At 35.6% G+C, this 125434-nt stretch overlaps 8 protein-coding genes across 13 annotated transcripts; 6 read left to right on the forward strand and 2 right to left on the reverse strand.

Annotated features, from left to right (window-relative positions):
- Positions 1-2489: 2489 nt before the first annotated feature.
- On the reverse strand, positions 2490-4872 carry LOC129245499 (lipopolysaccharide-induced tumor necrosis factor-alpha factor-like). Its single transcript, XM_054883693.1, has 3 exons — positions 4751-4872; positions 2722-2888; positions 2490-2609 (listed from the first exon to the last, which is right to left on the reverse strand). Exons 2-3 carry the CDS (start codon positions 2850-2852, stop codon positions 2507-2509), a joined length of 234 nt encoding a protein of 77 aa, XP_054739668.1. The 5' UTR covers positions 2853-2888; positions 4751-4872; the 3' UTR covers positions 2490-2506.
- An 8775-nt stretch (positions 4873-13647) lies between these two features.
- LOC129245498 (lipopolysaccharide-induced tumor necrosis factor-alpha factor homolog) lies at positions 13648-47381 on the reverse strand. 4 transcript variants are annotated; one of them, XM_054883690.1, is made up of 2 exons: positions 43418-43918; positions 13648-13989 (listed from the first exon to the last, which is right to left on the reverse strand). In XM_054883690.1, the coding sequence occupies exons 1-2, from the start codon at positions 43699-43701 to the stop codon at positions 13887-13889; spliced, it is 387 nt and encodes a 128-aa protein (XP_054739665.1). In that variant the 5' UTR covers positions 43702-43918; the 3' UTR covers positions 13648-13886. The 4 variants fall into 4 exon arrangements, 3 of the variants coding, with proteins under 3 accessions (XP_054739665.1, XP_054739666.1, XP_054739667.1); XM_054883691.1 differs by lacking the exon at positions 43418-43918 and adding an exon at positions 31140-31597; XM_054883692.1 differs by lacking the exon at positions 43418-43918 and adding an exon at positions 21583-21979.
- Positions 47382-54371: 6990 nt separating this feature from the next.
- Positions 54372-54904, forward strand: LOC129243559 (uncharacterized). The gene is made up of 2 exons (XM_054880655.1): positions 54372-54715; positions 54784-54904. The coding sequence occupies exons 1-2, from the start codon at positions 54372-54374 to the stop codon at positions 54902-54904; spliced, it is 465 nt and encodes a 154-aa protein (XP_054736630.1).
- A 7213-nt stretch (positions 54905-62117) lies between these two features.
- LOC129245537 (uncharacterized) lies at positions 62118-62959 on the forward strand. The gene is made up of 2 exons (XM_054883745.1): positions 62118-62591; positions 62671-62959. The coding sequence occupies exons 1-2, from the start codon at positions 62200-62202 to the stop codon at positions 62789-62791; spliced, it is 513 nt and encodes a 170-aa protein (XP_054739720.1). The 5' UTR covers positions 62118-62199; the 3' UTR covers positions 62792-62959.
- Positions 62960-65708: 2749 nt separating this feature from the next.
- Positions 65709-102744, forward strand: LOC129245238 (uncharacterized). 3 transcript variants are annotated; one of them, XM_054883282.1, is made up of 3 exons: positions 79306-79844; positions 96592-96860; positions 101385-102744. In XM_054883282.1, exons 1-2 carry the CDS (start codon positions 79624-79626, stop codon positions 96848-96850), a joined length of 480 nt encoding a protein of 159 aa, XP_054739257.1. In that variant the 5' UTR covers positions 79306-79623; the 3' UTR covers positions 96851-96860; positions 101385-102744. The 3 variants fall into 3 exon arrangements, with proteins under 3 accessions (XP_054739258.1, XP_054739257.1, XP_054739256.1); XM_054883283.1 differs by lacking the exons at positions 79306-79844; positions 101385-102744 and adding an exon at positions 65709-65928 and having other exon boundaries at positions 96592-97194; XM_054883281.1 differs by lacking the exon at positions 101385-102744 and having other exon boundaries at positions 96592-97194.
- Positions 102745-107804: 5060 nt separating this feature from the next.
- Positions 107805-109278, forward strand: LOC129244580 (uncharacterized). Its single transcript, XM_054882295.1, has 2 exons — positions 107805-108344; positions 108885-109278. The coding sequence occupies exons 1-2, from the start codon at positions 107998-108000 to the stop codon at positions 109009-109011; spliced, it is 474 nt and encodes a 157-aa protein (XP_054738270.1). The 5' UTR covers positions 107805-107997; the 3' UTR covers positions 109012-109278.
- Positions 109279-109428: 150 nt separating this feature from the next.
- LOC129244581 (uncharacterized) lies at positions 109429-113397 on the forward strand. The gene is made up of 3 exons (XM_054882296.1): positions 109429-109661; positions 109742-110084; positions 112944-113397. The coding sequence occupies exons 2-3, from the start codon at positions 109795-109797 to the stop codon at positions 113086-113088; spliced, it is 435 nt and encodes a 144-aa protein (XP_054738271.1). The 5' UTR covers positions 109429-109661; positions 109742-109794; the 3' UTR covers positions 113089-113397.
- Positions 113398-116550: 3153 nt separating this feature from the next.
- On the forward strand, positions 116551-117579 carry LOC129245277 (uncharacterized). The gene is made up of 2 exons (XM_054883355.1): positions 116551-117117; positions 117191-117579. The coding sequence occupies exon 2, from the start codon at positions 117210-117212 to the stop codon at positions 117414-117416; it is 207 nt and encodes a 68-aa protein (XP_054739330.1). The 5' UTR covers positions 116551-117117; positions 117191-117209; the 3' UTR covers positions 117417-117579.
- Positions 117580-125434: the final 7855 nt, after the last annotated feature.

Genomic DNA, 125434 nt, shown 5'->3' on the forward strand with positions numbered 1-125434 from the left:
AATATTCCTTATTGACTGTTTTACCCTGTGACAAGAACTCATGATGCACAACGCCACTGCAATCGAAGAAACCGGTAAGCAAAACTTTTACATTCGACCGAACTTGGCGCGGTTTTTTCTGGCTAGGTTCGTGCGGCAGCTTCCATTGAAATGACTTAGCTTTGGTTTCCGCGACATAACCATAAACCCATGATTCTCCACCAGTTATGACCTTCTGGAACAGATTTGGGTCGTCGCGGATGGAGTCCAACATCTCATTAGCAATGTTCATGCGATGCTGCTTTTGGTCGAAATTGAGCAGTTTTGGTACGAATTTCGCTGCGATCCGTCTCATGCCCAAATCGTTGAAAAAAATCGAATGGCACGAGCCAATTGATATGTTTAAGTCCTCAGCAACTTCTCTAACGGTGATTCGACGACTGGCCAATACTATTTTCTTCACTTCATCAATTTTTTTGTCTGTTGTTGAAGTGCTCGGGCGTCCGGCACGCTTTTCGTCGTTCACATTTTCTCGGCTTTCTGAGAACATTTTTTACCACCGATAAACGTTGCTTTGGTCCAAAGTAGCTTCTCCGTATGACACAGTCAACATTCGGAATGCATCCGCGCACTTAATTTCGTTTTTCACACAAAATTTGCTACAGGTTCTTTGACCCATCTGTTTGAATAGGTAAAAATCGAAGACGAGCCAAAACACGTGCAAGCAAAGCAGGCGTTAACAATTAACTGAACATTCAAAATGGCCGAACTCGTCAGCATGACTGAGAGACATGAGTACCAACATATCGCCATAAAAAAATCGAAATTCGAATATACGTAACCTGCGAAAATTCAAAATTCTCGATACTTTTTGAACACACTTCGTACTGCATACCAAAATTATAAATTTTAATTAAAAATCGTGGAATTGTAATGTAAAGTTTGTGGAATTTTTCTCATTTTTGTATAAAGTTTGAAACTTGGATTTGCATACTTGGTCTTTGTTAGACAATCAGCTCACATCATCATCATCATAGCAACTATAGCTCGGGTTGAGCCTGTGCTTCCTTTACAATTGCGCTCTATACAACTCGGTTTATTGCGTCGATTTTTCTGATATTTATGAGGCGTAAATCTGCATCAAGGTAGTCCGTCCATCTTCTTGGCGGTCTTCCATGATTTTTACTGCCCATAAGAAGAGAGTTGAAGGTCTTCTTCGTAATTCTGCTGTTGCCCATCCTGATTAGGAGTCAAAAGTAACTCAGCCGCTGAACTTTAGCACAACGCAAAATGTTTGTACTATACCTGATTCTATCCATAAGATCCATCGGGTTAAAATATCCGTCTGAGGATTTTACGCTCAAAGCGGAGAGGGTCGTCCTTTATGTCAGATGTCAGCACTCATGCTTCGCAGCCATCTGTTGTTTCTGTAGTTTACACGACCTCGATAGTAATTTATTTTTGAAAAGTTTCAGGTGAGAAAAATAACTTTTATTAGTAGCTGGTAGTCTATCATTCACGCCGGTTAGGGGGTCTGTAGCGCTGCTAAGGTTTACACCCAGATATTTAAAACGCTCCACTTTGTGAAAAATCAACTCTACCTTTATAAAAAATAATGAACATCAAAAAAGGAAAAGGAAAATAGTAAAATGTGTATGTAAATCACCCCATCGAAAGATTTATAATTTTTGCAAATGGCAGCGTACGTCAGTCATATTTGACAGTTGTGAACTAGACAGCTGCAACATAGAAAAAGGCAAAAAGTGGAGCGCGTAATGTCAAAATAAAGATTTCCATCACTCAAAATCATATTTTTTATTAAGTACAAAAATTTATTCAGAAGTTATTATGATGATTAATTTTACGCCACCTTGTATTTATGTGCAGCCAAGATTCACGGCTGGATTTATTACAGCATCTCTTAACATACAAGCAAACATAAATTGGGTAAAATTAAAGGAAATTACGCACAAAAAGACTAGGGGTTTAAGAAGGCGTAGCGGTTTCGTATCCATGTTGTAGTACAAAGGCCCCAAATCGGGCTATGCTGGTGGAAGTGTTAGCGGCTGCTTCAACCTAAAAAAACAAAAAAAAAAGTAATTGGAACGTACACTTCTGTTAGTTATTTGGAACAGCTCTTCCTCCTATTTGTGGCGTGCGTCTTGACGTTGTTTTACTAATGGAATGACCTGCAGTTTCATGCCGACTCCGAAAGTAGAAACCCCTGAGTACATAATTTACACTATCAATATGAAATTACACATTTTTATTAGTTTATTAAAATTTACAGTGCTGTAAAAAATTTAGTTGTTCAATTGAAAGAAACAAGTTATAAATTTTTATACATTTGAAATTTTTACTCGAATTGGCTGTACTGCCTTGTGTTGTGGGTTAGCCGTGGAAATGCACCAAATTCAGCTAATTACGTTACTATGCTTCTAAAAGAGAGCTAAAAAAATCTACATATTAATTAAAAGTTAAACAATTTTTTTTTAACAATTTTTTTAACGAATACCTCCAACAATTTTTAATGGTCGTAAACTCCGACAAAGGCATTACAAGACGGACAATAATGTTCCACACTGCGTGCGCATTTCGTACAGTACAAAGCGCAGGCGCAAGGCAGACAACTACATGCAAAGAAAAATGAGAATTGTAGCAATTAGAAAGTATTCAAATCGAATAGGCATTTTAATTAATGTAATAAGATTTCCCAATTGTTAATAAATTGTGCTAGCTTACAGCATTCCAGCGAGAAGTACGGCAAGAATGTGTGTCTTCGTCGAAGCTCGGTATTCCAGACGCGAGGTTACATTTTTCCCACAGTTGGGGCAGCTCAAGCCGCAGGGTATCGGACCAATCGGTGTTGACATGATTTGAAGTTGTTGAAGTAGCAGTGAGTAGAGGAACTGTGAGTGGAATATTAAAACAAATTTATTTTAAATTGTATAAGAGTGAAAAAGCAGAAGGTCAAATGAAAATTGTTTTATTGTGCCCACACTTACTCATACCAGCGCAGAATATTATAGATCTAATCTTAGAAGGATACCTGGAAATTAAGTACTCAGTTCAGCTCTTGCGTGCATTTTAATGCATTTCAGACATTTGCTGTCAATGCCATTAATTGCATGACCATTAAAACTAGCAGCGGAATGCGCTGTGTATAGATTCTTCTATTAAACCTATTCATTTATTTAATTGATATCAACTCGTGAGATAAGTTATTAAGTGAAGTAGTATCTCCAACAAACAGTGGCTTTTGTTTTTGATTCAATGTCCAAACTCATGGAGCTTAAATACATATATACATTCATACGTGTTTTAAAAAGTAAAAGTGCTTGTGGGAAAGTGAAAACCCCAAACCTCGTAAAAGCTGTGGCACGTACAAAGCCTTAAAGTTAGCTGGTAATATTTGGAAAATAAAGAGTTTTCCAATAACAGGTGTTATTTTGATATTTAAAGAAAAATGCTACTTTTGATATATATGATCGGATGTTTATTTTATTATAAAGAGGAAGGTATGCCGTTAATAGTGGAAAATAACATCAGGCAAATGACCACCTCAACCAGGCTAATAGGACAATATCCTTTTCATGAAATTTTCCATAACCGAATTGCAAAGTGGCTGCCCTATGTCCTCGATAGTCTCAAGAATTCCATCTTTGAAGTCTCGAATCGGCCCTGGCAATTACCACCGAATTCCGGCCATAAAAAATTAAAAATCGCGATAGCGATAGATAACTCCTGCTATTGGAAAACCCTTTATAATTAAACATTCATAAATTTTAGGCTCTACTAAATTTGGCAATAAACAGCTTACGAATTATTACTCAAAATATGTGTCTAATTTGAGCTTAAAAAAGAAACTTGGAACACCCCATATAATTGAAAATGAACTCATTTAATTACATAATATACATCATTTTAAAACAACGCAATCATTGCCTCTTACCCTAGTCCAATTTCGAGAAAATAACACAAATCTTATAAAACGATTTTTTTCCTTTTCGTGAGGCAACGGATTGGCGCGGAATACTATCCAGATTGCGTGGTACCCATTGTTAAGTGTGGGGGAGACAGTCTTACGCTCGCGGGCTATGTGCCTGTTGATGGTATAGCGAAATGTTCATTTGCGAGGTTCGCATGAACAGCCAAAAGTACATAAATGTACTAGAAACTGTACGTTTGCCTTCGCTAATGCACATTTTCGATGACAATAATTTATGTAGATGGAGTCCAATTCCATCAAGACAAGGCTCCTTGTCACAAATCAGCAACTACGATGCATTGGCTTAGAGACAATAACAATGTTTTGTTGGACTGACCAGCACAGCCTCCAGATCTGAACTCCACAGAGCATATCAACTTTAAAACGTAAGATAAAGAAACACAGTAACATCGCAAACTGCCCTGAAAAATGCTTTAAATCACAAGTGGAGCGCCGAAAGAGCGAAGCTTGTACCCAGCATGCCCTAGAGGATTGCTGCTGTTATGAAAGCAGAGGGTGGCCTTACTAAATATTAATTTTTGTTTATCACTAGTACCTTTTATTTGTACTGATTTATTGATAAAAAATCATTACTTCACTTTTTGAAACGAAAAATTCAATAATTAATGGGCTGCTACATACTTTTGGCCAAATTTGTATAAAAAAATGATTTTATTGATTAAGTTAAGGCTAATGAGCAACACTGGTTTCAAACGTTAGATGTCCCTACCCTGTATATATCTATTTAATAGCTAAACGAAATCACGTAGAAAATATTCTTACTCTAAATTCTGTATGAGTACTTTTCAAAATCACTTTGAACGCAAAAATATTCACTAAACAAAATATAGTGCGCGTCTGAAACACGTCGTCCACATTACACGCTTTGTGGTACTTTAGTTAGTGACAGTGAATATAAGGAGCTAACAGAAATAACCGTTATGAATATGTAATTATAAAGGTGATTTACTCAACTGTGGTTAATTTGCAAAAAAAAAAAAACAAAAAAACAAATACAAGGTTGCGTGCACGGTTATTCATGTCTTCCATAAATATAATTATATTATACATTTTGCAATTTATCCTCTTACCTTTAAAATGTATCTTTGAAAAGTATTTTCTAGTACTACAAAAAATCTAGTAAATAATGAAAAAGTACGGGAAGCGCTTATTGCAGTGGATAACCCTTTAGATGGAGAACAGGACTTTGGCAAATTTGTTCTGCCCAATAAACGGGTAATATTGGATGGTTTCATTCCCCCTATAATTAATGCAGTAAGCCTTTTGATTGATACTATTAATCCTAGAAAGGTAAATCTCGTCAAGTTTAGGTCGTAAACAAAAAAAAAAACATATTGCTCTAGTCATCGTGTTAGACTTTGCAATAATTATTCAAAGAATTTTCAATTTGCCCGAAAGTTTTCAAATAAAATGAAAACAAAAAAGCAGAAAATTAAATAAAATTGCATACAAGAAGACTATAATTTTTTAAACTCACATATAAAAGTAGTAAAATTTGTGAGATTTGCTTGTATCGTAACTACTGAGGTTTACCTTTCAAGAGTTTGAGGGGACTAATTGAATGTACACTATTTAGTAAATACAAGGTGGCGCTGTTTTTTGGCTGTAATTAAAAAAAAAAAAATAAAAACTTTGATTCTTCTTGTGGATTATTTTTATTTGGTCTTTTAATTTTTTTTACATCAAGTCGAGAATATGTTGTCATGTAAATGGCCGCCGCCACAGTTGATTGCCATTTGAGCCCTTTTTATGGCATTTTCCATCACTTTGGCCAAACCTCCGGCGATAGGTCCTCATATTCTTGACGGATATTGCCTTTAAGAGCTGCAAGAGTCTGACATAAACCCGCGACTTCAAAAAGCCCCACAAAAAGAAGTGTGGAGTGGCCAAATCAGGCGATCTTGCTGGGCTGTGCAAATCGCCAAAACGGGAGATTAGGCGCCCGGGAAATGCATCCTTCAGCATATCGGTTGTGGCACCTGCAGTGTGTGCCGTTGCACCGTCCTGTTGGAACCACATGTTTTCAAATCCCAATTCATCAAGTTGCGGTAAAAAGAACTCGTTGATCATTGCTCTGTAGCGCTCACCATTCACAGTAACCGTTTGGCCCGCGACGTCTTCGAAGAAAAAAGGTCGGATGACTCCTCCAGCGAAAACAGCACACCATAAAGTGACTTTGAGCGGGTGTAATGGCTCTTCGTGGGTTACACGCGGATTTTCAGTGCCCCAGAAGCGTAAATTTTGCTTATTTACGTGCCCGCTAAGATGGAAATGGGCCTCATCACTCATGATTATTTTTGATGAAAAATCATCTTCCTCTTGGTGGTGATTAAGGATGAGCGTATGTTAGACGCAATTGGCGGTCAGCAGCTAACAGCTGATGCACCGTCTGGACTTTCTACGGAGACATCTTCAAATCTTGTACCAAAATTCGCTGTAAAGACCGTCGACTGATACCCATTTGAGTGGCACGTCGTCTGGTCGATGTCGACGGCGCTTCCATGACATCCTCGGCTACAGCAGCAATATTCTCTACAGAACGGCTACTCAGGGGTCTGCCACGCCTGGCAGCATCTCGTGTTGAACCAGTCTCTTCGAGGCGAGCGGCTAAACGTCGCAGTGTTTCACCAGTAGGCGTTGGACGGCGAGGAAATCTGCGACGAAATTCACGTTGTGCCAAAGTCACCGACCGACTGTTGGTCAAATAAATAGTCAGCAATATTCCGCGTTCTGGAGCAGTGTAGCGTAACATTGTTTATTAACGGGTATTTCGCATGTGTTTACTACACAAATGTCAAAACATAACTGACATTAGGGGCCAATCGCAAAATTACAGCATTTTCTGATAGGAGGATTACTTTAGCGCCACCTGTTAGATATGGAAATTTCAATGTTTTCCCAAGACCACCAAAGTGTGAAATGAGTACTTAGCAGGAAAGCCAGTTTGAGTTACGTTTTCACATTTCTAAACTACAGTAGCTAGCATAACTGAGTGTTTGAAAGACTTTTTTTCACTTCCAATGCTTTTCGAGTGTAAATGAAAATCCGTTGATTTTTTCTGAATTTTTGACAAAGTTTGAAAATTTGATTTATAGTCACGGTGGGCTTGAACATGAGATATGTAGGTTTGACCAAATATCATACGAAATGACCAACGGGGACTCGTTACTGGCTACTCAAATCAATTTATTTTGAAATTCTAAACTCTAAATATTTCAATTTTTGTGAAAAAAAAAACTGAAAATGTCGAATTTTTATTATTATTTTTTGCTACATTTCTGATGAAACTGGTCATATTTTTCATGAGTGGTCACTCGGAAATTATCTAAACCGTTAGCTGTAAAATGAATTGGGTCTGTCTTTTTTGGGTTCAAAATAGCAGTTGAACCACCGGTATTCAAATTAGGTTGAGTGTAAATCATTGAATTTCTTCATTCTTATTATTTTGTAATTCAAGTTTACTTTTCAAAGTAGAGGCTGTGACTTCATCTTTCTGATTTTCCGGGACTTTCCCAAATAATTTGATCACATTTTCTGCACTATTTAATTGATTGTGGTGCAGGATGTTGAGTACCTCCGACTATTTTTTGAAAGCATTTAGTACAAATCTGGATTTTTACTGTAGGTTTGTCTGAATAATATGCAGCGAATTCATATTAGAATTTAATAAGCCATAAAACTGCATACTAAAAATCTTTCTATAAATTCTAATTAAAAATCGTGGAATTGTTTTTGTGTAAAGTTTGAAACTTTGAATTATACGGTTTGTGCTATATAAAAAAATAGTGAAATTGGTCAAAATATTGAGGGGCTATAGCAATCGGTAAGAAAACATCAGATATGAAGAAAATTGAGGTCCGTGGCGAAATTAAATTCCCCCTAAGCAAAGAAGGACACAACAGATGAATAAAGAGGAAAAGCCATCTATTAACAGGATTCTTTCTAAATCAAACTGATCATTTTTGATAGCATAATCAATTTCGTCACCTTAAGCTGATCAAAGTTCAAGTGAGCCAATTGAGGTGAATTTGTTGAAAAAGGTGGGAAACTTCTTCTGGAACACGCGCTTTTAAAAAATAAATAAATCGCAGAAATGGTTGCAATATTACTCGCGACCGTTTTGAGCGTTTTCCATAACCATCTTGAGAAATTAATTTTTCATCCACTGTTGGCCTACAGAAGTGAGATCTCCAAAGCCTTAGCCAACCTCCCTATAGTTAGTGCTGAATTAGCGCCTTTGGATTATTATTTGGTTTCAAAAACCGAAAAAATATATTATATATATATATTTTTACTTTATATTTTAGATATACATTTTTAAGTAGATAGTCTTATTATTGGATATAACAAATGCAGAACCGTAACTATGTCCCTCTCAAACCTTAAACCAAAATCACCTGATCACTTGAGCCCATTCTGACTCCTTTTCAAACATATCTCTTAACGGAAGTTAGGCATTCGGTGAAGATGGAATATTAAACATACAGTGCGTTAAATAATTATAACACTAGGGCAATTTCGAAATTTATTTGCTTTATAGCCCACTAAATTTTGTTGCAATGAAGTGGAAGCTTCTAGAAGCTCAAAAATTGTGAAAGCAAAATTTAATAGGTTACAAAAATGGAAAAAGAGTGAAATTTAAATGTAAAATTTGTTAAGTTGTGTTTTAGTGTACTCATTTGGATTCATAAGGGTTTTGTAGTAGAATGAACTACATTTTCATTAAAAAATTATTAAAATAAGAAAAAAGCTATAAATTGTCAATACTAAGTCCCGGCGCTATAGTTTTTAAACGCAGTGTACAATTTTCGTCACAAATTTCTTATCATAACTTTTGCGTTTCTAATTGCCTTGGTTTCACAAAAACTATATCCTAAGAGAGGTTTTTAATAAAATTGGTTGTGTATGCCAAAAATGTTCACACTTTAACTTACATTAGTAGCAATAGTTTCCTTGCCCAGCCACTTGTTGGCGTAGTTTCTTTGGTATTTGACGGTGTTGGTTGGTAGTTTTGTTCAGGCTTACTGTCGGCACTGGATTTGGTTTAAGATTTGACATGGTTTATGAATTTTAACACTTCTGTTTGAATTCTCCAAAAAAAGGGGGAAACATCTTAAATATTTAACAAAAGTTTTCACTGTTTGATGTTTTCACACGTTTTTCTTTGATTTCTTACGCATTTCCGCGTTTTGTGTATTCCCACGACGATGAACGGCATTTAACTCTAGTAAATTCTTTAAATGCAAATGCATCAGGTAAGGGTGGCTACTCGCACAGTGAATACAAAAATTTATTTTTAATTAGTAGTTATTAGTTTCATATTTTTGTAGTTTAACTGTTTGCAAATACACCCATCACAAAAGCTAATCAGATCAAATATGACAGTTGACAATAAAGTACGCTACTTCAGATCATTGGCTAATAGTAAAGATGTTTTTATGGGTGCGTCACTTAGCCACAAATTATTTTTGAAAGTTTCACTCCATGTAATATTTGAATATGTGCTAAGTAAAATAAGATAAGGAATTTTTTGTTTTTTTTTTTCAAAATTATTATTACTATCCCTACTAATATTATAAATGTGAATGTAAGTTTGTTTGTTACGCTTTCACGCCAAAACTACTTAACCGATTATTACGAAACTTTGTACACATGTTTTTGGAGGTGATAGAAGTAACATAGGATACCTATTGGTGGATAGGGTTCGAGATATAGGTCAAAACGTGGACCCAGGTAACCTTCGGATGTGTATGTACAATATGGGTATCAAATGGAAGCTGTTGGTGAATGCTTTAGTTCAGAGTATTCTTCATGCCGCTCCGTGACTAGGGTCTCGAGATAGAGACCAAAACGTGGACCCTAGAATGTGTTTGTGCAATATGGATATCAAATTGAAGCTGTTGGTGAATGCTTTAGTACAGAGTATTTTTCATGCCGCTCCGTGACTGGGGTCTCGAGATGCAGGTCAAAACGTGGACCCGGGTAACCTTTGGTTGTGTATGTACAATATGTGTATCAAATGAAAGCTGTTGATAAGTGCTTTAATACGGGGTAATTTTGATACCTATTGATGACTAGGGTCTCGAAATATATGCCAAAACGTGGACCCGTCGTGCCTTTGAACCGAATTAAACCAAACTTACACACATTGTTAAATAGGTATTGAAGATGGTTTCCGTATAGTTTGGATACCTATTGGTAGATATGGTCTCGAGATATAGGTCAAAACGTGGACCCGGGTAACTTTCGGATGTGTATGTACAATATGGGTATCAAATGGAAGCTGTTAGTTAATGCTTTAGTTCAGAGTATTTTCATGCCGCTCCGTGACTAGGGTCTCGAGATAGAGACCAAAACGTGGACCCTAGAATGTGTTTGTACAATATGGATATCAAATTGAAGCTGTTGGTGAATGCTTTAGTACAGAGTATTTGTCATGCCGCTCCGTGACTGGGGTCTCGAGATATAGGTCAAAACGTGGACCCGGCTAACCTTTGGTTGTGTATGTACAATATGGGTATCAAATGAAAGCTGTTGATAATTGCTTTAATATGGGGTAATTTTCATACCTATTGATGACTAGGGTGGATCCAAAACGTGGATCCGCCGTGTCTTTGCACCGAATTAAACCAAAATTACACACATTGTTAAGTAAGTATTGAAAATGGGTTTCGTAAAGTTTGGTTGTAATTCGGAACACTGGCAACGGGTACAGCGTTCTTTTGAACCAGCCATAATGTCGTTTACTTTTTTAACGCTTAGGGCGGAACTGAACTGTCAAATTGACAGTGTGAGTTACAATGTGTCAATATTTCTTTTTGATTTGGATGCCATAAGGAGAAGACGTAAGTGCAAAGTGTAAAAATTCTTTGTGAATTTTTTTGGAGTGGATTTTGGAACAGTGAATAATTTCTTCCGAAATTTGAGAATTTAATGTGAAATTCGAACATTCGAAATTATGTGTTCGTGGAAAAAAAAATGTTTCGTTTTTTTTTGAAAAATATAAATGGATAATGGTTAAAAAAGCTCCAATGCTTAATAAAACATATAAATTGAAACGAAAAATTCATGGATGATCAGGAAAAAAGACGATTGTTTCTTAGTTATTCATTTGCGTTGATTTGAAATTCCAAAGCAATCTTCTTTTTTCGTGATTTTTAATTTATATTTTATATTTACTCAAAAACAAATAGAAAAACAAAAAATATTGTTTATGCCAAAGCGCTCGAATAAAGAATAAAGAAATAAATAATATGAAAACCATATCTATTCTATTTTAGTGTGCCCAGCGAAGCGGGCCGGGTGTGCTAGTTAATAATAAATACATGATAATGAGACACTGTAACAAGAAAATAATGGATTTTTTTTTAATTTTATAGTTATTCATGACCGAATTTGTCTTATAACGCCGTTCATTTTCTTATTTTTTCAATTGATATGCCAGCCAGAAATACTCTTACGGATGTCGCAATATTTTCACTTATCATTTTTAGCATTAGCCGACACAAACGAAAATCAAATTTGGTTGTTACGATAAGTCTTCGCATCACCTGTTTTGCAATTAATTTTTAAACGATGTAGCAACATGAGGCCCGAAAACTACATGCTCGCATTTAGGCACATTTTCTGATAGTTTCGTTACCAATGCTCGGTTCAAGCGAATCAGTTGTAATATGCCACTCTCTTCTGGTTCCAGCACCAACACGATATTATATCGCATTACGAATATTTGGTTTTGGGGTGCTCTATTGGCGGAGCTTCGCATTTGATCTGCTTCGTTTAGGGTTGCTATAATAGACCTAATTTTTTTGTCCCCGGTGAGTGATACTCGATGCATAAATTGCTTTTATTTTGTGGCGTCTGAGAATCAAAAGATATATGATGTTTAAGTCATGTGGCATCCACCGCCATAATTGACAGCTCGATCCTGTTACAATTCAGCCGAACTATCTGAAATAGATTTTAATAACAAATTAGTAGTATTAATAGCTTCGCTCAACTAATCGGATTACTTGTTATCTTAGAGCATAATTAGGGTCTGTAGAAATCGGTAAAAAATATCGATGCATCAAACTGATGGCCTATAAATATGTTAATACTTGTAGTTTCTAAACGTTGGCATTCTGATTTAAGTTTAAAAGCAATTAAAACGGCAGCAAAATTCAGCTCTGCTTTTATATTGTGCATATGTGAGATTTTTTAAACAAATCTTATTCGCTTAAGAAATTTGAAGGACTGGGTAGTATGCGTTAAAATTGGAACCATAATCGTCCCTCCGAATAAATTTCCTTTTTTACCCTTGTTTAAAGCACATTATTCCTTTCATTAAGTTTGAAACATTGGCGGCCGCCGTAGCCGAATGGGTTGGTGCGTTACTACCATTCGGAATTCACAGAGAGAACTTTAGCTCGAATCTCGGTGAAACACCAAAATTAAGAAAAACATTTTTCTAATAGCAATCGTCTCTCGGCAGGCAATGGCAAACCTCCGAGTGTATTTCTGCCATGAAAAAGTTCCTAATAAAAACATCTGCCGTTCGGAGTCGGCTTGAAACTGTAGGTCCCTCCATTTGTGTAACAACATCAAGACGCACACCAGAAATAGGAGGAGGAGCTCGGCCAAACACCCAAAAAGGGTGTACGCGCCAATTGCCATATATATAAGTTTGAAACATTGATGCATGGAAATTTTGCAACTTAATTTTGCGTTTTAGACAATTTCATATTCTGGTTCGACAACCTCCTCGGCAAACTCATTTTTTTTATAATATCGTTTTTTGCTCCTTTATTAAAATTTAACTTTTTCTGGTTTTTATTCAACGATTGCAATTCTTCCTCATCGATCTGTTTAATATCGATTCGAGTCGATCCCAAGTTAGATGTTTGCTAATTCCCGATGTTTTTTGAGAGAGAAAACTCTGTCATCATCATCTATCAGTCTAGATGTGTATCACATGCCGTGGTGGTAAGCTAAATGATTTACTGTGTAACTTATAAGAAAAAAAACAAAATAGATAATATGCGTCATCAAATCCATTTAAGGAATATCTTTTGCAAGACTATTTAATATGAAAGGTTTTGGTTTGAAATTTACGTTTGAGTTTTAGGTTTGAAATTTAGGCGTAAAGTTCTCTCTTGACTAAAAATATGTGCTCTATTCGTATATATATATCTGCGATCTATTGAGGTCAGGGTCTATCACCTTTGCCAGACTCTGATGGATTATACCACAGTTAGCGGAATAGTTAAAGCTTGGTCACTGGTAGCTGCTGCCGATGGTAAATGAATGGGTTGGTCTCCTGTGCCCAAGGAAAAGAAAGAGCCTGTTGAGTAATGGTATCTTTTCACTTTGTAAATTCTAGTTTTTGGAACTTAACCAATAATAGAGCCAATAAAAAATACAGGAAATTGTAGCTATTAAATAAGAAAGGGATTAAAACGTTTGGCATCTTTTATCACATATGTATTATATATTTACCATTAAATGCATTTACATATATATATTTATTACAGCTACCAAAGTAATTTTTTTAATTTTATAAAATACAAAGTTTTTACATTGTATTATACAAATAAGTAACTGTAGCATACGTGGAGGAAGGAAGCATAGAATATGTCGAATTTTTACATCAAATATAGGACATTACATCCTGTTTATAATATAACAAAAAGTATTTTTCAATATATAAGTGTGTGAATATCTGCTTTTCGATGATTCGTCCTTATAATTGTCCAGTATTTAAAATTTCGGCTCCAATCCAACCATTTTATGCTTCATTTAGCTGTATCCAAACACTTTTGTATCCTTTCGTCTTTGACTTGCCACTTTGGTTGTTGTAAATAAGGTATGTATGTGTGTGTTTGACTTTATCTTCACTTTTTATTTTGATTTATTGAAATTAGTTTCTATAGCTGCCAATGAATGCATTACAGTTTGGACAATAGTGATTTGCATTCTGGCAGGAGTTCATGCAATAGGGCACACAAACGCAAGGCCAGCAACTGAAATCGATAAGAGAAGAATAACGAAAATTAGTTGAAAAGTTTTGGAAATGTAAATATATATATACATATGTAGATAAATAATCAGTTACGTATATAAATTAGTTTGTAAAAAATACGTATCTAGGGACCCCAACTTTGTGAAATGTATCGTAATTGGCGGGGTTGTGGTTGTTGTAGCAGTTTAGTAGGTTCTGCCAAACGTGGTAGGACCAGGAGACATATTGTTTCGACAGGGCATGTCCAAAGGGAAAGAGGTGTTACATGCGGTTAATGGATTGATGAGTTTCTATGTTAAGAAGTCAGCATTTCATGGAATGACCTGAAAATTACGCTTCAAAGGTGCTCTAAAATTAAAATTAAGAGTCCTGGCATCCTAAACACCTAATATCGTTCCCACGGCAAGCGGTTCTACATTACCGGAACGACCTGGATTTATGTATTGGAAATGTATTGTTTGCTAAAAAAATTTTGTTAAAAAGCACACACTTAACTCTACAGCGCAGTATATCGAATTGGTGTAGATAATCGAAATGCTCCGTAAGGCACTTTTAACTTTTTCAAGTTTTATACCAGCACCATGCTGTCAAATGCCTAATTTTACATGCCGCTCACCTGCCACATGAAAACACCTTTCGAATTGGTTCCGTTCGGTACAGTTTATTACATTAAATAGTGTAGAAAAAGAGTAAAACTTTAATTTGCCCTAGAAATGCCACAGACGCATTATTCAATAGATTTAAATTATTTATTATTATTGGCGCGATAACCGCTTACACGATTTTGGCGGAGTTTAACAAAGCGCGCCAGTCTTTTCTTTCTCGTGCTAACCGGCGCCAATTGAACACACCAAGTGAGGCCAAGTCCTTCTATACCTAATCTTTCCAACGCAGAGGAGGCCTTCCTCTTCCTCTACTACCACCAGCTGGTACCGCATCGAATACTCTCAGAGCCGGAACGTTTGTATCCATTCGGACGACATGACCCAGCCAACGTAGATTTAAATACTGGTGAATAAGCTTAATGTTCAATTATTCTTGAAGACAGACAACTTGGAACTTTTTATATTTTATTGAGTTTTTCTTTAATATTAGTTTCTAGAAAAAGAAATGCATTATTTTTGCGTAAAACTCGATTAAGATGTCTCGAGTTATCTGATTTGGGTGAAATTGTTTTGTTGTATAATTTTTTACCATTTTAAATGCTGCTTCATTATGCCTCTCTCTTAGAAAACTTGGTCCGTATTGGCAAAAAACTCAAGTAATGGATTTTCACAATCTTCTCTTGACATCAAAATCTCATCACTCAGGAAGTTTTATAATGGGTATAATGAGAGAAAAAGGTGATGGTTGGTGCCAGGTTCGGACTGTTTGGTGGATGCATTAAAACGTCTGTCGTAGCCGAATGGGTTGGTGCGTGACTACTATTCGGAATTTGGTGAGAACGCAGGTTCGAATCTCGGTGAAACACCAAAATGAAGAAAAATATTTTTCTAATAGCGGTCGCCCTTCGGCAGGCAATGGCAAACTTCTCGCAGAACTTCGAGATATGTGCATTGATAAGGTGTGGAACGTAGAGGGAACAGGTCTGCAACGAGTTATTGGTGTATTTACACCTGAAGAAATAATCGAGAAAATGATGATAGACGAAGAAAAATGGAATGCCGTCGCGAATTTCGTGGAGGATATTATCCAGCGTGAAATGGAAAGTTATGCTGAAGAGCATTGAGCATAGGTTTCTCAAAACAAGCGACCCTGGACGCAGGGCGAGTAAGTAAGTGTCCTTCTTAGGACGCCGTTTTGGCCCCCTACCTCGAAGCAATGCGCAAGCAGTCCCGGGGTGGAGGGAAAAATCCAATAGAAGACGAGGGATATTTTTAGTAGAATCACCAAACACGTAGTAACGCCAGTTACTATATCGTGCGAAGGCATTTTTAACCCAACCTCACCGCAAAAAAAAAAAGAAAAAAATGGCAAACTTCTGAGTGTATTTCTGCCATGAAAGAGCTCCTCATAAGAAATAGCTGCCGTTCAGAGTCGGCTTGAAACTGTAGGTCCCTCCATTTGTTGAACAACATCAAGACGATATATACATATATTCAAACTTCCTAACCAAGCTCCAGAAGTCATTATAGACGCATCTGACCGTGCGTTGTCTTGACGGAACACAACAGGTCTTCTGTTGGCCAATTCTGACCATTTTTAGTCAATCGCTGGCTTCAAAGGGTCCAGTTGTTGACAGTAGATATTTTAATTTAGTGTCTGACCATGCGGAAGTAATTCATAATAAATGATTTTTCCAAATACACAGTAGAACCTTTCTGGCCACTAGTCCTGGTTTGGCCACCGTTTAAGCTGCTTCATCATGCTTTGGCTACGATCGTTTTCGCAAAATATTGTCGAATTGACCCGTTTCTCATCCCCAGTTACCATTCGTTTAAGAAATGGGTCGATTTCACTCCGTTTGGCCAAAGCTTCGGGATCATGTTTTTTGGTGTTAATTGGTGTGGCACCCAAACATTGAGCATCTTTTTGAATTTAGGTTTGCGCAAATGACTTACAACTGTTTTATAGTCGATCTTTAGCTCTTGGGCGTTGCTACGATTATCATACTAACTTGGCAGTCAATCGATTATTTATCGACATTTTCTTTAACATGAAAAATGCCTGAACGGAGTCGATGAAACCAAAATTGCACGTAATCAGCTATTACAGTATCGGCACCATAAACACCATTCACAATTTCAGTGGCTTGGCTTGCATTTTCGTCTTTATCAAAGGAAATCTGTGAAATGCACCGAATTTTCTCTTTGTTGACTTCCGTTGTCAATACCCTGTAACTCACAACTGAATGGAACAAACAAAAAAACAGCAAAATAATTTTTTTAGTCTGAGATGTCACCTTGACAACGAGCATAAACTTTAAATTGTTTGATCGATAACTTACGAGATATCGATCACTACAGCCATCGCCTTGCAAATAATGGATTTCTTTTTCTCCAAACTTATATTAACGATTCATATTTTATCAAAATTTCAAAGCCCTACAAAAACTTACAATATTTGTCAAGAAAAAGGAATCGCGATGTATAAAAGATTCATATTTAAACAATTTTTTACTTGAAAAATGGACAAAACTACGAGTCCCAATTACTCAATAAGAAATGGAGTATAGCCTTCGTTGTCCAGAATAGCTTGGCATCTTCTTGGCATGTTTTGAATCAGCTTTTCTGCGTAGCTCATCGACAAAGAGGACCAGTTGCTTTAAATCGTGAACTGGCTTTCCGGTAAGATTCCGTATTCATATTTCCCCACACATTTTCAATAGGGTTGGCCTCTGGGGACTGGGAGGGCCAGTCCACTACTGTAACGACATTTTCTTGTTTTGTTGTTTCTCAATGTGTTTTTCTGAGAGCAGTGGTTTTATTGATGTGACACGGTAGGATATGTTCGCCTCCTTCAGTTCTCGTTCGATGGTGTTGATACTCACATCTATTCCCTTTTTAGCAAGAATTGTGCGTGTTGGGCGTAGTCGCAAAGAAGGATCCCGCTTAAAGAGTTGGAGGATCACGTTATCCTGCTTTTTAAAAGTCATCAACATTTTTCTACACTTTATACCGCTGATTCCACATCACAACAAACTTTTTTGATTTTTTAATCACTTTGCAGCGGCGTAAGATGATTTCGGCCCTTCCGAATGCGTGCATAAAAATACCGCCTCGAAACGCTTCGCGTACTTCTCCCTCATTTTTGTTTGGTTGCGTTTACGGGAAAGTTTCGAACGACAATAACCTAAGTTAGCACTGGCGTCGTAGCCCTTGAGTGCGACTATTATGCAGCAAAAAGCAGAATGGAATATATCTTGAAGTTACAAGAAAAAAACGGTTCTTTTCTTCTGAAACAGACTGTACATATATTTAAGCAACTCAAAAAATCAGATTATCCCGGTAACCGGTAATTTACTGTAGCAGACGCTTTAGTCAACTAATGAAGACTTTTTTCTAGGCTTTTATAGTCATAGAATCAGTTAGTAAAATGGAGCATAAAATAATGCCATACTCCGTGTTTTGCTAGTTCGTGCGGGATGAGTAGTTCGCAATTAGTCATTAATCGGATCGCACCAGTTTTTTGCTGCTGGGTAGGCAAGTTTTAGCGATTTAGAAACAATTCCTGGTACTAAGCTTTAGATTTCTAACTTTTTGTTTTTTGTTATTTCAGGTCATATATAACTTCATACACATACATTTGTATGTTTATACAATATATTATACTATATCTGTGTATGTAGACATAACTATGTATATTTTTATTACAAATACCAATGTTGTGCCAACTGTATAAATATAATCAGGCATACTTGTCTGATGCAAACATTTCAATGCGGTTAGAATTGTTTTTATGAGTCACTCAGCTGATAAAGATTGACTCACGTGATATGTAGTACACACATAAATACATACCGAACACCAATATAAGGTAATTTAGGCCATGTGTATTAGGACCAATCATAGAAACTAGATATCTAGCACAGCAAGGGCCTAAGTACTTACAGTGGGTCACAGAAGTATTTTGCATAGCTCCATGTAAGCATAAATTTCAAATTTCTTATGTATTAAGAACAATTATTTACTTTTTGAATGTGTATTCTAATTGGCATTTCCTAAAGAAATTTGAGAGTCAGTAAGCACAAATATTGTGCCGGTATGTACATAATACAATAGCAACAAAAAACGTGCGCGACAATGCGATTGATTCTATGCTCACAGTTCACACCCAAGTATGATATTCGATGAAACAGTGCGCAGAGTACTCAGGACTAACATCCACGGTCGGGCAGAACTTATGTACACACATACATACATATATGTATAATATATCGAAAATGAATGAAAAGGTGATTTTTGTTCGCCCACACCTATAAAACAAAAATTGTTGCCTTTAGTGACAAAAGAAAGGGACAACATTTTTGAATCGGATGGTTATCGTATGGTATGGCGGAAGTCAAACGAAGAGCTGCGAATCAAAAACCTTAAATAAAAAAAACTGTTAAGCACAACAGAGGTTGTACCATAGTAACCCCAAGCCACGGTATGGCAGCTCAAGGAGTCCAAAAAGTAGTTTTTAAAGATGGTACAATGATACGATGGTCACACATTTTTATTCGTCCATTAGTATGAAAATTTACATTTCGTTGCTGGAAAAATTTGTATATCAAGGAATGGGCTTTTATTTCAACAAGATAACGATCACAAACTTGTGGTATATGTGGCTTATGATGTTAAAATGTGGATACTTTTCAACAGAAAGCATTCGCAAATACCTCCTCAAAGTCCTGGTAGAAATGCTATAGAAACAGTTTGGCTTTATCCTGACGACAAAGTGGGAGAACACAAAATTTCATCAAAAAGTGACCTTAAGGCTGTTTTCCTCGAGAAAAGGGGAAAAATATGTGCCTCCCAAATTTCGTCAAAATGTTGTTAGAATCTATGCCAATACGTGTAGATGTTGTCTCCAAAAATAATGATTATCTTACAAAATATTAAGGGGGAAACCAGTTTAGACTTATCAAAAAATCGACTTTTTTTTATTGCATAAATTGTTAATATAACTACTCAAGAATATGTGGTAAATATTTAAAGCGAAATTCGCATTATTCTCGACTCTATGAGCACTTAAGTGACTGCCCTTCGGTTCCGCACCGTAGCACGCGTTAGTTAGAACGACGGTTTTCTCGAAACTACTTTTTTTCATTTTTCAACTGGTGGGCACTCTAGGTCAAAAAGTTATAGACCAATCGTTATAAATTTTTTTCAGAGTATCCTTTATTTAATCCTTAGTCGTATGAACCTAATTCTGGGATTATATTATCATTAAAAATATATTTTTAAGCAAAATAGATGAAAAAATATGGTATTAAAAAATGACAAAAACATGCAATTTTCAATATTATTTTATCAAAATTGGGTTTATATTCTTAGGAAACATGTTGTGAATGAAAAAAACAATTGTTGTTCATTACAGAGAAAAATTGCAACTTCAGTAATGTCCACCAGCAAGATACTCGGATTGCGATCGTCCATGAACAACCCGCTCTAACGCCACTATTTCCGGCGGAAATGGCTTGAAAGAATTTTAAAGTGTACTTAAAAATATGAGTAAAATACCCTCCAAGTTTAAACAATTTCTAATCATTCCTTCCTTGTTCAAAAAATTCACGAAGAACACCAAAATTTTGGCCTCCTAAACCGGTTTCCCCCCTTAAATATGTTGTAAATCTATCAGAAGTGTACCCTCCCGTTATTTATTTTGTAAATCTATTTATGCGTCACTGCTAAAAGTAAGAATTATTTTTAATATTTGGTGAATAATTTATGTACTTATAGTGTTACCCCTTTATTTGAATAACTTATAAAAAACGTATAAATAAAAAAAATAAAAAAAACTTAAAAAAAAAATTAAAAATGCAAACTACTTATGTGAGCCACTGTATGTACAAATACTAAGAAAAGACAACTTCTACAAGGTGGCACAAAATTAATTATCCCATTTTGTTTTTGAATAACTTTTTTACTAAATAAAAACAAAATAATTTTGAGTGAGGGAAATCTTTATTTTGACATTTGCATGCTCCATTGCTAGTATAAGCAGCTGTCAAGTTGACATTGTCAAATGTGATTGACATACGACGCTATTTGTAAAATGTATAAATCCTCCGCCAGGATCATTAATTTTGTGTCACCTTGCATAATTTGAATGCGTTATATCTATACTGGAGATAGAACCCATGATTTACAGGCAGTATGCTACGCACAATACAGACGAAAGGTGACCACATCACAGGATAAAATTGAGTTAGATCCGTTGGTTTTGTTTCTCGCTAACAAAAAAAAAATTGAGACTCAAGTAGACACGATCGTTTGAATATCCTTCATGATCATCTAATAAGTGTCAAAGGTCAGCACCAGATGCGTGCCGATAATGTTCACAACCCTTGAGGAGCAACAGCGCGTCGGGTATACGATAACTGTCGTACAAAAATATCACTTCAATATTTTTACTCTCTACAGTCCACTCTACTTGGCGTGCCCTCGTATGAGGAACTGTACGAAATTTGGAACTCTTTATTTGGGCGTCTAAGTTGTGTGCATAAGGCATCATGAGAAAGACCTTGGAAATGTCATGCTTGAGGAACCTTCCAAAAAATCAGAGAGCTTACCATTCATCTAGGAGCACGACGAGTTACCAAATTTTAATAATTTTTTGTATTTAATTTTTTTATATTTTTATTTATACAGCAAAACCATATAAGTTAAAGCTACAAACTTTGTACAAAATTTAAAAAAAAAATTTACGATTTCGAAATAAAAAGCATCAAAAATACATACAGGCAGCTCTAGGCCATTTGTTGTCGGCGAACTTCATATGCACATTAGCAAAACTCAGCTGTTTGAGTTGATTTGATTAAGGTTCACTTGTTTGGCACTCGCCAAACTTAATAGAGCTCTTGACTCGAGCTAGGTATTCGATGAAAATGGCGTACAAAACATTCTTCGATTTTTTATACCGAATAATTTTCACTCACACTTCAACCTACCATATTAAACAGAGTATCAGCGCCCAGACGTGTGTTCGTGAAGTTGCATGATGCTTGACGGTGGTTAGTACTTGGGCGTGGCACGAGGGACAAACGATACGTGTCGGCTCACTGCTCACAGGCACCAACATTGGATGTGATGTTTGTATGATCACTGTCTCGGTATTTGATGATATTGGTGGTGGTGGCGGTTGGTAGTGTTGTGCAGGCGTATAGCCGGGTTGTGTGTACGGTGGTGGATTCGTTTGAGGATTTGACATGGTGTATAACTTTTAGCACTTTTTTCGAATTTTCCGCAAGAAGAAAAAAATTTATTCGTGTGTATTTAACCACAAATTTTCACTGTTTTTCGTACTTCCACGTTTTGTGTATGCCAACTACGAAGGGCAGTATTTAACTGAAGTAAATTCAAGGGTCTCTTCTAATATAATTTGGTACATTGCATTATTATCTCATAAAAGGCATACAACAGTAGACAGTGACAGGTATGAGTGGCTACACTCGCACACTGAAAAAATATCACACTAGTATTATATCTATTTTTGTGATCGTAGTGCAACTGCATTGACATTACCATTCCCTAGCGAATTCCATTCAATCAATTGAAATCCACTAATTGAATGTTTTTTACCGTATACCGTTAAATGCGCTCACACAATTTCATGGCACCTGATAACTTAGAACTTGTGATAATCTTATCGCGTTTATTTTCCTTTCCTGTCAGTGGTTATAAAAAAATACATATTACGTTTTATGCGCATTACTGAATTACATTACTGGGGGATTTTTTGGATTTAAACCAGATAGCAATTTCATATTCTTTGTAATTTTATTCGTAATAAATTACCCATTTATTCCATAGTTATTGCTTGCAGAGGTGTGAGTGATTAGTAATCATCTATTTTTGCCATGCTTGATTTTCTCTGGTCTAAAAGTTAGCAGCAAATCCGCCATTGCTTGACTAATAGCAAATTTAAAAATAAAAATTATATTTTGCATTATGTAAAATGAGTCTCTGAACTCGGAATTTTATATTATATATGTATATATGTATATATAATTGGCGCGTACACGCTTTTTGGTGTTTGAACGAGTCCTCCTCCTATTTGTGGTGTGCGTATTGATGTTGTTCCACAAATGGAGGGACCTACAGTTTTAAGCCGACTCCGAACGGCAGATATTTTTATGAGGAGCTTTTTCATGGTAGAAATACACTCGGAGATTTGCCATTGCCTGCCGAGGGGCGACCGCTATTAGAAAATGTTTTTCTTTATTTGGCGTTTCACCGAGATTCGAACCGACGTTCTCTCTGTGAATTCCGAATGGTAGTCACGCACCAACCCATTCGGCTACGGCGGCGGAATTTGATATTGGTTATTGAAAAATTATAAATATTTTCAAGATATACGCCCCGCGACAAAATGGCATGATAAAAAAATGTTTAACAATTTTGACTGCTTTTCTTTGTTAATAATTTTCTTTGTTAATGTTTTTAATTAAAGTAAAGCTCATTGTCTAACGAAAACCATATAAATACCAATTTCAAACTTAATATAAAAATTAGAAACATTTAACAAATTTATGTCAAAATTTTAAACTCAGAACCAAATTATAAAAAAAATGGTTAAACAGTCTTGTAGCCAATGCAATTTTAGTTTTTATTATACTTAGTTTGAAGTTGCTTAAATATTTCAATGATTTTTTATAATTTTTTTCCTTAGTTTTAATGCATATTTTCTCCATGTAAAAGAAAGTTCATTCATTTGTTATAAGGAAAAAATTATAATGAAAGGTTTTTAAATACAAACTTGTAGTTGAGAAGGTTTTGGTACGAATAGTTTATTTTTTATATACATTTTTTTTAAGAACCGCAACGCGCCCCTAAATATATACAGGGTGGCTGATGAAAGCCGCACCAAAAAAAAATTGAATAACTTTTTTTCTTTTTAAGTTATCTGTTCCATTTTTGGTTTAATTTGCAGATTGATCTTTAAAATTTATTAAAATGGATAACTGGGACACACAAACAAGAATTTGGATAGTCCGCCGCTATCACGCACTGGAGTCCGTAGTTTTGGTACAGAGAGAGTACAGGCGGATGTTTGGCGGCGATCCCCCGAGCAGATGGACCATAATGAGACTGGTGAATAATTTTGCTGAGCAAGGAACAGTCGCAAGAAGGCCTTATCATCGAAACCCACCAGTTCGGACGGAGGAAACGATCGCTGCTGTAGCTGCAGCTATACAAAGCAATCCAAGGGTTTCAACAAGAAGCTTATCTGCTCAACTTGGTGTCAGCCGACAGTCTTTGCAAACAATAATGCACAAAGATTTAGACTTATTTCCCTACAAAATTCAAATGGTTAACAAACTGAATGCAGCAGACTTGCCGATTCGCTTGGAATTTTGCCAGAAGATCCTGCAAATGGTGGAAGAAGACCAAAACATGTTAAACTGCCTTTTCATGTCTGATGAGACCCATTTCGATTTAAACGGTAATGTGAACAAACAAAATTGTCGAATATGGAGTACTTTTAACCCACAGATACTCCACGAGACGGAATTGCATCCTCTTCGCGTGACAGTTTCTTCACGCTGTATTGTCGGGCCTTATTTTTTTGAAGAAAATGGTCACACCGTTACGGTTACTGAAGACCGTTATTTGAAAATGCTGAAAGAATTTTTCTATCCAGAACTACGCCGAAAGAGAATTCCTTTCAACTCTGTGTGGTTTCAACAAGATGGGGCAACGTCTCACATAGCCCAGACTGTTATGACAGAGTTGCGACGAAAATTTCCCAATAAACTGATTTCAAGAAACTCCGAATTTCGTTGGCCCCCCAGGTCGCCTGACCTTACTGCACCTGACTTTTTCTTGTGGGGTTTATGTAAACAAGAAGTTTATAAAACAAAGCCAACAAATTTGGATGAACTAAAACAATCCATTCGGCCAACAATTGCGGCTATTCCTGTCGCAACTCTCAAAGCAGCAATGAACAACTTTTTACTAAGATGCCGCACTTGTGTCAACGAGCATGGGGGGCATTTAAATTCAATTATTTTTAAAACTAGTTAAGCTACATTTAATAAAATTTAATGACCTTCAACTTGAAAAAAAAAAAATAAATGAATTCCATACACTAAAAAAAAAGTTATTTGAGTTTCTTAATGTAGCAAAATTCATCAGCCACCCTGTATATATTTTTTCATGTTATTTGCTTTGCAGCGCTATTATGCGATTTTTTAAATGAAAACCTAATTTTTTTGCATAAGATGTTGATCTATCTGTTTTCTCTGTATGTATAAAAGACTTCTGGAAATGTTCTTTATGTGGAAGAAATTCTCAGCATAATATACAAAAAAAAAAAAAGATTTAAAAAATCGACCCGATTTTTAAGCGACTTTATATTTTGATTTTATTGAACACGAATTGAATGTGCTATAAAACTGCATACTCAGAGTATTTTTGGAAATTCTGATTAAAGAATTTAAAAGTTTTATTTTAATTTTGTGAAATTTGTTAAATTTTTATTCAGAACTCTACTTTATAAGGTTTTTGTTATGAAATAATACATATTTTTTCAAAAATTGGTGTAGCTTTTTTTAAAGTTTGGTGCCTTGGAATTGATTTGAGAGCTATGCTCTAGTGGAATTTGTTTCTTATTTTATTTAGAACCCGAATCTGCTAGGAACGATGCCGAACAAAGCAGTTGTCTACAAATTGATCCGTCCTAGTATACATACACACATATATGCATCAAAATTTGAATTAACGGTAAATAACAAATCGAAATACATATGAATATAATAAATATTAAAACTGCGGCAGTGTGGCTTCCACCTTTTCTTTAAGACACCTTTCTGGTCTGGAATTTCGAAAAAATCTATTTTTTTTTCATGCTATGATAGTTGCTTGCAAATTTTTATATTGAAATTCATTTTAGTTTAGACATTACAGTCCTTTGAAACGAGACCAGTTTGGAGTACGACTCCCAGTACGACGAAATTTTAACGGCGTTTTTCTCGAAACTATTTTTTCCGAGTTGGCGTTGGTAATTTCTCAAAAAGTACTGAACCGATTGATTTTAATTTTTAATATGTTATTGAGTAGACTTGTGGCTCTCGCGTATAACAGAACTATAATTTTATAATCAATTTTTCTATTTTTTTTAAGAGCGAGAACGTGAAAAAATTCTTTTTTTTTGTTTTTCCAATAAACAGATAAAATATCAAGGAAAACATTTTTTTTGTAAATCTGCTACCCACCATAGCGGCATATCTCCTGATGAATAATCGACCGAATTTTTTTTCAGACGTACCTGAGCAGTGGCATATGTTACGTCAGGGGAAGCCATTTTTTTATTATTGTCATTGAAAAAAATATTTTTTTTCTTCTTTTTTTGTAAATAAAGAATTGATCTTATGAATAAAAACGATTTTCAATTGATACCGATTGTTTTTCTTTAATTTTCAACGCCTTCAATTTTCACGTCTCTAGAGCAGAAAGGTGCCTTAACATTTTCCGATTCAGGTCAACAGCTCCTGAGAACTTTAACATGAATATTTTTTGATTTGAGTTGCCACTAAGCTACAATATAACTCGATATAAAAAATGTTCAGGAATATTTTTATGCAGACAAGCTTTTGGTTAGGGTTGCCAGTCTTTAATAAAACCTTTCATTTGATATATTCTAGTTTATTTATCAATGAAATATATTAAAAGTAAGGGTTCAACACCAATATAGAAACCAGAAAAATTAAATGTTAAAAAGTTATCAATCAAATGTAAACAAATGTTTGTCAAAAATTAAAAAAGGTATAAAGGAAAAAAATAGCATAAAAGAGGAATCTTTTTGCCCAAAAGAGTTATTGAAATTTAAATCAACATGCTATTTATCATGTTGTGAATGATTAACCAGCAAAAGATTTACAATGCACATGGCCACATCGCAGAAGCACAAAATTTTGGTGAGACCTTTTAAAGGTGAAAACATTCTCGCTCCATTTATCGTGTTTGTGGTGCTTCTATTGACGTTGCTCCACAAATGCAGGGCTCTACATAATTATGGTACCTCCGAGCAGCAGATGGTTTTTATGAGCTGTGGGAAGTTTTCCATTGTCTGCCAAGGGGCGACCACTTATGCCACAATTTAATATTTGATTTTCATATTGCCCTCCGTACCCGATACATATCGAATGATTGTCACCTGCGAACCCATTCCGACAAGTAATTAAATCTTAAAATCTCCATTATGATTTAAATCGAAAATTCGTGAGTCTAAAAGTATAATATTTATTCGAAACTCACATACAAGAGCAGATAAGTAATGCTATCAGATGCGTCTTCACGTTGGGTGTGAATGTAACATCCGTCCAAATTAATTCACCGCAGTTAGGACAGACGATTTGTATTGACTCTGGTGTCGGTACTTCCGCAAATCGTAAATCGCGATCCATATTGATGAGCTCTGATATATTTTTGCAAAAAAATTTAGTTGAGCCACTAGTAACACAAATTTACAAATTTTTATCACATGTCGACGAAGCGTATATTTGTACGAATAATTTCTTTGCATACAAAAACAAACAGAACAAAAAAACACAAAAACTGAAAAACATAAATTGTCATCGTAATTTTTAGAAAATTGAAAATGAGAACGAAAAAACAGAGTACTTAACAAATACATTTTCGTATTTCTTCAAAACACTTACACTTGTCTTCAAAATAGTAGAAGCGCAATGAATTACCAAGTTTAAACAAATTTTTTTGTTGCAAATATTTTTTTTTAGTTTTACAACAAAAACCATATAAATCAAAGCCAAAATTCAAAAAATTACAAATACATCAAAATTTTCAATTTTTTATTCAGAATTTTTAGAGACATTTTCAGGAGTGTCATTTCAGAGTGTAACTATCTGAAGCAATTTCCTGCTGGGATGCTATGAGTGCATTGCATTCGTTAATTGCAGAAATATGGCATTCAATTTGTTTGCTCTCTCATTGAAATTACAAACCGAGAGGTTCGTTTTTGTTTTCATTTGTTTACGTTTAAAACCGACAAATTTAAAGTGTTGTAAATAAATCCATTCGTTTATTGATTTAGCAGATTTTTCAGAATTATGGTGTGGAATTTTTTTCACATTTGTTCGCCTTCTATACGCGCTTGATTGCACTAGGGCAGTGTAGGCAACTTTCGTCAAATTACGGCTGCTTATTAAGGGCGACAACTCCTCCAGTATTTGCACATTATCCATTTTTGGTTTTTGCTTTAAAAATTCAGGTCACAATCTAAAGAATACCTTTTCAATGTTTTAAGCTTAATAGAAAGTCTAAAAAGTCCCTATAAAGTCAGTGAAGCGAGGAACGTCGAACGAAAACTTTAATCGCGTTTTTCTCGAAACATGTCTTTTTCTGCGTTATCGAATATATGTAATTCAAAAAGTAATCAAGATATCAGCTTAACATTTTACAGGGATATTCTTCAACATATTGGCCTTTGCATGCACCTCAAATTTTATATTAATTATCACTAAAAATATTTTTTGATAATTTTGTTTATAAAAAAAGTATAATTTTTTTCTTTTTCACTTCAAATTTTGAGTTTTTCTTTTTTTTCGTTAAAAATAAGTAAGTGCAAAGCGGAATAACTTATTTAAATGAACAATTTTTGTCTGGTTGATTTCAGTTGATTACAAGAGGCTGTACATTCCACGGCGCAAATCAAAGGGGCCACGTTTCAGCAGCTGTAGCGCTGCCATTTTTTTCCCATAAACTTTTAGTATATTCATTTAAGCATGAATATTAATATGCAATTTATTTTAAGATAATAAATACTCTCAATTTTTCACAAAAAATGATTGAAAAACTCGGTGTCTGGAGGAGCTGCCCACCTTAAGATATGTAGAATGACACATGCATGTTCGTATGTATGCATTTACGCCAAGTGTATTCCAAAATCTTCAGAATGATGAGAACGAGGCACATTGAATAGGTAATAGCAGTATAACAGCTGACCTGATGTTTGTGTGTTTATTTGGGCTATAATTCGTCAAATTTTGTTTACATTACGCAAAACTGTCAATTCTTGTTTATAGCTTTTGACAACAACGGAAAACAAAGATTTTGTTGTGTCTGCTTTATTGATACCACCTGTTTATCTAGGTCAGTTTCTAATTTGCTTATACTCATATTGGACAATGGAATTATTTAGAAAAAAATAAAGAAGTACTAAATCCAGTCTGCACCGAACTTTACAGTGTGAGTTTGCTTATTTTGAACATAAACTTACCTTTTGAAAAGACAAGTTCAAGAACATCGAAGCTTTTTCTTGAGTTTAGCTCTTAACTTCAGGCGGACGGACAGATATTTAGTCTTAATATTATATATAAAAAGTGGTTTTTATCCTATGTCAATAATATTTATGACAGATCTAAATGATGTGTGCGAGTTTTTTCTTAAGTCGTTGGCGAGATAAATTCATTTAATCAAAAGTGGGGTGGCACCCACTCAAAAATTTATTTGCGCCCTATGTCTTTGCACCAAAGGAATGATTTTGCTATTGAAATCACTTTTTTTTTAATATTACCGTTATATGGAAGGTAGGCGTTCCCGATTTCGCCTATTTAATACCAAACTACCTTTGGTGAAGAACAATGCGTCAAGTCTCATTGAAATATAAATATTACTTTTTGTTCGAATTATCCTGCGCACGGACAAACAGAAAGACATTTCTAAATCGACTCCTCTTACCATTCTGAGTATTTCGGTATATGCTTGTCTCGAGTTTTTACGGATTTCTGTTTTAAAGAAGCAGCTGTCATAACCTTCCTTATATCAGCAAATACAGCAAATCAGCTGATCTGTTCGAATTCACTGGGAACCGATTGATAGTTTGATGTTGGACACATCTTTGCAAAAAAAAAAAAAATAATAATAATAGTTGCAGCAAGAAGTTGTGCGAAAACTAATTACAGTTCGAAACATATTACTTGCACATATGTACCTAGGAGAGCTACTTGTATTTATAAAATAAAAAAATGTAAGGCAAGTATCTTTGCATCTTTGTATGTACACCTATCATAACTTTAACTATGGCTTTACTTTGGCTTCGCCTACAGTTCAAATTCAGTTCAGTTCACGTTCAGATATACATATACAACACATACATATATAGGTATGTACAGAGATATTGAAGTGTATGCATAATGCGTAAACATACATATGTATGTATTTAAATTTTTATAAGCTACTTAGACCTCTATTTTCAAATGCTTTTGTTTACATTCGCGAAATGTTTTTTTTTTGGTCTATTTTGTATTTGTTGATAACGAGCCGAAAAGTCATGGTGAAAAAATTCACCTTACTTTAGTGAAGTACTACCACAGAGGTGAGACTTGTTTCCTGTTATGCGCTCAGCTACACTACACCAAAAGTGTTCGGTTATTTGGCTTTGAGTGGGAAACATTTAGCTTCTTCACATAAAAGGAATTTTCGAGCCAAATTACATTTTTAATGCTCTTATTAATAAATAAATATTTTCAGACTTTTTGGCGATATTTTGCGATATTAAATTTTGATCTCATCAAAAAATTGATTAATTTTTTGTAAACGTGTATTGTTTCGAATTAAATGAATTTTGAAGAGCTTACATTACGGATTTATTCAGCTGTTGCTTCTAAACAAGCATTTTTATGCATACATAGCAGACCCTAAAAAATTAATATTATTATTTTTTACAATTTTACAATCCCCCGAGCCAATTTTTTCCAATAAATACGCTTTCATAAAAACTACCATGGAAAGCGCATACCGCAAATGTGGGCGAAGCTTGAGGAAAACCTAAAATAGGATGCAGCATTAAATATATTTAATATAAACAGTGGACGTTAGTAAAAATCATACACCTAGGTTTTGCAATTATGTCTCATTTTATCTTTTCAAAATTTATTTAGAAAAGAGTACATTTCTTTCTCTTTCTTTTTGAATAAATAAAATAAAAGTCGAAAAACTACTATCAAAATTCCAAAAATATTAATCAGATTTCTAGAGCTTGTTCGGCTATATAATATGGTAGCTCAATAAATTTCAATCTACAAGGCGTAAGTTTGAATCGACTACAAACAGATAGTAAATATATCGTTTAATCCCTCCTAATGAAATCAAGAAGTTTCGCTCTATTGAAATATGCCACTTTTAAAATTTTAAATTAAAACATCAAATAGAGGTGATGATGCTGTCTGTATTGCCGTAAAAAAAAATAAAATATTTACTTATGCTTTGTCAATGCTCACTTAATGAATTTATCTCTTCTCTCATCTCTGATTCCGGCTGTGGTGAAAAATTATTCACCAAATCAGACATTCTGCTGACAATCACACATTGCTACTCAAGTAATTTTGTTCGTACAAGTATAGGTATGTAAACATTTGTACTCTAAACTTATTTGTTAACATTAGTACAAAAATATTTACTTTGGTGTCAAGATAAGTTGAGTAAACGTATTCTTTGCAAGCCTTTTTAAACTTCCTTCACAAAATACAAAAGACTGAAAACTTACATAAAAAGACAAAGTATCAGCGCCCAAAGATGGGTCGACAAGCTGGGCTGATAGATGACCGTAGTGCGCACTACCGCATGGCAGGACGGACAAGTAATCGTCGCCGGTTCGTTGGAGATAAGATTGAATGTGGGCGCTGTGGTGTGAATGATGACTGTTGGCCCACTTGCTACAGCGGGGGCACCCTGCACGTGAACATTCTGCGGCGGCGGTTGGTAATATCCTGGCACGGCCTGTGAGTACGGCGGAGGTGGTGCTTCGTGGGGCATTCTGTTCACGCGCTGGAAGCACTAACTGTAAAAAAGTCTATTTTCTCGGTTGCAAACTTTATACTTTGCACTTGGCAATTTCTTAACTTTCGTACTTGAATTAAAATATTAATTGCTTCTCGTGCACCTTTTCCTTAGCTGTTCTATGTCGCTGTGCGTCAAAAACTGGAGTTAAACTGACAATGCAATACTGCTGTTACTTTTTTATTTGTCTGACTCATTGCTTTCAGATACTCGTCTGTGGTGGGTTTACGTGCTACTCAGATGAGAGAGCTTGTAGCTTGTGCATAAGATGCACATGCACATACACACATACACAATGTCTTTAGTTAGGAAACAGTGAGATGCGGCATATATTTTGGGGTTGCTTCTTTTAGTCATATTGCATTAAAGCGTCAAGGATGTGGCAACATCTAGTACAATGGAGACCAATGAGGTGACCAGGTGCCTGCGCATTTGGTGTTAAAGGGGAAATTACGGGCGCATGAATAAGGGAATATGAGTATGTCCATCCAAGGGCGTAACTTTATCAAATTACTTATGATATAATCTGTACCATAAGGTATGATATACATATATCCAAGAATGATAGAATATATGATACTTACTCCTTGATATACAGGGTTTGATTGAAAAGTAATGAGCCTTATTTGTTTAAGCAGTTTTATTAAACCTTTTGGCTTATACAAGTAATATTCTTCAAAATAGGACACTTGAGCGTCAATACACCGCTGGTAGCGGTCCTTCCACCGCAGGAAACATTTTTTAAACTGTCACAGTTTTTTTGATTGCCTCGATGGAGTCGAAACGCCTCCCCTTCAGCTTTCAGGCGCGGGAACAAGAAGAAGTCCGGGGGCGACAGGTCTGGGCTGTAGGGAGGGTGGGGAAGCACCGGAACCCCCATCTTGGCCAATGCAGAGGTGCAGAGGAAGGCGGTGTGCACCGGCGCATTGTCGTGATGAAGGGTCCAATTGTTGACGAGGTCGGGCCGAACCTGGGCGACGCGGGTTTTCAGCCGAAGGAGCACTCTTTGTAAAATGCCGCGTTTACAGTGCTTCCTGGAGGTACAAACTGTTTAGCTTTACGCAAAATTTGATCGAGTAACGTTGCTCCAACGATCGCTGCATTTTCGCCACTGCAAAATCCTAACACACTTTTAAAACAGATTTCACGCACGGAGCAATGTTGACTGCACCGCTGTTGCCAGCGAACTGGGACCGGTTTCTAGTGGAAGGGGAAGGTCCAACGATCATTTTCCCCCACCAGCCGATTCGGTTGATCGCTTGGCAGACGCTCCGCGCGGGAAGGCTCATTACTTTTCAATCAAACCCTGTATACCCACGATTGAGAGAATTCAGAAGATAGGGCCAACTTCAGGCCGTTAACTGGCTCTCAGCGAATTTGGCAGAATCAGCTAATAGTCTTACGAAACAGGGGATATGCTTACAAAAGAAACTGAGATTGTGTTGGTGATATACCAAAAAAAAATCAGCGCTGTTTACGCTTATACTACATTGTTGTCGTCTTCATAACGACTGATAAGACAAATGTGTGAATACGTGTGAAATGAGCGAGCAGAAATCGGCTGTCGAGGGCCCTGTGATGTGGGCATTGTACAGATACGAGTACGTAAGTAAAAACACTCTCAGCTGGTCTCCGAAAAATGCCCACAGCTGAGAATATCTCTCTTCTTTGTAAGATCATTGCATAACAGGTGATAAAATATGATAGAAAATCGTATCAAAAGGTCTAAAACTTGTCGTAAAAAAGTACTATTTTAGCTATGAAATCTATTAAAACTATATTAAATACAAAACGTTTTCATTTTGCCGATATTTTATTGTTTTTAATTTTATCATAAAATTCTAATTTGACATAGTAACTCCCGTCAATACGCTCAAGCAAAAATACAAAGCACTTACACCATCACAGCCCTAGGAAAAAAAGATAGGAAGAAGAAGAGTATTTTTACTTATAATTTTGAACAATGGACGTGCCAGCCGAAGTTACAATGCACAATTTTCTTTTTCACCATAGCTAATTGCCAAATTTGGTAAATCTATCATACTTGGGTGTAACAAGAGATGTGACAGCGGTTTGTTTATGACAAAACATAGATTGTGTTGTGGTATAGAAAAAAATCAACGCGGCTATCGTCAATGTTACTTCGTTAATGCCTGAAGAACGGCTGATTGGAAGAGCGTAAGAATACGTGTAAAATGAGCGGGCACAATTCTGTTTTTAGATCCTCTCTAACATGGCAGTCGAAGTTACTCTCACAATTTTGCTTGGGATGGGCTTACCTTGTAATCTATCATCCTTGATAATATATCATCTTATACGAGTATATAAAAATGTTGCCTTTTTTCTGCGTAGACTTATGACTGGAAAACTGGAAAATTAGCAAGCCTATTGAGATTAAACTCACTGCATAATTTTATTTTGAAGCTAATTAGAAGTAAATCGCTGAATTTTTTGATAATAGGCACTGTTCGATTTGATTCGAATTTAAAATTATGCGCGAAGAGAAGAATTTTATCCCGTGCTATAGAAGAAGGGTATTTCCAGGGCAGAGTGTGATCTTAATCGACAATTTTTAATTTCTCTTAATGTGTGAACATGAGGTGGCTGGTTTACTTCTACACCTACATACACTTGTGCTCACATAATTCAGTCACTTTATCTTTTTACAATATGCGCAATATTTTCGTGCAACATTTGTTTTTTAAGTTTATTATAAAATTATAAAATTAGTATTATAAAAGTTAAAAATTTTGGACAAATCTCACAAAAATTTTACAAATTTAAGAAATTTCAATTTTTGAATCAGAGTACTTAAACGAATTTTGGGTATGCAGTTTTAGGGCCCATTCAATTTTACTATAATTGTGTGCAAGTGTGAAGTCGCTCAAAAATCGCGTTGAATTTTGATGAATTTTTTTGCATTTGATGTTGAGCATTTATCACAATATAAAAGACTTCCGAACATGCGCTATACGAAATGAGTGTCACAAAAGCAATAAAAAAATTACATAATCCAATTAGCTCAGTACACAATTTTAAAACGAACGATTGCGGGCAGACAAACTCGTGACTCACTCTCAATTTTTATTTTCCTCTCAAGTGGTATTTTGCGACTTTGGAATCTGACGTCAAATTGCTTACTAATAGGCGCAAGTAAAAGTTTAATGAACTTCACATACGTACGTACATGCATGCATATAAATATATTATACTTATTGTTACACCTAATTTGTGATGAAATCGAGAGCGCGATGCCCAATGACGGCGCTCTTTACGTCACAAATGCGAATTTATAATTGAATTCCGAAATGAGATGACCAATGATTAGAGTAAATAGAGGATGAGCAATACTTGTGTGCATAAATACAATATAAAAAAAAGCATACGTGATCAAACGTACGTAAATGGGTGTACTTATAATATAATTAACTTATGTACTTTCAGGCTAAACTTAGCAGCGAAGCTTCAATGCGCGCTTTCCATTTGAAACATATTTTTAGATTCGTGAAAAATTGTGTAAAGAATTTATAAGCTTAACCTACCAACGACTGGGAAATATTTCAAAAAATATTCTACTGGATATACAAATATTTTGGTTTGCGTAGTACCAGCGTCAGACGCGGCACTTCATTCTTATTATTTTGTTAATTTAAAAATCCCTTATTTTAAATAGCATGCCAATTAAACAATGCAGACTTGTCGTTTCCCTCCGCCATTTTGTCAGAGGATTCTTCGAATCTTAGAAACATATTTCGATCCAAACTAAAATCTAAATAAGAAAAATGTGGCATATGGAATGGAGTGACTTCGAGATTCTTCCCACTCAGAATTACAGCGAGTTTTCAATTATAGTCAGGCATTATTAAGTTATATGGTTGGGCCATACGTTTTTTAAGAAAATGCACGAAACTGCGCCAGTCAACTACTTTCATCTCTCTATAATTAAGAATTAAGTTTTAGGCCGGCAAGATGATTCTTATGAATGCAGATCTCTGGTCTAGTTTTACAGAAGAAAAACCAATAATTTTGTTTAAAGTTTTTCGTGTTTCAAGTTTCAGCACAAGGATGACAGATTACAAGGTTTGTCAAGCAAGATTTTGAGAGTAACTTCGACTGCCATGTCAGAGGGGATTTCGCAGCACAAGCCGTTATTTAGACGGCAACGAAGTAACATTGTCGATAGCTACGTTGATTTGTTCTTACATCACCAACACAAATATCAGTTTTGTTATAGACAAACCGCTGTCACATCTCCTGTTACGTCATCCAATAGAGCGCATCAACGGTCTGATATTCTTCTGAATTATTTAATGCAATATATACGCGTATTTTCGTGTGGAGAAGCATCAAGAATGATAGAATAACAATTGCGCCTTCCAAGTTCGCCGTGTTGTAAGAGCGGATGAATAAACAAATAAAACGAATGGGAATTACTTGTTTGTGAAGAGGAAGAGTAGGCGAAAGCAATGCAAACAACCAAACACAAGAAATTATACACACTCACATACTTTCTTGCCACGGCGTCTTCCACATAAAAACCCAAACAAAGTTCATTTGAAGGCTTTATATTAATTTGTGCTTTCACAATTTAACACACGGCACTTCGTTTTTATTAGATTTATTGGTTTAAATCTCACAAATCACAATATTACCAAGCCATTCACTGAATTTTCGGAGACATGTAATTTCTTACGTTCCTAAACTTCCTAAACCCCGAATGCCGTAATCGGAGTCCACCCACCACCCATAGCAGATGAAGAGCTCCGGCTACCCCGAGAGAATCTCATAACCTTGGCATAATTACGTTCTGGATACAGTAGCAGAATTGACCTCGACATACCAAACATATTGCATGTCCAGCATGTGAAGGCTCCCCTCACGATACTAACCACTTTTCACATGCCTCATCCTGGGCCTACCGTTAGACGAGCTAGACGAAGACGACCGGTAACTATGATACATTGCACTGACAGGATTTAGCAACGGGTCCTGAATGAAGTCGATCAATGCATTGATTTTGAGGTAGGCCACCTTTAAAATAGTAAAAAATCAGCGTATGAAAATGTTCACGAGTAATATCCACAAAATTGACTTTTTAAGGATGCTATTTGTCGTGCTCGATGACATAAAAATACGCAATAGCTATTCCTAATTCTTGCAAGTAGACGTTATTCATTATTGAACAATTGAGAAAGCAATTTGGCAGTGCGCTGATTTTATGCTGAAGAATTTTTAGCCAGTAAAATTTATTCAAAATCAAACACATGAAGGAATATGACCGAATTTTTTGGAAATAAATTAACTTTTTGTGAAATTTGGTATTTTGTGCACTTCTGCCCTTGCACCGGTTTGAAATTTGCAGTTTATAGTCAGATACGATAAAATTGAAGATTTAACAATAAAAAACGAGAATTTATGCAGTATATTTATGGTATTTGTTTTGGACAACACAACATTTTTTAAACAAATCCAGCCGGTATGTCTGCTTTTACCGGTTTTTCCAAGTGATAGCAAATTTACCGTTTGTTAACTTTTTGCTCTTTTTTACTCTTTGGGTGAGAATTTTCGTTGCTCTTTATTTTAATTGATTGGTAATAGCCAATTTTGTTATTGAACACAACTAAAAAAATTAAACTTTTTGACAGTATTTGATCTATTAATAGTTTTTAGCATAAAACATGTAAAATTTTACATTCTCAATATGACACATGCGGCAAATTCCATCTAGTGTATGATGCCTAAAAACTTTTAGACTTAGCTGAGATACTACCTAAAAATTCACTCTACCTAAGCAAAGGCATCTTGTATTTTCTTCTCTTTTTCATTATATTGCATAAAGGTGGAGAGAAATTAACCACCCTATCAGACAATTTATAATTTTTCCTTAATTGAATGGCCTCGAACGTTGAGCAAATTAGGTAGGTGCAGTATACAAACAGTTAAGTACGGATAAAAAAATAAAAAATAATAATGCAAAATATTTAATATCTCTAATAAATTTGCACGAAAACACTCGCACATAGAAGGTAACCAGTAATACATTTAGCCATTTTTAATGCGCAAAACAGGAATGTATAGTAGATAGTACGGTATGTATGTATTACTAATTACTAAAATACATGCATATAAATACACAAACACAATGATTAACAGGTTGGCCCATATAAGCAATTTATTAGCCAGTTGAGTGAATTAAATTTTTGAAGAATTGAAATTTGGGAGCGTTGAATTTTTTCCTGCGTAGGTGACATTAGCTGTATTGCATGTTTCGCCGCCACTTTATTGTCGCACTACGAAAATCGCCTTTTTACATAATTTCGGGTGTGCCTCTTAATGGCATTCTACCAATGATGGGCCGACGGTTTGATGCCGCCTGCGAATGGCAGATGGTTTTTATGAGGAGTTTTTCATGGGTTTCCATTGCTTGCCGACGGGCAACCGCTAAATGGGAAATGTATATTTAATATTTCATGCCCATGTATCTGGTCTAAGCCGATTTGTATTTTTTGTGTTTTTTGTTGTTTTTCTTTTTGGTGGGTGAGGTAGGGTTCAAAATGCTTTCGCACTTACAGCGACCGTCGTCTACTGCGTCGAGTGGTGGGACCACTGAAGCAATCCCTCCTCTGCTTCTGGGGAGAGTCCTAACTAGTCATAATTAGCGTTAAATATTTATTACAAATTTACGAAAGCTAAACTACAGCTTTTCCAAGAGCGTTTCAGAAAAGTCTGTTGTACGTCAGAAACTATATAAATTGTTTCAGAATAGTCAATTTGTACTTAAGAAACCATAAAATCGATTGCAGAATAGTCAATTGTACTTCAGAAACTATAAAATATATTTCAGAACAGTTAGTTTTACTTCAGGAACCGTAAATTGTATTGCAGATTAGGAAATTTTACTTCAGAAACCATAAAATGTATTTCCGAATATTCAATTATGCTTCATAAACTATAAAATATATTTAAGAATACTCAATTATACTTCATAAGCTATAAAATAAATTTCAGAATAGTCAATTTTAGTTCCAAAACTATAAAATATATTTCAGAATAGTCAATTGTATTTCAGACTACTCGGTTCTATTTCAGAGATCGTAAAATATATTTCAGTATAGTTAATTTTAGTTCATAAAGTATAAAAAATATTTCAAAATAGTCAATTATACTTCAGAAACCATAACATTTATTTCAGAATAGTCATTTGCACTTCAGAAACAATAATATGTATTTCAGAATACTCAATTATACTTCATAAACCGTAATATGTATTTCAGAATACTCAATTATACTTCATAAGCTATAAAATAAATTTCAGAATAGTCAATTTTAGTTCAAAAACTATAAAATATATTTCAGAATAGTCAATTGTACTTTAGAAACCATAAAATCTAATTCAGAATACTCGGTTTTACTTCAGAAATTATAAAATTTATTTCAGAATAGTCAATTGCTATTCGAAAAAGCAAAAAATGTATTTCTAAAAATTGAATTGTGCGTTAGAACCTATAAAATGAATTTTTCGTATGGTGTATATAATTTAAATGTAAGCTGAAACGGGCTATTCTTAGAAATGTTTCGATGCTCTAAGAACTTCGTGCAAGAAATTCGGTTCATCTGCTATAGCCCATTTCCCTTTCCAAAAATAAAACAAATATAAAAATTTGCTTTCCAAAAAACTATACACCATAATTTTCCACATAGAATAAATCTCAAAAATTAAAATTATTAATTTTTTCAAAATATTTTATTTCACTATTATTTTTTATTGCCATTAACTTAAGCCTACAAATAAATACAATACATCTGTAGAAAAATTTACGGCACTGTCCAAATATTCACTTGACATGGAATCGCTCACATACCATATTGCTGGATAAGGCTTTAAAATTATTACTCCTAGATTATCTCAAAGATAATTCTGAGTGAGTCAACCCAACCTAAACATATGTTTGTTTTTTTCTTTAATATGTACAAAGAAACACGTATTGACACACACATACACGTGCATGTATTTGGCTTGGAATTTCATTAAAAAATCCACGAACTGTATGCAAGTATGAGTTCCACTGTGTTATAAATTGCTTTTATCTGAGTGCTGATAAGGAACCATCTTTTCGTGTGTTATACAATGTGTACTGAACTGATAAAGTTACAAGTACAGCTGTCTACTTAGTCATATTTTTTTTTAAGTAGCGATTCCAGTTTTCTATAATAAAACTTTATAGAATTATGAGTAGGATTTTTTTATAAAACTACAATTAAATGGATGATGAACGATGCGGGTAAAGTATTAGGATTTGATGCACTTTATTTTTATGGCTCGCTTCCTGTGCCCATCCTGAAATATTCACAATAGTTTACTAAAAAAATGCTAGGAAAAATGCTAAAAGTTCTAAATACAAATTTCAAGTGTCGACTGTTATAAAGATATGATAAAGTTTCAGTGATAACAAATGCATTGACTTGAAAAATAAATGAGCGCGTATGCAAACAAAATGCCATAGTTGTATTACTGGATTCGAGTTTCTTTCGAAAAGTTTTGGAAATGGGCAACGCGATGCCTACGTTCTGTACTTTGTATGTAGAATAAGATAAGGCTCATATTGCGTGCAGATCTTTTGTTGAGCGACCCAGAGGTTTATTGGCCATATCGAGAACTCAAAATTATCACGCAAAATGTAAGCCTTTATTGCATTCACTAAACTCATTTTTAGGATTGAAATTGCTGATCAGCTTCCCAGGAAGTGGTCGACTGAATTGGTGTCAGAGGTCTCCTCCCCAGATATCAGCAATCCCTTGACTGTTGTTCTCAGCAAGGTTCAGGAGAGATGGAGCTCCATTTTTTCGTGTGCTATTTCGAAGAACCTTTGGCTGCAGTGCAAGTGACTCAAGACGCAGATGGTTCTGACCTTTTGTGACTGTATTTACCGGTCACTGGACGATCGGCACACACGAAGGAAAGGTGGGTTTACTATATAATCCCCATTGTAGAAGCTGTGGGAACCTTTCACAGAAGGAGACTGTTGAGCACTTTCTTTGTAAATGTCCGGGTTTGGCAGCAAGACGAGTAAGCTCTCCGGGTGCTCCTTTCTTCGACAGCCTGACCAACCTCCAAATAAAGGCCCTCTTTAGTAACTTCATTCTCTTCTCTGCCTTTTGAGTCACGGAACCCAATAAATGAAAATAATTTAGGTCAAAATCAATCTTTCTTTGGCTGCTTCTAAATTTCAGATGACCCTTGAACATATGCTGTGCGAAAGCAAACGCTTTATATCCAACTGACAGTTGAAGTAAAGGTTTAGTCTCCTATTAACTAGGTTGCTTTCAAGTAGCTACTTGTTCTTTCGCTTTTTTACAACCAGAATTTCTACTTAGAAAATACTTTAGTCATTCGGAGGCTTAACAACCTGGAAATGTGTGATAATAGGGTTTTCGTCAAAACTAACTTCTTAGTTAGTACTTCTAGGAGGATTTTTACTGCTCAGGCATGGGCTAACGTCATTCGTACGTCCTTACTGGTTACTGAAGTGCACTGTTTTCAAAAACTATGACACAGGGACTTATTCTGAAGTTTATTTGTTTCTCATTTAATTTTAATAATTTTGTTATAAAAATATGGTTCATTCAAAAACCGTATAAACCCAGGTTTAAGTTTTGTACAAATGAAAAAAAAACAACAAATTTCCATTTTAGAAAAATTTCTAGTTAGTATTGTAGTTTTATAACCCTTGGAATTTTAGTACAATAAAGTGTGTAGAGTACCTTCACTCCACTTTCAAACTTCTTTCGAATTCTTTAAATATATTTCTAATACTCAAACTTAAATTATGTAAACCATTTCAATTTACTGTACTCTTCAATTTCAATGACATAATTCTTTTCATTTCAATTTACTCTACTTCAATGACATAATTCTTTTCATTTCAATTTACTCTACTTCAATGACATAATTCTTTTCATTTCAATTAGTCTACTCTTTAATTTCAATGAGATAATTCTTTTCCTTTTTTTTGACACCCGAAACATAAGTAAACACATGGCACACAATAAATACATTTTTTTTGTCATATGATACCCCATGATTCAATAATAAAAGGTTTGCTCAGTAAACAGCTTTCTCATTCCCTCTTGACAAATCGGCTCCCTTAGCAAGACACTGGGTTGCTAGCTCTAGAAACTTTGACTAAAAGTGGAGGAAAAGTAAAATTTGTAGAAAAAACATTTCATTTTCAAAATGGACTGCTTACGAGCAACAACTCGCTCAAGAGTTTTCATCGGTATGTTCAGGATTATGATAGTATGACATGGAATACATACCGCTTAAGTCAGTACATGATAGAGTATTTGACGCAATCCGAGATCGAGATGGAGAATTTACAAAGCTTTATTTCGTATGATGTGGTGATTTAAACGGAACTCATGTTTTGCAAAAAGCTGGCGTTTGCTAAAGAGTTACAGCAGGGAGAATTATTGAATAGTCCCGACGCAGTCGATTACATTACAGACCTCATTATAAAAAAGATGGCAGAACTTGTTTCCAATGAGCCCACCTTTCTATAGATGGATGAAGTGTCCAGAGGAGGCTTAGAAAAGCACAGTACCAGTATGAAAGAGCTTCTCATAAAAAACCATCTACCGGAATCGGCTTAAAACTGTAGGGCCTTCCAATTGTGGAACGCGCGCTACAAATAGGAGGAGGATCTCGGCGAAACACCTAACAGAATTGTACGTGCCAATTATTTATTTATATTTAACAAAATAGTTTCATATTGGCGAAACGTCGTGATTGGTTTTAAATTTAAAAATTAATTCACAAAATAAAATCTTGGATTATGTGAAATAATTTCTTGTTTTAATATTAGACTTGGCAATTTCCGCTAATCACTTCTATCTATACCATTATTTACATTCAAATATTAATTAAAATTTATTTTTTAACCGTTCGCAGTTTCTTTCCATTTAAGTAACAAAATACTATTTTGATACCATTTTTACCAAAAAGGATTTAATTTTTTCCTTTTTTTGCACCTTCTTAAATACAACCTTTTGTAAGGGAGTGTCAAAAATCGAATGTCACTAGTGAGCAAACCTTTAATAATTGAATCATGATGATACCCCACTCTAAAGCAAAACCATAGCTTACTATTTATGAAGTAAGTCAACCTAAACAAAATTTAAGTCAACCTAAACAAAATTTAAGTCAACCTAAGCAAAATTTCATTGTATAGTATTTTTATGTGTTTACAATTTTGTTATTGATTTTTACTTGTAACAATGTTTGGTTGTAATTATATATTTTATTGATGACAAGGCAAAAAGAAAGTATAAAATAAAGCCATTCTATCAGAAGGCCGGCAGTTCAGTCTTAGCCTGGTAGTTGGAAGGCAGTCATTTGCCCTAACTAAATAAAAATCTTTTATTTGAAAAGGAACCTTTAGTCGGCAGGTTTGCTCTAAAGCTCTTCCCTAAAGAAAAACACTTTTCAAGTGGATGATTAAGTGGCCTAAAAATTTCTTCGATTTTTGACAACTTTTTTGATAATTATGGAAACTCTCGGAAAGCTTCCACCTCAGAAAATATATTCAAGGTCGAACGAGTAGAATGGGATCTTTTGTTAGCCCAGTTTGAACGAGAAATTCAGCTAAAAGCGTCTTTGTTCGCGTATGGTACTGGCAGACGACCAGGAAAACAACAGAACTTGTCAAATTGACTTCAACTAATCACGCGTCTAAAGTCAGAAAAAGTCAAAGCAATTTCCTATGCCATTTGCAAAAAATATGGTACACACACACATCTTCCCAATACTTCTGTCCACTTTCGTAATAAAGAAATGAATCTATTGCCGAGCGATTAAAAAAAGTATGAAACTTTTGGCATGAATCTCATTTTTTCATATAAAATAAAAAATGTGGAATAATTCCGCATTTTTTTTCAAAAATATGCACTAAATCATTTGTATACGAATAGGTAGGTAGGAGTACATACATGAATAAGCACAATACCAAAGCCCAAATGTGAGTGCAGCTATTCGGCTGATATTTCACGGTCGTCAGAATATCTGCGTGGCATGAGGGACAAGTGGTGCGCGTTGGATCCTCACTCAGCGGCATCACGGTCGGCCTTGAGGTCGTAATGATCACCGTGGATGTTTGTGGTTGTGGTGGTGGTGGCATCGGTTGTGGTGGCGGCGGTTGATAGTATGCGGCCGGTTGAAATCCTGGTGGGGGAGCGGAGTAAGGTGGTGGATTACCCTTATTATCGTAAGACATTTTGATCGGCAGAAAAAAAAAACTTTAGCGTTAAAAAAAACGAAAAATGCCAGCAAATGAAGAACACAAAGCAATTCGTTTCTTCAAATTAATTTAATTTACACAGCACTTGTTTAAACACTTGACTTGTATGTATGTATGTAAATAGTGCAAAAAGTTAATTAGCGGGAAAGCTCTGCGCCTACCGTGATCGTTATGAATATATTCGTTGTTAGACTTCGACTGAACCGCTGATAAAATTAAAGTAATTTTTCCACTGAGCTAATTTTTTATTCGGCTAACTTCGTCGTGCAGCTAGTTCGTGTGTCAGATAAGTAATTAAAAACAACAACAAAAAATAAACGGCGAAAGTTGTCAATTGACTAGGTCTGCTAGATATGTTTGCTTGCTCTCACTGTTCTACTAAATTATTAGTTCATGTTAAAATAAAATCCCTTAAAATATAAATAAAGAAAAATATCATCAGAAAAATATCATAATAATACTCGTAGTAACAACAATAATAATATAATAAAGCCAAGTAATAATATAAAAAACTTGATATATTTATTAAAATGTACAGTTAAAAATATTAAATGGTAAAAATGTAGACAGACTTTCCTTTGTCTTGCATTTTATGAAATAAAATGCCCAAGACCGTCAAAACTATAAATATAATAAAAAAATCAAGCCACTATAAACCGGCACAATAAAAATAGAATTAGCTAAAAAACTGTGTGCCAAGCATTTCGCTAAAAATTCTGATTAAAAAGTTTGAAATTTTGATGTAAATGTCTTGAATTTTTCAAAATTTTGCACGAAGTTTGAACTTTGATTTATGTGGGTTTTGTGGTATGTTCTGTTTTTATAAAACAAATTAACAAAAATTTTATAAAAAATAAGTAAATAATCGCCGTGGGCTGGTGCATGATTATCATTCGGAATTCACAGAGAGAACGTCGGTTCCAATCTCGGTGAAACACCAAAATTAAGAAAAACATTTTTTAATAGCGGACGCCCCTCGGCAGGCGATGGGAAACCTTCGAGTGTATTTCTATCATGAAAAAGCTCCTCATAAAAAATATCCGCAGTTCGGAGTCGGCTTGAAAATGTCGGTCCCTCCATTTGCGGAACCACATCAAGACGCACGGAACAACATCAAGTCACACACAAAAAAAGGGTGTATGCCCCAATTATATATTATACAATATATGTGTATATAAATAGTTCAAACTCTGATATAGGTAGAGCTGCCATTATTCTGAAAACAGGTGTATATATATTAGGTGGCACAAAATTAATCACTCTACCAGGAGAATTATAAATTTTGCAAATGACTTCGTGTATTAGTCATATTTGATAACTAGACAGCAAACTGACAACTACAGCTTTTTTCACAGGCGTTGTGGTAGGTTAGGTTATAATGGTTGCCCAGAAAGTGGGCCCACTTGGACCTTCGTCCTTTTAGTTCATCTTTTGTAATATCATCGCAAGAGGAAAAGAAGTGAAGGAAACCGATAGGATGAAAGGAGAGGGGTGACGGAAGCTGAGTGAGTATTTGAGGACTACGAACGGTTTCTAATTTGCTTTATGCTTCTGACGAGGTTCATCAGATTTTTTATATCAAGGCCTGCTATAACAGCAGGCGTAGGAAAGAAGTGAGAACCAAGATGCTTAAAGCTTAGTACCGCGAGAGCGGGGCAGCGAAGGAGAAGGAGATGATAACACCTCATGCTCCATTCAGCTGACGCAAAAAGAACTCGAGTGATTCCGAGTCTCACGGCATGTATACCTCGCGAATAGTGCCCCGTGAGGACGCCCACGTAATTTGAGAGCTGAGATTTTGTCGTTCTTAGAATATTCCTCGAACGACCTGATCCACACGTGGCTAGAAGGATTTCGCGACCTTACAAAATTGTGTACCTGCCCGGCGTTTGCTGAGTTGACGCGAAACCCATCGTTCCAGGAGTAGAGCGCAGGTTGTCAAGGATATCTCGATCCTCTCCTTTCGCGGGCACACTACCTCACAGGTGCCTTGTCTGGCCAGCGCAGTTTGCCGCGAAACCAAGTTTTCCCTGACCAGTTTTAAGTGCATAATAATTGAGCCTAGAGCCCTAATTGCCGCTTGGCTATCGGAAAAAAGATCAACCTTCTTAAGGGTTATTAAGCAAGTGAGTAGCTGCTTTGTTGATTGCGGCTACCTCTGCTTGGAACACACTGTAGTGACCCGTTAACCTGAATTTGAGTCTGATGGTGAGCTTTTTCCAGAATACTGCTCCTCCAACCAACCAAAAACCAAAAGAATTGATACATATTGAAGGTGATAAATATGTAAGGTGATAAATATGTAAACATGTATCAAATAAAAATAAATTTTACATCGTTAGTTATTTATTATCCGTACCTCGTATAGTGAAAAAATCAAAAACGCATTGAATTCTCTAACAGCCAAAAAATTAGTCCGATCTACATATATAAAATGTTGGGCAAAATTCACCCATTCGGTATACTTCGGTAGGTCGTTTAAAAATCCAATGATTGGGAGGTAAGACCTAAAATGAGAGTCTATTTCACACGAATATCAAAGGACTATGATCCATGGATACTTTCAAGAAGGAAGTTTTAAAGAGCCGGATATCTTAAATTTCTAATGAAATCTGCAATCTTAACTCTTGAGAAGTTTATAATTCGTTTGAACTTATGAATAAATGCCTAAAAATATGTTCAAGAGCATTCGGTTTATCTAATCATCGGGACTTTTTTAATATCTTATCATTGCGAAAAATCTTATCACTTATATGCAAAAATAAACAAACAAAAAAATAAATATCTCGATAAAGTCAAAACAAACTAGCGAAGGAATTTCAATGAGTTTAGCACCAAAATCCCTTAAGTATCCCGGATATAGTGCCAATGTAAGCAGCTTGAAACTCACATGCATAGTAACGCAGAGATACTCAAGCAAAACAGGCCACGTGCAGGTTCATATACAACCAGAGTACGGACATTCTGCAGACAAAACGGACAGGTGAGTTCTTGAGCACTTGGGCCTACTGGTGGCGCTTGCAGACCGAGAGCAATGTGCATATTCAGGGGATGACGGTAGGTGAGGGACGAAGCGAAGACGTGTGAAGGCGCTGAATTTGTTATCGGCGTTATTGCCAACATTGACGGAGTCATTACGAAGGGCGGTGGTGATTGTGCTGTTGGCGGCTCGCCGGTATTGGCTACAGTTACTATTGCTGTTGTTGTTGATGATGACGCATGTTTCGTTGTTTGCGGTGAATTACCGTTTGGCATGATTTATCACTATTTTTGTTGTTTTTGCTATTTTGTTTATACTCAGATAATTATTCTTTGGATTTTTCACTGCATTTAGTTATTTTTCTACGAACTGCGCTTTCTTTACATTTCGATACTGGATCTCATACACAGACAATATAAACATTTTGAAAGAGTCTAGGCCACTTACCAGCACATGCGCAGTAACATTGCAGAAATATAGGTTATCATGCCTGGTTGTTAATACCCAAATATCACTTTACGAACAACAGATAATAGACCACCACCGGACTAAGTCGATGTCTTGATAATTAATTTTATCGAAAAATTATTAACAAATAAGGATATTTTTCATCGCTAAACGAACGTTTAATTTGTTTTATGTGTTACATTTGTTGTTATATGTAGTGATCAGTCTGAAAGATAATTCTTTGGGTTATATGTATCAGTTTTCGAAAAACGATGTGATTTTATACAGCTGCGTACTCGATTCAATTTATGTGGGTAGGCCAATGTAGGGCGGGATAATAAACATAGCTATTTAGGGAATTTTATGCAGCTGTATGGTGTGATGCAATAAATCAAAATTCTGAAAAAGATTCTGGATTGTACACAAGACGAATCTATTAAAGGTGTACATTCGGACGCCAGCACAAAACTAAATGACGAAAAACCATTGAGTTGATTTATTTTTCTTCATTTCGCCTTCAGTTTAGAAATGCCAGCAAAATTGAATTCGGGAAAGTTGTTTATATGTTGTGAATTTGCGACAAACTAATTTTCAAGGCGAATCTATTAAAGGTGGTGTTGGTAAATCCGCTGATCTGCTTCTTTTTTCTTTCGCCATGGCAGTCAGCTCAGAATGAAACAAGGCGAATGCATTATTTGTTTATTAGTTTCCTCAATACTTTGCTTTGAAAATCAAACGTACAGAACATTGTTGTTGGTTTAGTGCCACCACCTTAAATGAATGCGCATTAATTTTACATATTTTTCATTCATTCCATTCTTCTATTATTTTTCCCTCCACATTTATAATATAAAAAAATTTTGCTGCCCGAATGCCACTACATTGAGTAATATACATTCACCTTGATATCGGCTGTTCAATGCGGTTTTTCCTTTTCTTCCATAGAGCTATTTCCCGGCTTAAGAACAATAAAGCTGCGGGTGTGGATGACCTGACGGCAGAGCTATTCCAGGCTGGTGGTAATGAGTTAACGAAAAGCATGCAAATACTCATATGCAAATATATCTCAGCGTGCTCTGTCCAATCCACAAGGTCACTGCATGAACTGCGCCAACTATGGTGGGATAAGCCTTCTCAGTATCGCCTACAAGGTCCTATTAAGCGGACTTTGGGAAAGGCTGAAACTCCTCGTCAACAAACTGATTGGGAATTATCAGTGTGGTTTCAAGCCTGGAGAAGCCTCAATAGATCGACACCCACCACTTTTTCGTCGATTACAAAGCTGCATTCGACGGTACGATAAGGAATCATCTGTATGTCACCATTTCTGAACTTGGCTTTGCAGGATGACCCTAAGAAACACCACCAGCGCAATGAGAATTGGCAAAGATCTTTCTGAGTCATTTTAGATAAGGCGATTCCTTACCATGCGACTTTTTTAACTTGATGATGAAGAAAAATTTTCGCGCCGCCAATATTAACATTTCCGGCACTATTTTCTATGAAAGTGTCATGCTGCTCGCTTACTCTGATGATATCGATATTTTTGGCTTTAGTCAGCGAGCAGTCAGTGCAACTTTCTCCAGTCTTGAAAAAGAATCCCGTGGAGTGAGTCTTGCAGTAAACGAGGACAAGACAAAGACATATTGTTAACAACCCAAAGGTCTACACGTATTGGACAGCAGGTCGCGATTGACAATAACGAGCTCGGCGTAGTCAAGAACTAGGATCCGACATTAACACTAGCAACAACGTCAGCAAGGAAATCCAGCGAAGAATAACTCTATTATATTATATTTTTTATATTTTGATAGCGGCCAAGTACGGTTGTAGTTGTCAGCTAAGTAAGTAAGAATTAAGTTTCAGATTTTTCAGAAGAAGAATTCAGGTTTCTCTATATTTATTCAAAATGCGGCCCTCAACAAGAATATGTGAAAAATTATTAATTTAAATGTTCACCATGAGCACGTCTAAGGCTGTCGTACGAGAAATAAAAAAGTTTCAAGAACTCGATCACACATTATCGTATTGATTTCCTCAATCACAACCCGAATGTTATGACTCCTTACCAAACATCTATTAACCGTTTTGCTTGTCTTGTAACGCCTACAGTTCACCTATAATAAATGTAGTTTCCATGGTTCATCACGAGGAGATTGCAGTGGATTCTGACTATTTTTGGGCCCCTTCTTCATTATTATTATTTTTTTTTTAATTTTATAAATTTTCAAAACTGTTTTTATATTTTTAAAATTTTTGTATATATGCACAAGATGAAGTCCAAAATAAATAAGACTAAGCCTTTGGGATGACCTCTACGGACGCAAAACGTTTTCCTTTCATGACCAAATACAATTTTCCGAATAGGTAGAAGTCACAGGGAGCCATATCAGGCGAATACGTTGAGTGGTTGATGGTTAAAATACGATTTCTAGTCAAAAAAAGGAGGTTGTCTGTAAAGTCGGTTTACCGACGATAGTTTAACGTGACATGTCATAAGAAAATACTGATGTAATGGTTGCAATTTTCAAAACAAAATTTTACTTTTATTTGTTTGATAGATATTTTGTATGTATAATAGAGAAGGACGTAAATGGAATCGCAATGGAATAGGTCAAGTTACATTTACACAAACGTGAAAAATGACGAAACATTTATCAAATTCATGAAAGATTTGTTCAATTTCGATTGTGCATCAGACGTTAATAAGTCCACAACACTAAGAGGCAACATCATCGATTTGCTTTTTTCAAGACACATTACACTCGAAACACCCCCTTTCATTTCCTACTTTTACTAACATCGTCCTATTCTCAACAGAGAAATGGTTCATTATCATGCACACAGGAAGAAGGCACATGCAAATACAAATATGTGAATTTATATATATACATATGCGCATATACATACATATATATCCTCACTCAAGTAGGAGAGAGCCAGATGTCGAACGTTGCCGAACGCGGGGGCCGATTGTGCTCTTTGTCGTTCGTTCCGCGCTTTCGCTTGCAGTTCAAGCAAGGTAACGACGCATGAGCAAGATAACGACACATTTTTTCGTGCGTGCAGCCGGCTAAATCGAATTATAAGACGTTATCACGTCAAAAAGTCACGCAAGTCACAAGAGTGGATAGATGAGAAGGTACATTATCATGCAATATTCGTCCTTCGCGGTATTCAGGGCGAATTCGACGAATGCGATCAACAAACGCTTCAAACGCCACTATAGAAAATTGTATTGACGGTTTGGCCCGTTTGCACGAATTCCCTGTGGGCAATTCCCTTGAAATCGTTAAGGCGAATGCAAATTACCTTTGGAAAGGATCGGAGATGTTAATGCAGAGAGGGCGGAGTTAATAGTCGATTGTTAGTCTTAGGTTGCTCTTATTGATGTTTGAAAGTATTGTATTTTTCATATCTAAGAGAGGATTACTATTTTTACACAAAGAGGCTTATATCGTTGCATTTGGTAACTCAGTTTTTAGCGGTATGTGCGCAGATGAGAATACGTTTCTTCATGCCCCGCCATTGTGTTTTAGGTATAAGAGTTTTCGGATACGATTTTCGTGAAGTACCTTACTAAATTAAGCTAATTTTAGAATTAGTATAACTCCACGGCTTGCGAAAATAATAGTGGAACAAGAGTAATAAGCAGTAATCGTGGTGGATTTATTACGAGTATATATGTATATATGTATATGGATCTACCGTAAAACCAATTTCAAAACGCGAACTATTCTCATATATGTGGTGTCTGCAAAATAAGAAATTAACCTCTGCCCTATGTAGATCTTGGGTAAAGACGAATGTAGAGGAACTAGGAACAGGAAAACCCACTTGGTCACGACTTTAATAACGTATTTAGAATGATCATCATCATCATAGCATCACAGTTCAGGGTGAACCATTGCTTCCGTTACAATGCGCCTCCACGTCACTCGGCCATCGGCCATTTTCGTTTCACATCAGATATGCCCATAGCTCCAAATTTGAAATAATCCCTAGCTGATAAAAAGATACAAGTGGTCCCGTTTGTTTTGCTAAATTGGTTCGCTCCATAGACCTGAAGGCGGAAAGCTTTAACTTTCGTTTCGTTTTTCGTGCCATAACTCAGTAAGATATACGGTATTTTTCAGTGGAAATTTACAAAAGAAAATATACAAGATTTTCAGTTTTATGAGGGAAGGTTTTTTTGTTTTTTTGTAAATGATAGCAAAATAAATACTACCCTACTTTATGAAATGTATGCTACTATATACATAACTAGAGGGAAGCGGCCCAATATCTCCAGCCAAATAAATTTTAAATTGAATAATTTCACATGAAAAGTTCGCTTCATGCTCTCCTTAATGGAACAATCAAAGTCGCAAACTTTAAAATTCCAATTTTAATTTAAATACTATTAAATTTATTGCCCACTGACACACTGTGTCTATACGAAAAGTTTTCAAAGCTCTCCACAGAGGAAGCTTTATCCAATATTGCCACCACTTAAATGCATTGTGGAAAGTCAGCGTATTTCTGCATTGTAAAAGCTTTACTAAGTACCAGTGGGCTCTTGACAAAATACATATTTATGCATGCACATAGTTTTTTTTAACGTGGTTTTCGACAATAATGCAAAATCTAAATAACAATTAGAGAGAATAAAAAAAAATGTTGTAATGTGAAGAGTTTGCTCGTTCAAAAGCCTGCAAATTTCACTTGCTTCTTGACTAACCAACCAATGCAGAGTAACAATGCAGTCTCATGTTGGGCGAGATTTTCTCTCAACGTTGGGATTTTCTCTCAAAAATACAAGACGGTTTTTCAAAAAACATGCATTCAAAATTTTGTCTTCTCACTTTTTATTTTATTTTCGTTAATTAATTGATTCAAATTTTGAAAATATTTTCTCAGTGTTGCCTTGTTAGCTTCAATAAACGAGCAATAAGAAGAAGTTACAATTTTTTTGAACTCGTCTAGTAATATTCTTAACAATAAATACTATATATGTACATATACATACATATACACATTTGGCCATCAAAATAGATACGTATATCTTTTTTCTCTCTCACGCAACGAAAATGCCCAAAACGTTGCATGACCTTGAAATTTTACTCTCCATTCTCGCTCGTCCATCTACGCCTAAGAAGTTTCACTTCAATGAGTGGTGTGAAGTAGGACTTATTTACCAATAAAAAAGACAAATTTATTTACAAGAAATAATTCTATCATTTCCTGATGAGAATATGAAACTTTTATGCAAGATAATGACCCAAACCACCCCTCAATGTGAGTATTACAAAATAATGCTAAACTTATGGACTGGCCATGCCAGTCACCCGACCTCAACCCCATTGAAGACCTTTGGGAAGATTTAAAGGAGCAAATCGGGAAAGAAACATTTAAAAATAAGAAGGAGTTATGGCAAAAAATCAAAGAACTATGAAATTCTATTCCCACAGACACTTTATGTAGGATTATCAATTTTATACTAAATTGAATACAAAAAGTCATTGACAATTATGATGTACGAGTACACAATGGTTGATGTGTGCCACAAGTTTTATCAGACTCCGAACTGCAGATGATTTTTAATGAGGAATTTTTCCATGACACAAATATACTCGGAAATTTGCCATTGCCTGCCGAGGGGTGACCGCTATTAGAAAAAAAACGTTTCCTATCATTTGGTGTTTTGTGCACGGACATTCCAGCCTGGACGCTTCCGAATGGTAGTCACGCACCAACCCAATCGGCCACGGCAACCATCAAGGCTGAGGCTTGCATTAAGAAAATTGTCTTTGGAAAGGATCGGAGACGTATAGTAAATGCAGATAGGTTGGAGTTAATACTTGATTGTTAGTCTTGGATTGAAGACATTATTCGAGTTAAAAATGGCTGTTTGATAAAGTTCTGAATTTAGGTTTTTTCCGCTTTAGTATAAGCTGCGATGTTTACACACAGACATCAAATTTGAGTTCACCAGCCAAGTAACACAGTCTGGAAAGAAACAGGCACAAGCAGGTTAAAGAAAAAACGTACAATTAAAACCAGAGAGGCGTGAATACATAGACGGTCTCCCGATCGCAACAAATATGCATTCGATCTTTTTTCGACTGTTTAAATTATGTCAGGAACTAAACAGGTGGCGCTTGGAATCAATGAGTGGTTAGGTTGGGCTACTTGTTAAGTCTATTCAATTACAATATTTTTAAAATATGATAGTGTTTCATGGTGGTTTGGATAGCTAGAAATATATACTAGTTTCAAAATAATTTGTAGAATCGTTTGAGTGCAAAACTTTTTTTTAACGATGTGAAGTATTAAATAATTGGTAAAAAATCGTAAATCCAAAACCTTTGTAATTTAGTGTAACACAGTGGACGTTTCAAGTGATTTTGTAGTCATTTGTCATTGTTATAGTGATTTTGTAGTGGTGGAGTTTTGACATTTTGTTTTTTTTTGTTCCTGGCGGTATTGATGGTTTTCTTCTATGTAAAAGCCTTCCGAATATGTGCTTTATATAGACGAAAATTCTCAACATCATATGAAAGGAAATTGTTGCCATAAAAATGTATCCTAAGCAGTTTTCGAAAATTTTGATAAAAATTTTAAAAAATGGTATGACCATTTTTTGTCTATATTTTTTTTTTTTTTTAATTTTCGTGATAATCGTGAAGTACAAAGTGTGGATCTTTACATGGTATAAATACATCTACATGGTCATAAAAACATACAAAAGTTAAATACAAGAAAAAAAACAGTTAAAAGTAAAGTAAAAGTAAAAAAAGTCTTAACCCCAAACATTCGAAAATCGCACTTTTAGCTACAAGAGCAATTATGACCCCTAATTTAGATTCTCTATCATACATGTCGCTTGCATCAAGGACGATAGACTGAAAAATCTTTTCACCATGGTTTGTATAGCGTTAGGGGAGTTATACGAATACATTCAAAGACTCCCCGTCGCTGCACATTCCACTCGATTCAACTCTGTTTACCAACAACTACGCATACTGAGTGAGTACTCATTTCGTTTCTCAAAAAACCTGCTCCAATCTCATTGAATCAATAATTTATGATCACCTCCAAATACTCAAATAGTTTCAACCAAGTTTAGTTGAACGGCGAAATGTTTATTCATTTCAGTTATATTTGGTAATGGCCCATAAGAAGTACAAAACTATCACAGTTCAATTAAATTTTGTTTAAACAAACTGCCTGTGCAACAATGTGGGACAATAAGGATCTTGTTGAAGTAAATTTGAATGCTAGCAATTCGACAGTTGGCGCACAGAAATCTAGCTTCAGCAACAACATGAGTTTATTTCGTTTCAAGGAAAGCGGCCGTGGAAGTGCAATACCCTACAAACAGAGTCTGCCTGCAAATGCCGAAAGTGCGCCAAAAAATGCTGAGCTGAAAGCAATGCGTAGTATATTCGGTGGCAGCATTGAATTCGTGTCCAATAGCTATCAATCGCCCACAGATTTGAGCTGCTTGCGACAAATGTATTGTCCTGATTGTGAACAGCGTTTGCACGTGGATAATATCAGTTATGATCGCTTATTGCATTGGTAAAGTGGTTATAGGAAATATTTGGCGAAAGGTAAAATTAAAAAATAAAATGAATTTTTATTTTCAGTTGCCTGCCAGTATTTCCATTCAAGTGCCTATTCAAACGTGTCATTGAACGCCGCCAAAGTGGAAACAAAGTGATGTGTAAAAAATGTGGTGGCAATTTGGGTTACTGGAAGCAAAAGTGAATTGAAAAAAGGAGCGCATTAGATGTATCGAGGGAATATCGATTGATTTGAATTTAGTGTTAGAAAATTGAGTGCAATATTTTTTTATAGAATTAAACAGCAATTTTATATTTAAGGCAACTATCAAATTTTTATAAAATTTAAGACGGATAATTATATTGTACTTTTAAAGCAACGTAAAATGCAATGTTTTTGTTTCGTTTTTATTTTTCATAATTAGTATTCCGGTGGCATTCGAGGCAGAGTCTTTCAAATTTAAGTTTCTTTCTTAGCGGTGTTTTGTTTTAACAACTATTTCATCTCCATGGTGTCTCTTACGGTAGAAGTTAAGTAGAAATTCTATTGTTTTTATTTACTATTCAATAAATTCGTCGGATAAGATCTTCAGAAACATTAAGCTCCCTCTGCCATTGATTTTGAAAGGTCCTCGTCAATGATTGCGTGCACTTGTGGAATAAATTCTGCAGATCCCGCAGTGTAAGCACGTTCCTCGTGTTTTTTGCGTTTTGCAACAGATTCTGCATCAACGCCTGATACAATTAATTCACGGTGAATTCCTTATGAACGAATGAATGGGAGCACTTGTGAAAATTATTGATTTTTAAATCGATGATAACTGCATGCCTCTTCATTTCTTGAGTTAAGTTATAGTCCTCCATGTCTTATCTGGAAAAAAGCAAAAAAAAAAAAATAGTGGTTTCGGGAAGTTATACCCACATATATACATACCCTCAAATACCGTATGCACCCTGTAGTTAATCAAAAAATTTGAGTTGACTAGTTTAGTCGGAATCGGCTGTTCAATGTTCAGAGTTACCAGAAAAGTCATCCTACCTACTTAAGCGCATTATTACTTCGGTAATTTTTGATTTGGTTATATGATGTGATATACAAGTCTTAACCTTTCCAAATATTCGATTTTAAGAAAATATTACAATTGGGAATATCGGCAACCACCACACGGCCAATAATTTTGCTTCTCAGCATTGCAAGGTTCACAAAGCGCAGGAATTGAAGGCATCCGAACATCGGCAATGCTCACAATTCGCGCATTTTATCCAAGAAAAAAAAAAACTTGATAGTTTTGCTGAAGAAATCATCACCTCAGACGAAACTGGTATTGTTTCAATATGCACGTACAAAAAATCAATTATCTGTGTTATGCCATGCAAAAATTTCTCATGAAAAACCGTCAAGTTTTCGGATTCGGCTGAAAACTGTAGGTCGCTCCATTTGTAGAACAACATCAAGACGCATTCCACAAATAAGTGGAGGAGCGCGGCCAAACGCTTAACATTAGTGTATGCGCCAATTATTTATTTATTTTATAAAACTGCATACTCAGAAAAGTTCTAAAAATTCCGGTTAGAAGTTGAAAGTTCTTTTGAAATGTAAAATAAATTTTTTAAATTTTGTGTAAAGTTTGAAGCTTTTTATGGCGTTATATGGTTCTACAACAACATTTATACATACATATTTTTATAAAAAAAAGGGTGGTGTACTTACAATTTTCCAGCAGGGTGTGTATGAGAAAATATCGTAGGGGTACGAATGAATAGTGTTTAGGACGAGTATACTAGTGCTACTTTTTCGTGCGAATTGCTGGTGTGTTGGTGTCACTGGGTCCAAATTTGAATCTGAAACCAATGCCTCGGAAGGTAGGTGGAATTTTGATACCATTATGAGTCCTCCAATGGGCAGTTATCTACAGCCAACCAGAGCTGTTGATATAACGGAGAAGGTTGATAGGTTGTTAGTAAGCGACGAGAAAACGTGGGCAGTCAATCAAATTAAATGAATCAAATCAAATTAATTAGTCGACAGATTTAATCAATAAAATGTTAAATGAAGAAAATCATTTTCTTCCATTTTATTGATAAACCAATTTGTTCCTAGTAAACTTTGATTCACACATTTCTTGCGGCAAGCAAAGTTGTAGTTTAGATTTTCCATTGGAGGTACTGCTGAGACTTAAAACTGCAGACTTGAGAAACTTCTTAGGTTTCGACTCGACCTTATATTACTTTTAGACATTAATATTAATTGGTAATGACAGTTAAAATTATTAATTTCAATTCGAGGATATACTGCTTTTGTTAAGATAATTTTTAATACGCAAAATTCGCCACAACAAGGACTGAGAAATTCCAATCAGATATCATGTGATAAGATCTTATAATGAAATCATGTTATGGGATCGTATGATGAGATCATGTGATAATATTGAATGATAAGGTCATATAAGCCGATCAAATGATGAGATCATGTGATAATATTGTATGATAATATCATATAAGCAGATCAAATGATGAGATCATGTGATAATGTCGTATGATAAGGTCGTATTCGGAGATCACAAGAGAGGTCATGCGATAAGATCGTATGATGAAATGATATGATGTAGTCTGAAGTTAGTTTCAGGAAACTTCAAATATTTCTTATTTGCGCGAATCTAGCAAATTAATACGTCATGTTCAGAATAACTTAAATATATTTGGCAGGCAGATATGAACATCGAATGCCGGATTTTTTTTTATATTTTTTGTATATAGGTATGCCAGGCAATTCTAAATATTAAAGGTGGTATCGGTAAATCAGCTGATTTGTTTTTTTCGCCGTGTCCATGTGGCTTTCAGCCCACAATGAAACTAGGCGGATTCATTTTTTGTGTTTTACTTTGCCAATCAAACGTAAAAAACATCGTTGTTGCTCTAGTGCTATTTACTGAAAGCGCCTTGTATTTATATAGGTCAAACACATTTTGAAAGTGCGAAAATATTCCTTATTTGAGCCGTTCTGGAAAAATCATTATCACCAACGCACTCAGCATAACTTAAATACCAGTGATAGATATCTGCGTCGAATGTCCCATTTGTGTGTTATCAGAGTGAAATTAGTATGGCAATGAATTATTTCTTGCTTGCTTTGTCATTGCTGCTGTTGTTGCCCACCTTCGGTTTTTTTTGTTTGGCTAAGCGCTGCAAATGTGGGTCAACCGGCAGCACGCTGGACACTTTAACTGTAATATTCAACAAAGACAGTATTATTTTGCACGAAATATCTGAGTACTTGTTATGAACTTAAAAATTAAACTTTTTTGGCAATGAAATGCAATATTAAGATGTTAAGTGTTCATGAGTGGGTGCTGCAAAAAATTAAAAGTGATTTGAAAAAAAAAGCAAAAATAAATAAAACAAAAATGAAAATGGCAATATCATTAAGTGGTAATTACAATTCTTTATATATGGTGTTAAGGTCTTCTAAAAAGTATTTTGAGTAAAAAACCTTCTTAGCAGGCAATAAAATGAAACTTTGCCAATGTATATAGAAAGAGTTGAGCTACGCATGTAGTTTAAAAAAAGTATGTACTGCAAATAGAAAGCTTTTGAGAAATGCTAAAGCAATTTTTTGTGTAAAATGTAATCAAGAAGAAAATGGTTATGAAAAATTTAATATGTTTGCGCCTAAGGCTGTTTCTTATGATTCTGTATCACAAAGGAGATATTTAATAAAACATATTAATTTTCACTTACAGACTTCTATTATATATATATTTTCCCCCATTATTCCTACAAGGAATGTAGGGCCGTTATATAAATAATCAAACTTTCTCTATCCAAAACTAGGGATTTAATTTCTCTGCAGCACTTGTTTTGGGTGGGCTGTCTGCCTTCTCCAGGTATGTGTTGGGCGTCCTGGCCTACGGCTACTCTACAGACTTCATTCAATGGCCATTTTCGTTACATAGCCCGATGGTCTATAGACATATATTGAATTGAGTAAATTGATAAATTGAAAATTTTATATTTTGAAAATTAATTGCAATGTTTCTCCCGAAAGTTCGTGCGTATTTTACCCATACTTTCACTTTTGTACGATTTTTGTATACAAAAAATTAATTGCGGAATATAACGGAATTATTTATATTTTTTTGATATATTGTAATTTTAATCTCGGATAGCACGTGTTTTTAAAAAATTAAATGGAATCTTCGAACGCGTATAGGAGGCATATTTTGTATTTTTTTTTATAAAAGTGGTAAAAATGCAAGACCTGCTGCTGCAGAAATAAACACTGTTCACGGAGAGGATACCGTGAGTGTAAGGACTGCGCAAAAGTGGTTTTCAAAATTCCGAAGTGGTAACTGCGACGTGCAGGATGTCCCGCGCGCTGGTCGTCTTGAAGTCTTTAACTCCGACGCCTTGCTCGAACTCGTGAAAGCTGAGCTAAATTTGACAGTCGATATGATAGCTCAGAGGTTAAATTTATCGCATGGAGCAGTTCACAGGCACCTGGTTCAGTTAGGAAAGGTTTCAAAGCTGGGAAAATGGGTTCCGCATAGACTTTCCGTCGCCAACCTTCAGCAGAGAGTGAATGATAGTGTCTTCTCAGCTCTGCAAAGGCTTTAAAAGGAAAATTTTTTGAACCGTATCGTTACTGGTGATGAAAAATCGGCCCTTTACAATAATCCTGTTCGCAAACGAGAATGGTTAGATAAAGATGAAATACCAGAACCGTCCCCTAGAGATGGTCTTCAGCCCAAGAATATTCTTCTGTCGATTTGGTGGGATATGAGCCGTATTGTTTATTATGAACTTCTGGAACCAAACCAGACGATAACTACTGATTATTATTCCCATCAGTTATCAAACCTGAATGAGGCATTTAAAAAAAATCGACCGTCTTTAGTGAATAGACGCAAAGTTTTGTTTCACCACGACAAGGCAAGACCTCATATCGCAAGGCAAGCATTAGGCAAGCTGAACGAGCTCGGATGGGAGCTAATGCCGCATCCACCATACTCTCTGGATATTGCACCTTGTGATTATCACCTTTACCGTAGGCCTCAACCCCATATGAGTAACAAGAACTACCCCTCAAAAGAAGCTATAAAAAGGGATATCGAAGCGTATTTTGGCTCCAAGGACAAAAAATTGTTTGAGCAGGGAATTAAAAATTTGCCTAAACGTTGGGAAGACATTGTAAATAATAAAGGAAAATATATTATTGGTTAATAAATACTTTAAACATCTTTTTTATTAATTTTAAAACCACCTTTAAAAAGCGCACGAACTTGTGGACTGACCTGACGTCTCTACCTTTTTTTGAGTTCAGTTTAAAAATTGAAATTAATTTTATTTAAAAACTTAATAAATCAATTTAATAAAATTGAGAAAGATGAGTGTAATTAAGTGTATGTAACAGTAATTAATAAAATCTAGAGTTCTCAATTGTATTTGTTATGGTCTAATTTTTTTAATTTATCTGTATTAATACACAACTTTTGAAAATTTTCCACTTAAAACTATATTTCTGTTAAAAAAAATTATATACACATTAGGGTGGAGTGAATGTTTTTTATTAAATTGCTTTTACAGATCTGCCAAAAGTTTTTTATATCAAGAACAAGGGTAACTTGCAACTCGATTTAGTGTTATTGATGTATTTGGGGACCTCAAATGACTTTGAAGATCGAATTTTGGGTGGTAAGCTGTGTTGGTTTTTATTATTTATTACTAGCAATTACTCGACTATTATCCTTCCTGGTAGCGGCGATAGATATATTTCTGTTTCCTCTTATTACGCTAAGGTGATTTTAGTGTGCATGTCGAAACTAAATATTGTTGGATTATATTCTTCCAGTATTTACTTTTAGTTTGGTGTGCTCACTTTATCGATTCCCGATAATTTTTCGGCAATATCGAGACATTGATTGGTTTCGAAATCATGCAATGCTTCCAAATTGGTTTGTATGGGAGGTGCCATTTCAAATTATTATTTTAAATTAATTATATATTACAATGCAAGCGCAGCTGATGCACGGGCATTATTCTCTCTTCTTCTTCTTAATTGGCGCTATAACCGCTTACGCATTTTACGATCAGGCACAATTTTTTTACAAGAGCGTACAATTGTTGACGTATGTCGATGATATTGACCTCATCGGCCTTAACAACGCTCCGGCTCTGAAAGTATTCTGTGCGGTACCAGCTGGTGGTAGCAGAGGAAGAGGAAGTCCTCCTCTGCGTTGGAAAGATCAGGTGGAGAAGGACTTTTTTTCACTTGGTGTGTCCAACTGGCGCCGGTTAGCACGACAAAGAAACGACTAGCGCGCTTTGTTTAACTCGGCCAAAATCGCGCCAATTAAGAAGAAGAAGAGAGAATAATGCCCGTGCATCAGCTGCGCGAGCGGCTTGTTGTTAGTTGGTTGGTTACACTTCGAGTACCGGACACTGTAGATACGCCTTGTGTAAAGCTTATCGCTCTGTAACTAATACACTGCGGTAAATAACTGTAGGTCAGGGCCCTAGTGACTAATTGTGCCAATTTATTGGTTTCTTATTTAATTAAAAAAAAAAATTTTACAAAACCATAGTTCAATCTCCTACAAAAACTGCGTTGATTTTTCAAAATTGTTTTTGGCTGGAGGTCATCTGCATTTTCTCTATATGAGGTGTGCTGTAAATTTTTTATAAGAAGAAAAAAGCCAGCACCGTCTGCAAAAGAAATTGTAAAAAATTAAAGCGAACTTTGAGCATTTTGAAACTTGCACTTCATTGTATGTATTTAATGGGCTGTAAAACTGCATACAAGAAATTTTTCTAAAAATTCTAGTTAGGCTTAAATGGTTGCCCAATGGTTGTAATTTTTTTAAATTATATTGAAACTTGAGTTTAAATGGATTTTGAATGAACCAAATTTTTATGAAAAAATTATTAAAATTCAATAAGAAACAAATAACCTGTCAAAACTTTCCAATAAGTGCCGCTGTGCTATAGTTATTTAACGCTGTGTATTTGCATTAAAATATCAATATTCATTGGCGTATGAATAAAATTGCCCCAAGTGAATAAGTATGTTTTAATTTTCAAAAATATTAAAATTTCTGTATTTCTGAACAAACCAGTTTCCTCCTTTAATATTTATGAGCGCTTCTGATGGCTGTCTCACCATACAGTGCAACACTAAAAAATTCACTCACATTTGTATTTTAAACACTAATACAAACATTCGTATTGCTTTTCGCAACCACACTCGCTCTTCTTTCCCGCACTTACAAATTGCTCAGCATTATTGGCTAGTGGCGGTTAATCTCCGCGCATACAGTTCGCTTTACTCATTCGAGCAACAAAGACTGCCACAGCTGACAGCTAATGTGCGGATTAGTTGACGATTTGAAACGTCAAGTGGAAAGGAGAAAGAATAATAACGAATTGGCCGTTTATTGTTTTAACCAAAAAGAAGTGAAGTGCTAAAATCACAAATATTAAAAAAAAAACTTTAAAAATCACAAAATGCATTCACAAATTGAACTGGTAGACATCAGTTTAAGCACACCGAATACACCAAATACACCGAACACGCCAAGCTCACCAACGCAACGCCTGGACCAGGCAGCTGATGCTATTTTAAATTATATGTTGGGTGATACTGTGCGTGAACGTGATGAGGAGGAACAGGATGCCATTGTGGAGGAGTCGGTGACTAAACGCAATCAAACACGTACCGCTTGGCCGCCAGCGGCTCCTTCGGCGAATGATGGGAAACCACAACTGCGTTACTTTGCCGTCGGCCCGAGCACCTACCAAATACGCTGCCCGTTGTGCAAGCAACGCGCCGACACAGAAACGGTGCAAATGGCTGGCATCTTGGGACATCTCAGTTGTCTGCTCTCAACGCTATCCTGGTGCGTATGAGTGATTTTTAGTGTACCGAACGGCAAATTGTGTTGGAAATTAATTAATTTTTTTCTTTTATTTCCACAGCTGTTTTCCTATATTCTCACTATCCTTCGTGTATGTCTGTCTGCAGAGTCGTTTGAAGAGTAAACGTATGTTCTGCAATAGATGTGGGGGCCATTTGGGTTTCTTTTGGCGACCAACTTGAAAAAAAATATTTGTTTAGTGTTTTTTTGTTTTTTAATATATATAATTTATGGGTAGGAAATAAGAGGTAATTTTAAAAATATTCTTTTAATTTTAATTAATTATTGATGTGTACTAAGAGTTGCTTTTATAATAAAAAAAATACGTATATGTATGTATATCTACAATATATGCTTCCTATTAACGTATATTACTTCGTTACCTTCGAGTATGAGCTCAATTAGGTTATTGTTTATTTTGATCTCCCTCTGTTTCTTTCGTTTTTCTGCTGAGAAACGTTTTTTAGTAAACCTTTTTTGTTCTCAAAAATATTCATACAAAGATACATACATACATAAGTGTGTACATGATCGCGCTGCCACAAATCTATTTTCACATGGCAATGCGCAGGTAGGAGCATCAGAAGAAAAGAAAAGCAAAAATTGAAAAGACGGCTGTTGTTATTGCTTACTTCTTTAGGCATTTTAGTGAATTCCTGATTTTTAATTTTACTGTCTGAGAAATGGAAATTTGGACACTTCACTTAATTCAAAATTAAAGGCGAGAAACGCTTGTACAATATTCAATGACTCAGATAGAGGGATACGCCGTAAGTATTATTCAAAAAAAGCTTTTTGTTGGTGAGTTATAGGTCTATTAATGCTTCTAGATGAGTTCTTGAAACGTACCTTTTTAAAGCTGAAATCTTGAAGCTTATTTCTAAGTTCATGTAGTTTATGGACGTCACGAAATCTTTTTGAACTTTTGGCTTTTTATTCTTATTGATTGGCGCGATAACCGCTTAAGCGATTTGGGCCGGGCTTAACAAAGCGTACCAGTCGTTTCTTTCTCATGTTAACCGGTACCAGTGAGACACACCAAGTGAGTCCAAGCCCTTCTCCCCCTGATCTTTCCAGCTGAGGAAAGAGGACGCGCCTTCCTCTTCCTCTGCTACAACCAGCTGGTACCGCGTCGAATACTTTCAGAGCCAACCTTCCTTTACCTTTGCTACCATCAGCTAGTACCGCATCGAATACATTAAGAGCTGGAGCGTTTATTTCCATTCGGACGGCATGACTCAGCCAATGAAACCGTTGGATCTTTATTCGCTGCATACAGCTCATTGAGTACGGCAATGACGGCGAGTATCGTAAGCGATGGAGTGTTCAAAAGAAAGATTCTGTGAAAGATTTTTAGACCTTTGCATATTGGTGACGGCGAGTATCGTAATTCCATCGCTTACGATACTCGCCGTCACCAATATGCGAAGGTCTAAAAATCTTTCACAGAATCTTTCTTTTGAACACTCCAAGGGACGCCTCATCGGATATTGTCATCGTCCAAGCTTCTGCGCCATACGTTAGGATGGGTATGATGAGAGCCTTGCAGAGTGTTAGTTTTGTTCTTGGAGAGAGGACTTTACTACTCAATTGCTTAGTTAGACTAAAGTAGCATTTGTGCGCTAAAGAGATTCTCCGGATTTCAGTGTTAATGCTGGTTGCTAGATAGACGAAGACTTTTAGCTTACTATCGCGAAATTCTTATTAATTGTCCTGAAAGCATAAATTATGACTCTCATAGTCGCGCTAGGTAGGTAGGTGAAATGGTTGAAGTGACAGTCTGGTAGGCATTCGGGATCACTTCGGACACCCAACGGAGCTCATTCAAATAGGTATTTGGTCTAAAACTTCTCTATGATCTCGCCTAGAAGCTCAAGTGGCTCCTTGGTTCCCACACTCTCGCTAAGTTTATCATATAAATTCTGCGCGTGTAATCAACCTCAGTGTGCGATAACGGACAAAAGTACACCATTAATTTTTTTCTAACACTATTAAACTTAACATGCTAACTCTCTTCTCCTATGAATTATTATACATACACATATATACATATTTTTAGTGCTTAAACAGACACTTTGCAGCACCACATTGCCCGACATTTTGTAGAGTCCAAGGAATTCGGGAAAAATATAAAAATAAGTCAGACTTCTCTTTTTTATTTTGAAGTCCTTTACGAGTGTTAAAAATCTTTGAATTAAGTAAATGTTTGTGTTAAATAATTTTTTATTATTTTGTTTTGAGGATACAGGATTCTGGGTATTCTGTGGAATATTTCAACCCTCCATCGAGTCTACAAATTTAATATGTTTTTAACTACTATAGCACTCTTGACTGCTTTTTGGCTGCTGCACAGTGTTTTTTGATTGCCGATTCATTCAAGTAACCCATGAAACATTTTCATATAAAAATATAATGGCATATTTATAATGTTGCATATGTAAATAGGTGAGCTATACATCTGCATGTATGTACCTGGGCACACAACTGTTGCTCTTGTGCCCAGATGTGCGGCCCAGACGCTGTCAATGCTCTTACGCATCCACAAAAAGCGTCACAAATCTAAAAGCTAACAAAATTCAGGTACGAACACTCAGCTAAATACTCAAATACTATTTGGGATGGCGAATGCTCTCAACTCGCCTTACCTACACGTATGTTTGTACATATAATATATACATAAACATATACATATACACATACACATATGCATGCTCAATAATGCCATCGCTCGCCATCAACCGCACATACTTGAGTGCAAAAGCGATCAAAAAAACCAATCAAAGCAGCAGCAGCAGTAGCGATGATGGCAGTAACGACAGCGCCAAACCACACCAACAGCAATAGCAGTGATTTGCAATTCGTTTCTCAGTTGATCGCTTTGCTTTGACGGTATTTGAAGCGAAATTCGAAAATTCGTGCTTTGATTGAATGCTATTCGTCGTGTCGTGAAAATTTGAATAAAAAAAGTTAGCAAAAAACAAAAAAGAAAAAATTTATAAAAATAAAATCGTAAAAAATTGCTGAACTGTCGAAAAATTCTCCTCCGCACCCCCACCCGCGCATACAAGTAGATTAGTGGCGCAAAGCAGCTGTCGAATATGGCGATCGCACAATCAACTGTCATTGTCACAATTGACAGCAATGAAGGCATCTTGGAAGATATGACGCCGGTGTTGCCTTCAAATGTTGGTCATTTGCTGGCAGAACCCGTTGATATACAATGCCCAGCGTGCGGCAAGAAATGCGTAACCCGTGTGGAGCGGCAGGCAGTGACGTGTGTGCAGAAATTTGTGGCTGCGATTAATTTTTGCCTTTGTTGGTAAGCAGCTGAGTGAGAAGCTAAGAAGGGAAATAGTGCACAATAGATATATTTTTTGTTTACCAGCGGGAGCTAAATCGTTTTTCATTTAGTAAGCGCTAATATTTTTCTATTACTTAAAGGGAATAAATTTAGAAAAGTGACCTAATTAATTTAACGGCTGTTTGGATAGAAGGTTGGCCAAAAAATATTCAGCATTGCTTTCAATAAAATTTAAAAAAGAAATTTCCGCATAATGCAGCAGGAAGTCAGTGTTTTTTCAAGTTTTGAACATGAAATCAGGTCTGTAGTTAGTGCAGTGATTCCGCTGTAAAGCGAGGCTCCGAGGCCCTTCGTGTATGTCTGTCTGCAGAGTCGTTTGAAGAGTAAACGTATGTTCTGCAATAGATGTGGGGGCCATTTGGGTTTCTTTTGGCGACCAACTTGAAAAAAAATATTTGTTTAGTGTTTTTTTGTTTTTTAATATATATAATTTATGGGTAATAAATAAGAGGTAATTTTAAAAAAAATTCTTTTAATTTTAATTAATTATTGATGTGTACTAAGAGTTGCTTTTATAATAAAATAAAAAAATACCAGTCTAACGGTTAGACGGGATAGAAGTGAAACCTTTCGTAAGACAAACTGAGAGAGAATGAGACGAAAGCAGCATTAGGGGCGGGATAATTATAGGTTCATTATAATATTGCTATAAAGTTCATATTTTATTTTCTTCATTTTATTATTATTCATCCTCAATGTTTTCAATTTCAACAAATGATACGAGTGGCTTATGATAGCTAAAATATGATACAAATGCTTTGGTTTCGATGTTGTCAACATATCTTTGAAATACCGCGTCAATGGTTGTTTTTGATCGTGTTGTCGATTCAGTGCGATTGTTACACATTTTTAAATTGAATGTTGTATTGAGAACGTCAATTAAAGGAACCGCTGTGTCCAATGCAAAATTTACGTTAAAATCGCCACTTAAAATCATTGGAACTTTATTGTAATCTTTTCTAAGTATCCGCGATACTTCTAGTGTATACTTTATTAAATTTTCGTGAATGAATTCCGTGATGCTATTTATTGATTTTTTTTTCTGTCGATATTCGCGACACCTTTTTGCATTATTTTTCGACATAATTGCGGTAAATATTTAAAAATGAAAATATTTACGAATATAAAAATACACACGCGGTTGCTATTATGAGCGTCCCCAGCAAAACCTGCGTGACCGAAACTCTAACACAATTACATTTTTTTGAATGTTACAAACACATATGCACGCAGGTTTTGCTGGGGCGTGACCGAAACTCTAACACAATTACACATATGCACTCGTATTTGTTTGAAAATCGACTTTTTTTTTGGTTCTCCGTCACCTTTGGAAAATGTGTAAACAGTAAGCAAACTTTATTCAAATATTTTCCCTCATTTTTGCATCAGTAAAATTAAACAAACGCCGTAGCCGAATGGGTTGGTGCGTGACCACTATTCAGAATTCACAGAGAGAACGTCAGTTCGAATCTCGGTGAAAACACCAAAATTAAGGAAAACTATTTTTCTAATAGCGCTCACCCCTCAGCAGGCAATGGCAAAACACCGAGTGTATTCCTGCCATGAAAAAAAGCTCCTCATAAACATATCATAAAATAAAATAAAATAACTGTATAAAAAAAATTTTTTTCTTGTGATTCGAACCAAGGATTTTGGATCGGAAGCTCACATTGCTAGTCGCTCGGCTACCGCGCCATGCTGTCGGCGCTAGCCTAAAAATTATTTAGTTCGTCGCTACGTTTATATCAACATATAATATAACGCTTCGTAACTAAATAACTTTTAGGCCAGCACCTACAGCATGACGCGGTAGCCGAGCGACTAGCAATGTGAGCTTCCGATCCAAAATCCTTGGTTCGAATCACAAGAAAAAATAAAAGTTATTTTTATTTAGTTCGTCGCTACGTTTATATCAACATATAATATAACGCTTCGTAGCCAAGTTGGTCGCTTTTTTCGTTTCACTTTTTCCCAAATCACTCCCAACGATTCTAAAGAAGTTTTCACTTCAAAAAATACGTATATGTATGTATATCTACAATATATGCTCCCTATTAACGTAAATTGCTTCGTTACCTTCGAGTATGAGCTCAATTAGGTTATTGTTTATTTTTATCTCCCTCTGTTTCTTTCGTTTTTCTGCTGAGAAACGTTTTTTAGTAAACCTTTTTTGTTCTCAAAAATATTCATACAAAGATACATACATACATAAGTGTGTACATGATCGCGCTGCCACAAATCTATTTTCACATGGCAATGCGCAGGTAGGAGCATCAGAAGAAAAGAAAAGCAAAAATTGAAAAGACGGCTGTTGTTATTGCTTACTTCTTTAGGCATTTTAGTGAATTCCTGATTTTTAATTTTACTGTCTGAGGAATGGAAATTTGGACACTTCACTTAATTCAAAATTAAAGGCGAGAAACGCTTGTACAATATTCAATGACTCAGATAGAGGGATACGCCGTAAGTATTATTCAAAAAAAGCTTTTTGTTGGTGAGTTATAGGTCTATTAATGCTTCTAGATGAGTTCTTGAAACGTACCTTTTTAAAGCTGAAATCTTGAAGCTTATTTCTAAGTTCATGTAGTTTATGGACGTCACGAAATCTTTTTGAACTTTTGGCTTTTTATTCTTATTGATTGGCGCGATAACCGCTTAAGCGATTTGGGTCGGGCTTAACAAAGCGTACCAGTCGTTTCTTTCTCATGTTAACCGGTACCAGTGAGACACACCAAGTGAGTCCAAGCCCTTCTCCCCCTGATCTTTCCAGCTGAGGAAAGAGGACGCGCCTTCCTCTTCCTCTGCTACAACCAGCTGGTACCGCGTCGAATACTTTCAGAGCCAACCTTCCTTTACCTTTGCTACCATCAGCTAGTACCGCATCGAATACATTAAGAGCTGGAGCGTTTATTTCCATTCGGACGGCATGACTCAGCCAATGAAACCGTTGGATCTTTATTCGCTGCATACAGCTCATTGAGTACGGCAATGACGGCGAGTATCGTAAGCGATGGAGTGTTCAAAAGAAAGATTCTGTGAAAGATTTTTAGACCTTTGCATATTGGTGACGGCGAGTATCGTAATTCCATCGCTTACGATACTCGCCGTCACCAATATGCGAAGGTCTAAAAATCTTTCACAGAATCTTTCTTTTGAACACTCCAAGGGACGCCTCATCGGATATTGTCATCGTCCAAGCTTCTGCGCCATACGTTAGGATGGGTATGATGAGAGCCTTGCAGAGTGTTAGTTTTGTTCTTGGAGAGAGGACTTTACTACTCAATTGCTTAGTTAGTCTAAAGTAGCATTTGTGCGCTAAAGAGATTCTCCGGATTTCAGTGTTAATGCTGGTTGCTAGATAGACGAAGACTTTTAGCTTACTATCGCGAAATTCTTATTAATTGTCCTGAAAGCATAAATTATGACTCTCATAGTCGCGCTAGGTAGGTAGGTGAAATAGTTGAAGTGACAGTCTGGTAGGCATTCGGGATCGCTTCGGACACCCAACGGAGCTCATTCAAATAGGTATTTGGTCTAAAACTTCTCTATGATCTCGCCTAAAAGCTTAAGTGGCTCCTTGGTTCCCACACTCTCGCTAAGTTTATCATATAAATTCTGCGCGTGTAATCAACCTCAGTGTGCGATAACGGACAAAAGTACACCATTAATTTTTTTCTAACACTATTAAACTTATCATGCTAACTCTCTTCTCCTATGAATTATTATACATACACATATATACATATTTTTAGTGCTTAAACAGACACTTTGCAGCACCACATTGCCCGACATTTTGTAGAGTCCAAGGAATTCGGGAAAAATATAAAAATAAGTCAGACTTCTCTTTTTTATTTTGAAGTCCTTTACGAGTGTTAAAAATCTTTGAATTAAGTAAATGTTTGTGTTAAATAATTTTTTATTATTTTGTTTTGAGGATACAGGATTCTGGGTATTCTGTGGAATATTTCAACCCTCCATCGAGCCTACAAATTTAATATGTTTTTAACTACTATAGCTCTCTTGTGCCGTAGGCATGCAAAACTGCAAACAAACCCACACATAATACTTATACAAGAACCATGGGTATGTCACAAGCGTATCTGTGGTCTAAGTGCTATGTCGTGGGGACAAATACTTCATTGTGAAGGGAATGTGAGACCGCGAGCATGTATTATCATGCCGAGGTTGATCGAACACACGATGTTAAAAGAGCTATGCTCTGGAGATATCGTTGCTGCAAAAATAAAGTACTGGAAAAGTGGGAACAGTGTCGAAGCTATCATAGTTTCGGCCTACCTACCCTATGACTCTGTACAGCCACCTCCTTCGAGGGAGCTAAGAGAAGTGGTCAAGTACGCAGAATCCAATAATCTGGGGCTAATAGTGGGCTGTGACGCAAATTCACAGAACATTGTGTGGGGAAGCAGCAAATGCAACCCCAGAGGTCTCAAGTTACTGGATTTTATCCTGTCATCCGATTTGGTCATTCAAAACACTGGTAACAAACCAACTTTTGTGACCAGAAGGAGACAAGAGGTGATTGATTTAACACTTACCAATAGGTCAGTTGGAAATCAAATCAACCGATGGCGAGTTTTGGAAGAGGACTCTCTTTCTGATCAACGTCTTATCGAATTCCGACTGGGAATTGACACAATATCAATACCTTCCGGGAGGAATCCTCGAAATGTGGACTGGGACAGGTATGGTGAGCTTGTAACAGAGCGATTACCAAACCTGAAAAAACCCAAATCAGCAGAAATGATTGAAGATGCGACTAAGAAATTAGAAGGTACTTTAATCAATTGCTTCGAGGAACTGTGTCCACTCAGGCAAAGCAGACAGGGGAAAGCGGTTCCTTGGTGGAATCCTGAACTGTCGAAGCTTCGTGTACGGTCCAGGAAACTTCTTAATAAGGCCTTGAAGACCAAAACAGAAGAGGACTGGGCCAATCATCGACTTACACAGAGAGAATATAAGAAGAAAGTACGGCAAGCCAAACTTGAATCCTATAGAAATTTCTGCAGTAACGTCGAAGAAATGAGGGAAACAGCGAGACTTTGTAAGGTCCTTCATTTAGACCGCTCAGTAAGGCTGGATTCCATTCGAAAACCTGATGGTTCATACACCATTTCCAAATCGGAAACGTTTAATGCTTTACTCGAAACCCACTTTCCGGGTAGTAGAACTCTCTCTGAAGGTGAGAGTGGCATGAACAACAACGGTGGCAATGGTGGAACCTTTAGGTACAGCTGGTATATTGCTAGTCGGATAGTGACAAGGGAATCGATAAGGTTTTCCTTATCTTCCTTTGAAAACTTTAAGTCCCCTGGACCTGACGGAATATATCCAGCAATGCTTAAAAAAGGAGGAGACAGGCTGATTGAGGCCCTGAAAACGATCTTTACAGCCTGTCTTGCATTTGGTTATATACCATCCCAATGGCGACGCGTAAGAGTAGTATTTATTCCGAAACCAGGAAAAGATGACTATTCCCTAGCAAAAAGTTTTAGACCAATCAGTTTGACATCGTTCATGTTGAAAAGTCTGGAACGAGTGGTGGAGAAACATATTCGAGTGGGGGTATTGCCGAGAAGTCCACTTAGTAGAAATCAACACGCTTACCAGAGTGGAAAATCATGTGAATCAGCCTTACACGATCTTGTTAGCAAGATTGAAGCTGGGCTGGAAGCTGACGAATACACAATGTACGTGTTCGTGGACATTGAGGGGGCTTTTGATAATGCCACTTTCGGCTCGATATGTTCTTCTGCCGAACGACACGGAGTTAATCAAGCCATTATAAAATGGATATACTCCATGCTCTCTGAGAGGCTGTTAACCGCTGGTGGGAGCGATGACGAGCAAATCACAGTCAGGGCCAAGCAAGGATGTCCCCAAGGGGGTGTTCTTTCTCCGCTGCTGTGGTGCTTCGTCGTAGACTCCCTATTAGTGGAGATGCAGGAACTCGGCTTTCATGTCCAAGCATATGCGGACGACGTCTGTGCGCTAACATCGGATAAATCCTTAAGGAGGCTTTGCACGAAAGTGCAGAGGATTCTTGACAAAATCGATGATTGGTGCATGAGACAAGGTCTTTCCGTTAATCCGAACAAAACAACCATAGTCTTGTTTACGAGAAAACGGAAATTGGATGGACTCAGTCTTCCAACACTGAAAGGTGTGACACTTGGTCTTTCCAACGAAGTTAAATATCTAGGAGTAATTTTGGATAAGAAGCTGACTTGGGAGACACACGTTTCACTGAAGGTGAATCGTGCATTGAAGATTTTTCAGCAATGCCGTAGAGCCTTTGGCAAAACTTGGGGTCTGAAACCTGCTGTGGTCCTATGGATTTACGCGGCACTTATCAGACCAATCATCACTTACGCTTCTGTGGTCTGGTGGCGACGGAGCATGGTTAAGTCCACAATCCGGGAACTATACAGGCTGCAAAGAAGTGTATGTTTATGCATCACGGGTGCCATGAGTACAACCTCTGGAGATGCCCTAAATGCTATGCTCGATTTGCTCCCCCTGGATCTTAAGATACAACAGGAAGCAATAAAAGCAATGTGCAGACTCCATAAATATGGTCTCTGGCACGAAGATGGAACTTCGGGACACAGAGAAATCTTTAAGTTGCTGTCGGAGCAGTGTCCACTGTTTTTGGCACCTAAAGATGACCTGATACCCACAGTTTCATTCGGAAGGAAATTTGATGTCAGATTTCCATTGCGTGAGCAATGGAGCAATCCAGGAGGCATGCAGGGAGGTTTGACGGATATTTTCTTTACCGATGGGTCCAAGACTGAAATAGGGTCTGGAGCCGGATGGTACTTAAACGATAGTAATAAGTATCACTACGCTATGGGGGGAATGGCAACTGTTTTCCAAACAGAAGTTTTTGCCATCCTAAAAGTAGCCGAATGGATAATCGAGAGGAGATGGAGCGGGAAACAGATTGGAGTCTTCAGTGACAGTCAGGCTGCATTGAAGGCCCTGGAGAACGCGAAGCAAACCTCAAAGATTGTTCAAGAATGTAAGAAGAAGCTTAATTCTGTCGCAAGACAAAACAGGCTTGTACTTATATGGGTTCCGGGACACTCCGGTGTTCAAGGAAACGAAATTGCCGACGAATTGGCCAACCGTGGATCAGCGGTGCCCCCACAGGGGCCAGAGCCAATAATCGGAATCAGTCCCGCAGGAATCAAGAACTGGATCAACGATTATGTAGGCAATCTACATAAAGAGCGATGGTCCGGTCTAGAACGCTGCAGAACTGCAAAGTGTTTTGTGACAAGTCCGAACAGAAAACTGTCAAACTTTCTACTAAAACTTAGAAGGAAAGACATTCGGTTGATGGTCGGCATCATTACAGGACACAACCCATGGGGTCAGCATATGACCACCATTGGAATCATCGAGGACCCGGTATGCCTGTCATGCTTGGAGGAGGCGGATAGCACTGAGCACTTTCTCTGTGAGTGTCCTGCCTTTGCTAGAGCGCGACTACGGGTATTGGGTTCCGATGTCATGGGAATGGGTAATATTCGTTCTCTAAAACTGGAGGATATTTACAGATTTGCCAAAGAATCTGGAAAATTCTCACAGGACTAACTATCTCTATCTCTGTCTCTATTCTTTCCTATCTCTTTCTCTGATACTTTTCTCCCTCCGTCCTTGACTATCTACCCCCTTTCCAGAGCTTTAAATACAATGGGCTTTTTAGCCTGAGTGTTTTAGGAGCCACCAAATCTCCTGGTGCTCCTTGGCTCGACCTTTTCAAATTCAAATTCAACTACTATAGCACTCTTGACTGCTTTTTGGCTGCTGCACAGTGTTTTTTGATTGCCGATTCATTCAAGTAACCCATGAAACATTTTCATATAAAAATATAATGGCATATTTATAATGTTGCATATGTAAATAGGTGAGCTATACATCTGTATGTATGTACCTGGGCACACAACTGTTGCTCTTGTGCCCAGATGTGCGGCCCAGACGCTGTCAATGCTCTTACGCATCCACAAAAAGCGTCACAAATCTAAAAGCTAACAAAATTCAGGTACGAACACTCAGCTAAATACTCAAATACCATTTGGGATGGCGAATGCTCTCAACTCGACTTACCTACACGTATGTTTGTACATATAATATATACATAAACATATACATATACACATACACATATGCATGCTCAATAATGCCATCGCTCGCCATCAACCGCACATACTTGAGTGCAAAAGCGATCAAAATAAAATATAGCTTAAAAAAACTAAAAAACACGCTTTTATTGCTAATCGAACTAAAAAGTAGAAAATAAATTTTAATGACAAAGGGACCTATAATGAAGTAATAGCAAATCGAAGGATCAGTCATAGTCAACTACCTCAGAACAGAATTATAACAAAAATTAAGATACAAATAGAGTAATTCAAATTAGAGTTAAAAGCGTGGGATGCTTGATATAGTAAATATTACAATCATTCTATTGGCAACTACCTATGTACAGAGGGTTATGAAAGTGAAGCAAAATGCATCCCACGCTTTTAACTCTAATTTGAATTACTCTATTTGTATCTTAATTTTTGTTATAATTCTGTTCTGAGGTAGTTGACTATGACTGATCCTTCGATTTGCTATTACTTCATTATAGGTCCCTTTGTCATTAAAATTTATTTTCTACTTTTTAGTTCGATTAGCAATAAAAGCGTGTTTTTTAGTTTTTTTAAGCTATATTTTATTTTCTACTTTTTAGTTCGATTAGCAATAAAAGCGTGTTTTTTAGTTTGTTTTTTAACTATTTTTTATTTTTAGTATATGTAGGTGTTTACGAGTAATATACTATTACACAACCGCACACTAAATACTAACCTCAATGGTGGTGTGGAAACTAAAAATTCCCAATTTTCGTTTAAAAAAATACCCAATTCATGTTTCTACCGGTATGGCAATATTGGCAAATGTTATAAGAAATGCACATTTTTCAGCGCTCTCACGAGAAAAAGAGTTTCCCATCTAGTCATCTATGTTGTGTGTTCCGAGTCGATCAGATTTTTAGAAGCCAGTGAAAATTAAGCTCAAAGATTCCGTTACAGTCATTCATACATACAACCCGAGCTAATAAAAGTGTGTTAAAAAAATAAAATATTAATCCTGGCAATCCTAATAAGGATAATGGAAAATTTATCTCACATGTCTCACACTGCACTCGTTCTTCGTGACTATTTCGCCAAAAATTCCACGCATATCGTTCCGCAACCACCGTATTCGCCTGATTTGGCTCCGTGTGACTTCTGGCTATTCCCAAAACTCAAGAGACCACTACCGGAAATGGACTATTTGGCATGTTTCGGCGATTGGAAAACTCGTTGGCATAAGTGTATTTCATCGAGAGGGCATTATTTTGAAGGGGATGAAATTGATTTACAAGAATAAATGACGATTTTTCATTTTACAACCAAATTCACCTTACTTTTTGCCCACAGGTAAAAAAAGAAAATATTAATCCTGGCAATCCCAATAAGGATAATGGAAAATTTTTATCAAATTATTGCATTGTCATCGGTCCTTGATAGGTGTGCAAAATTTCAAGTCGATCAGATGTTTAGAAGCCAGTGAAAATTAAGCTCAAAGATTCCGTTACATACATACATACATACATACATACATACATACATGCATACATACATACATACATACAACCCGTCCTAATAAAAGTGTGTTAAAAACCAATCAAAGCAGCAGCAGCAGTAGCGATGATGGCAGTAACGACAGCGCCAAACCACACCAACAGCAATAGCAGTGATTTGCAATTCGTTTCTCAATTGATCGCTTTGCTTTGACGGTATTTGAAGCGAAATTCGAAAATTCGTGCTTTGATTGAATGCTATTCGTCGTGTCGTGAAAATTTGAATAAAAAAAGTTAGCAAAAAACAAAAAAGAAAAAATTTATAAAAATAAAATCGTAAAAAATTGCTGAACTGTCGAAAAATTCTCCTCCGCACCCCCACCCGCGCATACAAGTAGATTAGTGGCGCAAAGCAGCTGTCGAATATGGCGATCGCACAATCAACTGTCATTGTCACAATTGACAGCAATGAAGGCATCTTGGAAGATATGACGCCGGTGTTGCCTTCAAATGTTGGTCATTTGCTGGCAGAACCCGTTGATATACAATGCCCAGCGTGCGGCAAGAAATGCGTAACCCGTGTGGAGCGGCAGGCAGTGACGTTTGTGCAGAAATTTGTGGCTGCGATTAATTTTTGCCTTTGTTGGTAAGCAGCTGAGTGAGAAGCTAAGAAGGGAAATAGTGCACAATAGTAGATATATTTTTTGTTTACCAGCGGGAGCTAAATCGTTTTTCATTTAGTAAGCGCTAATATTTTTCTATTACTTAAAGGGAATAAATTTAGAAAAGTGACCTAATTAATTTAATGGCTGTTTGGATAGAAGGTTGGCCAAAAAATATTCAGCATTGCTTTCAATAAAATTTAAAAAAGAAATTTCCGCATAATGCAGCAGGAAGTCAGTTTTTTTTCAAGTTTTGAACATGAAATCAGGTCTGTAGTTAGTGCAGTGATTCCGCTGTAAAGCGAGGCTCCGAGGCCCTTCGTGTATGTCTGTCTGCAGAGTCGTTTGAATAGTAAACGTATGTTCTGCAATAGATGTGGGGGCCATTTGGGTTTCTTTTGGCGACCAACTTGAAAAAAAAATATTTGTTTAGTGTTTTTTTGTTTTTTAATATATATAATTTATGGGTAGGAAATAAGAGGTAATTTAAAAAAAAATTCTTTTAATTTTAATTAATTTTTTATGTGTACTAAGAGTTGCTTTTATAATAAAAAAAATACGTATATGTAATTATGTATATCTACAATATATGCTCCCTATTAACGTAAATTGCTTCGTTACCTTCGAGTATGAGCTCAATTAGGTTATTGTTTATTTTTATCTCCCTCTGTTTCTTTCGTTTTTCTGCTGAGAAACGTTTTTTAGTAAACCTTTTTTGTTCTCAAAAATATTCATACAAAGATACATACATACATAAGTGTGTACATGATCGCGCTGCCACAAATCTATTTTCACATGGCAATGCGCAGGTAGGAGCATCAGAAGAAAAGAAAAGCAAAAATTGAAAAGACGGCTGTTGTTATTGCTTACTTCTTTAGGCATTTTAGTGAATTCCTGATTTTTAATTTTACTGTCTGAGGAATGGAAATTTGGACACTTCACTTAATTCAAAATTAAAGGCGAGAAACGCTTGTACAATATTCAATGACTCAGATAGAGGGATACGCCGTAAGTATTATTCAAAAAAAGCTTTTTGTTGGTGAGTTATAGGTCTATTAATGCTTCTAGATGAGTTCTTGAAACGTACCTTTTTAAAGCTGAAATCTTGAAGCTTATTTCTAAGTTCATGTAGTTTATGGACGTCACGAAATCTTTTTGAACTTTTGGCTTTTTATTCTTATTGATTGGCGCGATAACCGCTTAAGCGATTTGGGCCGGGCTTAACAAAGCGTACCAGTCGTTTCTTTCTCATGTTAACCGGTACCAGTGAGACACACCAAGTGAGTCCAAGCCCTTCTCCCCCTGATCTTTCCAGCTGAGGAAAGAGGACGCGCCTTCCTCTTCCTCTGCTACAACCAGCTGGTACCGCGTCGAATACTTTCAGAGCCAACCTTCCTTTACCTTTGCTACCATCAGCTAGTACCGCATCGAATACATTAAGAGCTGGAGCGTTTATTTCCATTCGGACGGCATGACTCAGCCAATGAAACCGTTGGATCTTTATTCGCTGCATACAGCTCATTGAGTACGGCAATGACGGCGAGTATCGTAAGCGATGGAGTGTTCAAAAGAAAGATTCTGTGAAAGATTTTTAGACCTTTGCATATTGGTGACGGCGAGTATCGTAATTCCATCGCTTACGATACTCGCCGTCACCAATATGCGAAGGTCTAAAAATCTTTCACAGAATCTTTCTTTTGAACACTCCAAGGGACGCCTCATCGGATATTGTCATCGTCCAAGCTTCTGCGCCATACGTTAGGATGGGTATGATGAGAGCCTTGCAGAGTGTTAGTTTTGTTCTTGGAGAGAGGACTTTACTACTCAATTGCTTAGTTAGTCTAAAGTAGCATTTGTGCGCTAAAGAGATTCTCCGGATTTCAGTGTTAATGCTGGTTGCTAGATAGACGAAGACTTTTAGCTTACTATCGCGAAATTCTTATTAATTGTCCTGAAAGCATAAATTATGACTCTCATAGTCGCGCTAGGTAGGTAGGTGAAATGGTTGAAGTGACAGTCTGGTAGGCATTCGGGATAACTTCGGACACCCAACGGAGCTCATTCAAATAGGTATTTGGTCTAAAACTTCTCTATGATCTCGCCTAGAAGCTCAAGTGGCTCCTTGGTTCCCACACTCTCGCTAAGTTTATCATATAAATTCTGCGCGTGTAATCAACCTCAGTGTGCGATAACGGACAAAAGTACACCATTAATTTTTTTCTAACACTATTAAACTTAACATGCTAACTCTCTTCTCCTATGAATTATTATACATACACATATATACATATTTTTAGTGCTTAAACAGGCACTTTGCAGCACCACATTGCCCGACATTTTGTAGAGTCCAAGGAATTCGGGAAAAATATAAAAATAAGTCAGACTTCTCTTTTTTATTTTGAAGTCCTTTACGAGTGTTAAAAATCTTTGAATTAAGTAAATGTTTGTGTTAAATAATTTTTTATTATTTTGTTTTGAGGATACAGGATTCTGGGTATTCTGTGGAATATTTCAACCCTCCATCGAGTCTACAAATTTAATATGTTTTTAACTACTATAGCACTCTTGACTGCTTTTTGGCTGCTGCACAGTGTTTTTTGATTGCCGATTCATTCAAGTAACCCATGAAACATTTTCATATAAAAATATAATGGCATATTTATAATGTTGCATATGTAAATAGGTGAGCTATACATCTGCATGTATGTACCTGGGCACACAACTGTTGCTCTTGTGCCCAGATGTGCGGCCCAGACGCTGTCAATGCTCTTACGCATCCACAAAAAGCGTCACAAATCTAAAAGCTAACAAAATTCAGGTACGAACACTCAGCTAAATACTCAAATACTATTTGGGATGGCGAATGCTCTCAACTCGACTTACCTACACGTATGTTTGTACATATAATATATACATAAACATATACATATACACATACACATATGCATGCTCAATAATGCCATCGCTCGCCATCAACCGCACATACTTGAGTGCAAAAGCGATCAAAAAAACCAATCAAAGCAGCAGCAGCAGTAGCGATGATGGCAGTAACGACAGCGCCAAACCACACCAACAGCAATAGCAGTGATTTGCAATTCGTTTCTCAGTTGATCGCTTTGCTTTGACGGTATTTGAAGCGAAATTCGAAAATTCGTGCTTTGATTGAATGCTATTCGTCGTGTCGTGAAAATTTGAATAAAAAAAGTTAGCAAAAAACAAAAAAGAAAAAATTTATAAAAATAAAATCGTAAAAAATTGCTGAACTGTCGAAAAATCCTCCTCTGCACCCCCACCCGCGCATAGCATATGCTAACCCACGCATACAAGTAGATTAGTGGCGCAAAGCAGCTGTCGAATATGGCGATCGCACAATCAACTGTCATTGTCACAATTGACAGCAATGAAGGCATCTTGGAAGATATGACGCCGGTGTTGCCTTCAAATGTTGGTCATTTGCTGGCAGAACCCGTTGATATACAATGCCCAGCGTGCGGCAAGAAATGCGTAACCCGTGTGGAGCGGCAGGCAGTGACGTTTGTGCAGAAATTTGTGGCTGCGATTAATTTTTGCCTTTGTTGGTAAGCAGCTGAGTGAGAAGCTAAGAAGGGAAATAGTGCACAATAGTAGATATATTTTTTGTTTACCAGCGGGAGCTAAATCGTTTTTCATTTAGTAAGCGCTAATATTTTTTCTATTACTTAAAGGGAATAAATTTAGAAAAGTGACCTAATTAATTTAACGGCTGTTTGGATAGAAGGTTGGCCAAAAAATATTCAGCATTGCTTTGAATAAAATTTAAAAAAGAAATTTCCGCGTAATGCAGCAGGAAGTCAGTTTTTTTTCAAGTTTTGAACATGAAATCAGGTCTGTAGTTAGTGCAGTGATTCCGCTGCAAAGCGAGGCTCCGAAAAAAATTCGGTTCTTTGTTGGTTAAATTTATGTATCTATTTTACTTCTACGTATTTTGTACATTTATAGGGTGATCAGATAAGGAAGGGTTATGGAAACAAAATGTAATAAAACAATAACGGTGTGAAATACCTATTTCTGGCTTCATTTTAAATCTACCATGAGATCGTATAAAAGGATAATCAATTTAGAGATATCTAATTTTAAATTGAAATAAAATAACGATAAGACTATCTTAATTATTTTTGTACAGAACCAATCATTAATTTTTCGAAGATAATCATTTCAAATGTTGTCCGCAATTGCGCTGTAATTCGGCCATCTGTAAACACCAATTTTCAATGATTTGCTGGAGGGCTTCGGTCGGTATCTCGTGAATAATTTTAGTACTGTTGCCTTCTAATGCCTCAAACTAAGCATTTACACTTTACATATCCCCACAAATAAAGGTCCAAAAATGTGATGTCACACGATCTTGGTTGACAAACCACTGGCCCGACACGAGAGATCAATTGCTCACCGAAACGACAAAGGAAACGAAATCCATTGTTTCACGGGCTGTATGGCTAGTAGCGTCGTCTTGTTGGAACCAAATCTTGTTTAGATCATGAGCTTCAATTTTCGGCATGAACGGCGATCAAAAATCCTATTGGACAAAGGATCAATCTGATCACCCTTTATATCCTTAAAATGGCCTTCTTAGCCTTGCAGCAGTGCTTCAAACAAGTAGATCGCATTGCTGATGACTCGATCTAATTCGGTGGTGTTATTCAGCAAAAGCTCATCTAAAGTGATTGGCTTGTTAGCGTAGATTATTGGTCGAAGGTCGTTAAGTAGTGATGGACACCGTTTCCAAAAAATCGCTTCTAGATTAATCGCGCTCTCTTATTTTGTATTTAGGTTTTAAGCCATTTTAAGCCATTTAGTACAAAAGATAAAATAAAGAAAAACACACACAAAACTAAAAAAACATCGATATCGAATTAAATCATCAATAATCGACGGTAGAAGATGTAATGAAGGATGCAAATCCCATAAATCTTCTCCATTAGATCAAAAGCTCTGACTGGTTGTAGATATCTCATAATGGTATCAAAAGGGCGCTTTAGTGTTACTTGGGGAGTGTCAGACTAGTACTTCAACCATTTCACCTACCTACCGAAGCATGAGGATCCTGCTAAATCGTTTGCTTGAATTTGGCTGAAAGTATCTAAATTTTAAATTTCTGGGTGGCTGCATTTATTACAGGTGCTGTTTCACCTGGGGTATTTGCGTGGAAGATGACTCTTAAATTCAATGTACTACCTCCCAATTTTGCAGACAGCCCAAAACACTTACAACTGGCTTTATTGCTGGTTTTTGCTGTGCAATGTAGCCACGAATAACGTCTCTTTACTTTTGAATGGCGTTTTGTTTTTCTTTACAGTCGAATACATTTTCATAGCTAATGGATTAGAAAAAAAATAAAAAAATGAATAATCACTTTGAAGTTTTTGGTACGTCATAAAATAAATTATAAAAATCGTATCTCGAAGATATACATAGGAAATAATTAAGTTACAATGAGCAAGAGTAAAATCGTACTTTCGGTATTCAGTTTAAAAGAAAAAAAAAACATAATATAACATCCTCATCACAACTTTGACCATTGCGTTGTTTGCATTTCCTTTTTTGTTTTGATGACGCCCGGGAAGAGGAAACTTTTGTGAGTACTGCTGTACCGGCATAGCAGTGTGCACGACTTGTTCACTCTCTGCCACACCTAGGTACTAAACACCTCTCTACCACTCTCCCCGCGGAACTGATAAAAAGGGAGGCTGGTTAGTTCAAAGGCTCCCAATTATTGTTGACGCCTGCGAAAATCTACGCTTCTTAGGGCGTTATGAATCTGCGTTACATGCACGCAGATACTCTTTCAGTTATTAGCTCATTTCAGCATAAAATTCACAATATATTCTCCGCTTAAAATTTTAGAGGTTTCCGGAGCATATCCTGGGCATTGGAGCAAGACGTATTCAAAATCTTTATCTCTCTCAATGCAGATTGGGCAGTTTGGTGAACTGTCATGAACAAATCTATGGAAATATTTTCTAAATACCCTATGCCCTGAAAAGAATTGGGTTAGGTGGTAGTGTGTTCCCCCGTGGTTCTTTTTTAATTCCGTTATAAAAATGCGTATTAGCTCAAGTGTCCATCTAACGACCTGTTCCACCGATCGTGCTAGGGGGCAGTAAAGCGACGCCTTTCTTCTTCAGCGATTTCTTTACGCATTACTCCATCGCCGAGTTCGAACGGCCTTCTAAAAAGTTTCTTCTTTTCTTTAGTCAGAATGTCAACTGGGATTATTCCTGCAATGACAAATGATGCGTCATCAGAAATTGTTCGGAAGCCGCAGATAGTTCACAAGTCAATAGACGGCTTATATGGCAAGCAGCGCCACCTTGTTGAAACCACAGCTTAGATGTATCGATGTTGTCAAAATCTTCAATCAAAAGAATAACGATCATATACAGTCAGCGTCAAAATGATAGCACAATCACAAATAAACTAAAAATTGCTTCAATATGTTTGTATTCCTTTTGTTATTCTTTTTGTTTTGCAATGTAAGAGTTAAACGTGTACACTTGTTCATTTTGAGCGGCATAGCGGTAAATATATTTTAGTTAAACTACCGATATCTGAAAAATGTGTGGAATCGGTGCGTCAAATCATTTTGCACAAAATAATTCGTAGTTATTGATGGACAGTCGTTAAATGTGGACAATTATTTTGTTTCGCAAAAAAACGTGTTTATTTTGTACAATAAAGATAAAAATAACATTTATTGATAACAATGGGGCGAGGAACGCAGCTTAACAGTGCAGAAGTGAAAGTGGCTCTAAATTTGCATAAAAATAAAGCAAAAACAAGTGAAATTGCAAAACAATTAAATAGAAGCCGCAAAGTAATTTCAAATTTATTAAAAGATCCCGAGAATTATGGAAAAGCTCATTCCGGAGGCCGCGCAAAATCAATTACGACTAGACAAGAGCGAGTGATTTTGCGTGTTGCATCCAATTCTGACCTCACTGCCAAGAAAATTGCAGAAGCAGCTGGTGTTGAAACACGTGTACGTAACGTACAAAGATTTTTGCAAAAATTTGAAACTATCCAACGCAAAAAACTTCAAAGGAAGCCCCCACTAACAGCGACGCATCAGCAAGAAAGATTACAATTTGCAGAAGAGCACATTAAGTGGAATAAACGTTGGCGGCGTGTTATGTTTACTGACGAAAAAAAGTTCAATTTAGATGGACCGGATAGTTGGGCTTACTATTACCACGATTTGCGGAAGGAGCCTAAGGTTTTGAGCCGTCGCCAACATGGAGGAGGATGTGTCATGATATGGGCCGGGATTGGTTATCGTGGAAGGAGTGAAATTAAATTTGTACCTTCAAGAATGAACAGCAGAGACTACATTAATCTGATTGGCAACGAAGAGGTAAACCGTGGCCATCATGTTACAAAAGGTTCCCCAATTTTCCAGCAGGATAACGCAGCTGTGCATACAGCAAAAATTGTAAAACAATTTTTCAACGAAAAAAACATTAATATTTTGAAGTGGCCCTCCCGATCTCCTGACCTAAACATAATTGAAAATTGTTGGGGATCTCTTGCGAGAAAGGTTTACTCCGAAAATCGTCAGTATGATAGTATTGACGAACTTAAAAGCAGCATTTTAGCACAGTGGGACGAGATTCCGCAAAAGTATATTAAGAAACTATTTAAATCACTTCCAAATCGCATGACTGAAGTCATAAAGAAAAATGGAGGGTCCACTCATTATTAGAATAAGTTTTTCTTCTTTATTTATTATTTTTATGTGCTTAAAACTCACTGATTCCATGAATGTGCTATATTTTTGACGCAGTACGAATATAATTTTTTTCACTTTAATGAAGAGCTACTAATTTTGGTTGTCCATAAACACTGTTTTTAAATATATTATTACATATATATTGGAACTGTATGAATCTAAATTTATCATTCGTAACATATGTAAAATTAAAAATAAAAAATCAAATGTGCTATCATTTTGACGCTGACTGTATATATTTAAAACCTAAAGACCACATTAGTGTCTTATACCAATTTACCATAACAAAGCGCAAAGGAGTGAAAGCTTTCTCATCCTTTAAAATAAAGGCGTCAACTTTGAAAATTGCTATACACTTTTTCTGTCCCCTCTACCAGAATTTGTTGCCCGAATATTGTTATTTTGTAAAAAATTTCATTTTGTCGTACAGTTTAGTTGAACGGTTGTAGTTTTTTTGCCAAATGTGAGTACTTTTTGAACAGAAGCCGCATAACTCAATTCACAAATCGAATTGGGCGAATATTGGTTGTCACCACAGAAATAATTCAATGCAGACTAGTAAAAATAAAAAATAATAATGAAAATATTTACGTAACTTATAGTGTAAGCGTCCGACATATTTAGTAAGCCATAAATTGATTAGCATACACTGCAGGCAACGCAAAAATTAATCGGATATGGTTATCGAATGAAATAAGTGGGCTTAATACACTCAAAAAAAGAATGTACAAATTTCTACTTCTCCTTTTACTCAAATGATTGTCTGGCGAGCTTTAAAAATTTCAACTTTTCAAAAGTATTTTTATATGTATTGTATAAATTTCTTGTTCGATTTCTAGTACTCTAACTTACATAGTGCGCCATTACTCTTATTTTTTGAAAAAAGAAAAAAAATAAATAGATAATGTCAGAGGAAGAGGGTATCGCTCTTCGAATAACCCATGTTGAGTCAAACCACGTCAAGTGGGCCCCGAATTTTCCATCAAATTCCGGATTTTAAAATCAAATGCATTTTTGGATAGATAATTTGTCACATAATAATTGCTGTGAATAGTTTTTTTTTTATTTCGCTTTTTGTTTATATTATTAACAATTGAATTTTTTTGCATGATATTCTTGTAAAATCAATATCTCAGAAACTACAATTGATAATTTGATGAAATTTATTTCGGTTACCGAAAAATGTTTACTCTACCGATTTAACGTTCAAAGACTGTGTATTTGTTGAAACAATAATTTTTAACAATAATTTTTATGAAAAATCGCATTTATTTTTGCGTTCTTCACGCTCTAAATGGACAATATTACAGTCAGATTAAGCGCACAATGCTTCAAAGGTTGATTCACTGCCTATCAACATAAGTTCTGTTGGTGAACTAGATGAGGCAGCGTTTCAACTAAGGGATACAATAATTTCAGCATACCACGAAAGCAACGTAGTCAAAACACGAAATGTGACTAGAAAGGTCCCATGGTGGAATGATAAGCTTGCCAAAATGCGTAAAGAAACAAGACAACTTTTCAATCGTTGTAAACATACAAAGGTATGGGACGACTACAGGGTTGCTCTAACAATTTACAACAAAGAATTGAGAAAGTCTAAACGCGATTCATGGAGAAGATACTGTGAAAGTATTATCGAGACGCCAGAGGGCGCCAGGCTCCTTAAAGCTTTGTGCAAGGAACACTCAAACGGTGTTACAACTTTAAAAAGACCAGATGGGTCGTATACAAATAATCGGAAAGATACTTTGGAATATATGCTTCAAGTACACTTCCCGGGATCTATAGATACGTCATCGACAGTGAGGGATGATCAGTTAACACCAGACCAAGGGGTCGTGGCTAACAAAAAATCCTGGAGTCTGTCAGGACGTATCTTTACCCCAAACAAAGTACGATGGGCCGTTGGGTCCTTCCAATCATTTAAAGCACCAGGGGTAGACGGTATCTTTCCAGCCCTCCTCTTACGAGGGATAGAAACACTAATAAAACCACTTGTTGCCATTTTTAGAAATAGATTCAGTATGGAATACATACCAAACGTTTGGCGTAAGGTCAACGTGATATTTATTCCAAAAACGGGCAAGAGGTCCAGTGAACTTCCAAAGTCATACAGACCTATTAGTTTAACTTCGTTTCTCCTAAAAACAATGGAAAGATTGGTGGATCTTCACATTAGAGAAAATCTAGAAAAGAACACACCTTTTCATAAATCGCAATACGCATATAATAAAGGGAAATCTACAGAAGGAGCTCTTCACTCTCTCGTATCAAAGATAGAGAAAGCTCATTTTTCTAAGGAAATCGCCTTATGCGCATTTTTAGATATCGAGAGTGCATTTGATAATACAGATTATCGCTCGATTGATAGAGCATTACAAAATAAAAACATTGACAAGCCGACCATAGGGTGGGTAAAGGCAATGCTGGAAAGCAGAGAAATCAGCTCATCTCTAGGAGATGTATCAGTCTCAGTCAAAGCATTAAAAGGATGCCCCCAGGGTGGTGTTTTGTCACCTTTATTATGGTCCCTGGTTATTGACGACCTCCTAGTCAAACTAAGTGAGTTAGGCTTGGAGGTAATTGGCTATGCTGACGATATTGCAGTGATTATTCCTGGCAAATTCGACAGAACAATATCCAGCATTATGAATCAAACATTAAATTTCATTCTAAACTGGTGTCGTGCAGAAGGACTTTCTATAAATCCCAGCAAGACTATTATTGTACCTTTCACAAACAGATATAAGTTGGACCTTGGTTCAATTACTGTCGGAGGAACAAATATAAACTATTCCAATGAGGTCAAATATTTAGGAGTTGTTCTGGATAAAAGATTAAATTGGATCTCTCACCTTAAATCGGTGATAGATAAAGCCACCAGAGCCATGTGGGCATGTCGCAGTCTCCTGGGGAGAACATGGGGTATTGACTCCAAAATGATTCTTTGGATGTATACAATGATGATTCGACCAATCATTACCTATGCGTCCCTTGTTTGGTGGCCCAAAACCACACAAGAAACAGCCAAGAAATTACTGGCAAGTCTTCAAAGGCAGGCCTGTTTGTCTATAACAGGTGCCATGCGAAGTTGTCCCACAACTGCAATTGAAGCGATAGTAGGATTATCCCCACTGCATATATTCATATGGAAATGTGCAGCTAGAAATGCACTAAAAATGCAAATCTTGTCAAATAAGGAATACAGTGACTTTGGTCATATGAGTATTCTAAGAAAAATACCGGATAGGGATATTAGCTGTTCAGTAACAGACTACATGATTCCGAAACGGGTCTTCAATAGAAATTATGAGATAATTATCTCAGACCGTGATGAATGGGAAATTGGAGGACCTTGGGTTAACCCAAAAAGTCTAATATGGTTCACTGATGGTTCAAAAACAAATACTGGAGTTGGTGCCGGGATCTTTGGACCCAACACAAAAATTTCAGAACCCATGGGCAAATGGCCCAGTGTCTTCCAGGCCGAAATCCAAGCGATCTCGATCTGTGCACTGACAAATCTAAAAAGGGGTATCAAAGGGGCCCACATAACTATATATTCGGACAGCCAAGCGGCACTGAAAGCACTAATGTCTCATTCTTTGGAGTCGAGACTAGTGGAAGAATGTGTAAACAATCTTCAAAAATTATGTACAAAAAATACGGTTGTACTTTGCTGGGTTCCAGGTCACTCTGGAATCGAGGGTAACGAAATTGCTGATGAACTGGCAAGGGCTGGATCGACAACAGACCTTATAGGACCAGAACCATATTGTGGTATCAACTGGGCGGAAGCTAAATCCAGGGTAGACCAATGGGAACATACTCTCAGAATAGCTTACTGGGAAGATAATCTGAAACTTCGTCAAGCCAAGAGGTTGGTTAGACCTTTTACCTACAAAAAGGAACTGATTAACTTACGGAAAGTAGATATCAGGAAAATAGTAGGCTTTCTTACGGGCCACTACTATCTAAACTATCATCTTAACAGAATTCAACTCCTCAGGGACACTGAGTGTAGACTCTGTTTTGAAGATGATGAAACAACCAGAATGCAAATTTTCCACCGTGATCAACTGGATCCGGAAGAAATAAAGAAAGCTCCTATTACAGATATACTAAGGTTTATACGTATAGCAGAAAAATTGTTGGAAGAACATGGCTTTCAACCAACTCCTTTCCAAAGGCAGAAAACAACTAGGCAAACTAGAACCTGATGTAGTGGTCGGGTAAATTTCGCGGATGATCAGAAGGATCATCCATATTAAATTAGGTAGCTTGACACAAAAGATCTTTTAGGTCGCAGTGTCGGTCATTGGACCACCTACTAGGATAAATTATTATTATTAAGCGAGGTTCGAAAAAAATTACTATGTATTGTTATGAAAATGGTTCGACCTGATGAGTGTTGCAATCCGTTGGGGAAAAAAGGTCATAATTACGTATGTCGTAATTTATTCCAAATAACCGCTCACTGGGATGTAAAATTCAAACAATATATCGGTAAATACATTTGCAAATCATGTCGTATGAAGATATATAGAGATGGAAGTGTTACTGAAAGTGCAGCGTATATACGTCCAAGTCCACAGTGGGTATAATCTTGATATTTATATACATATATTGTGCATTGAATAGTTATTATTTAGGCATATAAAGTCAATTAGTTCTCAAAATTTGTGACAAAAAATTTTGATTAATTTTTTCTAGTGCTGACCAAGGAGCAGAAAACGATGAGTCTGAAGTTTCTTCTGATGCAGAAGAATGTTCGGATAGTGAAGCCAATTTTGAAAACCAGGAAATTCAGAATAACCTAAAATTAGAAAAGGTGAAAAATATTTTACAGGAACTTGGTGAACCGCCAATAAAAAAACGACGTTTTTCAAAATTAAGTGATATGAATGTCAAAGAGATAATAGTGGAAATCATCAACGAAAAAAAAAATACCGCGAGAGTAAATATTCAACAAGGGGAAAAATTGAATTCAGCATTTGTGGAGAATATAAAGTCTGCTTTACGTGAGAAAAAAAATACAAATGATAAAATTCAAATTTTAACAACGGTACCAGATGAGGTAACATCGAAAGAAATGCGTGAAACATTTAGTATTTCGAAAAGGATGGCATCAAAAGCCAAAAAATTGAAAAAGGAAAGGGGGTTTGGATCTGTGCCTGATAAGAAGCGCGGAAAACGTATTCCGAACTCAACTATTGAAAAAGTTAAAGCTTTCTATTTATCAGACTATTGCAGCAGATTGTTACCTGGAATGAAAGATTGTGTAACTGTTTATGAGTGGGCCAAAGGTGCGTTTAAATCGATAGATTTTGTTTTTTCGCAAAAAGATCATGATGCACATGAAAAAAAATTTCCAAACGCTTCAATGAGGCAATAGCTATCAAAAAAACGCGGCAATTTCATCACTTCGAACCTGCAAGTAACAAAAAGATTCGAAGTAAAATCTTCTCCGAGGATACATCTTGTTTCGAGACTATTATTACTAATTAAATTGTGTACAGTATACGCCTAACTCCCACGCGGAAAAGTTCATTAGTTTCTCTCGTGTAACTTGTCGGCACTTACTAATATACACATTATCGCTTCTTTGAGTGAAAACCCAAGTAAATATAACGAATCAACAAACTTTAACCAAATGGCTGATCCTCCTGATCGAGACAAAGCTGTAGAACAGCTCTCGTACCAAACTAATCAAAATAAATTATTAACCAGTAATTCAAAAACTCCTAAATACTTGATAATTAACAGAATCGAAAGCGCGGAATCTCTCTCAAAAGTGTCCCCTTTTCTTATTAAAAAGGTCATTGACTCAGTATGTGGTGGCGAAGTTGAAATGTGCAAGAAATTGAGGAATGGAAGTATTCTAATCAAAACAAAAACATTTGTACAAGCATGCAAATTAATAAAACTGTCTGCCCTATCCCCATATATTAAAGTGGAAGTATGTGAACACAATACCCTCAACCAATCAAAAGGTGTCATCTTCTCCCGTGAATTAATAGGTATATCAGAAGAAACAATAAGAAACGAACTAAAAAACCAAGGAGTAAGCGAAGTAAGGAAAATAAAGAAAAAGGTTGACAGCATTCTAGTCGAAACAGGCTTACTTATTCTGACATTCGACAACTCCATACTACCAAATCACATTTTGATCGGATATGAGAAAATAAAAATAAGACCCTACATCCCTCTCCCACTAAGATGCATGAACTGTTTAAAATATGGTCACTCAGCAAAAATTTGCAATAACACTAAAATATGCGCAAATTGCGCCAAAACTTCTCACATTGACCGCGAAACTAATGATAAGTGCACTGACCCATCAGCTTGCGTTAGTTGTACCAACAATGGATCAGAAAATGCTGACCACAATGCACTTGATAAGAAATGTCCGGTATTCATAAAAGAGAAAGAAATCCAAGCGATCATCACACTAGAGAAAGTCGATAGGCGGAGAGCGATAGCCACATACGAAGAACGTCACCCACTCAACACAGCAACATACGCATCAAAGTTAGCAAAAACGAACCCACCAATTACCTATAACAAGAGCGCAGATTCACCACACTCTCCAACACTCTCACGAATGATAGCAGAAACCACCTCAGTAAACAGTATAATACCAAATTCCAGCAACAGCAGTAAATCCACACTCCCACTCAACTCTTCGAATCCACCATACACATCTCAACCAACACAACCAGCATGTATCAAACCGAGAGAGCAAACAGACTACTCAGATATACTCAATAGTAACTTTTTAACTAAAGGCACTTTGCAACAAATAACAAAAGATAATAAAACTAAAATCTACCCTAAAAACATTTCTAACAGAACAAAAGCCATGTTAAAAAAAATCAACAAGTTGAAGGGAAATTCTAAGCAAGATTGCGATTCAACATTACCTATTGCAGATATCGATTCTGATTCATCAGAATCAATGTCTACAGATCAATAACTTAGTTACTCAATTTATATCTTAGATTCTATTATACATTTATACTTATACACATACATATATACTTAGATAAACTCATTCATACAATTTATCATGACACTACTTATCATACAATGGAACATAAACGGATATATTAATAATTATAATGAACTGCTAATTCTTATTAATAATTATAAACCTAAAATTATTTCTATCCAAGAAAGCCACATTCCGACACAATTCCAAAACGTCCCAATTCCAAACAACTTCCTTTTGTATTCATTCAACTCAAACCCATCATACGGTGGTGTAGCTATACTGATACATAAATCTATACAGCACGAAATAATTCAAACTGAAAAGGACTTTGACAACATTACTTTAGAAATACACTCAACAAAAAAATTCAGAATCACGTCAGCCTATTGTCGCCCATCTTACAATCTTCATTACCGCAACCTAGAAACTGTATTTAATCAAACTAATCACTCAGGCATTATCACTGGCGACTTTAATTGTTGGCACCAAAGCTGGGGTTCACGCGTCAACAACCGGAAGGGCAACATCTTGTCAAATTTTATTAATCAATCTCACTTCGTTCTACTAAACGACAAATCGCCAACACACTTTTCCACACACAATACACTCACGCACATAGACCTGACTCTCTGTACCCCCGATCTTGCCGTTCACGCTGATTGGAGGACTCACAATGATTTAAACGGAAGCGACCACTTCCCAATTTTCATTTCTCTCTTCCCACCTATTAACCAACCGAACGCACCAAGTAAGACTTCATTCAAAACTGATCTTGCAAACTGGGAACTATTTGAAAAGAAATGTAGACAGTTCGAGTCAACCCGACCTATCAGCCGTAATGTTAATGCAGAAGCATCCAACCTTAGGAAAATTATTCTACAGTCTGCTAATGAATCTATACCAAAAACTTTAAATAATAAAAAACAAAGATCAGTGCCGTGGTGGAATCATAACTTAGGTAAATTAAAAGCTGAGAAAAACAGGCGGTTTCATATATTCAGATCGAATATGACTGAACTAAATTTAATTGAGTATAAAAAAGCAAAATCTGCCTTTAAACGAGAAATTAAAACCTCCAAACAATGTTCGATACAAAAGTTTACAGCAGAAATTAGTCCTAGCACCCCCACAAAGAAAATTTGGATGACTGTACGACGCTTTTGTGGATACAAACTCCCCCACGGTATACATTGCCTACAGTCCCTAAACAATCCCAATCAATCTCACACAGATCCAAAAGATATCGCTAATGAGCTGGCTAAATACTGGAGCAATTCAGCTTCGGACCAAAATTTTCCAAGTAGCTTTCAAAACAGGAAAAGAGCGACCTTACAATCTCAAGTGTATGCACAACCCTGTAGAGATGCGAATATATTAGAACAAGATATAAATCATCTGGAAATGATATCTGCACTAACTAAGCTAAAAGGAAAAACTCCAGGCTTAGATAGGATAACATATCCAATGATGCGAAACTCTCCTGAAATTTTTAAAAAGCGCCTTTTAAATTTATTCAACGCGATTCTTCATAACAAAATTATCCCGCAGTCCTTCAAACACAGCATTATTATACCAATACCAAAACCAAAGTCAGATAAAACACAAGCAAAATCATACAGACCGATATCTTTAAACATATGCTTCGCTAAGGTTCTAGAAAGGATAATAGCAAATCGGCTATGGTGGTTTGTAACAAAAAACAAATTATTGAATAGCCGACAAATGGGTTTCAAGAGAGGAAAATCTACAGCAGATAGTCTACTACTGTTAGACTATCTAGCTGCAGCCAAGCTCTCATCAAAAAGCCATTTAACAATTATTTCTCTTGACTTTGAAAAGGCGTATGATAAAATAGGCATACACACGGTAGTTGACCAACTCGTAAAATGGAAGGTTGGCCCCAAAATCACCAATTATATTATCAATTTTATGTCAAATCGTAAGTTTATGGTACGAATAAATAACCATTTCTCCGATTTCTGGTCAACAGACAATGGTATCTCCCAAGGATCCCCTTTATCTGTCATTGTGTTCTTGATTGCGTATGAAAAACTATGCTCTGTAATATCATTCCATAAAGAAATTGACTTTTGCGCCTACGCAGATGACTTTAACATTATTATTAAATCAAATAAAGAAAAGTGTCCAATAATTGACCTGAATAACCTTTTTCACGACATCTTAACTTGGTGCGATTACTCAGGAGCAAACTTATCACCAACAAAAAATCGGTACATTCATCTCTGTCGAAAGCACAATTGTCAATGTACTGTGCTTTCACGAAACATAAACCTCTTTCCCTGTGATGAGTTAAAAATTTTAGGAATCATTATCAATAAGAGATACAGATGGAACTCCCACATCGATCACCTAAGCACTTCCCTGGTCACACAATTAAACATTGTGAAATGTCTAGCCTCCCCAAAATTTCAATGCGACACTCAATCTATCTTAACAATTGTAAAAACATTATTTATACCCAAAATTAGTTATGGCATTTTTCTTTACGGATATGCTCCTAACTATCTCATAAACAAAATCAAGTCATTACTTAACGCTGCAATAAGAACCGCGTTGGGAGCCCTGCGCTCTACACCAATCGCAAATTTATTTTTTGAATCAAAAATACTGAATTTCGAAAATCAAAGAGACCTAACAACTGCTAAACTATTTAAAGTTCTCATAACAAAGCAAGACAACCCGCTTTACAATATCGTCAATAACCTAAAGAAGAGGACAACCACCCTTAAAATACAGCCTGCTATAAGCAGAACAACAGTACTTTGCTCAGCAGTAGGTATACCTTTAAAGCCAACTAAATACGATATTCATATCCATCCCCCATGGTCCTTTAACCCAAAAGCAATTGACACTTCATTGCATATCTTCAACAAGAACAACACAAATCCGATTCAATACCATGCAATGTTCAACGAAGTTAAAAATAAATACTCCAACTATACTTTTATTTATACTGATGGGTCAAAGATAAACCAAAATATATCATATAGCATAACCCTAGAAAATGAAATTATAAAAATATCAATTATTCCATATTATAGTTCTATATATTCAGCCGAAATTATTGCCATATCTGAAGCAATAAACTTAGTAAAGCACAAGAGAAAAAAGGTTGCTATATGCTCAGACTCACTCTCCTCTCTTAATTCCATAGCCAATATAAATAACAGCGACTATTACCCAAACAAAATCAGACACATTATCACACAACACTACCCAAAAATTATTTTAATATGGGTGCCTGGGCACAATAATATTGTTGGGAACAGCCTCGCTGACCAATCCGCGAAACAAGCTCATCGAAGCCCAGTAACTAGCACAGACAATTTCAACTTACTCGATATTAAAAATCATATTAAACAACACTTCTACAACAAACAACTCCTTGAATGGAATCTAACCAATGACTGGTATAAAAACGTTAACTACACAAAGACCAATATAACAGATTTTCTACAAAAAACTAATAAAAAACCTTCACGACTAGACATTATAAAATTCGAACGCCTTAGGTTAGGACACACGAAAATAACACATGGCCATCTTATGAATAACACAAACCCATTATATTGTACTTGCAACACAGATATCTTAGTCACAGTAACTCATCTTCTACTGAGTTGCCCCCTGTATGCTACCTGTAGAGAACAAATATTCACTAACACAAACCCAATTTCACACCTCTCAGTCCCTTCTCCTGAGTCAATATCCCTAATAACAAAATTCCTCAAAAGAACCAATCTTTACCATAAGATTTAAAATAAAATTGTACCTACTAAGTTTAAGAATGGAAGTATGCATATGTATATAAAATTATCGAGCTTAAGGCCTCGCTGCTATAGCTCCTAACTTAAAATAGCTTATAAGATTTATGTTGTAAGCTAATTTTATATAAATAAAAAAAATAAATTGTGTATGTTTTCATGTAGATATGGATGTATGTAATAAAAATTCTGGTAATAAAACACCTCATTTTTGAATCCTTAATCCTTTTGTATGTCTTTTTTAAGTGCTATACGTTTTAGCGTATAGTCCCATGGGACAATGCAAAGCCAACTGTTAAGCGCGTTGCGTTGCACAAAAAATTCGATATCTTCAGAACAGATACGACTCTGGGAAGCCATCTTCATGCAAGTTCATTTTTGTGCGTAGTACCTCGACTGACAAAAAATTCGATATCTTCGGAACGGATTGGACGAACAAAGTTTTTTTTACAGATTATTAAAGGTGAGCATTGTGCGCTTAATCTGACTGTAATATTGTCCATTTAGAGCGTGAAGAACGCAAAAATAAATGCGATTTTTCATAAAAATTATTGTTAAAAATTATTGTTTCAACAAATACACAGTCTTTGAACGTTAAATCGGTAGAGTAAACATTTTTCGGTAACCGAAATAAATTTCATCAAATTATCAATTGTAGTTTCTGAGATATTGATTTTACAAGAATATCATCCTCCAGACAGGGGCTTAGCTGCCTGGCTGGCTACAGAATTTCCTCTGCGCAAGGTTTTAAGGTTATGCCGCCTACGATCGGACGTTAGAGCATCATTCGTTTTAAACAGGAGATACGTGAATGTGAAGTTGACATGTGGGAGTGATAGGGTATGTATTCGTGTCGGCAATCCCATTTGCTCATTTTAAGTTGTTGGTTAATGGGCGCCCCTCCACATAGGTATTGATATAATGACGTCAGCTCATGTTAAGTTTTACCTTCGCCCGAAATATTTCACTTTTCACTTTTTGCTTAACACGAATTTTACCTGGATAGTTTTCGCTCATTATAAGGCCGTCTGTTTTGTCTCGAGCAGTACTCCTTGATCAAAGTGTCCCTTATTGGATTGTGCCAAGAGTTTCAGTTTTAGCAGGTATACTTTCTACGTTGGCGTTCTCAGTAAGAAATTAGATTTTGTAGATATACTCGTAGAAGTTCGATCATAAGCTCATGTGGGTGCTGTCAGAGGTCTTTAGTGAAGACTGTAATGCGTTTCCTTTCTCCACTGTCACTTATAGGTACTTTGAGTGTTACCTTAGCCTTTGATAGGAATGGCGGGATTGATAGGGATGTTATTCGGCACGAAATGGATCTATGTTCCTTCACTAGTAAAAGTTCACTTTTTTAAAGCCTCCGGCGCTTTTCATTGTTCTCTTCTGAAGTGAATGTAACCAGAATAGTGTGAGCCTTCAAGTCAGGGCTTATTATATTCTCTCAAACTAAGGACTGCAGGGTTCCAGTATTTTTTCGAAAGATCTAACTATAAAGAAAAAATATTTTGTATTTCATATCGAAAGATCTAACTATAAAGAAAAAATATTTTGTATTTCATATCTAAGTGCACGTGTACGTACATAAGTATGGGGCACGCATCTTCATTCCTAGGCAAAACTATTGTGTGCAATTTTCCTTAAGCATTTATGAACTGGTCCGCGCGATTATAATAAAAGTAGTTTTCATTGTTTACATAATTTTTGCTCCAATTATTACACAAAATGTATACCTTTATAAATTTGTTTTAATTTGTTTAAATTTTTGTACCCTGAAGCAACCCCATTAGCTGGAGCGGCCGACATGACGTCAATCACTATTGCAGCGAATGTGGGTGCTATATTGGACGCTACATAACGTTGAGTTGGTATAAGAAGCAGCTGTTCAAAATGCAACGATCGGATGTTGTGCTCGAAAATAAGTGGCAACGTTTTAGGAAGGTCGAAAAGGAAACACTTGACAGCAAAATAATCGCGAAACAGATAGCGAGGGAGTTGACGAAATTGAAGACGACAACGAGAGAGACGAACGCTTGAAATTTATTGGGTTAATATTTATTTTGTTTTTCACTTTTATTTTGAAATTTTGTAAGTAACGTATATGTTATATTCGTATATGCTATATTCGCATACATATTTTATAAGACAACACCTAAGCGTGCGAATATGCTGACATGCACATTCACACGCTTAACAAAACGTTCGCTTTGCAATTTGTTAAACAAGTGTTAGATTTCGTCTGCACTTGTTTCCAGTTTGCATTTTTTGCCGTTTTGTTTTACTTAAGTTAGACGAATAAGAAATTTTATGAAAAAGATTCAGTAATAAACTCACATCGAACCAAAGAGGCTCAATAATATATTATTGGCGCAGTCGCTCAAAGGTACCACGCAAAGGTAACCGCCAAACGGACTAGTTCCTTTATATTTAACACGACGCATAACATTTAAATGAGCATCGAAGAAAATAAAAGCATAGAGCAATTGTTGGAGCAATTATCATTGAGAAGCAGCAAATTAGAGGAAAATATACAACGAAACAACATGACCGAATCCACACGTGCGTTTATTTTTGAAAATTTGAAGATCATCAAACCATTTGATGGAAGTAGAGAGGATCTCATGTTTTTCTTGAGCACATTGGAAGCATTGATCACAGAAATTGCCAAACTTCCCCCCAACGAGAGAAGTATTTTTTTCAACTACATACTACATACTACAACTAACAAGAGGACCAGCTTTGGAAACAATAAGAAGACACCAACCTACGGATTGGAAATCCTTCAAAGAATGCCTCATACTGGAATTTGGTGAGCACCTAAGTCCTGAAACTCTTATTATAAGATTAGAATACATCAAACGTAAAGGTAGTGTACAAAATCTGTTCAGTGAAATAAGTTCATTATTGATTAGAATTAGAGATATTGTGAAAATGAGAATAACAAGTGATATCGAAGCGAATTTTCTGAATAATGAAGCAGAAAAAATTGCGATTAAAGTGTTTAAGAGAGAATTACCAATTAATTTGACCGCGCTATTGAACGCAAATTTAATAAAAAATTTAAATGAAGCTTTCGTGTTGTTGAGTAAAGAAGAAGTTTTTGAAGACTCCTACAAAGCAAGGGTTAATAATTTTTACGCTAATAGAAAATATGAACAACAAAACCGATTTTACGTCCCTAGCCATGCTAAAATGGTTGGCAATGAGTTAAGAAAGATAGCGGTTCCCCATAGGCAAACACAAAATTACCCACAGTTTAATCGTCCGTATTTGCAAAATTATAACTCGTTTACCGGTAATCCGAATTTATCACAGTATCGGCCTGCGCAGCCATTTAAAAGACAAAGGGAATACGATTCAAACCAATCTAGAATAAGGCAGTATTGTGCGCCCCAGCCAATGCAAATAGATGGCGAAAATTTTCATGTACTAGCCTCAGATCCGAGTTACCATTTATCAGATTCACAATAAACGGTAGGAAACTTAAGTTTTTGGTGGATACAGGGTCTACAATTAGTTTGATTAACGAGAATATTTTAAAGACGCCTGTTATGAAAGTGGAACAAGTGAAAGTTAAAACAATAAAGGGAAATATTATACTGAGCACCGCTCAATATATCTATCAACCTAATATAACAACAGAATGTTTAAAATTCTACGTACATAATTTTTCTAGCAATTTCGATGGCTTAATGGGTAATGACGTGCTCAAAATCCTGAAAGCTAAAATTGATTATAATACAAGTGAAATCGAGCTAAGTAATGCGTTATATAGTTTTGGTTCAAGAAACAAAAAAGAAAATACGAATGCTAGAAAAAGTGAAATAAATTTATATGGTGAAAAATTAGCAACCAAATATCGAACAGAACACTTAAATAAAGAAGAAAAGAAAGAACTAGATAAGCTCTTATATAAGTATAGTGATGTTTTTTATTCGGACGGAATGAAATTAACACTAACAAATGCCATAAAACATAAAATAATAACCAAGCATGAGGATCCAGTATATACTAAATCTTATAGGTATCCCCAGATTCATAAAGTCGAGGTTAATAAACAAATTTCTGACATGCTAGATCAAGGAATAATACAGCATAGTCATTCTCCGTATTCCGCACCTTTATGGGTAGTCCCAAAAAAAACGGACGCCTCGGGCAAGCCGAAATGGAGAGTGGTTATAGATTATAGAAAGTTGAATGACATCACAGTTGATGATAAATATCCCATCCCTGTAATTGATGAAGTATTGGACAAGTTGGGTCGCTCTTTATATTTTTCAACCATAGATTTAGCGAAGGGCTTCCACCAAGTGGAACTTGATGAAAATAGTCGCCCAAAGACCGCATTCTCAACTCAGGATGGGCATTACGAGTTTACACGAATGCCGTTTGGGTTGAAGAATGCCCCGGCGACATTTCAAAGATTGATGAATTCAGTCTTAGGGGATTTAATAGGAAAAGACTGCATGGTTTATCTTGACGATGTAGTTATATTTAGTACGTCCCTTCAGGAACATGTAGTTTCCCTTGAAAAAGTATTTCAAAAGTTGAGGAAAGCTAACCTCAAGGTACAACCAGACAAATGTGAGTTCATGAGGCGAGAAACAGAATTTTTGGGGCATATCATAACACCAAGTGGTATCAAACCCAACCCCGATAAAATAAAAGCAATAAAAGAATTCCCAGTGCCCAAAACTGAAAAAGAAATAAAACAATTTCTTGGGTTAGCGGGATATTATAGAAAATTTATAAGAAATTTTTCACATATAACCAAACCACTGACTAAGTGTTTAAAAAAGGGTGAAAAAGTTACACCCTTAGATAATGAATATATCAAAGCAGTGGAAACACTCAAAACTCTCATTACTAATGACCCTATTCTGAAATATCCTGATTATAATAAGAAATTCGTGTTGACCACTGACGCTTCTAACTTTGCAATTGGAGCCGTGCTTAGCCAAGACGGCCACCCCATTTGTTTCGGTAGTCGTACTCTCAATGAACATGAGACTAATTATTCGACCACCGAAAAGGAGCTGCTGGCAATCGTTTGGTCAACGAAATATTTTCGCCCCTACATTTATGGCCGGAAGTTCCTCATAAATAGTGATCACAGACCACTTCAGTGGCTACACAATTTAAAGGAGCCAAACTCGAAACTCCAGCGATGGAAAATCAAACTCAACTCAATGAATATGATTTTGATATAAAATATCTGCCAGGCAAAGAAAACCACGTTGCCGATGCTTTATCAAGAGTAAAATCAGCAAATTGTTATAACAATAATGCGGAATCTGATGATGCAACCGCGCATTCTGCGGAAGAGGATAACTCAAATTATATAGGAATTTCAGAAAGACCCCTTAATTCATTTAGACGACAGTACATTTTTAAAAAATCTGCAACGGGAAATAGGATAGTTTTACAAACAATATTTAAAAAATATACTCGTAACACTATATTCTATACTACAATGTCGGTAGATTATGCAAAAGCATTTATTTTAGAAAATTTAGCTGGAACAACAGCCGCTGTTTTCTTCGAATGTGATGAGGACTTTAAAGTATTTCAAAACGTCTACGCAAAATTGGTGAACCAAACTCAAACAAATAAACTTTTGAGAACCACAAAGATTTTGGAAGATGTTACTTCCTACGAGAAATTTAAAGAAATTGTCTTAGAAATTCATTTGAAAGGCTTGCATCAGGGTATTGACAAAATTCAAACCGAATTTAGAAAAAAATATTACTACCCGAACTACGTTTCAGAAATATCGACTATAATAAACAGTTGCCAACTTTGTAATGAGTGCAAAAACGACCATACTGGGAGAAAAATGCCTTTTAAAGTAACTCCTCCTTCTTACACAACAAGAGAAAAATACGTAATAGATATATGGAAATGGAAAAAAAATTCATATTTATTCAAAATTTGCGATGGTAGAAAAAATCGATCATCTAAATTGGTTGGAAGCTAAACGAGCTTTACTCAAAATATTTAATTCAATGGGTCCTCCAAAGAAAATTAAAACAGACCAAGATAGTGGTTTAATAAATATTAGTCTACAGGAATGGCTTAGAAGTCTAAATATAGCTATCGAAACTACCACAGGGAAAACAGGAATAGCAGATATTGAAAGGCTACACAAAAGCCTTAACGAAAAACTTCGTATTATTAATACCTCAGAAGATAAAGAACTCCAACACCATGAAATCGAGCAAACTATTTTCATTTATAATCATATAATAAATCATTCAACAACAGGCCAAACCCCTTATACCATTTTTTTTAATAAAGAATTTTCGTCAAGGGATGTGCAAGCAGAGAAAGAACGAAGAATTGCGAATTTAAACAGGAATAGAAAAGAATACCAAATCGATACCAGATTTGTATCAGCGGAGAATTCCAGGAAAAGACTGGAGAAAGAATCCAATCCTTTCAAAAAAGTCAAAGTAATGCCACAAGATGTAGGGGAAGATCACCATGTGGTGAAATTCCGGACAAGGCTTTCAAAAAAATATAAATCTCAATTCAAGTGAAAAAAGAAAAGTAATACTGACAATATTTCTAGGAACCAAATTTCCACGCAACAAAACCGGGAAAATTCACCATTGTCTGGTGAAAATCTGCCTCATTCTGATGTTAACGATGCAAATACCAATTTCGACCAATCAAATGATGCAGGTCAGCAAAGTTGAAAACGAGCATGGATACGTAATTACTGAACAAGGAAAATTTTATCAATCAACTAACTTCACTAATAAAATTCTAACCGTAAACCGGACCGAAATTGAGCTAGCATACCAGAAACTTAAACATGAGTTCGATGAAAACAAATTATTACAAACGAATATAATTACAAGATACATAAAATTAGCTGAAAAAGAGAAAGAAATGTTTCACATTAGGCATAAAAGAGGGCTTTTTAATGCAATAGGCAGCAGTTTAAAATTTCTGTTCGGAACACTTGATGAAGAGGATAGAGCAACAATGCAAAGGGCGTTAGAAAATATTCAGAAAAACCAAATAAATACAGAAGAATTAAATTCAATCATACAGCACATAAATGAGGAACATAAATTCTTTAATCAACTCAAAAATACTACTAATTCACTACAGAATCAATTTACTCAAAAAATAGTGTCAGATACCTTTCTTAACACTATCAAAAGTTACCTTGAGCATATACAGGACGTGCAATTGGGTTTGCAATTGGCCAGGCTGGGAATCATTAACTCCAAACTTATTGACTTAGAGACAGCAAGTAAAATTACATCAGACCAATTCGAGGAAATAAGAACATCAGTTTGGAAAACTGAGAATATTTTATATTTTGTATTGTCTGTACCGCAAGAAATAAGAACATTGCCAAAACTTCGTATTTTTCCGATACCAAATAGTCAACATTTTGAAATTAAAGTAGACCCTAACCAGGAATACGTTCTTATTAATCAAACTTTGTACAAAATAAATAATAAAAAAAAAATTGGAAACCGAAAGTAATGAATGTATAAGAAACATATTAAACAACATAAACACCAAATGCGAATATGCAAAAAATACCAAATCTGGGCTTTATTATTTCGCTCCAAATATAATTATCACTAAAAATATGAACAAAACGAATTGTATTCAAAACTGTAATAATCTTAAGTTAGAAATAGCTGGCAATAATATTATAACTTTTGACAATTGTAAGATTCAAATTAACGATTTTATAATTGAAATCGAAAAAATTAAAGATTTTGTAAATCTAATGCCATATGCTAAAGAAATAAAACAAATTGAATTTGAAAATATAACGTTAACAGATATAAAGTTACACGTTGACCACATTGAGAACCAAAATGGTAAAATCTCAATAGTTTTAATAATATCGATTACTTTAGGCATGTTACTAGTTGTTTTATTTTTCTACAATTCAAAATGTAAAAAATGTACGGAAAATGTTAGTAACGCTAACACTAATGTACCATAAAAAAAAAAAAAAAAAAAAAAAAAAAAAAAAAAAAAAAAAAAAACATTCCGTATATATTATATTTAAGTTTATACTACTTGTTCGTGAGGACACGAACCTCTCTAAGGTTGGAGGAGTAACGTATATGTTATATTCGTATATGCTATATTCGCATACATATTTTATAAGACAACACCTAAGCGTGCGAATATGCTGACATGCACATTCACACGCTTAACAAAACGTTCGCTTTGCAATTTGTTAAACAAGTGTTAGATTTCGTCTGCACTTGTTTCCAGTTTGCATTTTTTGCCGTTTTGTTTTACTTAAGTTAGACGAATAAGAAATTTTATGAAAAAGATTCAGTAATAAACTCACATCGAACCAAAGAGGTTCAATAATATATTATTTGTAATTTTATGATACGTAATGTAATAAAAATTGGTTGCTACAGATATATTTTTTTAAATTTAATATAGCAAACGGAGTGAAAAGGGAAAAATTGAAAAATCTATATATATTTGATATACATATATCTGGAGAATATGGCGGGTGGGGTTGGAGTTCCCATTTCAGTTTTTCCAGGTAGGCTTTACCGGGTTTGGCAACGTGAGGACGAGCTGCTGTCTTGTCATGCTGTAGAACCACTATTTCATGCCTCTCCGCGTATTGCGGCCGCTTCTCGCGCAGTGCTCGGCTCAATCGCATCAATTGAAGCCCATACGGATCCCCAGTGATGGTTTCGCTTAGTTTTAACAGTTCATAATAAATAAGACCAAATTGGTCCCACCAAATACCAAATACGTAGCATAACCTTCGCAGCGTGAATATTCGGCCGAGGCGACGACGTAGAAGCATGATCGGGCAGTCCCCATAACTTTCTTTTCTTTGGATTGCTGTAATAAATCAATTTTTCATCACCCGTCACGATGCGATGAAGATAATCCTTCCTTTTTTGCCGCTAGATCAGTTATTCACAGGCGAAAAAACGACGCTCAACATCCCTTGGTTTCAACTCATAGGGAACCCAAGTCACCTATTTCTGAATCATCCCCAAAGCATGCAATCGCTTGGAAATGGATTGGCAGGTAACTCCTAATATTGAAGCGTTTGACACGGATCCTCATTGAGCAATGCCTCCAATTCAGCGTCTTCGGAGGTTTTTGGCCTTCCTTCACGCGAACGGTCGTCAACATTAAAATCACCATCTTTGAAGCGACAGAACCAATCTCGGCACGTTTTTTCACTTATAGCAACATTTCCATAAACTTTTTGTAGCTCTCGTTGCGCTTCAGCCGCCGTTTTTTTCGAATGAAAGAGGAAAATCAACACTTCCCGCAAATGACGATTATTCGGCACAAAATCAGACATTTTCACAAAAACAAAATCACTAATGTGTCAAAGCAGTTTGTTTACTATATGTCTAAGCTTGGTTTATGATGTTTATGTTATGTTAGAATCGACTTGCACACTCTGCTGGCGGCATCTATTGACAAACAGCGGGAACTTAGTTGCGTTTTATATTTTACATTTTAAGAGTTTTTTAAAACTACATTAAGTGTTTATTTTTTTAACAGACAAACTTCTTGTAAAATAAACTTAAATTATTATTTATAAATAAAATTTTTCCTTCTTTTAATTTAAATTTAAATTTTTTTTTGTATTTTTAATTTAAATATCATTTTTAATTTTAGTTTTGAGTCCTAATGTTTTTTCTATTGTATAGTTGAATTTAAAAATTTAACTTTAGCTTTATTTTGAATTTGGAACTTTAATTTAAATTTCAATGATAATTTTGTATTTTTTTTATTATTATAATATACCTATTAATTATACTTTTTTATATATTTATAAATTATAATAATATCTATTATACTAAACAAATTATATGTATGTGATTTACGTTTATTTAATTTCATTTCATTTTTAATTTTAATATAAAATTTGCATCCAAAATTAAATATATTTTTTATTTTCACTTTGAATTTAAAGCTTTATTAATTTTTTATTTTAATTTAATGTTTAAGTTTTTTTAATTTTAAGTTTAAATTTGAATTTGTGAATTTAAACTTAATATTAATTTTAGTTTTGGTTTTACTTTTAATTTTAATTTAATTTTTAACATAAATTTTAATTTTAATTTCACTTATAATTTGAATTCTAATTTTAGCTTTATTTTTAATTTTAAGCTAAATCTTAAGTTTAATTTGGAAATTTTTTTTTATTTTGAATTTTATTTTCATATAATTTATTATTCATTTTATATATTATTTATTATTTTTATTTTTTTTTTAATTTTATTTTTAAATTTTATTTTTTCTTAAATTTTATTTTCTATTTTGATTTTAAGAATATTTTAATATTTCTTTAATTCTAATTCTAGTTTAATATTAATTTCAATTCTAATTGTGGTTTAATACTATTTTTTTAATTATTTAATAAATTAATATTAAAATATATATAATATATTAAAAAATTAAATTTACTTTAAACTATTTTTAATTTTTGATTGCACATTTAATTTAATTTTGTTTCTTAGTTTTAAATATAATTATATTTTTAATTTTTATTTTTACACTAATTTAATTTTTAGCTCTAATTTGGTTTTATTAAAATATGAATTTTAATTTTAAATTAAATCAAATTTTAATTTTTATTTATATTTTTACTTTAATATTAATTTAAAATTAATTTTTAATTTTGACTTTATTTTAATGTTAATTTTATTTCAAATTTAATTTTAATTTTTTTTTAATTCACTTATTATTTTCTATTATATTATTATATTTCTATTTTAATTTCAATATTAATTTTGTTTAAATTTTGAATTTGAATTTTATATTTTCTTTTTTTTAATAGTAATTTTAATTTGAATTTAAATATTAATTTCAATTCTAATTTTAGTTTTAATTTTACATTTAATTTAAATCTTAGATATGGTTGGTTGGTTTAAGGGTGACCCCGCATCGGAGTACCACATAGACCGCAAGTTGTGTGTTGCCCTAGAGCTCATTATTTTAAATTATTTCCCCACCTAACCGAGATTTTTATTGTAGATTTTGATCAAAGATATTAATTCGTTTCGAAAATTTGATGAGAGATTCGATTTTCAGGTCCGAGAGTACTGAAAGATTGTCAATTGTTGGAGAGACTAGAAGAGCGAGTCGACTTCTGGCTAGACCCGGACAACTGCACAGCAAATGTCTGCTCGATACTTCCTCATCTTCGTCCTCGCAGTATCTGCACAGGTCGTTCTGAGGAACCCCGAGCCGACGTGCGTGAGTGCCCAAAAGGCAGTGGCCGGTGATAAGAGATGTTATATGCCTTAGTTCGTGTTTCAAAAGACTTATAAGGGTTTTTGTCTGTTTCAGATTGTAGGATGGCCAGATTTGTCTGGTCGTAACGCAAGTAGTTTCCACTCGCCACCTCCGATCAGCAATGCTGTGAAATTCTCGATCGATGAGCATTTTACATGTTGAGAGCGGAATGTGGATTGTGGGTAGGTCACTAACATTTGATTGCGCAGCTCCAGCTCTTGCGAGCTCATCAGCTTTGCAGTTACCTTCGAATCCACTGTGACCCGGTATCCAGATGACTTGGACAGAATTCTGAACACTTATCTCGTTAAGAGATAAGAGACAGGATCGAACCACATCTGAGTGGGTATAAGAGGAGCTGAGTGCTCGAACGGCCGCTTGACTGTCGGTGAAAAAGCGGATATCCTCTAGTGATATTCTAATCTTAGATTTAATTCGGTTTTATTTTAAACTATTTTTATTCTTTATTTTAAATTTAATTGATTTTTTTTTTTAATTTTATTTCTATTTTTAACTTTAATTTTTACACCAATTTAAAATTTAGTTCTAATTTAGTTTTATTTTAATATTAATTTTAATTTTAAATTTAATTAAATTTTAATTTTTGTTCTAATATCAATTTGAAGTTTATTTAAAATGTTGACTTAATTTTAATGTTAATTTTATTTTAAGTTTAGTTTTAATTTAATTTTGATTTACACTTTATTTATTTATTTAAATTTTGGTTTTAATTTCAATTTAATATTAGATTTAGTTTTTATTTAAATTTTTATTACTTTTATTTTAATTTTAAATTTAATTTTTATTTTGTTTTAGTTTTAATTTTATTTTTTATTTTTCTTGTTGCATCAATTTAAATTTTAGTTCTAATTTTGGTTTTATTTGAATATTAATTTTTTATTTTAATGAATTTAAGTTTTATTTAAATTTTTATTTTTACTTTTTTTAACTTAAATGCTATTTTCTACTTTAAGTTTGGTTTTAATATTAATTGCAATTGTGATGTTAATTCTACTTTTGATTTGAATGCTTGCAGTAATTTTGGTTTTATTTATTTTTAATTTGAATTTAAATTAAAATTTTACTTTTAATTTGAATTTAAATTAACATTTTACTTTTACTTTTAACTTAAATTTTAGTTTTAGTGTCAATTTTAATTCTAACTTTGATTTATTTAATCACTTAATTTAATTGGTTTTAATTTAATTAATTGTTTTTATTATATACCCATATATTAATATATCCAAAACTAAATTGTGCCCTATATTTCTCGAAAAAGAAAAAAAAACAAAACAAAAATTTAGCAAGTGTTTGTTTATAGTCTTGCACAAATTGTTATGTAACAGGTGGAGTGTGTCGCTGCGAGTAAATATTTACATACATCCATTTGCAAGCATATTTGTTAGTGTGCGTAATTTTCTGCACGCCTTTTCTAGCCCAGCGGTCCATCCCGAAAGTGTTTGAGAAAACGCAAAACAAAGAAGCAAAAACAAATTAATTGCTCACAATGAGTGCTAATGACATCACGCTATGCAGCGTAGCGAGGAAATTGATGAATTTTATTTTAAACGGGGCAACTAGAGGCATGCGATCGGCGTCGTAGATCATTGAGCGCAAAGAGTTGCCAAATCAGTGACCGTAAATTAGAGAGCTTAGTGGAAAATCGAAAATCCAAATACTAGAACTGCACGAATTTTGCTCGCGCTCTCCAGCACCCGCCAAATCGTTCGTCTACACATCTGCTCTCGCCAGTAATACCTGCCGCCCACTAGCCCACTACAAATCAACTGCTAGCAGTTCACTGCCGTAGCTCTAACGTGTAACAACACAATAGAATTCTTTTACATACATATATGTAAGTGACAGTTACAGCTTGTTCGAACGAGATCCGAAAGTAATTTTTACTCAATATGGAACCGATCGCTGCGGAAGCTCCACAATTGGTAAAAGTCAAGCTGTTACCTGCGATTGCTCCCGAGGAGCGCAAGCGGCATATTGTGGCCAATATAGTGCTGGAGGGTCACACCTCAGCCGTGCCGTATATTGATGATGCAAACAATGGAACTAATGTGGTGCAAGTACAGTCGCTTGGCGCCATACCACCCGGCAGGGAAGGGCGAAAGCGCTTACGTTTCTATTCGGTGGGGCCGCGTACCTATCACACCAAATGCCCACTGTGTGAGCAGCACGGCGATGCGGCTGTGATGCGAGCCGCAGGATTGAAGGATGCAAGTTGTTGTCTGTCGACGTTGTCATGGTGAGTGAAATGATGTATTTCAAAATTATAGTTTTATATTATTAAAATTTTCAAATCAAAATATTTATATACATATGTATATGAAAATATTTACAGTTTTTCTTAATTTAAAAGAAATTAAAAATGTAAATAAATAAAACAAATATTCAGTATTTCATAATACAGAAATCACTTATATTTAGTGAAAAATTAGAAGTAATAAAATTAAAAGCTTAAAGATTGGCAACAGTTTATTAAAATTTAGTAAAGAAGAAGAACAAATGTTAATTTTTTTCATTTCATTTACTAAAAAGGGGATTTGCAAAATATTTTTAAAATTAAGTCACTTTATTCAATTTTCTAATATAAAAATATGTTTAAATGCCTCCGTACCTATTATATTAAAATAAATATAGGCAATAAATATTGAAAAAATTAGTTCTTTGCTTTAATTTTTATTTACAATTTAATATAAATAATTTTACAACATTTCATATTTTCATATAAATAATATTTAAAAGCTAAAATAAAATATTAAAAACTAATAACTGTGTTTCCCAGCTTTTTCCCCATTTTTTGGCTCTGCTGTATCTGCACCTGGTGCGGCTGCAATCGCGAATGGACCACGAAAGGTATTTACTGCAGCAAATGTGGCGGCAAATTGGGTATTCAACAGAGGCCGAAATGAGTGCTATGAAAAATAAAAATGTCAAAAGTTCAATAGTTAGTTGAAGTGAAGTGGAATTATTAAAATTTAACTTATGGAATAAATAAATAACGAAATAAAACAAAAAGAAGATTATAAATCAAAAATAAAGTATTAAAAATAAAATAATAAATAATAATAATAAAGTAGTATAATAATAAATAATAATAATGACTAAATAAAGCACACATAAATATCTCCTGATTAGTAAAAGTGCTATATTTAAAATTCTTTTACAATGCGCGCCTTCATAAATACCTTGTAAATAAATCTAGCTGTTCCACAAATCAAATGCATTTTTTAATACCTGCCCTTAGTTTGTAAACACTACGAAATTTTACAACTATTTATTGGCACAAACGACCTGTTGTTGACAGCAACGCCGCTTGCTTGAACTGATCGTCACACATTCAAGCGCTCTCGGAGCATTGCATAGTTGTGGGTGGATTGACCAGTGAGTGGCGCATAGAATACTTTCGCTTTTCACCTTCGCGCTACGCATAGTCGTATTAACTTTTCCTCTCTCGTTCACTCACCGTTGTGCACTTGTTCTCCCGCTCTGTGTTCGCCACTCTTGCTCGCCGCGCTACGATTACGCAGCATCGCACACGTTCGCCAACCGATTGACTTCAGTACGTTTCCTTTGTTGTCGGATGTGAAATCATTGTGCTCGGATATTATTCATTTATTTAATTTTATTTTTCGTGTGTAGTTTAACTAACCCGAAATATACTGCCGTGAAAGTGAAAGCACATCGATCGAAACATGATGACTGAATCCACTTCCACCCCAACTACACCTGCAGTCGAAGACAATAACAGCACACCGGCTGCGGTAGATAAAAATGCCACAAAGCAGCTGACGGAGAAAGAGCTGAAGGAGCAGCAAATTTATAATAATTTCGCCACACCACTCATTGGCACCTACCTAAATCTGCCACAGGATTCTGTGATGCTGAAATGCCCTGCATGTGGGATTATTGAGATGACACAAGTTGAAAATGATTTGAAATGGTGGGCAGCGGAGATCAATCGCTTTGTGGGCTGTTTGTGGGTGTAAGTGTATAAAAAATTTAGCTAAGTACGAATTTTATAATGTAGATGGAATAAAATATTAACATAAATAAGTATTGTATATGAATTAATTTAGCTTATTATTCGTTAGATACTTTAGTAAAATTTGCTATATTTCTTATTAAAATGGTAAAAAATTTGAAAAATCGCACTGATCTAGAAAAAAATGTTTAAAAGTGATTTGAAATTTAATTCCCTCTTAAATAAAAATGAGATATTTTGGCAAAACCAGTGTGAATTTTAAGAATTCTGTGTAAACAAATTTTGGTTTTTTTAATTTTCACCTTTTTGACGAATAATCAAAAAGAAAGAAACAGAGAAAAATAAAATATTTACTTACTATAAGTATATAAACGGAAATTTGAAAATTTGAGAATTAATTAGTAACGCAACCGAGACATCATTTTTTTTATAAATTTCTTGTTTTTATATTTTTATATCCATAAATATTTATTTTTAAAACAAAATATTTATATATTTTATATGTGTTTATATATGGTTTTCATTTTTTTTGCTGTGTCATGCATTCAATGTCAAGTCTTCAATTCAGCGATACTTCTTTTTTGTTCGAATAGTTAGAAAAGTTGAAAATTATAAACAAAAAATTGTTTCCACAGAACTTTTAATAATCACACTGTCCTTGACAAAATGCCATATATTTAATTTAATGTTTAATGCTTTTCTTTTTTTAAATATATGAAATCTGCAAATATGTAACTATTTAAAAAATATATTAAAAACATATTGATGTTTTTGAAGTGAAAACTTCTTTAGAATCGTTGGGAGTGATTTGAGACTCGGTGAAACGAAAAAGCGACACTACGAAGCGTTATATGTTGATATATTTACGTATATGTGTGTGGCTGCGTACTGCTGAGCCACGCTAGTATAGTGAGTATTGTAGTATGTACACTACACTGCCTATTACTTGCTTTGGTGTTTAGTTCAAGCGTCATACGTATGTATGTTTGTATGTATGCTAGTACGTATGTGTCTGCGCCAGCCACGGTGAGCGAGAAGGCATTATGTATACCTATACTACACTACCTAATACTTGCTTAGACCAAGCGTCCTACGAATGTTTGTGTGTGGTTTTAAGTGGCGATTTTAACGTAAATTTTGCATTGGACACAGCGGTTCCTTTAATTGACTTTCTCAATACAACATTCAATTTAAAAATGTGTAACAATCGCACTGAATCGACAACACGATCAAAAACAACAATTGACGCGGTATTTCAAAGATATGTTGACAGCATCGAAACCAAAGCATTTGTAACATATTTTAGCTATCATAAGCCACTCGTATCATTTGTTGAAATTGAAAACATTGAGGATGAATAATAATAAAATGAAGAAAATAAAATATGAACTTTATAGCAATATTATAATGAACCTATAATTATCCCGCTCCTAATGCTGCCTTCGTCTCATTCTCTCTCAGTTTGTTTTACGGAAGGTTTCACTTCTATCGCGTCTAACCGTTAGACTGGTATTTTTTTTATTATTTTTTTCTTTTTTAGTCATTTTACAGAAGAAAATAATAATCCATAGCTTCAGTTATTTATTAAAAATCGAAAAGTATTGTAAATAATAAAAAAATATATATTTTGTTTTCTAAAAAATATGAGTTTATTCTAAAAAATATTTTTTTAGAAAGAAATTTTTATTCAAAAGAATATTTTTTTAGAGACAAATTTTTATTAAAAAAAATCTTTTTAGAGAGAAATTTTTGTTCTAGAAAATATTTTTTAAGAAGGTATTTTTTTTCTAAAAAATATGTTTTTAGCAGTTATTTTTTTTCTAAAAACTATTTTTTAAGGAGGTATTTTTTTTTTTTAAATATTTTTAAGAAGGTATTTTTTTCTAAAAAAATATTTTTAAGAAGAAAGTATTTCTTTTCTAAAACATATGTTTTTTAGGAAGTTATTTTTTTCCTAAAAAATATTTTTTAAGAAGGTATTTTTGATCTAAAAAAATATTTTGAAGATAATTTTTAAGAAAATATTTTTTTCTAAGAGATATTTTTAAAAAAAAATTTTTTTTAATATCACTAATTTTATTTACTCTGCAAAAACTACGAAATTTTTGTAAAAGCTTATACAAATTCAATGAATTCGTAATCTTTGATATCTAAAAAAAATTTAAAAATCAATTCAATTTCGAAAACTGCATATTATTAAAAATTGAGACCTAAAAATATTAACAGGAATATTAATCAAAGTTTTTCGTAAAAATAAAGCCTTCCTTTATTATTTTGATTATTAAAAAACGAAAAGTACATATATAATAATAATACATGATAATAGTATATTAATAGAATTAGATGATGCCATGCTATACAAAGTGGCACAAAATTAATTACCTCATCGGAAGATTATTAATTTTTACAAATGTCGCCTTACGTCAATCATTTTTTACACTTGTGAACTAAGAAGCTGCTGTATACAAATATACAAGCAATGAAACGCGTAGACGTCAAAATAAAGATTCCCATCTCACAAAATAATTTTTGTGTATTTAGTAAAAAAGTTATTCTAAAACAAAATTGGATGATTAATTTTGCGCCATCTTTTATTAATCCAAAAAAACTAAGTTCTGTACTAAATTTTACAGTTGCGATCAAATAAAAAAAATTTATATATTTATTTAACACATGCATTCTGGATTTTTAAATTTTATCCATTTTGCAAGCTAAGATTTTAAAAAATTTTCCCAAGTAGCTTTGTAAAAACAAAAGAAAAATCAAAATAAAAAATTGTAATATACCTTAGGATGTGTCCCTACGATTTAGCGTTCATATAAGTAACTATCCATTCACCCCCTTTCTATCCCACTTTAGCACATGTTGTTGTTGCTGCTGCATGGACTACTACATACCTTGTAAGCAGACCGATCGCAATCATTATTGTAAGAATTGTGGCTGTTACTTTGGACGCGCGATGAAGCATTCAGCTATCAAACCGAAGAAGATCGCCAATTCGTGAGGCTGTGGCACACCTAAGCACACACAAATAAAAGATACACATATTCCTTTACTGCCAAGGAGACCGATGAAGAAAAAATTCTTTTCACATTCTTTTCATCTCTTTGTCTACACGAAAGCACTCGAAAATTATATATGCGTATACACATATATACAAATATAAGTAATGCATATATAAATAATAAGAAATATATAGCTTAAAATTTGATTAAGTACGCACACATATGTTTGCATGCATATGAAAGTGGACAAAAAAAAAATTACAATACATTTTTTACGTTAAGCATTCACGAATAAATATAAATATAAATATATGTAAATGTATAAGCTTGCATGTGTAATATGAAATAAAGAGTTTTGGCATTTGAAACAATTATTTTGTTTTTAATTTGGTTTTTTCAGCTTGTTGTTGGTTTGGCCAGCGTGTCAATAAAATATTAAAATGCACCGTCGAAAGTCCATTGATCAAAATAGTCATGTATTTATATATACACAGGATGCGCCATCTTTTATGTCGGTATGAAAACCTTGAATAACTTTGAAAAAAAAAAACAACTGATTTATATAAGTGAGGTATTTTTATTTGGTTTGCTTATGTACAATTTATTAAAACTGTTTTTTTGAATAAAATAGCAATCACAAACTGCGATCTTTTTTCTGCGTTTGTCATCACCTTGTCAAGCATTTCGGCTTTTATAGTGTCGATTTCGGCACGAATGGTTGTCTTAAACCTTACTTTTCAGATAACACCACAAAAATAAGTCCGGGAGGGTTAAGTCAGGTGATCTGGGAGCCAGTCGATGTCGCCTCTTTTTGACACTAGTCAGTGTCAACCATTTGAACGACTGTTTGGCCGTATTCCAAGCGACGTGAATAGTCTGTCGGCCATATTTTTTGTTTCAATTGCACTTTATACGGAAACAAATTTAAATCATCCTTTAAAATGTGCCGCATTGTGGTTTCACTGACGCCAAAATGCTGAGCTCGACGACGTTACGACACTGTTGGCTCCTAGGTGACACTCTCCCTCAACGCTTCAACAAGTTCATTGGAACGTATTGGTCGTTGATGAACGGCATGTTGACGATCTCCTACTGTCCTGTGCTCAAAAAAAATTCTACACAAAACGATGAATAGTATTGTCAGACGGTGCCTGTTTGCCGCGAAACTTTTTGCCTTTCTTCCTATACTAACTATTCGAACCCCATGTCTCATAAAGGCTTGAAGTAGCAGCATCTAAATTCTGTAAAGGGAAACACATGAGCTTAACTTAGTGGACATCGAAACCGGTATAAACTGAATTATAAAATAAAAATTCAGGCGCCATGTGGTTAAGTTAGTCGTACGATTGGACGATTCTCACTGATCAAACATAATATGTCGATCACTTTCGTTGTGAAAAAAGTTTCATATTTTGACATGAAATCTACACCACGCAGTTAGCTTTTGTGGTTGCAATGAGCCTGTAGTAGCACATATCGGGCACTTTCTCCAAAAGATGCACAACTCAAAACTTATAATTGTCACAAAGGCCGCAAAATTTTGTTTTTGAAGAAAAATTGTCCACTATCCCAGCTACTACAGATATCTGTAACAGAGTAGAACACCATTTTGAGAAACGCTTTACCACAATACTACTTTCTGTAGATAATGAGATGACTCTGTTTATTTGCTGACGGATTTAAGCTTGATGAACAAGTAGGGGGAGGAGTTTACTCTGAAAGGCTAGGTATCGCTTGCCTAATCACTGTAGTGGATTTCAGGCCGAAGTTATCGCCATAAGAGAGGGCTCTTAAAAAAGAGAGGAGAGTACATATCTACTCGGAGGGCCATAAAGCTTTGAAATCGTTAGAGTCAGTAAAACACGGCCGTGGAATGCCACAAATTATTATGCGAAGTTCGCAAGATTTGCAAATATACCTGATCTGGATGCCATACCAAAGAAATATAGAAGGTAATTGCAAAGCAGATGAGTTCGCAAGGGAAGGTACAACACGATTCGTATTCGCCTTTTTTAAAAACACTGAAGAGGTCAACCAAGTAGCGTGCCGATACAAACAAAATTCATTGAATCCACAAGTTGGTTCAGAGAAGACACTGGGGGACGAGCTCCCGTGGTATCACAATGGTACTATTTAAGTCTAAGTGTGTATGACAGCCACTCAACCTAACCCAACCTAACTTGCTGTTCTGGAGCTTATAAAATATTAAAAAAAAGTTCTTTATTAGATAGAAAAGGACTTTATAAAATACGATCATGAAGATTTATTCTAAAATATTTCGAGTTATTTTTAGTTATGACTCACTGGCAAACAACTCTCTTTTCTGTAACCGATTTCGATCAATACACTTCGAGTATTTCAAAACAACTAAAAATGTGAAATGTTAGCCAATTGCGGTAATAACGGAATATTTCTTTTTCCATTTTTATGGCAGAAGGATCACACATATGGTTGAGGACTTCGCTAAATTTGGTGTGTCAGCGCTATTACCGCGGTTACTCGCTTCCTCTTGCTGGTACCACTGATGCAATGTGTAACTGTGAGCCACAATGCAAATAATGCGCTGACTATTGTGCGGGAGTAAGGATGGAAAGGATAAGGTTTTTGGTGTTGAGAAATGAGATTTTTTGAAATAAAGAGTGAAAGTAGGTAACGAAATATACCTAACTTCTTTTTCGACAGTTAACATAAAGAAATATTAGGTAGAACTTTGTGTATTGGTAGGCAGATTAGTAATAAGCAGGTTCCATTTATTAATATAGAAGTGAGACATTTTGAGTTGCGCTTCTTTTGAATGCAGTGTGGCTATTTTTTTATTCCACTTTATTATATATTAATAAAATTGAATGGGCTATAAAACTGCACACTCAGAGATTTTCTGAAGTGCCGATTAAAAAGTTTAACATTTGGGTGAGAATTTTTTAAAATTTTCTGCGTTTTGTACAAAGTAATAAAATTTAGGCAAAAATTACCATGAAATTGCGAATATTGCAAAATTTTTTTAAAGCGACTTAATTATGTGAGCACAAGTGTATGTATCTATAATAATAATAATGTATCTATAATAATAAATATTTTGAACTCATCAATGAGTAAACATCATACCTTCATGTTTTGTTGAAAAATTCCCGCAAATTTTACATAAAATTTTTTGCAATCCTTTCCGGGATCTAAAACTTGTTTCAGCTATACAAAAAATGGTTTAATCGAAAGAAGTTGCACAACATCAAATTATATAAATAAATAAAAAATAATTTGAAAAATAAAAAAAATTATAGAATATATCGCATTTTCGTGCATTTCAATTTTCCCATACTTTGTATTACTTTTGCCCCAAAATTCTGCTTGAACATATAAAAAAACAAAAAAACTGATCGCCTTATTTGAGTACGTATTTCGCTTTATTTTCATTTTGTTTGTGGTGGCATAAAAATAGCCATACAAATGTATGCGATTGTTGGCAACCAACGGCGGGTGGTCCGGTGGTTGAGAGCTTGTATTTTATGCTACCGAATAGAAGCGCGTCCATTTGACGGCCGACGATGTTGAAGTGTTGGCGGTTGTTAGCTCATTGCTCATCCGCGTTTGCCATCATTGTTTTACGACGTTGTTTGCACAATTTTAAGTTCGATGCACATACACACATACATAAATACCTATGTGCATAAATACAGTAATCGTGAGTAATGCCGCAGCATTTGAGCGACAAATGTGCACATCAGCCGCCGAAAGTGGTCAATCGTCTATACAACCGGCTGTCTGCTTGTTGTTCTCAGCTACTTGGCTGCTCGCTGGCGGCTTGAAGTTTGCGGCCAGAGAATCAGTATACAACGAAGCGTTCGTATAGCCAAACGTGCTTATATACCTATTTTTACTCTGCGGTTACGGATTGTTTTTCAACAATACCAAAACAATTAAAGATATTAAATATAGTCGCATAGTATAATACAAAAATACAAACCAAAAAAAAAAAAAACACAACGCGTCACGTATATTACCTACACACATACGCAGTTGGCTTAGTAAATGTCAGTATTTGCTTTTTCGATTTCTTCTAACACAATTTTCTTTTCACGTTTTAACGCCTTTTTCGCCACTCAGCTTTGCCGCATTGCCGACTATGGTTCAACCACAACAAAAGCTGCCCATCGTTCCCCAGCCAACATACTTCGCTGTGGGTCCCCAGCCCCATGAGGTCACTTGTCCCCATTGCCAGGCGACGGCCAAAACGGTGATGCTACGTCCAATAATGCGCTGCTTCAGTCGACGTCATTACTGTGCCGAGTGCGGCGAATATTTGGGCACCTATCGGAGACCGCAACTTTGAAATGATTTTTCTTGCCTCTGACTATAAACGTAAATAACCATAAGTATGTGTATTTGTATGAAGGTCTTCAATATTTTGCTTATTTGTGTATTATTTTTTATAATTGATCCTTAATTTTATTGCATTTATATGTACATATTTATGTATGTACATATGTATGTATCTTACATTTTACGTAAATAAATGAAATGTAAACAAAAACCGCATTACGAGAGTGCTTTTGAAATTTTAGTAATATTTGCGATTTAGTATAATAGTTCGGTGAAATATTTAATGCCGATGCTTGTGTGTGAGGGATTGTATTTTGAATATTTTTTCTATTTTCGAATCTTCGATTGTATTTCAAAACTGCTTGTTATTTTAGTATGTTTTGCATTATGTTTCATGTCAATTTGTTTAAAAGAATAAATTGAATGCCAGCTAAAAGCTTTCAACCAAGACGAATTTGAATCGATTCTAAAGGGTGATTTTCTAAGAGCTATAGTAAATTTTTTCAAAATAACCCACGAAAAATTCAGAAAAATGCATGAAAGTTTTATTAAATCGAGAGTACAGTCCATATAATTTAATGTTTGCAGATTATTTCATGCAAATGTTGACCGCGACTGCGCTTCAAATGATACATCCGCTTAGTCCAATTTTGGCATACTCTTTCCAATGTTTCGCCCGGTATCTCACATATAAATGCTTTAATGTTGTCTTCCAATGCGTTAATTCAAGCAGGCTTGTCTGAATAGACAAGAGCTTTAACATAGCCCCACAAAAAATAATCTAAAGGTGTTATATCGCACGATCTGGGTGGCCAATTGACAGATCCCGAACGTGAAATAAAATGTTCACCGAACTCGCCTCTCAACAAGTCCATTGTTACGCGTGCTGTGTGGCATGTGACACCGTCTTGCTGAAACCTCATGTCATGTAAGTCAAGCTCTTGCATTTTGGGCAAAAAAAAGTTGGATATCATTCCACGGTAGCGCTCACCATTCACAGTTACGTTACGATTCGCAGCATCTTTGAAGAAGTACGGTCCAATGATACCTCCAGCCCATAAACCGCACCAAACTGTGACCTTTTCTGGATACATTGGTAGCCCTTGCAATTCTTCTGGCTGATCTTCACTCATTCGGGTTCTAGCCAATGCAGGGCAAGAACAGAGAAGGTGGTCTATAGTTTCCCTCCCTTCCAGTTCATTGCAAAATCTACAGTTGTCGTTGTTTGCGATTCCTATTTTGAATCCATCTGCCGCTAGCAAATTGTGGCCTATCAGCACGCCTACGCAAGTTTTGCTTTCGTTTATACACATTGCTAGTACGAATCTGGCGTATTTATCTGCATTCTGTGTACATATGATTTTCGCGGTTCTGCAAGTGGCTAGATTATTCCACCTCCGTGTTTTCATGTCCGCAGCGACGTCATTGTATACCGTATTTAAAGGCTTCAGTATGTCGTTTTCCTGTTCGAATTGTATGTAAACAGCGCTTTTGGCAATCTCATCTACAATTTCGTTTCCTGCAATGCCCTTATGTCCGGGTACCCAAGAGATGTGTAACCGCTGACAACCGCTAACAACGTTTTTAGATGAAATTTCATATGGGTTTATTGCCTTTATTGCCGCTTGACTGTCAATGTATATATTTATGTTGGAGTCGCTCGATGTCCTTGCATAACCTATAAATTCGAGTTTTTTGCTTTGTGAAGAAAAAAAAAATTCGATCAGAGTTTCTTAAAATATTTGGGATATGCATTTTTATAGCTCAAATATGGCGCTGCTTTATGACAAGTTGTTTTCACTGGCGGTCTTATGAATTTTTTCCATTTGACGAATGCTCGATAGTTTCTTATATAGAAGAAAACCCGCTAGGATACCATCGAGCTGTGGGAGTTGTCAAAACAAAAGCACTGCTAAAACACTAACTTGGAAGGCTTTGTATATTACATCCTCTAAAGTAGCAATTGAATGTAGAAGTATTCTGGATGAGCTGGTTAAGCGGTGCACTCCAAATGTGGTTGAGATTCCTGGACACTAAGACACTCTTGAAGATGGCATCGCAGATGGGCTAGCTAGAAAGGGCAATGCCTTTAAATTAGTCAAATCAAACTCTGTCCAGTATGTTGGCATTCCTTAAACTTCAAGCAAGTTCTGTGTGAGATTCGCCTACATTGCAGACCAGCAATAGGTGCACCTCGGAGCTCACTTGTGAGCAAACTACATTCGTCTGAACTAAAATGTATGATGAGAACAGAACTACGATAATGCTAAATAAGGGTGGGGTTAAGGTAGCAGCATACGCCGATGACTTGGTTCTGATGGTATCGAGACCGTTTCCCTCAGTCGTGGCTGAGATTTTGGAAAGGTCACTGGCTGTACTCAGTCGCTGGGCTGCTACTTGTGGCCTCCGAGTCCACTCTGACAAAAGGGAACTGGTGCTACTTACCAGAAAATATAAGCCTCAACCTTTTCGACTTCCCAAATTAAATAACCACGTTCTCCCGCTCTCATCGGAAGTTAGGTATCTTGGAGTGATACTTGACTCCAAACTCCATTGGAAGCTACACATTGAAAATCGGGTAAAGCAGGCAAGTATAGCCTTCTACTCCTGCAAATCTATGTTCGGTAAAAAAATGGGGACTCAAGCCACAGGTCGTGCTGTGGATGTACATACAACGCAGTGTTTTGCCAATTTTAACGAATGGATGCATGGTTTGGTGGGAAGCTCTTCGGAAGGGCTATAATATTACTAAACTGGGGAGGGTGTAAGGGACTGTATGCATTGGCATTACCGGAGCATGTAAAACTTGCCCCAGTGCTGCCCTGAATGTAATTTAGCACTTACTTCCCATCGACTTTTCCGTCATATCCATCACAGCTCAAAGTGCAATCGGGTTAAAGGAGATTGACCTCTGGAGGCAATCTCTCAAGGGACATGGTAGCATTTTTGGGCAGTTAACACCGTATTTCTCCGAACTTCGAACAGATCTCTCTATCCGCAAACTAGAGTTTGAGTGTCGTGCTAGAGCAATATTTCCAATTAGGCAGGATTGGATCGAGGCGAAAATCTGCACCGAACCTTGCACCTCTGTCTTCAACGACGGTTCAAAGATGGAATTGGGAGTCGGATCAGGGGCTTTCTCCAAATCAGCCAATTTATCTATCTCCTTTAAACTGGCGAACACTGCTAGTGTTCTTCAAGCAGAAGTCTTTGCGATCTTGCAGGCATGCCAAATGCTTAAGGAACGCGGGAGCGAGGGAGCGAGAGAGATAAAAATTGACATTTCCTCCGATAGTTAAGCCGCAATTAAGGCTCTGACGACGCCATGGTGCAGAACGAAATTAGTGAACTTCTGTAAAGAAGAGATCAAATCTCTTGGGTGTGCATGTAACATTTCTCTGATCTGGGTTCCAGTGCTTAGGAACATAGAGGGGAATGAAATTGCTGATGTGCTTGCCACGAAGGAGACTGAATTGGCCTCACACACCTCTTACCCGGTCATTGGCATCCCCTTGACAGTTGTTAAAGGGGAACTGCACAAATTATTTCTCAGAAAAGCGCAGAAAAGATGGAGATACATTTCTTCATGTGCTATTTCGAAAACCCTTTGGCCCCAATACGATATACGAAGAACTCAGAAAGTTGTTTGGACTCCTCGCCATTCAGTTTCCAAGCTCGTAGCTGTGTTTACCGGTCACTGGACGATCGGCACGCACGCGGAAAAGCTGGGTTTACCATTCAACCCCCATTGCAGAAGCTGTGGGGTCCTTTCAGAGAAGGATACTGTAGAGCAGTTTCTCTGTAAATGCCCGGGTTTGGCAGCTACACGGCCAAGGTCACTGGGAGCTCCTTTCTTCGACAGCTTGGGGCAGTGCGCCAACCTAAATCCAACCAATCTTCTCCATTATACCAACAGCTCTGGTTGGCTGTAGATATCTGCCTGTTGGAGGTCTCATAATGGTATCAAAACGGCTCTTTAGTGCTACTTGAGGGGGGCCAGGTGCATTTCAACCATTTCACCTACGTACCTACAGAACTACATCCCACATCCAATAGTTGGTATCACCAAAGGGGCGCTGCCTAATTGGAATGCATGTGGTCTCACTCTAATGTCTTCTATCGCAGCTACAGGAATGAGTTGAAAGTAAAAAGCGATACCAGAAGCTTTTTTGTTAGAATATCACTGTTTTATCTTATTTCTTTGAACGTCTGGCGAACTAAGAATCCGCGATATTTCATCATTTATCAGAGACCAAGTGATTTTGCCACATTTAGAATTAAAGGGGGTAACTTGAGATCAAACAAGTTGTATCGCGTTGCGGTCTGGAGGCCTACGCGGGCCCCCTACTCCCTCAAAGAGCATTGTACATATTGGAGCTACGTATTTGGTGTATTGCTAGAAACTGCCTCACATCTCTTGACTGAGATGATGCGTTGTGGTGCAAAAGTGGTCGGCAATCATTTCAAGACGCACAAGTAACGGACTATAGCGGCTACACCTCCTATGTATTTCTGCTGTGTAATTCATAGGTACTTTCGACTGCTTTCTTATTTTAGCCGCATCACAATTTAAAGTTCATACTTTTTACGCTTGTTCGATAATTTTAGTAAAATTTGAGTGCAGGAATTCGTTCCTGTTTTCATTTGCGGCGAAACTAACAAGACTACACTGTGTAGAAAATTTGTATTTTTGATTTACTTTCAAAACCAAAAATTAGACTATAACTTTTCGAGCTTTTCTGACCTACTGAATCCGAATTTTAACTGGAAATGTTTGTGAGATTTTTCTGGCTTAAAAGTACAAAAAAATCGATTTTTAATTATATGCGAGCTATTGTAAAATCATGAGAGATTTTTTTATACCAACATATAAGTGCAATTTGTACCTACGTAGTGCAATTCTTCCCTTTAAAACACATTTGTATAAGGAAAAATTCTTTATTTGTCACTTACTTAGATGTGTTTTTTGTGGCTCAGTTTATACGAATCGAATCTAATAAATTGCCAAATGATACCTAGAGGCTAAGAAACAGATTCGTATGCAGTGGTTAGCCAATGGGACTAACGGATTTATTACTATTACAAAAGGGCTGCCTAATCTAGCAATTTTAGCATTTCGGCTCGAATTTGCCATTGCTACCATTGCTAATTTAATTTCAAGGAAGAAACAAAACAAGTAGTTGTTGTATTAGTTCAGCAAGCCCTGTCAGTATAGTGTATGTAGTCACTGGTCGTCATCGTCTATCTCATCTAACGCTAGGCCCAAGAAACAAAGGAAGAGGAGTGTTAGGTGAGTGGCTTTAAGAGGCTTAGGTTAGAGGCTTAGAACCTACTACAATATTCTGAACGTAACTGGTCAAGATAAGGCGGACCTACCGAGGCAGCTGAAGCTCTTCGCCTGTTAACTAATCCAGTCTAATAAAAAATAAGTTCCCTCGTTTGTTTGTTTTATTGGAAATGTCAATAAATTACTAAAGTTTTTCCTGACCAAAGCGATAATCTAAATTAAAATATTTTGAGGAAAATACTAAAATAATATTGAGTTTAATGAAAAAAAAAAATTGTTTAACACAGAAAAATCAAGCAAGCAAGCAATCAAGTTCCCTCGTTTGTTTGTTTTATTGGAAATGTCAATAAATTACTAAAGTTTTTCCTGACCAAAGCGATAATCTAAATTAAAATATTTTGAGGAAAATACTAAAATAATATTGAGTTTAATGAAAAAAAAAATTGTTTAACACAGAAAAATCAAGCATAATAGAATTCGAAATCTCTTTTAGTTCTCGAAGTGGCATGCATTGCATAATTCGTACTAAAACGGATCATAAGATCGAAGAGTTGCTGTTTACTTAGAGTTACGGTTGCAAAAAGTGGTAACAACTTTCGGTAATAAAATTTGCTACTCACAAAATTTGTGGTAACCTATGGAATAGATTTAGTATGTATGTAAGTCTGCCTATTATGCCATTCTCAGACTCTGGCTCTTGCGAACAATGGTAGTTCACCTTACAACTTTTTTATGTCGAAATGATTTTCTGCGCGTAGCAAGCTCCCTTATGTCTAATGCCAAGAATGCCAAGAAACGAAATCAATTGGATTGTTTGTGTGTACGAGATTGAAGCTATTCTAGCTCGCCTACGATAAAGAGACAACGGCTGCTGACGTCACCTTTAAATAAAAGTGATATGAAGCGAGCTAATCGTCATCAAGAATGAACTTAATTTGTTGTGAAGAATGTGGCAGCATCACATAACTAAATATGTAATTAAATAATTAGTTAAATTATTGTTTACTCGCTACGGACAGCTCAAAGCTACTACGCGACAAAATTTTTTTGTATCGAGAAACTTTTCATCAAGCTATTAACAATGTGGCGCAAAATTAACCATCCAACTTTGCTTTTGAATGCTTAAACCCTTCGTATTTAGCTGGATAAATAAGCAAAATGTAGTTTGAATTTTGTAGAAGAAAAAAAAAACAAGAAAATATTTGATGAAAATTGTGGTCTTAAAAAAAATATAAAATTATTAAATAAAGTATTTGTGTTTTAATTCTGATTACGCAAAGAATATCAAAAGAATCACTATTACCTGCACTAGTAGTAAGTATTCTCATATTGTGATAAAGTCTACAATCATTTAGTTTTTTGGAAGAATTAACAATTTGTTTCATCAAATATACAAATTTCCTCCAGTAGAATAAATACGCGTTAAAGTAAATATTGCAATGAAGCCTGAATACACCCTGCGACAAAAAGATATAATAGATCATCAACATTTTGACCAGTTTTAACTATTTTTATTTTTTAATGCTCATTATTTTTTTTATTAAATAATTTTTTTACAATCGTTGTCTAACAAAATCCATACACATCCAACTTCTAATTTAAAAAAATGTAGAGACATTTGCTATGCTATTTTATATGCAGAATTGGCGCTTACACCCGTTTGGGTGTTTGACCGAGCTCCTCCTGGTATTTTACCTTGAGCGTCTTGAAGTTGATCCACGGACGGAGGAATCTATCGTTTTTTTTTATGGCAAATATACACTTGGAGGCTTACCATTACTTGCCGAGGGGCGATCGCTTTGGAAATCATCTTATCTATTATTTGGTGTTTCATTTGAACCTCCGCACTTCCGAATGGTAGTCATGCATCACCCCAATCGGCTACAGCGGCCGCCCATGCTGTTTTATTTCTTATTAGATTTTAGGATAATAAAGTGCAAATTAGAACTTGCTAAAAAACCATGCAGATTTTTTATATTTTTTTCCTTGATGGTGTTGTGCATTTTCCTAATATAAAAAATGCTATGCATTCGTTGAAATTTTGCTTGGAAAATGTTGTAAGTCGAAAGGGAAAGAAATTTACTTAGAATCGCTGCAGCTTTTAGTTCAATCTCATAATGAACACGAAATATTGACAATCTGATCAGTTATATTGTATAATATTAGGAGCATAGTTCCCCGCGTGGGGTTTCTTCCAAAATCGGATACATCCAACGCACACTTCTTAAGGGTATACGGTGGTCTACAAATTTCAAAAAATCAATTTTTTGTGTTTTCGACAATTCGAAAGTATAGTATCTTAAGAATACTCTGTGTAATTTTCATGCGGAAATTCCTAATATTATAGCTTCTACAGCCCACTAACTAGGTAGAGAGCGATCAGTGCGCTTCTGTACCTCAAACTTTAAACTCATTTATCTCGAAACGACTTTTTTCGGCTTGGTGTTGTAAAAAAAAAACTATTAAACATCAATGGCTATCGCCCGTACTAGAATCATATTATTATTTCCATTATTTCGTATTTTTTTTGATTAAAAAAAATGAAAAAACCCCGATTTTTAGAGTGTGAAATACAAAACCGCGCCATTTTGTCAATTGTTTTTTTCATACTGATTAATAATTTTTTTGGTTTTTGTGTTTCAGATAAATAGAAGAGCGTTTAGGTCCAATTTTTCGGGAGGATCAACTTCAGCGCCATTTTTAAATTATTAAAATTAAAAAAAAAATGTCTTTTTTGTATG

This window comes from Anastrepha obliqua, chromosome 4 (genome assembly GCF_027943255.1).
Source record: "Anastrepha obliqua isolate idAnaObli1 chromosome 4, idAnaObli1_1.0, whole genome shotgun sequence".
NCBI classification, from domain to species: domain Eukaryota; kingdom Metazoa; phylum Arthropoda; class Insecta; order Diptera; family Tephritidae; genus Anastrepha; species Anastrepha obliqua.

Coding starts and splice junctions, on each gene's coding strand:
- LOC129245499 (XM_054883693.1), bottom strand. CDS start 2,852: ATGTCAACACCGATTGGTCCGATACCCTGCGGCTTGAGCTGCCCCAAC. Junction 2,610..2,721: donor GTACTTCTCGCTGGAATGCT/GTAAGCTAGCAC, acceptor CTTTGCATGTAG/TTGTCTGCCTTGCGCCTGCG.
- LOC129245498 (XM_054883690.1), bottom strand. CDS start 43,701: ATGTCTTACGATAATAAGGGTAATCCACCACCTTACTCCGCTCCCCCA. Junction 13,990..43,417: donor TTGGTATTGTGCTTATTCAT/GTATGTACTCCT, acceptor TATCGATTTCAG/TTGCTGGCCTTGCGTTTGTG.
- LOC129243559 (XM_054880655.1), top strand. CDS start 54,372: ATGTGGGACAATAAGGATCTTGTTGAAGTAAATTTGAATGCTAGCAAT. Junction 54,716..54,783: donor TATGATCGCTTATTGCATTG/GTAAAGTGGTTA, acceptor TTTTATTTTCAG/TTGCCTGCCAGTATTTCCAT.
- LOC129245537 (XM_054883745.1), top strand. CDS start 62,200: ATGCATTCACAAATTGAACTGGTAGACATCAGTTTAAGCACACCGAAT. Junction 62,592..62,670: donor CTGCTCTCAACGCTATCCTG/GTGCGTATGAGT, acceptor TTATTTCCACAG/CTGTTTTCCTATATTCTCAC.
- LOC129245238 (XM_054883282.1), top strand. CDS start 79,624: ATGGCGATCGCACAATCAACTGTCATTGTCACAATTGACAGCAATGAA. Junction 79,845..96,591: donor ATTAATTTTTGCCTTTGTTG/GTAAGCAGCTGA, acceptor TGTACCCTGAAG/CAACCCCATTAGCTGGAGCG.
- LOC129244580 (XM_054882295.1), top strand. CDS start 107,998: ATGGAACCGATCGCTGCGGAAGCTCCACAATTGGTAAAAGTCAAGCTG. Junction 108,345..108,884: donor TGTCTGTCGACGTTGTCATG/GTGAGTGAAATG, acceptor TGTGTTTCCCAG/CTTTTTCCCCATTTTTTGGC.
- LOC129244581 (XM_054882296.1), top strand. CDS start 109,795: ATGATGACTGAATCCACTTCCACCCCAACTACACCTGCAGTCGAAGAC. Junction 110,085..112,943: donor TTTGTGGGCTGTTTGTGGGT/GTAAGTGTATAA, acceptor ATCCCACTTTAG/CACATGTTGTTGTTGCTGCT.
- LOC129245277 (XM_054883355.1), top strand. CDS start 117,210: ATGGTTCAACCACAACAAAAGCTGCCCATCGTTCCCCAGCCAACATAC.